Genomic DNA, 144,179 nt, shown 5'->3' on the forward strand with positions numbered 1-144,179 from the left:
AACTCGAATATTGAGCCGTAGCACTGTAGTCCTCTATGCAACCTATATCACCTTAGCCTTACCCTTGAATCATTTATCAATTTACTAAAAAAAAAAAAAAAATCATTTATCAATATAATAACCTTCCGAATATTTTATTAATAAAATTGTATATTGCACTAATCTTGACGTGAATCGGACAGATATGACTGACCATCGGACAGATTTTGATTCAATGCCCATCGGAGGCCCCGTCTCCCTTCTGATCTTACGAAAAAGATGAGAAAGCGTTATAAAAGAAACAAAAAACCGAACGCCGTAATTTAGGACGTCCGGATGGATATAGACCTGATCACCTGACATGTCAATATATTTTTTTTTTATTGAAAGTCTTTAGGCATGCATCGATTATAGTAGGAAAAAAAAAATCTTAAATTACATGCTACCCAACAAATGAATTATTCAGATTTGGTTCGACGAGATCAAAAATTCGTGATTCGAGAATAATTTAGATATAATTCGGAAATAATTCGGAATTATCCAGATCAGAGATCTCAATCCTGCAAGAGAGAAGAAAAAAAAAAAACCAAAAAAATATATATTATAGGAAAAATTCGTGAATAATTCGGAAAATTCGGAAAAAATTCATAAAATTAGTGTATTATTCGGGTTTAATTCGATCAAAGTTTAGTCAACCAGATAATTTGGTATTCGGTTCGGCATCACCAAAAATATAAATTATTCGGATATAATACGCGAATCTTGTCACTGCGATGATACCAGCTGCCAACAATAGGCTAAAAGATGAGAACAATAATTAGAAAAACTAAAACAGCAAATAAAATAAAATAAAAAACTAGAGTGCCCGGTACGGTACCAGTATCAGTCCTTAATTCCTCAGAGATAAAATAGCAGTGCCTAAGGTTGTGCTCAACAAAGAGGGGTGAAATGTCATTAATGAAAGGGGAAGTGAGGAAGACGAGGGTTTGGTTCACCTCTACACAGTAATCTTACACTCTGATTTGGAGGTGAATGCTTTCGTCAAAAATCAACACAGCGATAACCTTGACCCTCCTCCATACAGTGGTCGTTCACCTTTGTTCCCTCTCCGTTTTTTCTCTTCTGGACCAGATGAAATCGTCAATCAGATCCGATCTGAGGTGAGGCTCCCCTCCGCGTACCTCCAACTAAAGCAGAGCCTAAGGGCTTCCACTAAAATAAAAACAGAGATAAAACAGCAGCTACAATTAACTTTGTTTTTATTTTTATGCGTAGCTAAACTATACAGATTAATACTTTAAACTGAGTTAAACTGAGTAGAACTAAGGTATTCCTACATTTATCAAGTATATTTGTGAACTCAACTCTAAAATCTATTGAATTGATTTCAAATAATGAATATGAACCGTTAAAACTTGTTTATTTTACAAGTAATGTGTCTACATATAAAAATTTATATTTTCAAATTAATTTTATATAAAGTCAAGTGGTAAAAAAAACATTCATTAAAGTATTTATAAATCTTCTAATTTTGACCGCTTAACTTTAATTGGAAATTTAAAATTTTTACTTGTAGACGCATTACTTGTAAGGTAGATGAATTTTAACGATTTGAATTCATCATTTAAAATCAGTCCGATAGATTTTATAATTGAATTCACAAATTTCAATATTGTTGTTCCCCGACTTTATTCAGAAAAAAAAAAAAAAAAAAAAAAAACCATTGAGGATTGGTACATGGCACAGCTTGCGTTTACGGTTTACCTGCATGTACAGTGTAAAATAATAGAGTAATATCGTTCAGCTTACAATAATTGTGGTTTAATCTGTTTCGATAATTGTATTACTAATATCAACGATATTTTACAATATGTAGCTACATGTAGGATACTGGTCATAAATTCGATATTATTAGGTGTGAGATTTTTATTTTTATTTTTCAATAATGATACTTCTATGTATCGTAAAATTTTGTGTATTTAATTTTCACATCGTCGATGTGACTTCATTAGCCATTAGCCATAGGCATAGCGATATTTAAATGATGTGTGTTTTTGAATTGAACGGGTTATGTTGTAGGGGTGAAAACGGAGCGGTTCGTAGTAAAATTATATTTACATTTAAAAAAAAAAATTCAGATATAGATCGGATATCAGATGGTTATAGATACGGATCAAATTAAATATTTATTCAAATAATATAAAAATATTATTAAAAATACTAAAATTTATAATATTTATCTAATAATAATGGTGAATACCATAATTTTTTATAATATATATTAAAATATATGATATATATCTAATATTTGAATACGGATAATTGAAATGTAAAATCATATCATTATCCGTATTCACACGGATATTCAGACATCCACATCTAGTTTTTCAAATACGAATCAGATATTATATGTGCTATTTTCACCTCTATTTATGTGCGAAATAAATATAATTAAAAATACTATTATTAATAAATAGATACCTAAAAACTAATTGTAAGTGCAATTGTTGATTTAGTATTAAACTATTAATGGATGTTAGAAAGCTGACACTATATAAGCATTAAACGTGTATTTTTGTACGATGACTGAATGAAAAAGTATTATACAAGACGTACTGTATAATTTGATGGCTTAACATGTCTTCGTGTTCTTGAAGCTCAAATCGCTTTTATAGTTTTATATATGTGACGAGAACAAATCAAACTCATCTAAAAATGCATGCGTGTGGATTAAATATGTTCACTTACGCTTGCGTGTGATTAAAAAATTAATTGAATGTAAATGAATATGATATTAGAGTTGCACATTCGTAAAATAAATATTATCTTCTTCGTTATTTTGCACACAGTGTCATCATTCAAGATGCATGTTTTTATCACATTTTTGTCATTTTATAGATAGAAATAGTGTGAGAAAAATTAAAAACATGAGTATAATATATGATCAAACTTGATTGAAAAATTTATATAATAACAATTTTGGATCCATATTTTAAACCAAGTAAACAAAAATTTCCCTCAATAAAGATATTTATGTCTGTCTTATCAAACATAAAAAAAAGACAAAATTAAGACTAGATAAAAGTCTTTAAATATAGTTAAAATACTATTTAATAGCAAATAAAATTTTCTTTTATTTTCTTTTTGAGGTATTGGAGAAAACTAACATAGTGAAAAAAACTAAAACAAAGAATATTGTAGTGGGATCACCGATTGAAGAAAGACGTTTGATCTGTTTTATGCCGAGGGCTGGTTAGAAGTTCACGGCAAATGAAATAATAGAGTTGTTGTTCTTGAGACTTCAGTCAAAATCAATACTTAGACTTCTGTCTTGATTGCTAATGATGTGCGACTAGATATATCAAATCAAAATTCAATTTTAATTTTTCATTAGCTAACTTATTTATTCAATATTAAATATGATTTTTGAGATACTTGCAATTAGTTCATCATATCATATCTCGCAAGATATAATATTTTTCTCCAACTTTTTTGTAGAATTTGCTGAAATTTGTTTATAATCGGAGATCACTTACAATTCACAAAAGAGATCACTTAAAAACTATTATTTTGAAAATTATCAAAATATAATTTAATTTAAAATTAACATTATATACATGATCTATACAATATATATTATCCAACATGATTTGGTACATATTTTTTTTATCAATAATCAAGTGGTTAAAATAATTCAAACAATTTGAAAGTAACAGCTCTTAATGCATCACCAAACAATAATTAAATTGATACTCTTATCTATGTATCTAATAACACGAATATAAATTAACTTCCTTTTTTAGCCTCATATTAATTAATTTGAAAATATTATCAAAATTATTTAAGTATGCTAACTAATTCCTTCTCAGATATAAATTTATATCTTTAATACTCTCTAGCACATAACCCTATTAGATAAAATAAATAAATAGAAAGATAAATAGTAATAGCTGGCCCACTGTATATTCTAAAATGAGCATGGCTCAAGTAAATCTTTATCTTTATTTTCAAAGATGAAACAGTTAGAGATGTAAATGGAATGAATTCGGAGCGGATAATACCAATATCAAATGCATATTCACTTTTTAGTGAGCAGATACATATAATAAACAGATGTTAAAATGTAAAATCAAATTCATCTTAAACAGATATGGATACATAGTGGATAATCTACGAATACGAATTCGAAACAAATAATTATTGGATAATTGAGTTATATGAACTTTAAGATCCAAATATTAATCAACAAAATTCAAATTGAATATGGAATCTTAATGTAAGAGTTTTGTTTCACTTCACGTTTATATTTTCTACTTTTGAAAGTTCAAAAAATCGATCCAAGCCGCTCAACATGATCTATATATTTAAATATGCTAGGAGATCAAATTTTACACTTTTTTTTGAAAATTTATTACTATTCATTTTAGAATTTTTTTTTTAAATATTTTTTTTTGATGGTTCATAAATATAATCCATCCAATAACATCGATTTTCTACCCATCTAAAAAAAAGTAAAAAAGTTCAAAAAATATAAAATTTGATCTTGAAGCACCTTTAAATATGGAGAACATGTTGAGTGATTCAAATCGACTGTTTAGACTTTGAAATTGCAAAAACTAACTCGTTATGACTTAGACTAAAGTTATAATGCTATGACATTAGCTAGACTCTCTCGCTCTCTCTCTACACACACACACACACGTAGAGAGAGGGAGTATTGGAGTACACTAACGCGTAGCATATTAGCATTTTTCTATATATATAGAGAGAGAGAGAGAGCAAGGTTACCATACATTATAATGCATAGATATTTTTGTACATTAGACTATAAATCACCGGATTTAAGATCCAAACCATTCATCTTGCTCTCTATGTTAATATCTGTTTGAAGACCAAATTTTTATATTTTTTTTTTGAAATTTTTTACTATTATTTTAAATTTATTGAAAATCGTTATTTTTTATGATCCAGATCCATGTATGTTAATACAAGTTTTTATTTTATATACAAACTCTTCCTCTAGACAACCCAATTTAGTTGACCGACTAAAAGAAAAGAAAGAAAATGTTTAGTTGTAGCCTAGTGGTTAAAACCCTAGTTTTGAGAAAGGGGAGGTAGCACAATTGGCTAGGAAAATGTCATAGAGTTGTTACACCCAAAGGTCGAGAGTTCGATTCCCCCTCACGAACCTTGGTAGCTACTACCAAGTTTTCAAAAAAAAAAGACTAAAAGAAAAGAAAGATGAAGACTGTAAGTAGAGAGCTGCGGTTCTCTAGATATTTTACACTTGATTTTTTGAAAATTTTCAAGATTTAAATGGTTTTTTTTTTCTTCTACTGCCTTATTTCGGTTCAACCGAATAAACCAAAATTTAGTTCAGTTTGATCGGTTCGGTTTGATTCTATTTTTTAAAAACCAAAAATTTATTTAATTTAGTTATTTTACTTCGGTTTCAATCGAACCGACCGATTGAACACTGATGTGAAACATCTAACCTACTTATTCTATGTATCAGTGTTGTAAATGCGGCCGCATGACCCGTATATGCTTATGCAGTGATCTTCTGCATATAAAATCTCATACAATCAAGTTCGTGCAGTTTTGAATATACATGCACATATACAGTTCATGTGGACTTAAAAAAAGTCTAAAAAATATTTTGCGTTGGAGGAGACTAAAATCTATAACCTTTATAATATAATAAAGAGCACAAACTACTAGACTAAATAAGTCTTTAAATATAAATTAGTTTATTTTATCTATATTTCTTTAACAAAGCAGAGTAAAACTGCATATGTACTTCCATATAGTGTATTGAAAAAATCCTCACGGGCCAGACTCGATCCGGTCAAATCGGGGACCGGACCCAACCCGGATCGACCCTTGCTAGACCCCCGGACAGGACCGAACTAACCCTATGGTCGGGTCTAGCAAGGGTTCGGTCTGGTTTTTTCCACTGGACCCTCCAAATGCGACCCACCTAAACCCGAGACTCGCCTAGCCCCGACCCGAACCTAACTCGGACCCGGACCGAATCAAACCCGGACCTAACCAAAACAGCCTAAAATGTGTAGTTTCGGCCTATGTTCCTGAACAAAACAGGCTGTTTATGGCCGAAACAGTTGTTTCAGCCAGGAACAAAGGCCGAAACTGCACATTTTACTGCTATCTTTAAAAAAAAAAAACAGACCCAGACCCAACCCGCATCCGGCCTGTATCGACCTATGTCAATTTTGGACCAAGGGTCTAGCACGAATTTGGTCCAACTACCCCAAATAGGACCCGCCAGACTCGACTCGGACTAACCCGTAGACCCATCGGACTTGAGAACCGTGGGAACTGTGACTCGACCGGATCCGAACCAACCCTACCTAACCAAACCCGTTTTCAAATGACTTTTTCCACATACAATTTCATATATGCAGCCACATACCACATATGCAGTATGCAGTGGCCTTCCGCATACACGCATGAACAATACCGCATTTTATGTAAAGGAGGGATCCAGTTACACCCTTTTTTTGTGACACCGAATTACACTCTCCATTTTCAAAGTTTTCAAAGTCTAAACAGTCGATCCAAACCGTTCAACTTGTTGGATATGTTAAAATATGTTTGCATATCAAATTTTACATTTTTTGAAATTTTTTTACTATTTATTAAGTATTTAACAAAATCGCTATATTCAGACTGTTGAATTTTTGTACCCATCTTAATAAATAGTAAAAAAATTCAGAAAAATATAAAATTTGATCTGCAATCACATTTTAACATATTCAGTAAGTTGAACGGTTTGAATCGACTATTTGAACTTTATAAACACAGGTTATAATTCGCTTTCACCAAAAAAAATTGTAATCGGATCCAAATAATATTTCTTTCCGTCAAGAGCTTGCTTATAAACGATCGGGCCCCACTGACAGAACTTCTCCTCGTTTTAATTAACGAAACATACTTAGCGCTACTCCAAATCTCTCTTCCGATTATCAAGCAATCACATTCACCATCGCAGCTTTGCCTTCAAAGAAAGAATCGGTAAAAGAATTAAAATCTGAAGAATCAGCGTCAGTCGGGAGGTGAGTCTCTTTCGATTCAAGCGTTTTTTCGCCCAAAACGCGGCTAGTCGTTTTGGAAGATAGCGCAATAGATAGGTTTTTCAAACCATGATAGTAACAATGGATTATATCTTGCTTGCTTTTGTAGTAATTGTAATTTTTAAGATAGGTACATCTAAAACAAACAATAGGGGTGGCCTAGGGCATTGCCGGCCATCCCCTCGCTCCATCTCTGATCTCTGGTAGTAGCTCTTAACAGTCTAGTTTGTTCTCGTGGCAGTATCAAACTGGTATGGTAGATTAAATCAACACCATTAACCCTACAAAACCACAAATTAATGTTTAACATAGTCACATGAACATTCATTTCTCCTAATTTTGTTAAAAGACCCAAACCCATTTTATTCCATGATATGCATAGCTATAAACCATGAGGTGAGGATGTACTGATATCGGGAATAGTTATTTTTCTTGTGTTTTGTAGGGATATAGTCACATTATACTTGTCTTTTTTTGTAAGGAAATAAGCTCTATTTTGAGAATATTGAGGGGTATAAATGAATCCTCCCCTTGTAATTATGAGAAAGCTTTGCTCACCTGATTGTTTTATCCTCAGGAGCCGTTTAAAGCAGGGTATAAGCACTATTTTGAGAATTTTGAGGGGTATAAATGAATTAGCCCCTTATAAGTATGAGAAAGCTTAGCTCACCTGATTGTTTTCTCCTCAGGAGTCCTTTAAAACAGGTAGAAATGGAAGAAGCACAAGTTTCACAAATTGATGAATTACACACCCAACTGTCGACTAACAACAGCTCGCCACTCGTCAGCAAGCTGAAGAAGCTCCTCTATAGGCGTATGCTGATTGGCGTGAATGATGGCCGGTACTTCCTCGGGTTGTTTCATTGTATAGACAAGCAGGGTAATATAATACTGCAAGAGGCAGTGGAGTATAGAATCACATCAAAATCTGCTCCGGGCCCGGCAGATCAAAGATGCCTCGGACTTATTCTCATACCGTCTGCATGCCGGTCTTCATGCCATGTTGACTGCTCGATTGAAGAGAAGATGTCTCTCATGTCTCTTAGCTAGTTAGCTTGAAGGTAACACATAAGTTGTTTCAAATGCTCCGTTTTTTGGAGTTGTGTATTTTCCTTCTTTCCTCCCAATTATTTCTTATTGAGGCTAGATAATAGAGGTTGGACTCTTTGAAATAAGGTGTTGTATTTTCAATTTTCCTTTTTTTTCCTAAATGCAAACTACTAGAAAACCTAGCATGTTCTCTGTATGATTCTAGGTACAAGGCAGATAGTTTTTCATTTCATTTAATATTCCCAAACTTAGTAATCATCCATGTGTTAAATTGGCAGTTCAAATCAGGGTCAGTTCAGATCCATTGATTTCAGGACATTGGATCAAACTTTGATCTTAGGATATTCAGCTCGTTTCAGGTCGTGTTGTATGTGGCCAATTTATTGTTTTAGTGCAGGTCAAATTAAGGTTTCTGTCCCAGTTTAGGTCATTTTGGGTAACTGTATCAGTGAAATTAAGTAGGAGTTGTGATTGAGTGTCATCCTTTTTTCAAGGTCAGATGAGGCTATTTTGTTGGCCAGGCAATTCCGGTTTCAGGTCAGATCAGGTGCAGTCTTCCAGTCATGGATTGGTTAGTTTTGTGTTGCTCAGAGTTTGTGTGAGCTCAGCTTGTCATTTGATGCTTGCTTAATTCAACCCCATCCATTAGTTGTAAGTTCAAAAATCAAAATATAATGCTAGTACAGCAATGAGCAATAACCAGTTCAGAAGTACCAAGTCATCGACTGATTTGTATTTGGTTTTGTTAAGTTTGCGCAAAATACTTCAGACTGCTCCATCAAAGTAAATATTATCTTATTGTTAATTAGTATTCACAGGAACAGTTCATTTTTGATCTGACAGACCAGATATTGGAAGCACAGAGTTTCTGTTTCCTTTTCTTCTTTTATTTGTTAGTCTAAAGATTGGCAAGTTGACATGTACTCTTTCTTTTCCCCATCCATTAGTTTAATTTTTAAAAAAGAAGCGAAATATACTGCCAGTACAGCAATGAACAACAATCAGTTCAGAAGTTCAAGTCACTGACTGATTTGTAATGTTTTTGTTAAGTTTGCTCAAATTCACCAAACTGCTCCTATCAAAGTAAATATTGTCTGATTGTTAATTAGTATTCACAGAAGCAGTTCTTTGCTGATCTGACAGACCAGATATTCAAAGCACTGAGTTTCTGTTTCTTTTTCATATATGTTTTTAGGTTAGATGGTTAAGTGCCAACTAACATATTGCATGAAAGAGAAAATAAAGGTTTCAAATGCCAATGTAAGAGAATTATATTACATGGGTGGCAATAACATCCCAAAAGCACAATTTCTGTACCCTCCTAGATACTGGTATATATCCTGTTAGCAATCCTGTCGCCACTCAGTAACCTCCACGGCAGTTTCATCTACCAGCACACACCTTCCTTTTGTTAGTTGTGAGAAGATGCGACTATTCCTCTCTCGCCATATTGCTGAACATCCTGACATGATGGAGAATGTTTTTTACATTGGGAATTGGAGCTTTACTGTAGGCTAAAGATTGGCAATTTGGCATGTACTCTTTCTTTTCCCCGTCTTGATTGAGTGGCTGTTGTAAAATTTGAACTGAGATCTCAGCTGTTGAGTTTATTTTCATTACTTGACATCCTTCACATCAAGATGGGTCAGAATTCTGTGCAAGGAAAACTTATTCCAATGTTTTATGCGTGGTTCTCGTAAGATACAATGCCTAAAATTGTGCAACCGAAGCTCCTCTTTTAAGCATGCTATCAAGGAACTTTTTCTTGTAAAAGATGGAGATCACCTTTTAACTTTAATATCCATAAGAAATATTTTAACCGAATTTCGAACCAGCAATTTTCAACACAGGCCATTATCTTAATCTTAGCCAATAGACCAAGGTGGTTTCTCATCGTATCAAAGAACTTATTAGCGAATTCAAGCATGACTTTTTTTTATGATAAGATCAAAAGATGTTCTGACTTGAACCATGTAATTTTGCCTTTTCTATTAGTCTATTAGTAAACTAGCATAATGGGAATCACGATCCACTAAAGTTTGAAGTTCGTTCAAGTCTTTTTCATCTCCTTGCATATTCATTTTTCCTAATATTCAGAGAAGTAGAACCAAATCCGAGCTATTGAAAGTTTGAAACGATACAAGGTTTTGAATAATTAGATGTACTATCTAGATACATGTGTTTGCTCGCATATGTTTAGTAAGATATTAAAGAAAACCTAAACGAAATCGTCTCAGGATCCGTATCCTCCCAGGTACCTGACTCAACACAATTGAAACGGATGGCCCAGATTTACTCTCAGCTGGTACTTTCTCGGAATGACACTGGGGGCAGGGGCAGTATTATTTGTGCTTTGAGAGTCGTGCCATGTTAAAAAGAACAATTTTAGGCCGTCCAATTCAATTGTACTAGGTCCGGTAACCTGAGGGGATGTGAATCCAACGCACCCCTCGTGGAATCTTGAATACTTTTTAACCATGCCTTTGAACTCAACCATTTTAAACAATAACACTTCCAAATGAAATCAAACATTTAGAAAATTAAGCTTTACACGTCAAAGCAAAATCATTTCTACAGAAAAATAACTAACATTCCCGACAACTATTTTGCTATTTTGAACCGAGGAATGCTGTTTGTGCTTCACTAGATATGTATCGTAGCAATTAATTCTAACAATGATTTTGTTTTCAATTGAACTTATTGTAGTCTATTGTTTCTCGTAGCATTAATCCGGTTAAATTGACTTTATTTGCGATAAAAACATATACTGCAAACCACAAAATCTAGTATGAATTTTTTTCTGACGATATTTATCAGGTGTAAACTAAAATGAACCCTTAGTACATTATTGCATCATATGCCAGATGAACTTACAAAATTAAATTTCAAAACCGTCATGGAAAAAGCACCAGCTAGTACATCTCTACCATGTTCCATACTAGACAACAAAATTACAATACCAACAAACATAATCAACAAAAAATTCCAAGAACTAATACAGTTCTGTAAAAAGGATTCAAATATCAAAGTCCTGAGAACTTAAATGATAGAGGCCCTAAATTTATGTTCCATCCACAGTTATTATCCAATGCATCAGCTGTTTTCACAAGACGAACACTACAATAGACTGTCCCACTAGTAAGACTGGCACCAATTAATTTCAAATAAAAAAAAAAAAAAAAGACGAATCCAAAAGAACAAATATCAAAAATTAAAAATTGGTCAAGAAAGTTACCGACGAAAATGAAAAAGAAAAAAAGAAAACTACATAAAGACGCCGTGATGACAAGGTTAGGAGAGAGGCTTTTGTACAAGTTCTAATCCAAAAGACAGCCAAAATTACTAAATTTCGCCTTTTTCCTTCCGAAGGCACAAAATGGATTACCACAACTTGAGTTGGGGACCCAAAACCTAAAAGGTTCAAGCTGAAACTTCATTCCCCACCTGCGGCTCCATCTTTGGAGATGCTTCCTTTTCTATATCAGCTACTTCATTTTTCTTGTTAGATCCAGGATCAGGTGAGGCTTCCGCCACATCCTCTTTCATGGTTTCATTTTCAAGAACTCCGTTCGGGACAATCAATTTGTCTTCCGGTTCGACGGAAGACGATTCAGGCATCACAGAGTCATCTTCATTGGTTTCTTTGGTGGGGCCATTACCCAAAACAATGGTCTCCATGTCATCATCTAAGAGGGGAGTAACTTTGTCATTATGGTCAAGAACGACCTCATCAGAAGTATCTTCTTCCTCTTCGTCGTCTTCTTCTTTATCTTGTTCTTCCTTTTCAATCTGTGTGGGGGCATCATCAGCTGTGTTGTCAGAAGGGGAAGTGAGGGAGCTTGCCCCCCGGTCATCCTCAAATGCAAACCAGTTTGAGTTTGTGAATAAAGAACCACTGTTGCCATTCAAAATGAAAAGAAGAAAACCATCAACATTGAGAAATATATAATATTTTATAGTTAAAGAAAGAACCAAACGGGAATGTCAAGCAACAATTTTTCCATTTTTATTTCACTTTCATGATCTCTTTTTCTTAAGCTCATTTTGCAGCAGAGTTAATATGGTTATTTCGCAGTACAAAATAATTTCTATTTGAAAAAATTTCACACGCAACCCTGCAAAAACTATTGAGATATCTACATTACATAAAATTGTCTAATTGCCCCTCAATTCTGGCTCACTTAATGCAAAGAAATATTAAAATGAGTTGGACAACAATGGGGCCATCAGGCATCTTTTGCAGGGATGTACCATTTGTGTTTTGCTGTGGTATGCATGATACTAATGAACTTGCAGGGGCATAAATGAAAAACTGAAAGCAGGAACAAAAAAAGAGCCCCGATTAATTTTGTTTATCATTATTTTTCTTCACAATTGACAGGGTTAATTTAAGAAAGGATAATAGACCTGTCATTATCATCACTCAGACGGAGTGAGGATATCACCACCTCTGCTGATTCATCATCAAAATATACATCCTGATAAAAATTAAAAAAATAAAATTGATAATAAGATGCGAAATTTTATACTGCCTACAAAGCCCAAGCCAAAATTGATACTAAACCAGTACCATCCTTCCCACAACAGTAATGAGTACTTCAATAAATGCCAGATATAAGTTATGTGTTGCGGGAATGGCTTATACTGGTACTTCTATTGGCATCGGATTATGTACAAGTTCCAATTGTAACCTTGATACTAGTCAACCAAACATGGTTAATACTCACACATTGGAATTGGTCAGGGCATCTTCAACTGTAACATTCATGTTAGAACCAACCTACTTGAGCCAATATTATTTTGATCGATTTTAGTTTGCATTGAGAAACATGCCAAAGAGAACAAAAACTAATATCTTATCCCAAAAACAAAACAAATTTGATACACTTGCAATCTTGTGTCATTCGGTCAAATGTCAGAAACTTCCTCAAGAGAACACAACTCAACCTATTGCCACCTCCACAATTCGCCATTTTAAAAAAAAAAAGTAGAAGAAAGTGAAGGAGAATTAATAGAAAAGAAGAACAAAGAAACAAACCTCGTCATCTCTATCAAGTGACCCCTGTCCCTGGAAGAATCAACCAAACCACATGTTACACAGGCATAAACTTAACCCGATGACACTAAAAACAAATGATAATTCTAAACAAAAAATGCAGATATTGGTTCCGACAAAAGCCTTGATTAAAAGCAAGTTCAACGCTCCTTTGGGTACAAATGGCTTCATGCTTGGGTTCCATTAGTAGAGAAGTTAAAGCAAAATAAGGTAACACAAGAAAGTAAAATAGGATGAAAAGAAGAGACCTCTTCAATGTCATCATTGGAATAGATGCCATAGCGGAAGGCCTGGCTGAGGTTGTTAGCAAGAGCCGCTACATCATAGTCACGATCCCGCATGTCCTCCTCATCGCTATCTCTCCCAGCATTATGCAATGATGTTGGTCGTCTGACAAAAGGAATATTAAAAACTAAGAAAGGTACTAGGTTGAACTTGAATCGTCACATGACAAGATATTGCATGTATCTTAATAGCGTGTAAACTTTACTTCCCCAATTTCTTAAGAAAGTAAAGGGCAAAAACCACTTCAAAGAATCTGTGCATGATACGGAGAAATTCTATCAATAGGATAGCTCTTGCTTTGCCAACACATACCACACATTGAGTTCCCATGTCAGTATTTTGGGAAAAGGTCAAGGGTCTTTTGTTGGGAATATAACAGTCATTTGACAAATCAAGTACATAAAGATAAATAACTCTTCATGTTTTTTAAAACTAAATGCATAAAATAAGCTTCATGCCTCGTCAATGTTTAAAGAGTCTTTTGAGGTTTCTAGGATTCAGTTGCTAACTTCAAATACAAACAATTATAAGGTGCAATAAGATTTCAGGGAAGACTATATTGTAAGTGTCCTCAAGTTATACAAAACAAAACCATAATATATTGGAAAAGAAGAAACTCACCCACAAGCCCACTGATAAACATTTTCTAGTTCATTCTTCTTTAACAAAACATTAGTCAGCCATTCTGACCACTCACTGTTCTCCTGTTCAGCCAAAATCAGAACAAATAAGCACTCTAAATAGTCTCACTTGAGCTCTTTTAAATAAAAAGGGAAAAGAGAAGGCAAACCTGTAAATGGTTCTGAATAGTACTGTTGCTATTGAATAACTGGACAAGCTTGTTTGCAATTCTTGTCATGTGACCAGTATTACCTATCTTTGGAAGTACTTTTCCCTCCGTCGGTATTGTAGGCTACACAAATAATCATTTTAAATTTTAAAAAAGAAAAATATATTTAATTGTAATATGATATTTAGAAATTTAGGAGAAAGATCAGACGTGGTTTCCTATAAAATGTTAACAGCAAAAATTTTATGAACCTATTGAACTGCAGGCACAAAGCTTTCAATTATTTTTTCTTTTCAAATATGAGAAAAATCACCCATAAACTCAGTTCTCCTGTAGTTGTGCAGCAAATAGAAAATGAGGATAGTTCAGGTATCAAAGTAGGAATAATTGCACATGGCATACAAATTTTGCATGCTTCATTGTTAAGTTCCGTAAAGACAATATGGTGTGCACCTTTTGGGCAACTGCTTTTTACAGAAAAATACATCAAACCAGTCCTGTATATAAACGTTTGCATTTAAGAGCCAGAAAAAAATCTATAACCTTTGAAGGGTCAGTTGAGAGAGTAGGATTCTTCTCTGAATTAAGAATTTTGTCAACAAGTTTACAGTCAACTAAGACATGGTCAATGAGTAGGCTCTTGTTGCTCTCTAAGCATGACACCAGGATGTTCTCTACATGGTGGTGTAGGAAATTGTTGAACGGGTACCTGCATTTTTAACAGCTAATCAGTAAATGAACAAATTAATGATAAACAAACAAGTAAACTAGTGTTTGACTTATTTAATGAAAAGGATTCATAAAGTGGAGAGAGGTGGTGGTGGTAGAAGTAGATGGAACAAAACCAATCAATATTTCTTACTCAAAAAATAAATCGATGACCCGTTTAATTGCTCCCTGATGAACAAGTTCCTTTTCAGCTGATTCACTACCGATTGTCAACAAAACCGATATGAACTCAACAACCTGATAAAGAAACATTTCATTTAAACCAAATAGGAAGCAAACATTGAAAACAACAAAAGAACATTTCATATGGTCCTGAAAAGACATCAATAGCATCTCATACATAATCCCCTGCCATACCCAGTATTATCATGAATATACACTAGTGCACATTAAGATTTTTTTCTCATTAGGGAAGATACAAAATTTTTGAGGTTTGTGAAGGAACATAAAATTTCTTCAGAAACAACTAGTTCAAAACTTGTATGCTTACTTTCAAACGGTGTTTTCCGAAGGGTGGTTGGAGGTGGCCATATGTTGTAGGCAAGGTGCTTTCATTCGAAGAGATCTCCAGTAACTTCAACAAGTCTCCTGAAAATCCAGAAAGCATTTAAAAGTATCAAGTAGCAGCAGAGCCAACTGGTAATTTTCTAGCCATTTCAGTTGAATGCAAAAAAAAAATTGTTGCACTCATCTTTTTCTGTTTTCATATTAAAAAAATATTGATATCTTTTATTTTATGATAACCTTCAAGTACACGGTTGACTTTGTCAGTTCAGTGCCACTCTGCTGGCTCTTTACCCGAAAATATTTAATGTTCAGATACTAATTGCAAACAAAATAGAAGCTCGAGTTAATTTGCAAATTAAGAGGCCAATTACAAAATAAAATATACCTAGACTACTGAGCATCCCATCAACAGTCTCAGGGCTTGCAGTAACAACTGTACCATGAGAAAGGTTGCTTCTATATGCCTGGTAAGAGGCCGAGGCGAGCCTCTTAGGATCTAGCAATGATATGCAAACCGACAGTGAGTGTACCAGAACCGATTTAGGTCTGGACTCTTCAAGAGCGTGGTGAAACAATCTCCCCACAAAACTGAAAAAAAGTTAGCATATGAAAAATCAGACACAGAACTCAAAAAAGTACAAACAGGAAGATATTATCATCGAAAACAATAGATTTGATCTGAAAAATCTTTTAAGATTAAAAAAATCTCAATCAAGCATCCTCCCTAGAAATATACCTTGGACTGGAAATACCGACATTAGAGTAGCTGCTAAAATTTGGTTTATCTTTTGGTTGCAAATAAAATTCTTGCACATATCAAAAGTAAAAGAAATATACCTTGGACTGGAAATCTTGGATGCAAGAGCTGGAGGCGCATAGCGGGTTATTGCACAGAGTATCTCTGCTGCATTAGCATGCACTTCAGGAGATTCCTATTTATTAGATGCATTTAAAAAAAATAAGAATTGATTGGAGAACAGCAGAAGCATTCATCTCTGTACAGGTACCGGGCAACAAAGTCCTTGGGAAAGAATCAGGTAAAAAATATGTATACTGACCAGCATCAAATAGGCATTCCTGGGCCTTACAGTCCAGTACAAGGCAATTACAATGGATGCTGTACCCTTACCTGATCCATGACGGAATTGAGATACCAACATACAAGTAGGCATCGGGACCTATATAATAGCAACCTAAGAGGGAATCCATACATATGAAATGGATTTGTGGGCTTTTTAAGGAGCAAATATCAAGTACTCGACGTTTTAATAAGGATCTACTTGCCCAAAAGAACTCACAACCATGAGCACTTGGTGTTAGAAAAACATGACGATCTTTACCTTAATTCAGTCACCCGAACATACTAAATCACCTTCAATATTGGGTCCAGGAACATAGTTCTCTCTTAAACGAGATGAAGCCGAGACAATCAATTTTACAATCAAATTTATACAATATTGAGAGACTAAAACAATGTTCCCTTCAGTCAGATATTAAAAAAAACAACCCCTCTTAAGCAGATAACACAAAAATTAGACAAAATTGAATAATATGTAAACGGAGCATTATGTTTTTAATAAAGAGATAGAGAGAGAGATAAGACCATACCGAAGAGCTGAACTTTTCAACAATCAAGTCAAGCACGTTGGTATCTTCTAACCATATCATTGTTTCAGAAGAGCCAGTGTACATAGTCTCATCAGCACCAATTAATCTAAGCAATACCTGTTTCCAAAAAATGTCAGAAATCACATGAAATATAAGAAAAAAGTATAAAAACCTATACATTGTCCATAAATTGGAGAAAAGGCTTTATATTGTTAACATTTGCAAAAGGCCCCACACTTGGAGAAAACAACGAGGCAAGGACAATGCAAGTAGAAGGATACATGTCCCTACAATGTTGCCATCAGAACCAAAAAATTCCTAAAAGACAAACCTAAATTTATTTATAATGCTTTTAGATAAGAAAAAAAAAGATTCAGATTCATTTTACAAAAATCTATGTCATTAATCCTATATCATTGTGATACTAAAGCAAAAAGCCTTGCTTCGGCATACAGGAAAGGACTATTTTAAATTTGTTCAAACTATATTGGAATTTCAAGACAACACAAAATTCTTTAATAATTCCTTAATGAGGTCTCTGATGCAAACTTGCAATACCTTTGCTTGCCTTGAAATTACACCCTCCAACATATTTTACAACTACCACTAAAATTCATGTGTCATCTGCAAATCACACTCAACAATAGAACCTAAGTCACTGGTCAAGTCAAATCTGCTATGTCTGTAGACATTTTATGATCCTTAGCAGCTAAACTAAATTACTTTGAATAGGATCGATTATATTTGAATATGCACTTAGATATAATTTTTCCATTACAACGAGTCTAAAAGCTGAGTTTAGTTTGCAGTTTGAAAATTTGATGGAAATTTAGCTGCAAGCATTACAGGTGATGGGTGTTATTTTGCATAGCACAGTACAATATTAACTAAAAGATTCTAAAAAGCTTACCTCCATCATGGATGTAATACCAATGAGGTCAACAAGCTGTGTTATTATCTCTTGATGTCCCTAAACAAAGGAAGAATGTAATTAGCTTCACATCAAGATTGTGTGTTCAAGTACAAACTAATATTAATTCACATATTCACTTCAGAAAATGCTTTCACTGTGAGTGATATATTTTGGTTAAATGTGTTATTATTTCAGATGAATACCTGAACATAGTTCATAAGAGGGGTTGCCTTGCGGATCATCAAGCATATGACCACCTGGCACCAGAAGAAAGGAAGACTGAAGTAAAAACTATGACCTAAACATCACGAGGCCAATCAAATAAGAATCACGAGGCCAATCAAATAAGATATGTATTACCTTACTGAAATAACCAGACAATAGAGCGCTGTGTGTATGGTCAGGCTTCAAAAAGGAGAATAACAAATCCATCAGCTGCAAACAGATCCACGAAAGGAGGGTTAGCCAGAATTATTTCAATCCCGTGAATGAAGAGTTAGAATTTAATGAAATAAAAGTAACAATTTCATGATGAACCTGCAAACAATCCATTACAGAAAGAGATATACTTCATTTGCCCTCTTAAAACATAAAACATGCCCCACCCCTCACCTGTCTTTCTAATAATATGAAAATCATTCTGTAAGGGATTGTTTTGAGAGGTATGAAGCATTTTTCTTTACTTGTGTAAATATTTATGCAAACTCCGTGTTTTGCATAGTTGTATCTCATATTTTGACATTTGCGTTGGCATACAGGAAGTCAGCCCTAAAGACAATGATGATCAATACAAAAAATTTAACCTCTTCATCCTCTACTAAGGTTCTCAGAATGATATCAATCTCGCAGGTGAATATCTCACAAGCTATGAAAGGGAACCTGCATGACAGAGGAAAAAATTATGCATATTATACCTCAACGGGAACTGTAAAATCTAATTAAATCAAATTAAATGGCCAGCTGGCGGAGAGTACTTGAAAGATTGCTTCTTCTCAGCATCTTCAGGTGATTCTTCTACAATGTATCTAAGTAGCTTCTCTACTTGTGCTCTATCTCTCAAACTGCATGATAAAAAAATATAACATGACAAAAAAGATCAACCAGCATGATTTGCATAATGCCTGTTAATGTAGCTATTTTCGATAGAGTTATACAGTGTTGTGTCTTAACAAGCTTCTTTTTGTATTCCCTAAAGATATGTCAATAGTTAGCACGAAGGAAGCCATGCTGTATAAATTGTACATGATCCAATCAGATAGCCTGGGTAAAGAATATTCAAATGCTGACAATTTATCAATAATGATAATTAAACTTTTTTTTAAGTAAAAAACTACCATAAGCTAAATGGAACATAAGGATTAAGCGCAAACTTTCAAACTAGCAGTTACAAAAGGATCATATACACAAAAACATAAAGTTAAGGGTACAAAGGTCACAGGCAGTTTATCATTTTTGTACAGTAACTCGTACAGTACTCGTTACTCACGACCTAAGAAAATGTGCTGTGCTCTTTTTCAAATGAAGCAAATAAAACCACGTGAATTTGGCTAATTAAGTTTTGTATTGTACACAAACACAGACACAACCACAGGGGTGGGGATGAGAGAGACGGAGAGAGAGGCAGTACAAGTTGATAAGACGGGTGTTCAGAGCTTTGCATTCTTGAATAACGTCATCTTCATCAAGAAGTTCTTCGAGTGTAAAGCTTTCCTTGTCTAATATACTATCCACCTGTAACACATGACAATAAACCCACTGTTTCAATGTGCAAAAAGCAAAGAGTAGGTTTTATGATCAAATCTCCTTTGACTATGATAACCAACTGCCAGCCCCCTTGGAAGAAACTCTGTTATGGATTATGGAGAGGACATTTAAGCCATCATTTTTCATTATGGGGATAAAATCTTGCAATTCATCTGAAGTAGCAAGCAAAAGCAATGGTAATAATCAGATTTCTCTTGTCAGTGAGCTCGCATGCTACCATGCTTATATATGAAGGAAAACAATTCTTCTCTAGTGGTCAAATGAGTAAGAGATTTCTCATATTGACCCTTTCTCAACATAAAACATCTAGCTTTTAGCCCCGGGCCAAAGTTTATGGCTGTAAAATAGGTTCCATATGTTTGATCAAAACAAGTTAAAGATCACATATAAGGCTTTCTGATTTTATTTACATGGGAACAGATACACCAAGCCAGATAGAAAAAATAACTCGAATGGAAGCACAGTAGCCTGGTGTCTCTCTCAATTCACTTTCAACCCACAAACAGGTAACTATTCAATATGTTGTAATAGGGCGGTGCTATAAGTTTTAACACCGATGACATCAACTAAAGATGAAACCCCCCCCAAAAAAAACAACTAGTTACTTCAGAAAAAAATTAAGATTACTAATATTCACAGCGAAGTACATGCTTATGCTAGTCAAGCGTATCAAAAAAAATTAAACATCTAGCCTGACAGAGAAAAAAAAATCAAAAGTTGCTAGAGTGTAATAGCTCGAGAACTTACTGGCGAGGCCGTCGATAACCCAGTCATACGCCAGAACATCTTGCCAGAAATCGCAAATCAAGCGAGCAAAATCCCCAAATTTTAGAACTTCAACCTAAAATCCGCTCCTACACGGATCTAGGGTTCGACTGTTGCACGACTGTGACAAGGCACCAGCTCTAAGCAAAACCCTAGAACGAGCTTTCTCTTCAGAGATCCAACGCGGCCTCGAATGGATCAGAGAGAGGGTGGAGGCGGGGTTGGGTTGGAGTACACGAGTCGAGAAAAAGGAGGTTTTTTCCCTTTTATTTTATTTTCTTTTTTTGGTTTTGGTGGTCGGGGCAATTTAATAGAGCTAAAGATTACTATAGGGCTATGAATTAATCACCTCCGTTTGTTATTTTTACAGGAGAGGATTATTATCGTCTCCAGTGGTGGACCTCTTCCATCGCACCAAATCGAACCGTTCGTTTGATTTGACGGTCCACGATGAAATTTCATGAAAATCGACTCTTCTACCAATTTCATGCCTGGCCGACATCCCCTCTTTTGTCTTTTTCTTTCATACGAAATTCTTCCAATTTTATTAATTAAAACAAAATTCGTTCAAAATTTATTTTCTTTTTAGCTCACTCTACAGTATAAATTTCAAACTCTTTTCTCTTCCAACTTCATCGAATACACCATCATAAAAGTTTAGACTTTAAAATTGAATTCAGTAAAATAAGGAGATAGTCACAATAAAAGTTTTTAAGAATTAAAGAAAAAATTTATTTAAAAAAAAAATAAAAATAAGAGGAAAGAGAACTCGGACTCTTTGAACCGGGTGTCACGTGTGAGGTCCAGCACTCGAAACGATAATTGTACGGCCGAGGAATTTGAATAGAGTTAATCCTAGCCTTTCAATTAAATGAACGGACCGATTTGGTTGGCTGGGATCCAGTGCCGTAAAGGATAATTATCTTACTGGAGATTTTCTCGGGAGAAACCTTTTTATAAACAACTGGCCACCAAATTATCTACAATTCAACACTAATAAAATATGGTTTAACTAATTTTTATTTTATATTTATAGATATATTGCGTAGGCATAACTAGAGATTTATATATTGTCTACGGGCCTAAATGCAAAAGGGCCCGACAAAGACAAAAAATAGTATTTTCGTAAGGTCTAATGATGAACTCAATTCTAATTAGTTTTAAATGAGAAATTCAAATAATTAAATGTTTCTGTACATAAATTTTTGAAAATTTTAAAATAATTTAGTATAAAGTCAAGCGGTCAAAATTAAAAACTTTATAAATTAATTTTAATACATTTATTTTTCAACGTTTTTTACCACTTGACTCCATACAAAATTAGTTCAAAAAATTTAAATTTGTATATATATGCATCGCTCATAAGGTAGAGTTTTAACAGTTTGAATTCGTTGTTTAAAACCAATCCGATAGCTTTTAGAGTTAAAATCACAGAGAAAATTAGTGAATTCAAGAACACCCTAGTTTTACTTGTTCTCGTATCTACTTCATCTTTTTTGTGCAAAGTCCTATACAGTTGACTGACATCATATGTTACAAGGCTATTTAAAAGGATATGATTATTATCACATGTGTATATATATATAGAGTGCGGCTAAATTGTTGCCGGTAACATTTCAGTCAAGTGCTGCCGGGGTTATATTTAATTATGTGATATTCAAACAACAAATTCAAACCGTTAGATGTTTAATCTATATTAAAATCTACTTGGAGACCAAATTTTACATTTTTTGAAATTTTTTTTACAATTTATTAAGCTGGTTTGAAAACCGCTATTTTCAGTAAATTTCTGCAGCATTGAAAACAGCGGTTTTCAAACCAACTCAATAAATAGTAAAAAAATTCCAAAAAATGTAAAACTCGGTCTCCAAGTAGATTTTAATATAGATTGAACATCTAACTGTTTGAATTTGTTATTTGAACATTACATAATAAAATATAGCTCCGGTAGCACTTGACTGAAATGCTGCCAGTAGCAATTTAGCTACAGTCTAAAAAAAAAACTGAGCTTCAGCCTCGCAGTCTAGGAAGAAAGAAGCTACCTACCAATCCGTCAAACGAGAACCTCACAACCATGCTTTACCGGTTAAGTAGACTACATATATATTACCTTTGAAATTAAGACTGGTAATAAAAGGTACAATCAACCAACGGCCACTTAGTTAAGTAGATTATGTTTTCTTCTCCAATTTTTACAATTTGTAGTAACACTTGAGCTTGCCAAATCTGATGATATGAAAAGAAACCATGCTAAACAGTAGGAATCTGAGGTCGGTTTATTTGTGGTGCTTTCAATGTGGTCATGCTTGTATAAATTAATTTTTTTTTTATGTGGTGCTTGCAATGTGATTGTGCTTGCATGAATCATGTTCTCTTACGTTGGGGATTAAGATCTGCTTTGTCTATTCATACAGGGGCGGACCCACTGTAGCACAGGGGGGTTAGCTGCCTCCCGCTGGATTTTCAAAAATAGTGCTAAAAATCTGTTTTTCGGACCTCTGCCTCTCTCTGGAATTCAAATTGCCCCCTATAGTCCATTCTGGAATTCTAATAGACGGAACGGAGCCAAAATAAACTATGAGCGAAACAAATTAGCGGAGCCCAAATAGCGAAAATCAGTTGAACCAAAATTCCCTATAAATGTTGAATTGTTGATTTTTTTCAATTAATTTAGGATTTTTATTATATTAATTGGTATTTTTTTTTGTTATGTTGAATTGTACCTGATAAGCTATTTGCATCCGATTATTGCCCCGCCTTGACAAAAATCCTACGTCCGCCCCTGTATTCATATCAATGCTTTATTTGAAATTTCTGAAATCATGTTGAGCGGTAGTTGAAACGAAATTTTTACATCTATAACCGATAAATTATTATAGACACCGCTGGTATAAAAGACTGGATTCGGCATTCATAATTAACCCATCATAATAATCCATAGTATGAATTCCATAGCATACCTTCCTTCAAACCCCCACTCCCCTCCAACAACATCTCCTTCATCCCTCGTAACAATTTTTTCCCTTTTTTTATATTATATATATACGAGGAGGGTTCAAATGCACCATCATTTTGGTGCTCCAATATCCTCCGCATGGACTACATCATTTATCTCTATTTTCAAAGTCCGAACCGTTCAACACGGTCTTCATAATAAAATATGCTTGGAAACCAAATTTTATATTTTTTAAAATTTTTTTACTATTTTTTAAGATAGACACAAATCATTTTTTTAAGGAGATTCTAGACTATCTGATAAAGTCATATTGTACCTATCTAAAAAAACAGTAAAAAAATTCTAAAAAATATAAAATTTGGTCTCCAAGCATATTTTATTATGAAGATCATGTTGAACGGTTCGGATCGACTGTTTGGACTTTGAAAATAAAGATAAAATACATGAAGTATATTGAAGCACCAAAATAATGATGCATTTGAACCCTCCACTCTCTCTCTATATATATAGATATATATACATATATATTATTTTTTTGTGAAGAATTATTTGTCCCCTATGTTCAGGTCAGCAAAGGTTTGATCCGAGCGAAAGCTTTTGTGCCAGACTTCCTACGATGACCAAAAGAAGGTGATTTTCTTCCGTAATTTACCGTCACTAATTGATGCATGTAAATTCTCACTTAGAATATTATCCATGTTACTTGCCCTACATTTCTGTTACTGATGATGAAAATAAATAAATCCTCCCAAAGTGAAAGATTTACTACCAGTTTTACACCAACCATGCATCTTTATCTTCCCCCTTCTACCTTTGACATACCACCGTCTGATATTTATATATAGATATTATTCCACAGTTGCCTATATACCACTTGCACAATGTTCTTATCCACAGCTGTCATGATGTTCAAAATAATTATTTACCTTGCTACTTGCTAAAATTATATTTCCCAAACTACAACACTGTCTACTTCCAACTTATTTGTGTTTTCCATAAAAAAGAAGATGGTGCCCAGTATTCACATATTCATAATATACTTACCAGTTACCATCTCAATCCCCGGGCATGAATTTACAGAAACGAAGAGATACATAGGGAACATACTTGTTGAAATCCTCTGTTTTTCTTCAGTCTAATGTATCAAATTTACACAGAGAAAAAATATTGAAGGATACATAGCAAACATACTTATTGAAATCTCTACTACTGACATGGCCTCCTGTAATTTGTATCACCGATTAATAGCCTCCTAATACAACTACCTGAATTGAAAATTACATGATTTGTCAATCGCACTCCAAAACCTAAGAAGGCTCCGGCAAACTTAAAACTCCCCTACTTCCTTTGTATCTTACACTGCATAGCATTTAGATGTTACTGAACCACATCCAAACATACTTGTAAGAGTCAGGACTTACATGGTTGATTGATATCAGTATTGAAATTCTAACCTCTACACGGTTCATTCGCCTTGGTTGGGTGCACAGACCTGAACTTCTTAAAAGCAGCTGGAGAAGATAGTTTAGAAGGATTGTAGAATGCTTGTGTAGAACTATTATCTGATACATACAACACAAGAGAGATCAAGCAGGCAATGTACTATCAACTATTGAAAAACTGAACAGAGGCTTCAGTTGGCTGGAATTGTACAGAGCCTATCCCAAATAGTCAGGCACTAGTAGTAAGAATCAGCAAGCATTTCACAGTCAAGTAAAAAAGGATTGATGCCCTCATGCCATCACAAGGCAACACAGAAATTACTCAAAGAAAAATAGAGATTCGCCAATTTACCGAAAATTTGTTTCCAATCACAACTAGGGTGAGTGTTGGTCGATACCCGAGTCCTCCCACCTCGCTTTCAGCCAGTCCCCCTGTCCTAAAGCACAAACACCTAGAGAGAGAGCGTTGAGCAGTGCTCGATAGAGAGAGAATGGGAGTGCGGGCGGCGGTAGAGAGAGAGGGAGCGAGGGTTTGGATTTGGGCAGTGATCAGCGAGTGAAAGAGCGGGAGAGAGAATCGTCGGGTTTGGATTTTGGCGAGTGAGAGAGAGGGAGATGAGTAGGGTTACGATTTTGGCGAGTGAGAGGGAAATGAAAATTTAGGGGTTCGTAGCTTAGAGATAAGATTTTCGATTAGGAGCAAAAATTGAAATAATTTGGAGGGAAATGAAAATTGCTCAGGTCTGATAACCGCCGAATTTGGCGAAGATCAAAATTACGAAGAGGGATCTGAAGTTCGAGACCCACCGTTAGTGTCGGGATTTTCGTCCAAATGAAAATGATGGTGGTTTATGATCAAAGAGATCTGATGTGGCATGAAATTGTACAACATCAAAGGGTAATTTTCTTCACGATTTATCTTTGACTTCTTATTTTTTATATTTTTTATACAAAAAACTTACTATCAAATTACGAGTGAAATTAGGGTGTTCTTAAATCTTAAGTTGACTAAGTTTTTTTTGTGTAAACTCAATTCTAAAATCCATCATATTGATTTTAAATAACAAATCCGAAATATCGAGACTCATTTCCTTTCCGAGTGATGTGTCTACATACAAAAAATTTAAACTTTCAAATTAATTAAGTATAAAATCAAGTGGTCAAAATTAAAAAATTTATAAAAAAAATTAATGCATTTATTTTTTTAACGTTTTTTTTTACCACTTGACTCTATTCAAAATCAATTCAAAAGTTTAAAAGTTTTGTATGTAGGTGCATCATTCGTAAGACAAATGGGTTTCAACGTTCAGATTTGTCATTTGAAGTCAAACTAATAAATTTAGAGTTGAGTTCGCAAAGAGATTTGATGAACTTAAAAATCTAGACCGTGCAAATTAAAACTCATATCAAGATGGAATATCCAAACGTTGTAACTAGAATCAAAATTATAAAACTACTTTATGACAATAAAAATTATTCAAAATAAAATTCACATCCATAATTTAAGCGCATAAGTTTTTCTTTTATCTTGAGATGTGACAATAATGAAATTTATTGTGTATTTCATATTTAAATTCTTTGGAAGCACCAATTTTTTTAAAAAAATTATTAGACTAAACTTATCGTATATCAAATTTGAAGACCAATCAACCATTCCCCCGTAAGATATGCAGTGCATTGTTGTCCATCTTAGTTTGACATTTGATATCTTGTATAAAAAACGTGCTGCCGTATAAAAAATAAAATTGATTAATCAAATAAGCATTTTATCAAATCTAATTTGATTTCAAGATTGGTCACTGTGATCAGTCGAGCGATATGAAAAAAAATTACGGTTCAGCTCTATCGATCTTCAAATTGAGAACAAAATGAATTATACTGTGATTTTACTTAGTTACTGTTAAATGGAAAAGTTTGTGACTTTAAACTGTGATTTTACTTAGTTATTTTTAATTTGGCAAAGTAGAGAAAAGGGAAAGGAAAATAGTAAAGTAATTATAATAAAAAGGAATAACTCATAATTAAAGTGAAAAAAAACTATACCTTTTTTATCTTGAAATAAAATTACGGTTCAAGTTTATCGATTTTCAAATAAAAGACAAAATTAATTATAATTTTTACTATAAATTTGTCATACAAACGATCCAAGTGATATATAATATTTTGTGCATTATTTATTTTTTGTTTATTGATATTAAATATACTTCTTCTTTTTAAACTCTCTAATTATTTCAAAAAATATATAACTACGAAATAATTAAATGAATGTATCAAATTCAACGAATCGACCACCCATCACCAACGCTACGATCCAACGTGGAGTGTCAATATTTCATCAACTTAATGGATAGTTATATGAACATAAAATTTGATTAAACTCTGTTACAATAAAATGAATGCAATACTCTTTAATTTGAACGTTTCAGATTGACAAGCACACGACATATTTATGTGCGCCTTCGTGACCTCACAAAACTATAGTTTATGACTCTTTATCATGTATGCATGAACTCTAGTTTTGTGAGTCAGTGAAGACACACGTAAATAAATCATCCGTTGGTCGATCCGAACCGCTGAAATCAAAGAGCATTCCATGTATTGACTCGTAGCAAAGTTTGATCAAAATTTATTTTCATTTATCTATCCATCCACTTAATGGAATATTTAAACATCGAAGGGCTACAAAAACTTCTTGTTGGATCGAAACTTAGTCGTAATCAGACTTTATATTTTTTTTCGGTTTTGGTTGTCTTTAATTTTTCCCTTGATCATTTCAAAATAAATTTTGAATTGTTTCATTACAGTTCGACCGTCGATTACTCTGTGAAAATGAACGGTCCACAAATATTAGCACATGTTGAAGGAACAAATAATTATGAATTTCTACAAAATGACAATTATAAGTATGATCGGCCATAAAAGCTATAAAAAAATTCGAAAATATATTTTTATATATTTTTCATATCGTCCATTTTCAATTTCCTATTCTAGATGCGGGCGATTTATGTCCAAACTGCATGAAAAACGTTGTTTGATCGTAATACTTTTTTTTTTTGCTCGTTTTTGTCCTGAAATCTCTCAAATTCTCTGAAGCCGCAAAATCACTAAAATCCTCCTAAATGAATGTGAAACATACATAAAAAAACTAAAATATTTTTGTTTTTGTTTCTTTTTTTGATTTCTCATTAAATAATGAGTATCATTCTATTACTGTTTATTAAAAACAAGATATGTATTGTACATTTTGAATAATTTATAGAAAACTCTCTAAACATTTCTCTTAAAAAGGGTAAATTCTTGAAATAATGATGCAATTATGTGAGTAAATTCTTCCGACAACGAAGATGTGTTACTATTGCAGATTAGTCCTCAAAGATGTTCAATATACATATAAAGCAATATGCAAGTTTAATATTACTAATCAAGTTCAAAGATGTTCATTACAGACCGACTATTCCTTATAACCACTTGTCGGTGTAGGTCTTACAAATATTTCGTCAACTTGATGAATAGGTAAATAAAAAAAAAAAATTCATCAACTATGATTTATTAATCTTTAGAAAAGAAAACATAGACCTAAATAAACACAAAATATAAAACAATTAACTAGGATTTATTAATCTTTAAAAAAATAATTTCCGCAAAAGATATATTAGAAAGCTTTTAACTAGGTAGATGGTCCTTTCATCTTAATCTCTGTAATCATATCCTTTCGTTATTTACCACGGTAGGTTTTTAGGGGAATTTCATGTATACCCCTCCAAAACCTCAAAATTATGTATTTGCCCCTCTAGAGTTCATAACATCGAAATTATCTTTTTAAATTAAAAAAACTCACAAATTTATCTAATTTATTGACTTTTCTATTAATACGTATTTTAAATTTATAAATTACCCATTTTATTCTTTATTATAAAAATAAAAATAAAACTTCCCTCCTTTCTCTCTCTTTTAAAAGCGCCAGACTGACAAAAATTAATTTTCTCAATACGAAAAATTGACTAGCTTTTATGCAATTTGGTAATCTATTTCATTCATTATTTCTTTTTTTTCTAAATTCAAGAATTCTACTTATAGGTGGTTCTCTTCTATTCTTAGTTTTGGCAGCCCCAATGGTCTTGGTAGAGTAAAAATTTTCTATTGTATTTTGCATTGTGAAATTGAGCAATTTACATGAGACTAATCGGTACATTTTACTGTTTGACCAAATGCACAGTTGATTACTCTTCTAATTCGTCCTTTTGATTTTTTCAAATTAGAAAAGTTTGTGTCATATATATACTATCTGGTTTTCATTGAAGGAAGTGATAATAGCAAGAAAAATACTAGAAAAAAATTAAAATTCTATGCTATCTGTTGTTTCAACATAAAATAAGAATAGCTAGCAAGAGAGAGATTTGAATGATCTTGTATTTTCGTATTGCATTTACAATCTCTGTACATGGATTAATATAGCAATCAATTACATAGTCAAACAATGGCCAACCTAAAACTAATTTATGTTCCAATTCCATTTTTTTTTTTTTTTTGCGGAGAAAAGCCCTTAGGCACTATTACATTCAATAGCATTATTAGCATACTGGTATTAAGAAATACAAACATACAGCCACAGAAATCCCTCGTACCAGTATTCAAACACACAGCTATGTAAATCCCTAATAACTGAGTTATGCTTTTCATTTAAAAATTGGGTATGAGAACCCTTTGAAGATCCATTCTCTCGTGACGATATATTAACATGTATTTGTCACTATCATCATGATTTAGGTTGTTAACATATCTCTTCGCAATAATTGACGATTCGTTATTTAGTTGTAAGATATCTAAAATGACAATGATTATATTTCATATTTTGTTTACAATGTGATCTGGAGGATATATTGCCTAGCTCTCTTTTTCTTGTTCAACAGGCCTATAGCTTTTAGGGTATGTTTAGTTGCAATTTTAAAATAGCAAGAATAGTGAAATTGATATTTGTTCCAACATTTTGTGATAATAGCTTGTTTTGATAAGACAAATAAATTTAATTCTCTATTCTTGCTATTTTTGCTATTCTAACACGATCAAACACCAAATAGTTTGTTCTTAAAAATAGCTTATTCTCAATCCAACCAGACATACCCTTAGATCAGAACCGTTCAATATGAGTTTGCACGAAATTTAAAATGAACTTGCTCTTTATATTAAGTAGGTTCGAATTATCTTTTTACTCAGTTGGAACTCATTATATCCCAACCATCATGGACAGATTTAAGTTCAACAAATAAAAATCAATTGACTCTTATTTTTTATTTTTTTTATTTATGTAAAATATTATTGATATTGTAAATTGACTTTTAATATGTATTTGACTCTAATAGTTTGAAAATTTGACTCCGCTTCTAAATGTAATATCGAAATATTCACTCCACGATTTAGAGGAGTTGTACTGAGAATATGTCTATAATACGGTGAAACTATTTCTACCTTTTGAGGCTGATAAGCATCCAAACACAGTGCAAGGCATAGGTGGATGTAGTAACAGTATATGGGGTCAATTGATCCCTATTTTTTTTTTTTCTATTTTTTGTGTTTATATTTAATTTTCTATATAGTTTAGAAGAAAATGATATGAATACTGTAAATTGATTCTCATTCGCAATATTTTTTTTTATATAATTGATCTCATTCATGTTTAACCTTCATAGTTCGAAAGTCTGATTCTGCCCCTAATGCAAGGTGTATATAGATGATAGAGATTCAGAAAGAATTGTTTGTTAAACGTTTATACCGGTAAGAAAAATAAAAAGAGGTGGGTGAAGGAGGATTGGAATATAGTCCTTATAAAATACTCAATGGTAGTCTTGAAATTATGCAAGTTAAAATTTCTCCTGTATGTTCAAGGACAATTTATAAAGTGTCAATTTTTCTGAAATTTATCAATCAAAATATCTCTCTTCTAAAATTATTAACAAAATATTATTGTGATATTTAAAAATTCTCATGTCTGTTCAGAAAAAATTTATAAAGTGTCAATTTTTCTGAAATCTATCAATCAAAATATCTCCCTTCTAAAACTATTAACAAAATATTATTGTGAGCCCTAATTTTCCCCTACTTTCCTTTCCCTCTCACTTTCTTCCAATCCCTTATTTCTCCTTACCTCTCTCCTTCCTCAACAACATATACAATAGAAAATTAATAAATAAATGATAAAAAATCGTGATACAATTGCACAATCAAAGAAAAAAATATGCATGCATCAAAATAGACATGGATGCAATATGTGTCTCACAATAAAAAAAATACGAATCTAGTTAATTGCACAATCAAACTAATTATAAGATCAACACAGAATAAAGTTATTATTTTTTTTTTACTTTATGATACAATTTATAGAATCCAATATGACCAAATAAACATCGTTTGAGTTCCATATAATGAACCAATTCATGCACTGACATATCGCTAAACAAGAACAAATACTTCGAATGGTAATTTGAACTGAAGTGTAATTGATTCTTTTTGAGCCGAATGCATTGGAACTTGGAAGAAATGCTCAGCCACGTACCAGACAAATTGATGAATTACTTTCGTAATCAGTCAAGAATTAATTTTGTAACGGATAATTAATACTTCTTGAGGAAATTTCAACCTATTATTTTATTATTTTGATTGTCTTGTACAAAATAGATTCAAATCTGCTCCTATTCTTGAGAATAAGATCCTTCTCTCTCTCTTCAAAAGGATCCGCTATGCTAAAAAAAATGAAGTCTACTAAGGTCATTGAAAAATCCATAATTTAATATCTTACATACTAATGAATAAAATTATTTTAATATAAATGTAAAAATTAAGAAGTAACTTTAATTAAATTAAATTATACGATTGATTATAATTTAATATCTTAAATATATGTGATATATATAATTTTAAAAACTCAAATTATATTTTATATAATATAACAGTATTAATTACCGAACGAATCTAATAATAAACAAATTATTTTTCAAAATTTAGAGATTTCAAATGCCTCATATCTTTAGTGCATTATCATACTTCACATTTAATATTTTTGTTTTCAAATACAGATTCATATTCTTAGCGAGTTTCAAATCAAATCTGGATCACATTAAATGTATAAATTAAAAAAAATCCATAATTTAATATCTTACATAACACGAATAAATAAAATTATTTTAATATAAATGTAAAAATTAAGAAGTAACTTTAATTAAACTAAATTATACGATTTATTATAATTTAATATCTTAAATACTGTGATATATATAATTTTAAAAACTCAAATTATATTGTATATAATATAATAGTATTAATTACCGAACAAATCTAATAATAAACAAATCATTTTTTAAAATTTAGAGAGTTCAAATGCCTCATATCTTTAGTGCATTATCATGCCTCACATTTAATATTTTTGTTTTCAAAGTCCAAAGAGCCGATCCGAAAAGCTCAAAATGATATCCATATTAAAATATGTTTGGAGACTAAATTTTATATTTTTTTTATGAACTTTTTACTATATTTTTTTGATATGTGCAAAATCACTGCTTATGGATGGTCAAAAAACAATAATTTTGTATCTATCTAAAAATTTAATAAAATATATATAATTTGGTCTTCAAGTACATTGAAATACTGAGATTATGTTGAACGATTCAAATCGGCTCTTTAAAATATGAAAACAAAGATATCTCCATTCTTACATTAAGCACGTAGATGTCATGATCCGCCAACAACTTTGATTGAAAGACGAAATTTCGGATTGAATTATCCACCATCAGATCAAATATTATGATTTTATGCATTTTTTATGTAATTTTATATGTTGTAGTCTAAATTTTTAAACACGTACTCGCCACATGTAAATTGTAGTATCTTTCTGATTAGTCCTGATTTCTTTCTATTTATTATTTGTCATTTAATATGTCATTCTTTATAAGAACTTTTATGAAAGTATGTCAACACATACTTTCATTAAAAAAAAATCATTTAATAGGTTATTTAATATGTAATTTAAGAAATATTATTTATGTGTAAATGTTATTTAAGGAATATTATTTGTTATTCAGTCTAATATTTTTTTATGAAAATATGTTATTTTGCATAAGATATTTTTTGTTCTCTTATAATATGTTCCGTTGCAATGTACATACATGATATTAAGTAAGATGTAAAATATGATGAAACATAAAAGATATAAAAATATAAAAATCCCATGTATAAATCCAGTAAACTATTGAATGTGAATTTAATAAACTACGTAGATTCACACCGAAATCTATTTGTACAGTATCGGATTGAGTTATGGATTCGGTGTTGGCATCTACAGAATTACAGCCCGCCAGCCCGGCATCGAACAAACCAGAAAACTTGTCTAGATTTTGTTGAATAAGCCCAATACCCCGACAATACCAGTCGAATCCCTAGCAGCTCAAAGTTTGAGAAATTGGCCCGGCTTTGAATCCCTAGCAGCTGCGACCGCACTCGAAGAAGAAGCTACCTTCAACAAACAAACAAAGACGAGAGAGAAGAGAGCGAGTGATAAAGATGCCGCCCAAGAAGAACTTCCGGAAGAGAACCCACGACGACGACCTGAACAAACCTGGCGACGATTCCGACGATGAACTGCAGCGAAGGTATTTTTTCTTTTAATCATTTTTGGAATTTTGGTTTAATTGCACAGTACAATTGCATCTGATCCATTGGTGGCTGAATCGAACTAATCTAATGTCTCTGCTGGTGGAGGTGAGATTCCTCCAGAAGCAGTGGGCGAGGAAGACCAGAATTCCGGCGCTCCCCACTGTCAGCACTGGTCCTGGGGCCCTCCATGCCGGAATGTCCGGTGGGAGAGGAGGGGAAGGTGGAGGGGAGGATAAAGAGGAGCAGGTCTTACAGGATACCTTTGCTCAGGAGACAGCCGTCACAATTGAAGACCCCAATATGTATGCATCAATTTGGATTTGTATAGATGGAGTTTCTCCTTTTTCAATTAAAATTCAACGGCATTAATTAAGAAATTAGAGGGAATTTTCCAAATTCTGAGATTTTAACTCCTTTCTAAAGGATGAGGTATGTGGAGCAAGAATTGGCAAAGAGGAGGGGAAAAGAGGTAGATGCAAGTAAAGAGGAGGGGAAAGATCAGGTTGATGAACTTTATGTGGTGCCAGATCATCTCAAGGTCTATATAAATCCTTGTCCTGACTTGTTTATTTTTCCCGTTGTCATTGTTATTAGCCTTTGTTTCTGATGTGATGGGTTTGGTATTTGTGCTGAACCCGACAAACATTCAACTCATTGTAACTCCTAGTCTCCTATTTGACTCTTTGATTTTCCGTGAAGCAAGAATTAGAAATGTTGCTTCCTTTCTGATCATATTTCCAACAGGTTGGAGATGATGTTTATGTCAAGAAGTGGGAAAGTATGGAATCAGACTCCGAGGATCAAGATGTGGAGGAGTGCCGGGTCTGCTTCAGACCTGCATCTGAATCAAAAGTCATGATTGAGTGTGATGATTGCCTTGGTGGGTTCCACCTACGGTGCCTTAAGCCACCACTGAGGAAAGTTCCAGAAGGTGATTGGATTTGCAGTTTCTGTGCCGTCAAAAAAAGTGGAAAAGAGGTGGTATGGCCAAAACCTCCGGAGGGAAAGAAAATAAAAAGAACAGCAAAGGAGAAGTTGCTTTTGGGTGATTTGCGTGCAGCACACATCAAGAGTATATGGAGGGAGGCAGATGGGACCCACTGGCTGAGGTGTATTTGGTACCGAACACCAGAGGAGACAGCGTCTGGGTGGCAGCTGCATAATCTGAGAAGGGAGCTTTACCGTATCAATGATTTTGGAGATGTAGAGATGAAGTCCGTGCTCAGGCATTGTTATGTCATGAATCCTGAGGAATATCGACAAGCCAGTGATGCTGGAGATGATGTTTTCTACTGTGAATATGAATATGATGTAAATTATCATAATTTCAAACGTCTGTCAGACATTGACGGTGATACATGTGATGGTTATCGTGCTGAAATTAACGAGTCAAGTGACTATGAAATGGATTCTGACCAAGAGTCGGACAATAATGACACATCAATTAAGAGATCTTCTTCATCCAGGAGCAGATCTAAAGTGTTTGCTGCTGTATGATTTTATTTTTCTCTGTAGTGTTTTTCTTTTCTTGGTTACATGGGTTGTTAACTGATCTGTGGTCTTTTGGTTCTCTAGAATTCCCGTAAAGGAAGGGCATTCTGGCTTCCTAAAATTGCAGAAACAAAAACACAAGGGCATGGCAAGCGCCATAAGCAGACCAAGTTGGAGAAGGCTTCAGCTGCACTTTCACTTGCTTCTTGTCCCATGTCACATCCTTGCAGGAACAAGTGTGCATCTTCCTTTTATTTGTTAATTATTATTACTGTTTGGTACTGTTACATTCTAGTTCTTAATGCATGCCATTATTGGGTTGTATTGGAAATTTAGCATACATGAGTGTGGGACACTTAACGGGCAACCCAGCATGCTGACATATTTCTTTGGTTGTATGTTTTCTTTGAGCAAAGCTCGGGTGTGATGCTCTCACTAAGAGGGTTTGGTGATCACAACTCCAAAAGTCTATCGGATTGGCTTTTAATGATGAATCCAAACCGTTGAAATCTATCTACTTCATGAGTGATGCTCGTACATGCAAAATTTTGAAAGTTTTGAATTCATTTAGTACAAGGTTAAGCGGTAAAAAAAATGATGAAAAATAAATCCATAAAACAATTTATAAAATAACTTATAAAAGGTTCATTTTTTTTTGCTGCTTGACTTTGTACTAAATGAATCCGAAACTTCCAAATTTTCATGTACATGCATCACTCATGAAGTAGATGGATTTCAATGGTTTGGATTCGTCCTTTGAAGACAATCCGACAGACTTTTGGAGTTGTGCTCACTAACCCTTCCTGGTGAGCACATCACACCCTAGCTTTGCTTTTTTTTTTCTTCTGGCATTAGTTCAATAACTTATAAAATTGTTTGACAGAGAAATGGAGGAGATCAAGACATTTGTAAAGGGTGCTATTGGAGACGACCAATGCTTGGGGCGATGTTTGTATATTCATGGTGTACCTGGAACTGGCAAGGTGATAATTCTATATTGGCTTTTTTTATTTTGAATTACTTGTTTTATAATCATGGTCCTAAACACCAATTATTTTCTGTTAATTAATCATTATGTGCTTGGTCACTTGACAAATATTCCCTTTAGATATATAATTTCTTGGATCTACCTACTAACTTACAATGGTACCTGTCTTTATTCAAATTTGAGTTTAAGCCTTTGAATTAGCGAGGGTCATCTGGTCACGTTGATGGTTTCTCTGAAGGTTCTGTAAGACACCTTTTTTTTGAAGACCTGTAAGGATGCATATACAGTATCAACATTTCAAACTTCTATTCATATATCTACATTTTGAACTTTGATTTTGGTACTGACACTGCTTTGAAATTCAGACAATGAGTGTACGAGCAGTGATGAGAAATCTGAAATCAGAGGTCGACTTGGGAGTTCTGCTGCCCTTTTGCTTCATTGAGACTAATGGCATGAAGTTATCTTCACCCAACAACATTTACAAAGTAAAATATTTTTGTATTTTCTTTTGATTGGTGAAGTGACTTACTATTTCAGCAATACACCTCAGTTTGAAAATATTGAACTTACCTAATTCAATGGTTGGTTCAATTTGCTACATAAATGTGCTGATATAATGCTACATTTAATTATTTCAGGTTATTTACGAACAACTAAGTGGATATGCGGTTGGATGGAAAAAGGCTCTACGTTGTTTAGGTGAATATTTTTCAAATGGGAAAAAGGTGGGGAAGAAAGACCAGAAGCCAATTGTTCTCCTCATAGACGAGCTTGACATGCTTTTAACTCGCAACCAATCGGTAACATATTTGTTACAATATTAATCTCTTTATATTAGAGCAATTTACAGTTTTTCTGCCAAAATATATTAACTTATTTTGTTGTTTTATTATGTTACAGGTGCTGTACAACATCCTTGATTGGCCTACTAGACCTAACTCGAAGCTCATTGTGATAGGCAAGTGCTCTTTGTTTACTAACTTTATCTTATCAGAGTTACCCAAATAATTGAGAAATCTTATCTTATTTTATCTTTTTTAATTAATAGGTATAGCAAACACCATGGACTTACCAGAACATCTCTCGCCTCGAATCTCGAGTCGAATGGGGATCCAAAGGCTATGCTTCCTCCCATACAACCATGAACAGTTAGCACAGATTATATTCAGCCATCTCAAGGGCATAGATGCTTTTGAAGACAATCTCATTGAACTGGCTTGTAGAAAGGTCTCCTCTTCAACCGTTAATTTGTCTGTGCAATTTAATTTGAACAGAATGAAAGATTGGTTTTCTCTATTATAGATCAGGCCTACCCCAACTTTTTTGGGACTAAAGGCTTTGTTGTTGTTGTATAGATCAGGCCCATAATACCAAAACTTGGACCTTTCAAAGCAATTAATAAAGTTAGGATATGAATCACACTATTACAGGTCGCAGCATCATCAGGTGATGCCAGGTGTTCTCTACAAATTTGTCAACGTGCCACTGTGCTGGCAGAATATCGGGTGAAGCAAACTGCTGATGCCAAATCCAAAGGTACTTCTTTTTCTATGACTAAAATACCTTGCCTCCGCCTGTAATTATTCTTCAGAACAGAGATAATATGGGTGTAGCTTAATAAATCTTTCCATGTGTATTTATTAGAATTATATTCTATATTTTCTTGTTTCTTATTTGGACCTTGTATCTACATTATCTAGGAAAGTCACGTGTCTGCTTGACTGACATAGAAGGTGCACTAGATGAAGTATTCAAGTCGCCTCATTTTCAGGTCTGACACCTACCTTGTTCCTTTAAGACATGAATTTCAATGCATTATATCTAGATAGGTTACTAGCAATTGATTGCCTTATATCACCAGTTCTGGTTCAGTAAAAGCTCCCTGAGGAAATTTAGTTCAATAAAAAAAGGAAACACTCAAGAAACAAACCATGAAAATGCAGGGAGTTCCTATTGTGATTTTTTTTTTAAACAAAAACTTTCAACTTGGTACAGAGGATGAAGATGTGTTCAAAGTTTGGCAAGATAGTCTTGGTTGCCATGGTGAATGAGCTGCACAGAACTGGAGGGGAAGAGCTCACATTTGAAAAGGTTAGTTGTCTGTCATCATTTCAGCACTGATATACTTGGCAGTAAACCACTCGTGAAGAAGATGGTTGGCTGTCCATAATGTTGGGGTGTCTTTCCTCATTTGGGGATTGGTGATGATTTTGACTGGGCTAAGGATAATGCATGGACTTTAAGACAACCTATTGTAGAATCCCAGCCTGGCTTTCCCAGTATGATATCAGTCAGAAAGAATTAACTGGGGGGGGGGGGGTCTATGAAAGAATTGGGGCTTTCCCAGTATGATATGCTTTAAGCATTTTTTGATCTTTTTTTCATTGTGTTACTATTTTTTCTTAAAATCTTGGTTTTATCCTTATAGTTTATGGACATCGTTTATTGCTTTAATTTATATATTTTTACAAGGCACAATCATTTAACAGCGTACACGGCTCCCTTCAAAAAGAATAAACGACAAATAATAAAATGTCTCAGTGTTATTGTTTCTTGTGTAGCTGTCAGAAAGAGTGATATCTTTTTGTTCAATGTATCATGTGGCTTTTCCGGGATATGATACACTAATGCGAGTTTGGTAAGTTGATTGTGTTTCACTTCCTTTCGGATACATATTGATTTCACGTACTTTTTTAAAATTTGATTCATAGTTGGCTCGAGTAATACTATATATCTATTTCTGCGAGCCTTGCTGATTTTTATTACCATGGCAATGTGTTTTTAATTTTTTCGTGGTGTAAAAGGTTTCTACTTTTGACTTTGAACTTGAATCCTTCTAATTTGTAATTATTCCATTTATTCTAGTTGCATGCTTGGAGATAGCGGAATAGTTCTTTGTGAGGAGCCCAAAAGGCATATGTCACAAAAGTTACAACTGAATTGTTCCAGGTTCTCTTTTCTCTTTTGATTTCTGTCCCCTCTTTCAACCTTGTTTGTTTGACCAATACTTATTAAAAATGGCTTATTTTTTTTTTCAGTGGCAGTGATGACATTGCTTTGGCATTAAAGAACTGTCCTGAGATCCCGTGGTTATCACTATATCTTTAATTTCCTTTATACATTTCTCCATTGAATTGCTTCTGTTCCGGGCTCTTATCACGAACAGCAGCTGTACTCTCAGACTCTCAGTATGTACGTTTCCCGTTGATTTCTTGCACAATCTTTGTAGGCATGTATTGAATTATTTTACTTCTTTGTTATTTATTCCCGCGATAGGTACTCTATATAATTTATATAATTTTTTATTTGCTGCGCTGTATCACTTATTCTCTAGTAGGCCAATTTCTAGGACTTCTTATCTTTTTATTACTTCTACTTGATAGCTACTTAATAGTAAATATTGATCGCTGCTCCGTATCATTTTGGTTCTCAATTTGACCACTAATTTGAGGTTCGTGCTTCATGCCAAGTATGTTACTATGTAACAGTTGATACCCTGTAGCGAGGGCTTTCAATATACCATATCTTCGTTACTACCACCATTGCTTCCATTATTATAATTTAAATCAAGATATTATCATTTAGTTTAATAATTTTAAAATTCAGTTTATTTGAATAATCTTCATTAAACACGAATCAGCAAATGTAAGGATATCTTGTGGTGGCAAATTCCAGTGCCCGACAAAAGTCAGATCTTTATGTGGCTTGTATCTAAAAATAGAATTCTCACCAAGGTTAGCCTTAGGAAAAAAGGATGGCAGGGTAGTGTGAAATGTCAATTTTGCCATGATGAGGAAACTACTAATCACCTATTCTTATTATGCCCTTTTACTCAACAATTGTGGTTTTGGATGGGGTTAAGCTAGAATCATTATAAACATTGGTCTTGTATACAAGATATCCTTACATTTGCTGGTACATTAGACAAAAATTGCCGAACTGCTTTTCTGATCATGTTTAGTGCCTTTAGTTGGACCATATGGAAAGTAAGAAATGATATTTGCTTTCAACATGTGTCTGCTAAAAACTTTAGAACTATTGTGCTAATGATTGTTGCGTTGGTACATTATTGGACAGCTATAGTCAAGAGGCAAGCTAGAGACATCATTCCAACTTGGCTGCCGGAAATAATAGAGGAGATTCCCCCGAGAGTTTGGAAACCGGAGGATACTCGGTGGTATATCAACCCCCTGAAGAAGAAGATCACAGTTCCAGTGGCACGACTTGGACATTATGGCACTTTATCTAAATAGTTTAGTTAGTTAGCTGCTCTGTATTCAATATTCTCTATATGTTTTTTGGAACTGCAATATGGATGCTTGTTTTGGTATTTTGTTTGGTACTGGACCTTTACAGTTTTATGTAGGGATGTATGTAATGAACTTGGTTTCTTGAATGAAACGGGCAATAGCCTTTTATCAAAAAAAAAAAAAAAAAAAAACACATTAATGATGAGAGGTTCAAAAACCGAAAAGTTTTATAGAGAAAGGGCCTTCAATCGTTTTGATTCAGCGCCGTAATCCTGTAGTTATGCAGGTATTGTGGCAATAGCAACAGAACCACCGTTCAATACCATGGAACTATCTTAATCATCTTCTTGGTAATTAAATGGGATAAGAAATGATGGATGTTTTGGTTAAGTCCAAATTCTAAACGAAACAAGGTAATATTCATCATTTGAAGAGAATAGGAGCAATTTTCCAAGGACTAAAAAATGAAAGGAAAGAACGCTCCTTTCATTAAGCATAACAAAAGCAACAATTTTATTCTTTTGAAGTTCAATCAGCAAAGCTGCTAGGCAAACACAGAGCATATATACACAGCAAACAGAGACTAACAACAAGCAACATGCAATTCAAGAGCAAACATATTTTTCGGCATCATCAGAATCAAAGAGGGATTCATTTTATCAGTAACTGCCTTGGATGAAAGCACTGAGGCGGTTAAGCTCCTGCTGGTGCTCAGTCACAACGGCACGCACCACATCACCAATTGACACCATCCCAACCATTCCTGTGTCATCTATAACTGGAATGTGCCTGATACGCTTTATCTGCCAAAACCAATAGAGAACCAGCTTGTTAGTGAAACGTTCTTCTGCAATAGACAACACGGCAGACGTGGAAAACATTGGTCCCACTAGACTGGTTCCAGCAAATAATTATATTTGAGAAGACAATATAGACGTGTAAAACATTCATTCTACCTCTATATATATTAAATATTTTTCCATATATTTGATCGGTGTTTATAGAAATCATTTGTAAAATTATAATTGTTGTCACATATAAGGTATGGGATTTATATTATAATATCGCCAATTAACGATGTAAATTAAGTACTTAAAAAATAGGCCAAATATTTTGATTTCGATTGTATATTCATTTGTGAGTTTTTCAGTAAATTTCATTTCACTTCAATTCGATATGACATGACAAAGTTACGATCAAAACACGAACACTTGTTACTCAGATTGAGGATAGAATCCTGATGCCAAGACTATAGCGTCCATAATTTTTTTTTCTTAAGGATTCCATAAATAGGGTGGCTTGTTCGAGTGTGTTTCCTTTGAGAGATGAGAGATCTCGTATTTTTGCGGGACCGATGTGTCTAGTGTCTATTCGGGAATATCGCAGGGGCAGTATTATTTGAGTTTTCGTGCATAACGTATTTAAACGGTTGAGATTTTTCAAAAAATCAAGCAAAATATGAGATATCTCACAGGATGCGAATTCGCTTGTTCTTGGCCTTCAGTTTTGTTTCTGTTTATTTATTTCTTCCTATTAATTAAAAAGTAGGACCATTCGGTGACAAGTGACAAACCATTTGGAAAAAAAATATATATCTCAAACTTTTCACGGGTTCTGCAGTGTTTTCTTCTTGGCCTTCAGTTTTGTTTCTGTTTATTTATTTCTTCCTACTGATTAAAAAGTAGGACCATTCGGTGACAAGTGACAAACCATTTGAAAAAAATATATATATCTCAAACTTTTCACGGGTTCTGCAGTGTTTTCTTCTTGGCCTTCAATTTTGTTTCTGTTTATTTATTTCTTCCTACTGATTAAAAAGTAGGACCATTCGGTGACAAGTGACAAACCATTTGAAAAAAATATATATATCTCAAACTTTTCACGGGTTCTGCAGTGTTTTCTTCTTGGCCTTCAATTTTGTTTCTGTTTATTTATTTCTTCCTACTGATTAAAAAGTAGGACCATTGGGTGACAAGTGATAAACCATTTGGAAAAAATATATATATCTCAAACTTTTTTTAACTTCCGCATTAAACGTTCTAACTCTCTCTAAAATTCACAAGTTACCATATATAGGGGTGTTCACCGGTTCAGTTCAGTTAAAACTGAACAAAAATAGCTAAATTAAAGTTTTATTTAATTTTCAAAGATAAAACCGAACCAACCAAATTAAATCATTGAACCAAAAAACCGAACCAAAATTAATTATGGTTTATTCGGTTAATTAAACCGACACAACCAATTAAAATAAAATAAAAAACATATTAGGTTACCAAGAAAACAGATCGAGAGAGAGAGAGGAAGAGAGAAATAGAAAGAGAAAGAGGAAAAGAGAGAGCAAAGAGAAAAATAGAAACAACAAAGAGAGAAAAATAGTAGTGAAGAGAGAGGATTCTGCTAATATTTAAAAAAAAAAGAGAATAGAGAGAGACTATTAAAAAAAATGACGGAGACAATACGGGTTGGGGAAGAGAGAAAGAGAGAGAGACAGTGAACCTCTTTTGAGTTTTATCTGACTGATTTGACATTACTCACTGTTTGAATTGACTGCCTTGGACATTCAGGTTAGATTTTTTGTGACCATTTCCGTGACTCCAAATACCAAATTATAAAAAAGTAAGAAAATTTAAAATCATATCCGTCTATATCCGCGTGGATATTCGGATATCGGATATACGTATCAAATTTTCAGATACGGATTCAGATACGATCGGATAATATATGATCCGTTTGCACCCCTAACATGCTAGGTCTGCTTTGGAGATGTAGAGATGTGGCACAAGCAGATTATAAATACGTTCTTTTATCAAATGAACTGTTAGTAGACATTAAAGTCGCTAATTTAAAAAAAAAAGTTCAGTTTTGTTGAACAAAAATATTATATTAAAAAATTTAATTTTCTAAAAGCAGAAAAAAAGAAATATAAAATTTGTTATTAGTATAAAATATGTTATTGTCTTTGATAATAAATGGAACATAACCTAATTAATTTATTTTGATAATTATCTTATCTCCTGGACCCAGCGAAGGAATGATCAAGTGACTACTGAGTAGTGACCGACTCATGGGTTCCTCTGTCTGGGGCTCTTTTTGCATATCCAATAATGCATCCAGAGGCGATTTTAGCCTATTTTTGCTAAGTAGCCTGATAATTTGCACTCGAAGTTGTAACTAACAATTAAACTAATTATTGGAAATTATTTTATTTAGATATTCTGATTGTTCTTTATCCCAAATTTCATAATTTTTGGTCTATAATTTAATCATAAAGGTTATTTCATAAAAATCAATTTTGCTCTATATGCTCATGTGCAAAATTAGGGTTTAGCAATGCTTGATTGTCCAATTTCTTGATTAATTGCCATCCTCCCGAAACTTTTATTTATACCCATTCAAAAAAAAAAAAAAAAACCACAACCCCCCAAAATTAGGGAATTTCACATTTACCTGTGCCCCAAAGCCAATCTGCGGCTCATTTATGGAGAGCCACACACATTGACTTAAAGGTTCCTCAAAACATAAATATATTCAATATTACAGTGCATTTTTTGGACTTTTATGGGGCCACTAAGCCAATCTACACCTCCCAAAAAAATGGACCGCAGATTGACTTAGTGGCCCGGGTAAACATGGAATTCACCCATTTTGAAAGTGTTTTTGTTTATTTTTCTTTATGTCGATAAAAATTTCGGGCTATACTCATCCTTCAAATAAATTTTCCAATAATGTAGGGTACAACAGAAATGTAAAATCAATTATGTCACATTTTTTTTTTGGACACATTGTACAATTCATAGTCAACATTTAGTTAGCACATGAGTGAAAATCTAATTTGCATGAAATAAATAAAATATAATTATGTTGTCTTCAGATTGATTGATTACATTAAATTTCATGAATAATTTTTTATAATAAGTTCGTAAGCATATATTTTTGTGAAGACTCGGACATAAATATTTTTGTGGGGTTAATGCTCTCGATTTCAAAGGAAATGGAGGCTGCAATTTCGCGAGAAATCAAGGAGAAATTTAATAAAATGTTATATTTCTTCAAAATCACCAAACAAAATATTTTTATTTTCACCAAACCAAAGAATTCAAGAGATATTAGAATTTCAATTTTTAGAAATAAATTAGTAAAAGACAAAGTCATTAACACATTTTCAAATAACTGAACCATTAATCTGATCCCTCATTTAATAATGATATTTTACACAACATTGAAAATAAATTTACTATTTTATACTAAAAATAATTTATGATGCCGAATTGTCCAACAACATTTAGTTATTTGTTATATGAAGAGGGCTCGAATGTGTACTATGACGGTTAAATTACATTATTGTTGTTTGAATTTATTTTATTTATACATCTATTACTCATAATTTTACATAATTCTAGTCATCATATCAAGTAACATCTTGTCATAATTTTCCTTCACTGTGACTCTGTTTCACACACTTGTGAATATTTCCTGTGCGAGAAGTGGATCTAAAAACCAAGTACGTGCTAATAGTTTATTTAATTTGGATTTCACAGATAATAATACAGAAACCATATGTGTTTTGATCCATTATAATTTATTGAACCAAATATCTAAAACGACCTATATATGTTAAATTGTATAAATTTGTTATTTCGCCCAAAAAAAATGTTAAGAAAAATCATTTTCCCATATTGGAAATAGGATACAATACAAACTTTATAATTCGTTATGTTGTTAGCATGAAAAATACTAATTTGATATCTTGTATTTTGTGTTAGTATTTTGTACCGTGATTATTCGCGTGTTGTAATTATTTCGATACGATATTTCACGAGAAAACTTAATTTAATGATAACACGGCACCTAACAACAAGTCATATAATTAACCTATGCTCCCAAATTCGTATAGCAAACTAAATTAAACTATATAGTATATATCTACTATTCGGATACGGATAATTGTACACGGTCAGATACATTAAAATTTAAAAGTATATGTACTGAAAATTATGACTGTGGTTAAATTAACGGGGCTCACGGGCTTCTCAAAAGAAATAAAGTATTATTCGTATGTACAGAATTTTATTCGCATTGATTCTTGGGTTCAGAGAAGCATCAGTATTTACAGAATTACAGTGAACTTCTTTTGAGTTTTGTCTGACTGATTTGACATTACTTCCTGTTTGAATTGACTGTCTTGGACATCCAGGTCAGATTTTTTTGAAATTTCTAAAAACAGCTCGGACCAAAATGCCAATTTGGTCGGGAAAAAAAAATTCGGACCGAAACAGCATCTCAGTTCTTATGGTTTTTGTAAAAACTAAAACAATCTAGTTGATTTGGAAAAATCTATTTTTTATTTATTTATGGTTTCTAAAAAAAAAGAGCCTGATAATTGTACCCCAAAACAAAATCCCCAAGCGTGTCCGCCAAGTAGTTTAATAGAAAAAAAAACTTCCAATGTCATCTAATTTCTATTTCCAGCGCTAATATTCAAACATTTAAAGCTCTATTTATAACATTTTACAATGCTACTCGCAAACATTTAAACCACTGTTTGCAAGCATTAAAATTCTAAATCTGTATAGTTTTAACTCCTAACTACTTTTGTTTTCAAGCCAAAAACGAAAAAATTCCTTTCACCCACTTTTTTTTAATTTTTTCTCTGATCATTCTCATCTATTTTCTCAACGATTCGTGATGAATTTTGCGAATCTAAAAATATAAACGTTTTTTATCCGATTATCTCTTTCAAATGAGATCCATAAAGAATAACTTTCAAGTTATATTTGTGTCGTAATTTTTTTTACCACTTTAAATCTTTGTGACTTTCAGTTTTTTTTTTAATTTTGCTTCAAAATAATTTAAACATCTCTTTACAAGCATATAAACCTCATTAATAACACTTTAAATCTCTAGAATAAAACATATAAACCTCATGTACAAAGAATTAAAACTTCAACAATAACATTTCAAAGCATATAAACCTCAACAATAACATTGCATTTACAAATATATACAAAGAATTAAAACCTTAACAATAACATTTCAAATCATATAAACCTCATGTACAAAGAATTAAAACTTCAACAATAACATTTCAAAGTATATAAACCTCAACAATAACATTGCATTTACAAAGCTCATTTACAAAACATATAAACCTCATGTACAAAGAATTAAAAACCTTAAGAATAACATTTCAAAGCATATAAACCTCATGTACAAAGAATTAAAACTTCAACAATAACATTTCAAAGCATATAAACCTGAACAATAACACTGCATTTACAAAGCATATAAACCTCGTGTACAAAGCCTTGAAAATTTTAATGGTTGTAGACTGAGATTTAAAAACTTGAAAATTTAAAGTGCTCATGAGTTTTACTTTAAAAAAAAATGACTTTAAAATTACTCAAAATGATTTCTTCATGGATCTTATTTGAAAGATAAAATTGAATAAAAAACGTTCATATTTTTAGATTTGTAAAATTCATCATGGATCGTCGGAAAAATAAATTATAATGATCAGAGAAAAAAATAAAAAAGAGTGGGTGAAAGAAATCTTTCTGTTTTTGGCTTGAAGACAAAAGTAGTTAGGAGTTAAAACTATAGTAGACAATATCGGCCGATACCGATCTGGATCGGCCTATATGTATTGGTATCGGCTGAGTCCGATCCAATACTGAGCCGATATTGATGGATTTTCTGTTTTTGGTCTGATTTATGCCATTTTGGTCCGATACCCAACTATTGCGTAGCAGTAAAAGGTTTATATATGCTGCCAAGTACCCGTGATTAAATAGAACTCCATATAAAAAAGGTTCAAAAATGGAGAAGGGACGTGAAATTGAGTAATATGCCTCTACCACGTGCATGCTGCCAACTAAATAGTAAATAGAAGTATAGAACACTGCCAACTATGCTGCCCATGATTAAATAGAACTATATATGAACATGATGTCAGTGCCAATTCAATAATTCAACCAGTGCCACCCATGATTAAATATAACTAGGCGGAATATAGTAGACTAGGCGGAATATTTTAAGCCTTGATAACCGTATGAGACAGGTAGAATAGTCCGGTGAGATAGAATCCAATGACGGACTTATATTCACGATTGTTCAATTGGTTGTTTTATGAATGAGTTAGGCTGGGGTGCTATGGATAGCATAGTGGCCTCTATGCTACGGCTCAATATTCGAGTTTTCAAAATCCAAACGGTCGATCCGAACCGTTCATCTTATTCTCCATATTAATATCTGCTTGGAGACCAAATTTTACAATTTTCTGAATTGTTTTACTATTTATTAAGTATTTTACAAAATTGTTGATCCAACGGTGGCTGCACAAAACAGTAAAACCGTTGGATTAGCGATTTTCAAAGTGGCTTAATAAATAGTAAAAAAATTCAGAAAATTATAAAATTTGGTCTCCAAGTAGATATTAATATGGAGAATAAGATGAACGGTTCGGATCGACCGTTTGGATTTTGAAAACTCGAATATTGAGCCGTAGCATAGAGGCCACTATGCTATCCATAGCACCCAGACTAACTCTTTCTGAATATAGTAGACTAGGCGGAATCCGCTATCTTACACAGTTGGATGTGAAATTGAGTAATACTAGGATACAAAATTTAACCATCTCCCAATTAATTTGAAGGTTCGTCCAATTAAATATAATATTCAAAAAACTCATTTTCAATTCATTTCAAATTCAACCCTTCATATCAAATCTAACCGACTACCTGTTCAGATTTTGACAGTTAGAACTAAATTTCGTTCGATAAGTTAATTATGATAAACAGTTAGATTAGACAAAATCATCTATAAATTAACTTCTTGCATGGAAGTGTTATTGAGAGATTCTTTTTTTTCTTAATGAATGAGTCTAACTCTTTAACTTCTTTCGGATACTTTTACACTATCAAAATTTTGAAAAATTAAAATAACTAGAATTAGATATATCTTTTGAAGAAAAAATTAACATTAACTTTATTTGGCTGACGTGTCAGGGATCATAAACTAATGAATGCAGCTTGTCAAATATAATGCCACCAATTAATGTATATATATGTGTCAATGTTATGACAAGTCATATCACATGAAAATTTTAAATGCAAGTCAATATGAAATGTTATATCAACGTAAACATATCACATATAATTTGTTATGAAATTCCGAACTGATATTTATTTGCTATTTTATTGGTACCCATATATGTATGACTATAAACATGATATTGACAGCAGAAGCCGAGTCAACTATGGTAAAAAGATAATCTTGCCGTGGGCATATATTATAAACATAAAAAGTTTACAAGGCATACATATGCAACTTAGTACAAGAAAACCAATTATCACGCACCTCTATCAAAAAGGATCCCTGATACAACGGAACATCTCAGTACCTTACCGGTATACATACATCATTAAAAATTAAAAAACAAAAAAAACCTAGCAACAAACAAGGAAGCTGGGGATAGAAATACAGAGCTGCAGAATTTGTATCGCATACATATCTATAAGAGACAATTGGTAAAAAAAAGGACTGAATTCATTGTTGGTTAATAGATAGAAATATGGTAAAATGCTTTCATGGAAAAAAAAATCCCTACTTTTATCTATCAATATTTTTTTACACCAAATTGTACGTGGTACATTTATTAATCACATCCTTCCCGGTACCCCAATAGGAAGATTTTAATTTGGCACGCATCAAACCGTCAAGTGAAAGGAATCTTTTACAGGAGGATACTGTAGCTATTTGTCATCATGGTGTCCCCTTAATTTCAAAGCCATCATAAAACAAGTTTAATGGAGCCAACTATAGCTATTTGTCTCATCACGTACAAATATGGATACTCACAATCTTTTAAGATTTCGCTGCGACAGAATTATTGCTATTTATATGTATGGTAATGGTTAACACAAGCTCAAAGTACAAGTTATTTCTATATGATCTCTCTCTCGTTCTCTCTATTCTCACTCATCATTGATAACCATATGTGGATGTGGTTGATATAATAGATCCGTGATGATGTACCTTCTGCTCGGGCTTGTATGAGGGGATGGGAGTTAAGCAGAAAGCAAATTATCATGGACTATTATAGCCACCAAGTCAAGGCATAACAAGTCTATGTTGTTAGGAACATGCTTAGGAGCACCGGTTCCTGCCAACCCTGTTTGTCTTTTTTAAGGGGTAATAGAATAATGGTACAGTGACGATACTCACTGACTAGATTGATCTGAACTTGAACAGGTATTATGTATTGATATTGGCATTTCCAATACATAAAACTATAATGTAATGGAATTCCAAAAGATTGATCCTAGCTTTCATGAACTTTTTTTATTTTAATAAGTTCAATTATATGTCTTTTAGTTTGTCAACTATCAAATTAATATTTTTTTTTTTAGTGTATGAGTTTGGGTATGTCTCTAAAAACACTTCTTATTCCAAATAGGGTAGGCGAATTTGTGAAGGATGCTCAAATGTATTGAGTATTATTTTAACTTTTGTAATCCTGTCACAAAGCTTTTATAACTATCATAATGAAATTAAATGTGGACTTAATTGATCCACATTTTTTTCTCTCAAAAAAATAAAATAAAAATAATAACAGTAACAAAAATACAATTTTAAAGATCATTTATCCATCCTTCAAATTTTATTATGTAATAAGACATCGATCATGAGCAGCAAGAACTCATTCATAAGACATTGAATATATTTATGTTTTGAGGGACCTTTAAGTCAATGTGTGGCTCTCCATAAATGAGCCGCAGATTGGCTTTGGGGCACAGGTAAATGTGAAATTCCCTAATTTTGGGGGATTGTGGTTTTTTTTTTTTTTTTTTTTGAATGGGTATAAATAAAAGTTTCGGGAGGATGGCAATTAATCAAGAAATTGGACAATCAAGCATTGCTAAACCCTAATTTTGCACATGAGCATATAGAGCAAAATTGATTTTTATGAAATAACCTTTATGATTAAATTATAGACCAAAAATTATGAAATTTGGGATAAAGAACAATCAGAATATCTAAATAAAATAATTTCCAATAATTAGTTCAATTGTTAGTTACAACTTCGAGTGCAAAATATCAGGCTACTTAGCAAAAATAGGCAAAAATCGCCTCTGGATGGATTATTGGGTATGCAAAAAGAGCCCCAGACAGAGGAACCCATGAGTCGGTCACTACTCAGTAGTCACTTGATCATTCCTTCGCAGGGTCCAGGAGATAAGATAATTATCAAAATAAATTAATTAGGTTATGTTCCATTTATTATCAAGGACAATAACATATTTTATACTAATAACAAATTTTATATTTCTTTTTTTTTGCTTTTAGAAAATTAAATTTTTTAATATAATATTTTTGTTCAACAAAACTGAACTTTTTTAAAAAAAAATTAGCGACTTTAATGTCTACTAACAGTTCATTTGATAAAAGAACGTATTTATAATCTGCTTGTGCCACATCTCTACATCTCCAAAGCAGACCTAGCATGTTAGAGGTGCAAACGGATCATATATTATCTGATCGTATCTGAATCCGTATCTGAAAATTTGATACGTATATCCGATATCCGAATATCCGCGCGGATACAGACGGATATGATTTTAAATTTTCTTATTTTTTATAATTTGGTATTGGACTCACGGAAATGGTCACAAAAAATTTAACATGAATGTCCAAGGCAGTCAATTCAAATAGTGAGTAATGTCAAATCAGTCAGACAAAACTACAAAAGAGGTTCACTGTCTCTCTCTCTTTTTCTCTTCCCTAACCCGTATTGTCTCCGTCATTTTTTTTAATAGTCTCTCTCTATCTTTTTTTTTTTTAAATATTAGCAGGATCCTCTCTCTTCCCTACTTTTTTTCTCTCTTTGGTTGTTTCTATTTTCTCTTTGCTCTCTCTCTCTTTCCTCTTTCTCTTTCTATTTCTCTCTTCCTCTCTCTCTCAATCTGTTTTGCTTGTAACCTAATATGTTTTTTATTTTATTTTAATTGGTTGTGTCGGTTTAATAAATCGAATAAACCGGAATTAATTTTGGGGCGGTTTTTTGGTTCAATGATTTAATTTGGTTGGTTCGGTTTTATCTTTGAAAATTAAATAAAACTTTAATTTAGCTATTTTTGTTCAATTTTAACTGAACTGAACCGGTGAACACCCCTATATATGGTAACTTGTGAATTTTAGAGAGAGTTAGAACGTTTAATGCGGAAGTTAAAAAAAGAAAGAAAAAAGTCAGACTTGTGAATTTTGCTTGTGTTATGGATAACAAAGGCCTTCCGTGCTACAACCTTAAAAGTCTATCGTATGAACTTTAAACTTTGATCTAAGTAGCTAAGTAAATTGTTTATATAATAAATTTGTAGAATACTAATTTTTACTTTTTTTTTGGAACTTTTTTTACTATTTTTTATGATTTATAAAAGATGACAAAAATGACTTTAAAAAAATGTCAATATTTTAGGTTTTTTTGCCACCTTTCATAAATAATAAAAAATAATATAAAAAATTGAAAAATAGTAAAAATTGGTATTCTACAAATTCATTATATAACCAATTTACCGAGCTACTTAGATCAAAATTTGAAATTTATACGATAATTTTTGAAACCGTAATATGAAAGATCTTATGTTATCCATAATATCTAAGCATTACTCAAAAAGTAAGATATGATTATCCTTCCTTTCTAATCAACGAAACGGTCAAACTTATACGTACATTTTAACATTTGGATTATGCTTCCTTACTCCTTTTTTGTAAATACGGAACTTTTTAAGGTCCCGTATGCAAAGAGCACAGAATAATTAATTCCACTTGGATCTTATCTATCTTGGTTAGCATGTTATACAAACTCTGAACCAATTGATGAAAATTCAACGAGAGAGAGAGATCATTCGAGAACAAAGAATACGGGTCTGAAATTGGAGATAATCCACAACACATATTAGAATTTCTCTGGGGTTTCTATCGTTTTGCCATTCGTGTTGCGAGCCAAAAGACTAACTATATCCCTGCTTCAATACGAAAATTCTCATTATAGTTGCCCCAACCTTTTTCTTGTCACCGAGGTCCGCGAAAGTGGAGTGCGTATCCTCTGAGATATCTCACATTTTGCGTGACCGACGTGTCCGGTGTCTATTCGGGGGTGACGTAGGGGCCAATATTATTTGAGCTTTGAGATTCGCGTAGAATATATTTCAACGGTTGAGATTTTCCAAAAAGTCACGCAAAATATGAGATATCTCAGAGGAAGCGAATTCGCGAAAGTGTCCCCACTACCCACGAATTCGTATCCTCTGAGATATCTCAAACTTTGCGTGACTTTATGGAAAATCCCACCTGTTTAAATACGTTCTTCACGAATCTGAAAGCACACATAATACCGATCCCTGCATCACCCCCGAATAGGCACCGGACACGTCGGTCACGCAAAAGTTGAGATATCTCAGAGGATACGCACTCCACTGCCCACTTGTCTGGAGTCACGCAACTTGTACTGCGTGGGATCAATGGCAGCGGTGCTTTTGCACTAGAGAAAAACCCATAGTATCTCTCTCTCTCTCTCTCTTTTTTGCATTAAGCCATTTACGCACGAGGGGTTCTAAAGGGCTGCAAACCAATTTTCTTCCAGGTTGAATTTAAATTTGAATAAGATTAGAACCGGATTAATTTTATTTATTTTAGAATGAATTAATTTCGAATCAAATTAACTATGAATTACAAATTTTTTGAATCGAAGTCAATTGAGTCAATCGAATGGATTATGGGCAAAATCAAGATTCCCTAACTTTTCACGCCACTGGATTGATTAAAATCACATGGATCTAGTCAAATGAAACTTGTTTCATTATTAATTTGTTACGCTGCTGAAATATTTTCCTATATAAGTTACTATTATATTAACAATTTTGAGCTCTGATGTAAGTTTAGTTCCTGCATTATTAAAGATTGATTGTTGAATCTATTAGTTGTATTATTTGAGATTTGAACCTAAATAGTTCGCAAATCAATTTCGAACAAATTATACCTAGTTTGAGTTTGATTTGAATAAGATTCGAACCAAACTGGTTTGATTTGTTTCAGAACAAACTAACTTCGAATCAAATTAATTGCGAACTTTTTTCGAATCAAACTCAAATTGGATCACAATCTACGGACTTTTTGTGCAACCCTAGTTCTAATACCTCATATCTTTCATACTTTTATTATATCTCATATTTTATATTTATATTTATATTTTTAAAGTTTAATGTGTCGATCTGAACCGCTCAAAATGATATTCATACTAAAATATGTTTGGGATGAAATTTTATAATTTTAGAAAAAATTACTATTTTTTTAGATAGGTAGAAAATCACTATTTTTGGACGTTCCAGAAACACTAATTTAGTAAAAAAAATTGCAAAAATTATAAAATTTCTATTTTAATATGAATATCATGTTGAGTGGTGTCGATTCACAGTTTGAACTTTGAAAATGAAGATATAGAAAATTTTAGAAATTAAATAAATAAATTATTGATAACAAAATTGACCGTTTTCTTTAATATATGGAACCAAACTATTGGTCTGATCCGCAGACTAATAGAACTGACTAATTTTCACAATGAGGGTTCAAATGCCTTTATTTTTAAAAACTTTAATAACTCAAAATTTAAAGAGGGAGTCTATGATACTATGCATATTACGATTTGGCACCGTGCTACGGCTCTATATTTGAGTTTTCAAAACCTAACTGTCGATCCGAACTGTTCATCTTGTTCTCCATATTAATATGTGTTTGGAGACCAAATTTTACATTTTTTGAAATTTTTTTACTATTTTTTTAGATTTATTGAAAATCACTGTTTTTGGATGGTGTAGAATTTTCAGATCAAGTGATTTTCTAAATATCTAAAAAAATAGTAAAAAAATTTCAAAAAATGTAAAATTTGGTCTCCAAACACATATTAATATGGAGAACAAGATGAACAGTTCGGATCAACCGTTAAGATTTGAAAACTCGAATATTGAGCCGTATCACGGTAACAACCTGTGATATGCATAGTACCATAGACTCACTCAAATTTAAATCTTAAAATTCAAAATAAAATAATTGGATATGAACTACATCATTTTATTTATGCACGTGTAAAAAGTTATGGCATTTCAATTTTGTTTTGGTTGTCATCTTGAGCTTGTAAAAATGTATACTAATGTGAATAATATTTAGATATTGATTTTTCAACTTATTGATTCATACCAATGGTTTAAATAGCGTTTATCGCGAAATAGCGTACGGGTTAAAAAAATCGCGCTATGCTCAAATAGCGGCGCTATAGCGCGGAATAGCGCGCTATAGCGGCGCTATTTGGGTATAGCGCCATAGCTTTTTTGGTCGGAAAACGCTATAGCGCGCTATTTAAAACACTGATTCATACAAAAGCAAAATCAAAATGTGATAATTTTTTATGAGCACATAGAGAAAATAATATATATCACATCTAACTGTTTTATTTTGATATTTAAGTTTTAAATTTAAATTATTTAAATTTTTAAAAATAAAAAAATAATAGAAATACAAAGAATAGACATTTGAACTCTCCTCTTTCACAATTTGCCTCACCCCAATAGCTATATGGCCCGGAGCCCCGGAGTGCTAAATGAACATGACGACCCGTGTCCGTTTGTCCACAAACGGACCGAACAGTTAATAAATTAGTGTTAGACAAATTGTGATACGAACAGAGCCCACATTTTTGGTTCATGTTCAAATTAATCTTTTCGTCTGAACCAGAACCAAGTCTGAGCAATTTATTGAACGAGCCATTTAGCAGCTCTTTCCTGTCCATTAAACAGCCCGTTTGAGCAGCTCTGGTTCAATCTCACCCCGCCTGGCCGCCTCTCTCACAGTCCGATCGATCTTTTCCCCACTATTCGCCGCCTCTCTCAGTCTGCTTCTCTCACGCGCCGGCCCCGCCTCTCCTCCGTCGCGCCGCCTCTTCACCTCTGCGTCTCGTGGCCTCTGTCACGCCGCCTCCTCGCCTCAAGGTACTATAGCAAACTAATTTTCCTGCCTGAGTTGAATCTCCGCGCTTTGGCCCTATAGTTTTGTGTTTTAAGTGATTGGGTCTCGATTGTATAAGACTGAACTAGATTCGACTTGAATAAGATATGAGTTCTATAATGTTTGCTCCAACACAGTTGAATAATTCTATTGGTGGCAGTTGATGCCATTCAACCTTAAATTACTCTCAAATTGTGCAATCAAGCACTTACTTTAAAAGCTAATTAAAAAATGGTTAAAAGCTGGGAGAGCTAGTAAATTACTAGCAGTGTTAGCTACAGATCAATCCAGCCTGGTTAGCATCTAAGTACACATTTAAAATTTCAAGCAGACCTTATAAAGTTTTTATTTATTTTTGATTTGCCAATTTGCTTTCTAGTTTAATGGCACTCCTACACAATCCAAGTTTAATATAAGACATTTAAGTGCCTGTGGTGTTGCACATTTTAGTGATCTTAGATGAGTATCTTGAACGATACTTATTACTTAATTTCCAGTGAACAAAAAAGTTTCTGCCGAGATGCGTAGAGTACCAATGATTAGTATCTGAACATATCAGTATCTAGTTACTTGTATGACATCATCTCCGCCGAGATGCATAGAGTTTCATTGGAGAACATGCCATCTATCATTAGTGCAGAAATTACATTTTATATCCTCAGATTAGAGGCCTAGATCTCACAATATATCATCCTTAGATTATGGTATAATTGTCTTCTGATTTAGCTATATATATAGAGTATAGTTTGCAAGGTTTTACATTCTATACAGTTGGAACTTTTTGAGACCATGAAATATTATTTTTCACATGAAGAAAAAAGGGAATAGTGTCTAAGCTTCTAAGCTTCTAAATTCGACCGATCAAGTAGACGGGTTATCCTCACTTAAAACGGTCGTAGGGAAAAAATGATCTTGACCCGATTTGCCTTGGACTGGGACCATCTCTGTTGCACTCGAATCCGACTTTGGGTGCGGTTTCCACGTAAGCAGGCAACTGTTTGCGACTTGTTAGTAGATTTGGTAGTGAGTTTGATATGAAATTTGGTTTGATTTAGCGGAGGTATGGTTTTGATTGCGAGAGCTCGATTGGAATTTGATTTGAACCTGAGCAAGAATCCTTGTTTATTTTGCATGGACAAGGGACAATTGGCTGGAAGATTAATCGATCACTGAATGTTAGAGCTGTTGAAATTAGTAGTCAACTTGCTCAATTGACATGAGATTGTTGAGTGGGTGTTGGTTGGTGTTTCCACTGGCCAATTATCATGTGCTTGATCTCAGTATATAATTTTCTTCTTCCTAATTTTGTATTCTTTCTCTCTACCTATGTTGATTGAGATCTGATTATGCGTGTTGATCTCCTTGCTCAGCTTTATTGAGCAGGGAAGAAGAATTTGATTTGGGAAAAAAAATATTTGTAGCTGTTATGACAAGTACATTAAATATTATTTCTGGGGACGAAAAACTTCAAAAAATGAGTTTTGATTTGTAAAATGAGTCTTTTTGTTTACGTAGCAAAAGTTGATGGATTTTTGGATTTGGATTTTGTGTAGTATTATAGTTTTAGTGGAGATTGGAGTCGTTTGATGACCTTGCATTTTTAAAAGTAAACTGAAATGAGATATGGACTGAGGACCCGAGATGGTTATTGTCTATGGTATCTACTGGTGTGCAGTATGGTAAGTGGTAACAGTTCTTAGCTGTTGGGGTCTGAAACTTATTTGCTTTGGTTTCTTTCCCATTTTGTATGGTTATATGTTTAGATAAGTTCATGAATGGATTATGGTTAAACTGATATCTAATTGCCTGGTTCCTGCTTAAGGAATAGTTGATTAACCTAAGATATTCTTAATTGCTTTTACTTTCTTGTTCTTGCAGTTTAGCGAATAGAAATACAATCTTCAAAACCTATTCCAGCTTCATTTTTCAAAATTTAAAAAACCTATAAAAAATGTTAGGCGGCCTCTATGGAGACCTCCCTCCCCCTTCCTCCTCAGCTGACGAGGAAAAAACTACCACCTCGTCTGTCTGGTCAAGCAGTACAAAAATGGCGCCACCGACCTTACGCAAACCTTCTACCATTCTTGCGCCACCCCATTCCCTCAGACCCAAACCCCTAGTTCAATCCCAACCCAAGACCACCATTGTGCAACCAGTACTCCTGGAAACTACCCCTCACCCCACTTCATACCAGCCGGCTCTTGTAGGCGTCACCTCTTCAGTCATTGATGAGTATGATCCAGCGAGACCGAATGATTATGAAGACTACAGGAGGGAGAAGAAGAGGCTTGCAGCTGAGGCAGAGAGGAAGAGGGAGGTTGAGAGACGGCGGCGTGAAGAGGAGGAGAGAGAAAGAGATAGGGAAAGGGAAAGGGAAAGGGAAAAGGAAAGGGAGAGAGAAAGCCAAAATATATCCGGGGAGGAGGCATGGAGGAGGAGAGCAGCGATGGGAGGGAGGAAAGAGAGGGAGAAATCACCAGAGAGGGAGAGAGAGAGAGAAAAAAAGGGGGCCCAGATGACAGCAGCTCAGAGGATGATGGCAAAGATGGGGTGGAAGGAGGGGCAGGGCCTGGGAAAGCAAGAGCAGGGGATCACTACCCCGCTCATGGCCAAGAAGACTGACAGGCGGGCCGGTGTTATTGTCAATGCCAGTGAATCGAAGAAGCCCAAGAGTGCTAGTTTTGAGGGTGTGCCAACCCGGGTCATCATGCTTCGGAATATGGTAATCTTTATTTATTGCTACTTTCAGTTTTATATTTATATCTGTATTTATTTATAAGTTTATTTTTGGTGAACTCTTTTATGAATGCAAAATAATTGCTGAAGGAGACTAATAGACTGAACTTTTGCAATCAGACCCTTAAATCTTGTATTTAGGCCCCTCTTTTTTCCACCTGGATGGAGTAAGATATTCCATTTGAGTAGGGGGGATATCTTATTCTATAGAAATCATGTGTTGGAGTTACAGATATTCACCGGGTTGGAATAGGGGGCCTACCGAAAGGATTTGGAATAAAATGAAAAGCATTATATTCTCTATTCCTTATTCAATCCTCGCTGAACACCTATTCAAGGTTTAAATTTGAATTAGGCCTCTGCCAAGCACCAGCCAAATATAAGAATTGGAAATTTATTTATACCTGGACCTGATTAGAGTTACCTCAGGTGACTAGTATAAAGCTAAGGCATTTTAGTTTTATTATTATAGTTGTGTTTTTTGTTATTTTCTGTTATTATTATAGTTTTTATTGTCATTATGAGTATTATTGTTATTATTATTAGTTTATTATCACCATAATTATATGCATTACTGCCATTATTACTGTTGTTGTTGTTGTTGGTTGCTTGTTGGCCTTGGTGTATGCTCATCAGTAGGTGTTTGTTGAGGGCCGATCAAATACCAAAAGGAATAGGAGAAACACAGGAACTATTAGAGTACCTCCAAGAAAATTTGAAAAATATGTGTTTAAACCTGGGAATCATGGTATTGATTTGGACCAAATTATAACTGGCAATACACAAAGTTTATAAGAGGCCTTTCTGTAACTTGTTGCAATTGGTACTCTTATAAAGGGATTGTATAAATTATATGTAACAAACCAATGTTAGGGGTTTCATTGGGCCTTTGTCTGGTATGTTTTGCCATGCTTGTTAGGAGAAATAGACTGAAATCCTTGCTTTGCTTCTGCCAGGTGGGGCCAGGAGAGGTTGATGATGAGCTGGAGGATGAGGTGGCTTCAGAGTGTGCAAAATATGGCACGGTGACTCGTGTGCTCATTTTCGAAATAACTGAAACCAATTTCCCCTCTGAAGAGGCCGTCAGAATTTTTATTCAGTTTGAGAGATCTGAGGAGGCCACAAAAGCCCTGGTTGATTTAGAGGGCCGGTTCTTCGGTGGCAGAATTGTGCGTGCCACTTTCTTTGACGAAGAGAGATTTGGGAGGAATGATTTGGCTCCAGCGGCTGGGGAAGTGCCTGGGTTTTTCTAACTGTATGTTCTTGGTGCCACTGGCAGTTTCTTTTTGTTCTATTTTCTCGTTATTCTGAGAGTTCTATTGGATTGGTCTATCTGCTGCCATACTATGGCTAAATCACAGCACACGATCTGAGCCGTTTAGTCCAATTCAAATGTTGCTTTTTAGGGGAGATTTTCTTAAATCTCGGCAATTCAAATCAAACAGCTCAGATTGTGTGCCATAGTGGATCGTGTACTTGTTGAAAATAGCTTTGCTGCAGGCCTTTTCTTTTAGACTGCAATTATGGATCTTCATATAATTACTTTTCCTGGGATGCATCTTGTATAAACTTAGTCTTTGATGCACTCAATATATGTTTACAGCAGTGTATTCGTAAGGCTGTTGGTGCAGCCATCAAAGAAATGTGCGCAGCTTGTGAGTTTGCACTGATCATTGTGGGACCGTACAAGGCGCTACAAGCGGTCTCTTGGGTAGTCTGTACCTATCAAATTTGAAGCATGAAAAAGAAGTTTCAAAATGAAAATGAAAATGAAAATGAAAAAAAAAAAAACTAGAATTCAATGCCAGATCTAGTAGGGATAATTGAGGAATTAGTTCTGAAACTTCCTCAAAAGTTGAGTCTTTGAATCTTTACTTGCATCAATTTGGATTTTCTTTTTTGAAAAATAAAAGTACTAAATCAATCTTTTGTTGTTTGGTTGACAAACACGATTAGTGTTGTTGATGTGGATTCATATCAGCGGTGTAGGTAGGGTTGCATGTTTACTTCTTTAGAAATTGAGAAAACAATGGTAATGGAATGATATAGATTTTTAAACTTTCTAGTAGCAAAAAATAATAGTAAAAGAAAATATAGAAAGGAAAAGGAAAAGAAATATGTAGGAATACACTGGTAAACAACAAATCTCTCGTGCTTTGGATATGTATATAGGATTGTTTTTCCTTTACTTTGTTCATGAAAAAAAAAAATGAACAAATATTTAAGAAAACTCGGTTTGCAAGTCTACCCATTAAGTTGTTTCCTTTTACCTCCAATTTCCTAGCTAGTCTTTAATTATAGCTAATTAATGTATTAGCTAAATTAAAAGAAGAGAAAACAAAGTTCATAAACATATGTACCACTACAAACCAAAGGATCGGTAATCAACTGAATTTAACTACTCTATATCTGAAGCCAAATTGGAGATATGTGAAAGAAAAACCAAGCCAGGAAGAGAGAGATGCTCTTCCCCTGTGTGAGCACCTTGAGATGGTTGAGACTGTAAATCTTTATAAGGTGAGTGAAGAAATAGTTGACCAGCTAGTCAACAAGTTGTCCGCACTAGTCGACACTATTGGAAAAATCCTTGTTACTAAAGATGCCGGGTGTATCAGGACCCTTTAAACAAAAAAGAAAAGAAAAAGAAAAGGATAAATAAGAATAATTGTTATCGTTCTTAACTGGTTTAGAGAGAGCATTTTTTTCTTCTTCTTCATTTCTTATCTATTAGTTCAAATTGTTGAATGTTGATGAAAGAGGTGAGATATCAGAGATGCAGATGTCATCTGTTTGAGACGATATATGCGTGTTAATTTGAATTTGTTTTGTTTGCGGTTTGATTGACTAGTGTACCATATGGTGAAATTCTTGCTATTTCAAAAACTTGTGGCCGTGAGCACTTCTGTTCATTTGTATGCATTGCTAAATAAGAAAGTGTAGGTTATTTTTAACTAATCACTATGGATTTTTCCAAAATGGGGTGCTATAAATTAACAACGTTGGTATTTTGCTTGATTTATTATAATTTATTTAGGAAGAGACATACCTTGAATTTGGGTAAGGATATTAACTGTGTTGATTTCTTGACGCAGTGCACATGTCAAATGCCGTTTCATTTTAACTCTATTGTATGTGCATTGCATCAAGCTAAATCAGCATTGTTAATATCCTTACGACTTGAATTCATTTTCCAAAGTTGAAAGACTTTTATTTCATAATGAATGCATGCGTCTACATCATACAAAGTTATCTTGTCGTCAATTTGAGTTACTAAACCAACTCAAATCAAAATATTGCCTAATACATTGCCATTAGCATCTTCAACTCAACTCATCTCATCTTTTCCATCATAGCAATATCGAAACACACAGGAGAAGTCTTTCAATTGGTGTCCATCCTCACATAACTTCTGGTATCTATAGGAAAGATTCATTCATTTTTTTTTTCATGAATAAAGGAATAACAATCCTATATACAGATCCAAAGCATGAGAAATTTGGTGTTTACCAGTTTATTCCTACATATTTCTTTTCCTTTTTTTTGGGCACTAAAAGGTTTAAAATTCTATACCATTCCATTACCATTGTTTTTCTTTTTCTCAATTTCTCATCGAGTAGTGGTTAGTTCAGGAATTTTAGAAGAAGGATAAAGTGGGAAACTGAGGCAGTACAGGGGAATTTCTTGTTTGTAACTGGCATCTGAAATCTTTATCCTTTTACTATTTTTTACTTGCATAAATGTGGTGTTTTGAAGTTTTAAATGATACAGATGAAAGTATTTTTAAAAAAAGGGATCTGTCTTACATGTTATAAGCATCAGCAGTTAGAGGGAAATTTCGACCAACCTCGGCCACTGAAGCTGTGGCCAATCCCAAGTCTTTTGCCTGAATTAAATCCAATATTAAAATGTCAAAAAAGTAAAGCACTCGGTTGCATAAATACTTCTTTAAAGAAAGCTTTTTTGCATCGCTACCATGAGTTTAGATGTAAAGCCACCCTCATAATTCCTTGATGAAGGCACTCCTTGCATTACTCCTGGTACTGGGTTGTAAGAGTCGCTACCAAAAGAGGAAAAAGTACATAGTAAATAAACAATCTAAAAACAATTAAAACCAACTGATTTAAAACCTGGATGTGGTAATTTCGTGGTCGATTAATGAAATAGCTAAAAGTTTCCATTACGATTGACTGAAGATAATATATTTACTTCTGTTATTATCTGCCCTGTTGTTGTTTAATTGCTACATTCAAGGTTATTGCCCTATACCGGCTATTTATAATACCTAAAAGGTTAGTGCCAGTATGTCCTGGCCTAATGTTACTAGCACTAAACAAACATTTACTGTATTTACAGAAGGCGAAATAAAGGTGCAAATCGTCATTTTTTTATTCCACTTTTGGGTCAATCGACTAGTTTGCAATAACAAAACATTAAACTAAATTGCCCTTGAAATGAGAAAAGTTGCATCTTAACTTTGATCAACTGATCATTAGTTCAATTTGGGATCCCTCCGACAGATGATAAAGAGAGTTTATTATTATTTCTATGAAAAAATGTAGCTCGTCTTTTATCACACTATTGGTTGTAATGATATGGCATTATACATAAATGCGAGTAAATACTATTTGTTTAAAACTTAAAATGTTAAAGACATGGTGTTCTTAGCACCAAAATAAAAGATAAGGAATAATAGAATGGTCATACCTACTCCAGCAACGGGCGCTTGAAGAATTGAACACATTTGTCAAAACACTTGCTTCGACTCCTAGGCTTTGACCAAGAGAAAGAGCTTCTGACACACCAATCATACTAATAGCCATTGCCAGATTGTTACATATCTTAGCTACCTGGAAAAGGAAGAAAACTAAGATTTGCTTTTTAAGTTTTATTTATTTGCAGAGCTATACGTTGATGTTGTTAACTATTATTGTTATTCTTGAACATACTGATCCATTGCCGGGACCACCACAGTATATCGTCCTTTTTCCCATTGCAAGAAACAATGGCTTTGCAGCTATGTATGCCTCTTCTAAACCACCAACCTACTGATTCATGTACAGTATAAATACAAATTTCAAAAATCAGATAGAAGATAAAAATAACATAAGAGATGAATGAAAAGAGCACCATGAAGGTAAGAGTTCCAGCTTGAGCGGCTGGCACCCCTCCTGAAACAGGTGCATCCAACACCAGAGGTTTCTCTGTAAAACCTACATTCATTAAAAAATAAATTATGTTAAAATCATATAAAATGCAAATAAATATTATAAGTTAATGTTCACTATGCTCCTCTGTTCATGTAAACAGCTTATTGTACCAGTACTGATATAATGGCACAGAAAATTAAGGCTTTGAACTTTATTAGATTTTTCCAATTATAGTTCTAACAAAAGGCTTTATACCAGACTCTTTCTTAAGACTGGATTGGAAAATCCAAACTAAAAGAAATTTAAGACGAAGCAAAAGTGACAGGTTTACTTTAAGAAACTGCATTCAACAACAACAACAACAACAACCAAGCCTTTAGTCCCAAACAAGTTGGGGTAGGCTAGAAATGAAACCCAATCACAATGGCAACAAGAAACTGCATTCAAGATTAAGAAAAATGCCTTTATTTTCTTTCAAATGGCAATTTGAAACATCTCGAGAGATCCTTCTAGAAGTTTGTGGATCAATAGTGGATGAATCAATAAATAGCCATGGTCTTACTTCACTTCGATGTAGTAAGCCATTCCTACCAGTGAAGACCTCCATAACCTACAAAAAAACAAGACATTCAAAAGGAAAAAATAGAAAAAGATTATCATTATAGTATAATGAAAAATAAAAATCGAAAAAGGTAAGAATACTAAGTATAAGATTTGGGCTTTATAGCAGCTGGACCGGTACCGGCATGGTATGAACCCTCTATCTCATCTCTAGTTTTCTTCCTTCTAAGGTCCTTTTGTAGTAGACAGAAAGGCTAATTAAAACCAGTACGGCACCTTAACATTTGTGGTAAAAGAACTGTAATTTCTAGTTTCATTAGGGTCTATTTGAAAAAAACTGGCAGTTTGTACCAGCTGTTTGGTACATAATTTGCTTTTGACTTTTGATTTCAGTAGATATCGGTGGGTCTCCTCACTTTTACCAATAAAAAAAGAAAAGAAACCTACATCCAAGCATGCTGGTCAGGTCCATTGTACCAGTATGATCAGATATGTTACTGCTTTAAATTGGCAGGTTAAAAAATGATTATGAGGTAATATAAAAATATTCAGGAAGCATCTTACATGGGAGGAAGAAGGAAGCATGGTAATTATAACATCGCTCAACTCGGACAGCTGGTACGGAGTTTCCGCTACCGGTATCCCCTTTTCTGAGAATTTCTTCAATGCATTCTCATTTCTGTAAAAGATATTCTTTTCAATGCTTTCATTTTCCTTTTTTTATCATAATGGTAAGAAACTATTAGTTGAAATCAAATGAATAAGCCAAAATTAACACAAGTACAGAATATCAGAATTATAAAATTGGAAAGCAACAATGAGTATACTTACATATCATGAACTGCAACCTTATATCCAGCTGTTATTAGATTAGTTGCCATCTGAAATCCCATGTTTCCAAGCCCTATGAACCCAACCCTCTACACTTTATATATATCCATGACAAGATTACCAATTAGATAAAAGAGATGTATAAAATATTATAAAATAGGAAGCAGAAGAGCTGGATGACCTCTAATTGTGGTGGAATTGTACTCGAGCTGAACTCGCGGTTGCAATTCCAGTTCATGTAACTCCAGTTACTGCAGGTCCAGTACCGGTAACTCGAGATTCCTTTCCCGATTCGTAATCCTCTCATGGCCATCCTCGTCTTTCTCACTCTTCTCTCTTTTCTGTAACTCCGAGTGTGTTTGAGTCATCGAATGATGTAATGTCGATCTTCATATCTTTCCAAAATTTCTGTGACTTGTATGGTTCATCCAACAGTGTGCCGGATCATTTACTGGTCTTTGACCCGCTACATGAAGTCGATAGATGAAAAGCGGAAATCACACGACGAGTTTGATTAATAAAATTATATGGAATCTAGCTGGAATTCAGATCAAGCCGTAGTTTCGAACTTAAAAACTAATTTGATTTTGATGATAGCTTGAATTTAAATAAAGAATGAATATTCAACACTTAAATCTAATTCGAATTGATTCGAGTAGTTGAGTTTATCTGTTTCTTTATCTAACTTTTCAAGTAGGGATGCGGGTATCCGAGTGGGATAATGATAAGGATAACCGCTGTAAGAGCAAAACTAGGGTGAGTTTGTTCAGAAAGAGATATTAGTGAGCATACATTTAAAAGACTATTGGATTAACTTCAAAATGTGAATTCAAACCGTGAAAATTCCTAGAGTTGTTATACCCAAAGGTCGAGAGTTCGATTCCCCCTCACGAACCTTGGTAGCTATTATCAAGTTTTCAAAAAAGAAAATTCAATTACTTCGTGAGTGATGTATCTACGTGTAAATTTTTTTTAAGTTTCTATTTTTTTTAAAACATGGTAAGCGATCAAAACAATCAACATTTTAAAAGTTAATTTTTTAATTGTTTCATGTATTAATTTTTCATCATTTTTTTGACCACTTGCTAAATGAATTCGAAATTTTAAAAAATTTACATGCATATATATCACTCACGAAGTACTTGAATTTCAATTGTTTGGATTCGTAGTTTGAAATCAATCTGATAGTTTTTTGGAGGTGTGCTCACCAATTCCTCTTAGCAAGCACATCACATTCTAGTTTAGCTCCCAATGGAAATACGTAAAGGGTTACTTGTTAGTCTTTACCCTTTGTAAATAAACTTTTCTTAACAAATATATTTGTCGTCATCAAATAAAAAAATAAAAAATAAAAGATAAAATTAAAGTTATACTTTTGTTTTAGATATAAAATATTTAGATTGTCCAGATCAAGTGTATATATTGGAGTTATAAATTTACAAAATAAATATAACATGAGTAGGGTTAAAATGTATTATTGGTTTTGCGTCACAATCATATTCTGCATCTTTATCTCTATTCTTAAAGTTCAAAAAGTTGATCCGAACCACTCAACATGATCTCCATATTAAAATGTGTTTAGTGACCAAATTTTATACTTACTGAAAATCTTTTATTATTTTTTTAGATAGATACAAAATTACTACTTTTGGACCATAAAAAAAAAAGTAATTTTGTATCTATTTAAAAAAGTTTCAAAAAAAAAAATGTAAAATTCAATCTCTAATTCTATTTTAATATGAATATCATATTGAGCGGTTGAGATCAACATTTTGAGCTTTGAAAATGAAATAGAAATATAATGTATAATTAGAGCACAAAATCAATGATGCATTTTAACCTACTCATGTATAACATAGGTATATATCAAGGGTGGTCCAATTACTTAATCCAACGAGCTGGGTCTAAGTTGAACTTAATTCATCAATAATTCGAGCTTGATAGCATAATTTGTTAACAAATTTGAAATTATTCGAAATAAATATATTACAAATTAATTATTGAAATCGACATGCACGATTCACGAGCTGTTACTTCCTCCTAGCTACACTGGTCCAAATAGACAAAATACAAGTCGCAAAGTTTGCAGCTGAAAAATGGATAAAGATATTAACAATGCTGTTTTGATTTCATACAGCGAGTCATGTACTTACGGGTTTCTCTCAAAAAAGAAAGAAAAGAACGAGTCATGTGCTTTTTTCGTTTGACTCTACTTTTCGTATGCCGCATGAAATCAAAACTACTTCTAACTCTCAAGGATGAGACGAGATATGTCCGTATTTTCTTTGGTTCGCCTAATGTCTACAGTGATTTTCGAAACTGAAGTATTATACTGATATTGTTATTATTATTAGATAGTTCCATAATTACTGCACAAAACTAGCATTTTCTTATGAACTATTTTTAACTATTTGTGACACCTATCGCCTATCAATACAAAAGGCATTTAATTCCTTTTTACAGTATTTTCTTATACATTAACCTCACAGATAATAAATTAATAATACAACGCACATGCTACAACTTTGACATACACTATTTTTCAGTTACATATTTTACAACTTGAAGCAAAAGAGCTTGGGTCAAAATTAATTCTAAAGCCGATGATGCACACTATAATATTGATTTATTCGTGGGCTAAAAATGAAACTATCTTCTCAAATCAATTCACAGACTTGGCGGATCTTTTTCGATCTCCCATGCCATATGGTACGGTATCATACCGTATCATCTGCATTTACCTTGGTTGTGTCATGAGCTAAACTCAAACAGGTGGGGCTGGGGCCTCTTCAGTCCCCACCATGTCTCCATCCCGGCTTCTATTATCAGATTCTTGTTGCTGGTGCTGCTGTTGTTGAGCGAGCATCTGATTTCGCCTCGATCTCCACCTCATGCACTCCACCAACAAGGAGTTGGTACTGATTGCAATTCCAAAACCGGTAAATGATGAAAGAAGTACAGCCAGGACTGGTGTTACCCCAAGCTAAAATTTTAATGAAAAATAAGCAATTGCAAATGAAATGAGTAGTGTGTTAAGCAATAATATATCATGGACGGGGGCATAGATGCCGGTACTGGATTTACCAATATAGTGATGTAGTAACAGTAACCAACACAACCATGCAAGGTCAGAAATTTATATACAAGTATAAATGGAAGAACATGGTAACAAATACAAGAACAACAACAACAACAAAACTTTTAGTCCCAAACAAGTTGGGGTAGGCTAGAAATGAAACCCAACATGAAAACAAATATATTAGAAAAGGGCTAACACTTCCCCAAGCTCTACTGGTATAGAGGCTAAATAAGCTTGTTATATGCTATAATGTGGTGGTATGTTATCCAGACCAAAAACTGAAAGGTTTTACATATAAAATTCCTTTAATGAGCATACCACATGGTAGAAGATATGAGCAAAGATGATAACAATGGCAAATTGAAATGATGCAAACGCCCAGATATAATTCTTCTTCACTGAAAATTAAAAACAGGCTGTCAACAAAGCAAATTCAAAAATATCTTCTAGACAGGAAGTAACATCAAATATTTCACCAGCTTTCAATTTCACTGATTTTTCTCCTATTTGCGGCAACTACGTCTCATTTATTGATATTTTGTACATAGCACTTGATCTCTTAGAAACAAGGTTAAGTCGAGCAACAATTGCTAAGTATACCAACCTTTTCATATTGACTCAAAATTTACTCGTTGTAAATTCTGGTAGATTCCAGAGGCAAAATTAACAGCATTAAACCTATGTACTGTCAGGCTAATCTAACAATTTGTGTGTGTGTGAGAGAGAGAGAGATGGTAATGTGTTACCCATGGTGGAGGCAATCATAGAAGAGAGAAGCCCCAAAACACACGAGAAAGGCAAAGACACTGCTAGAGCACTTGTATCCATAGCACTAACCTATTTCATTTAAAATGTCAAAAAAATCAATATATAATTACTCCGAAATATTTACTTGGTTAGTGTGGTCCATAGCATCAAATAAAGCACAGGCGGTTCTTGTATAATACCATTGATTTGAACAATTTAGCATCTCACGGTACTAATCTAAAGTGCAATTGGCTTTTGTCAAAATTTGGAACCAGCCAAAGTGAACAGTAATGGTTAAAATGAGAAATTAACAAATTAACATTAGTACACATGAAAGAATTAACAAATACATTATTTCTTAAACCGCCACACCAATAATGCACATATGTTTATTAAGAAAAACGACCATATGACTATATTGCTTTCCATCCTTAGTTCAGGGACCACATTCCAAATTTACTACAGCAGCAGTTTAGATACCTGTATAACACAAAAAATGGATTGCATACCAGAAGTTGCTCCAAGAAGCAAAAATAAGCGAGCATGCTAACCATGATCAATATCGGCACATCCTGCCATACCCTGCTGTTTCATATTTCAAAAATGTAATTTAGTAAAGAATAAAAAAAAAAGAGGAAAGCTAGAATATAGAAGCAAGATAAACATTCTGTAAGGTAACTGCTAAAAGCACATATTGTTTTAGATATAAAATCGGCGATTAGTGTTTAAGTTTATGTGAATGAAACTTGTATGTCTGCTCACCTTGACCTAGATGGGACCAACCATGAAGTAAGGAATCCAGAATGTTATTGTCTACAAAAAATCGAGAGCAAGAGCCTTGAAACAAATAGAAAACATATTACGAATAAAAATTACCTGTATCCACTGTCTTCACTTTGTTGGATAACACCATGCCTTGCCTGTCTGGTACCATTTGGCGGATTTGGTATACGAAGCAAAGTCACTGGCAGGTTGCGTACATCTTGCCTGCATATATCACAAGTCTTGTTCCCTTTTATGCTAAACCACTTTATTGCGCACTCCTGGTGTGCTAGTGCCAGCTCACCCTTGCAACTACATTCCATTTTTAGGGTTTCTCCTCCTTCAGTGAGTTCTACCATACAGATTCGGCATACTGCCTCCTCTTCTGGTATATCTTCTCCTCCATCATTGACTTCTGTACCTGACAACAAAATTTCTATACTATCAGCTTGATGACCAATATATAGCAAATTGTAAGAAACTATGTGTTGGACAATTTGGTCCCTGTATTTTCTTGCTTCAATTAATACCGTAAGCTTTAATATTATCTTTTCTATTGGCTTGTGTTGGTGAAAGCCTTTTGTAGTTACTGACCATAACTTGTTAAATATATTTAAACATCAATTGAATCAAGGTAGTCTTACTAAAGGAATTAAATAAAAATATGACAAACTGGTCTGGACCAAAATTTTGACAGTACAAGTTGGCGGTGGAAGATATCAACCATTATAACTTTGGTAATAGGTGACACATAAAAGCACTACAGAGAAAATTATGAGATAAAGAAACAAAATAGTACTCGATGGTGTTTCTTCTATAGCATCAGATTGCGAGGAATTGGCATCCTCTACAGGTATGGGTCGAGGAGTAACTGGTATAACACGAATTAACCCTGAATTCACCCTTCTGATACCAGGATTTTTCACATTTCCCGGAACAGAAAATGAGCGCCTCATCTTCTTTTTCACTTCAGCCTTCCATTATAGTTAAAAAATAATTTAATAATAGATAAAGTTACATTTATAACCTAAAATGGTGGGTGTTGAAAAACAAAGGATAACTTGGCCATCCCTCAAAATCTCCAATAATACAAAAATCCCCTTTTCTTTCTCACAAATATGCCGAGGAGGGAAATTTGTGTATTTAAAGGAAACTATTAAGCACAAATGCTATCTCTCATATTTTCATAAGTGCATGTGGGATATTTCCACCTTTACAAAGATATCTGTTATATTTCTTATTTCCAGGTGTACAAGTATAGTAAGGTTTGATGTTTAGTATAAGAACACAGCCATTAAACAAATAATAGAAAGAATCTTACATCAGCAACAGGAAGGTCAACAGCGTGACTGTTCTTCAAAGTGGGCGCCAAATTCCCAATAGGAGTCACAGGCATAGAGTGTGTTCTTTTAGTAGAGAAAACCCTAGTAAAAGAAAGAATCCCAGAACCTGAGGGTTTTTCTGATTTTGTCCCTTCTGACGAGGGTTCTCCCGGCATGATAAGTATAGTTCTTTCTCCATCCTGACCCTCCTGAACCTCCTTACTGGACCTGCTTCTTCCTATAAAGCTCTTTGAAGAAAGGATACTTCGCAGAGACGGTTTTGCCCTTGTGGAGGATGGACGCGGGGGCAGGCCGTGCCTTGAGGAACTAGGGCTTGGTGAAATGGTGATTCTTGCAGAGGAGGGCAAATTGGCAATCTGGTTTTCTACAGTTCGATTTGGTATTTGTAAAGAGGAGAGGTTTAGTGGCTTCCGCGGGTTAAGTGCAGTAGGTGCAGTAGGTGCAGTAGCTTCTGTAGTTATAGTTCTTTCCTCTGGGTCAAGTGCCTTTGGCTTTAACAAATAAATTAACATGTAATGGATCAAATATTGTGAGAACTCAAAAAGTTATGACTAGATGGAACAAGAAAAGGTTCAAATTTGAAGACTGATTCCACAAACATATTGAAATAAGAAGTTTGAGCCTTGTTGATGTAATTCTGTATCACTGTACTCTGACAATTTGCAATGTTTCAAATATCTTAGAATGGAATTAGTATACAACAAAAGCTTTCAAATCTTATTTGCAAAGCATCTGTTATAAAAAAGGATGGGTTCCCTAGACATAGAGTTATATGACAAATTAACAACATTTCTCAAATTGAAACAAAAAGAGTCTTTGAACAACAAAAAAAGGAAAGAAGCTTATGAGCATGTCACTGGACATGTAAATTATGGCCAATACCAGTATATAAGCAATAATTTCAAATCCATAAGTAATCTCTCTTCATTTTTGTAATTTTTATATCTCTAATAATTTATCAAGTGACATCAAATCCAATCTGTTGAAACAAGATTTGCCGTCTGATGAACACTGAAACATGCACAAATATCATCAATTCTGTTGCATGATTTATATAGGATAAAGGTCCCATTGAATTTTGAATTGAAATATATATAATGATTGCCAAGTAAGTAATTATCAACAAAACTAGTTGCTTAAGCAAGCCTATTTGTCTATTTCTAGTCAAATAAATAATTGACAAGTGGACAGTGACTAGAGAATAAAGTAAAAGAAGTGCTACTGTTAATTACGTATAGGTAAAGAATAAAAAAAGGAATTAAACTGAGGAATTCCTACTCATTTAGTGATTTCCTACTAACGCAAATCAGATCCAAACCCCTCTGATAAAAATTCACATAAGAATTGACAATTAACGAATAAAATTTCAGAAGAAAAAAAAGAGCACGACAGATAACTTTTCCCCGTTGTATTTAAAAAAAACTAGGGTGAGATTTCTCGAGGAACAGTTCAAAAGGTTTTACCAGTAAAATAAAACGCGGTAATCCCCTATCCATTAAACAAAAACTCCAACCAGCCTAATAGAATTGAAATTTTAGCAGCTCAGAATTTAAGTAATTACAAAAGGTCCCATGAATTATGGGAAAAAAAAAATTACCTGCTGATCACTAGAGGCTGAAGAACCCCCTTTCTCCATCAGCACAGTAGAACTTCGACCTGAGATTTCGAATTTGATCACGAGCAGAATGAGAGCGCGAGAGAGAGATGCCGCTGATCTCCGTGTCAGTGCTTTTAGTTGAGCTTGAGAAAGACGGGGCACAGTCAGTAAAGAATACAAGCGAAAAAATGGTGATGCTAATTATTATTAATAAAATAATAAAGGAATGGAATAATAGAGGAAAGTACCTACCTAGACCTGGAACATAACACCGAGTTCAGATTCCCAGTGGTAACTCAAATTTTGAGTTTAGATCCGGACCAACGCGATCTGAGATGGAAGGTAGGGATACCTTTAATAATCGTGCTAAAGCGAATCGGACGGTCTGAATCTGAAATTTGAGTTCGCTGTGTTTAGAAAGAAAAATCTTACGAACTGAGGATTCGTTTGGCCGCTATTCATTTAAAAAAAAAACTTGATCATGTTTTTTTCTTTTTTTTTGAAGAAGAAGTGGGAAATCCACCGATTTTCCATTATAGAAAATCATACAAAAGCGATAGTACCAAAAAAAAAAAAAACAGAAATTACACTCTTACATAGAATAAGCTATACCCTCCAACGTTAATAACTAAAAACAAAAACATATAAAGATAACCAAATTACACTCCAACGTATAAAACTACCAACTGACAAGTAAAATTAGGAGATAATCTCAAAACGACCCCTACAAAACTTGATCATGTTTTTTAATGTCTGAACCGTCTGATCTATAATGAATGGACCAGATTACATAAGATGAGCTTTTTGAAAAGCATCGCTTTATCTGAAATGACTGGTTTATTTAGATCCATCAGTCAGAATTAAAAAAATATATATATGATCATGTTTTTCATATGATGAATAACAGCAAATACAGACCGGTGAGCTTGGGAAGCGTATCTTCTGTGGATTGTTTCCGTGTGGAGCTGTGCGGAGCTTTTAAGCTGGTCCGTTTGTTTCGAATCGGACGGATCCGATTAAAAGTTCCGCAAATTTTGAGAATTTTTTTTTTTCAATTTAGACAAGATCTGATCTGGTCCGTCCGATTCGAAACGAACATTCGTTCTTAAAAGCTCCGCACGAAAAAGTTAAGTCTAAGTCTTAGTGTCATCCTAACAATATTGATAATTATCTTACTTTGTAAACGTACTTCACTATTTTAAGTCAAGTCTTAGGTCATCTGTTACAAATTTAGTTGAATGTTCACCTAAAAAGTTAAGTCTAAGTTCATGTTTGATTGCTCCTTAAATTTAATATAAATTAAATTATATACTTCTTATTTTTTTATATTTTATATCTCATTTAATAGTTTAAATCATGATTTAAATTAATTCATTTGCAGGAGAAAAAAAGTGAGAAATAGATATTTATTTATAACCATGGACTCTACAGATGGAGTAAATGTGAGCTAACTTAATTTATCTTATTTCTCTTATTTTACATCTCGTAACTCTCGTTGACATCTTAATGCGGAACAAAGAGTTGATTAAGCCTCTTATTCCCCAGTCAAATAAATCAAGAGAAATCAGTGTTGCGGTAGTTGTATGGTATTCAATTTTACATCTCGTTGACATCATATTTATGATTATATTAATTTATTATTACACTGTTGCGGTAGTTGTATGGTATTTTGTGTTTTTTTAAGTTAGTAAAATCAGTGTGTAAAAAAAATTAGTAAAATTGAATACACATCCATCAAAAACCTTTCTACTATTTTTTTTTCCATGGAGACATTAAAATTGAATATATCTCATGAAAGTTTCATCTTTTTTTATATATACAATTAACTTATGAGTTGATTAACTAAGACGATGAGAAAGTCACCACTTTACAAGCAGAAAGCGCTTGTTTGGTTTAAATCCATCAAGTGTGGTAAAAGAAATATGTGCATGTATGGTTTAAATCCATTTTCTTTTCATTTTTCCCAAAGAACAAATATTGTTCATGTCATTAACTCAAAATGAAATCTTTTGAGTTAATGAATCTCAACTATCTAATTTTAAACGGAACCAATCTGGCCCTACTTATGATATAGGAGGTCTTTTATATTAGTGCGGACTTAGTTTACACGACTTTTAAAGCAGATCGAATGATCAATTTTCATTAACTCAAAAGATTCTCTCTCATATTTTGCGTGACCTTTTGGAAAACCTCAAGTGTTCAAATACGTTCGGCACGAATCTAAAATCTCAAATAATGCTTGCCCCGTTAGCCATCCCGAATAGTCAACAGACACGTCGGTCACGCAAACTACGAGGTATCTCAGAGGATCTGCACTCTATTTTATATAGCACGCTGACACGTTGTATCATTTTTTTTTTATTATTATTGTCATCAGACAGCGAGGACAGCTTAATTACAAAGGAATGATACAATTATTTATTCATTGACTATTTGACTCAGATAAACAAGTTCAAGGTTTTAACAATTAATTATTTATGAACTTCAATCTTGACTTTTACATAGTCTTTCGACCGAAATTTTTAAATATACCATAACCCAAAAAAGATAAACCAAACCACTACATTTCTTGAAAATTTTGAATTTTGACACGGTCGTATTCTCTAGATGTGGCCACCTTTTTTTTTTTCTTCTTGTTCTTGTTATTCTTCTCGTGCGGCAGTTCAATCTGAACGAAAAAAAAAGGTGACCGCACCTAGGGGATGTGGCCGTGTCAAAATTCGAATTTTTCAAAAATTGTGGTTATTTGGTTTATCTTTTTTGAGAGTATGATATATTTAAAAATTTCGAGTCTTTCCATCTTTGTCCGAGGGAATATTTAGGAGTGATTTAATGGGCATCGGATCAAATTGCTTTGATCTAATCGGAGCTGGCTCAGCATCAAGATATGCAGAGACATCTTTAAAATTCATGTTGATTGAGTGTGCACGAATTTTGATGCAGATTGAACGGTTCTGATCATAAAGTTGTGAATGCCACGTCAAATTTGAGCATCCGAATAATTTTGTTAATTATCTTGGGTAAAATATGAATCATAAAGTTTTGAATAACGAAAGCCTGCTATTTCGTCCAATCTAATATGATTTAAAATTTAAATAAGCAATCATATTTAAAGTATCGGTAAAAGATTGAACACAACCATATTTATCTGCTATTCAAAGAACTAAAAAGAGATGAAGAACATAGTTTCACATATTACCATGTCATAAATAAATAAATAAAAGATTATTGACAATCACGTTTATTAAAGGCGAAATTTGATAAATATTCATCTAATTTTCTCAATTAGATATTTTTCTTTCTGATAATAGTAAAATGGAATATTTAATGAAGCATAATTTTATGCCTTTGATTTTGATATTTTTCTCTTGGATTAACATTTTCCAAATTGAAATTATGAGTTTGGCTAAATAAACAATTGACAAAGTTATCCATTTTAAACTCATAATATATGAATAAAGATAAATGTTATGTTTAATTATAGAGTAAGAGGTGGGATAAGGAAGCTTATTCTTTATTTAAATTATTAAATAAGATGTAAAATATAAATAATAAGAGAAATTACGACAAAGCAAATTAAATCATCTCTATTTGGATTAACTTATTTATTTTTATTTTGACTATAAGACTCGCTGTAAAAAAATATTCATTTATTATTTTATTTTCCTCGTTAATCACAACTTAAGCCATCAAACAAAAACAACTTAAAACATCTTGAAATAATATATTGATATGTGTTTGGAGACCAAATTTTATATTTTTTGGAATTTTTTTACTATTTATTAAGCCAATTTGAAAATCGCTGATCTAACGGCAATAATAAAACCAAAAGAAACCGTTGGATCAGCGATTATCAAAGTGGCTTAATAAATAGTAAAAAAATCTCAAAAAATGTAAAATTTGGTCTCCAAGCACATATTAATATGGAGAACAAGATGAATGGTTCGGATCGGCTATTTGGACTTTGAAATCTCAAAAAATGACTCGTTATAACTTAGATTGAAATTATAATGTTATGATGTTAGTCATATATATATATATATATATATAGGGTTTGTCTAAATTGCTGCTGGCAGCATTTCAGCAGAGGTGCTGCCGGGGTTATATTTAGCCGTGTGATGTCCAAACAACAAATCCAAATCGTTAGATGTTTAATCTATATTATAATCTACTTGGAGGCCAAATTTTACATTTTTTGGAATTTTTTTACTATATATTAAGCTGGTTTGAAAACCGCTGATTTCAAAGCTGCAGAAATTTACTGAAATCAGCGGTTTTCAAACCAGCTTAATATATAGTAAAAAAATTCCAAAAAATGTAAAATTTGGTCTCCAAGTAGATTATAATATAGATTAAACATCTAACGGTTTGGATTTATTATTTGAATATCACAAAATAAAAAAACAGGGGCAGCACTGCCGGCAGAAATGCTGGCGGCAGCAAATTAGCCACAGCCTATATATATATATATATTAATTTAAGCACCAATCATTCACGATAAAATAACATCAATGTTAGAATTTTCTTTTGGGTCAAAGTATACTCTTTTAAGAAAGAAAAATAGGAAAATAATTTGGCGAGATACAGTCGCAGATTTGCAAAAAAATTCTTGGCATTCAGACCGCAAATGATAAAGCGATCATGTTTAGTCAACACTCCCGGCATTTTCCAAAGAAAAAAAAAAAAGGAATGAAGGCTACTCGGCTACTCCCGGTGCATATTTCAATTTATACCGCATACAACTACAAGGCCAGATTATATGGTAATGCTTTATCAGGTGATAAAAACACTAAGTTCATATCCCGGAAAATGTATTGAAATAAAATAAAATAAAAAGTAAATTTAGAGTGAGTCTATATTACTATGCATAGTCCGTGTTGATCCGTAATTTGGATCAATATATATATTTACAATGTTTAAATAGTTGAAAATTGTATTTATAAATCAAATTTTATATTATTTTAGTTTTTTTACTAAAAAAATAAAAAAAATTAGTAACAATAAATAAATAATGTAAATTTTAGTCCACGTGTATCTTTTTATATGTGGAGATCATATTGAACGGTTTGGATCGATTTTTTGAATTTTATAAATAAAGATATTGATTCAAAGTACGAACTAATGTATATTATTCATAATACCATAGGATAGCCTCACTCAATTTGTTATATAATTATTGAAAAATATTTATATTTTGTTCTACTAGTATCGAAGAACCGAGATACTTGCAAGTTTCCTCGTAAAATCGATCCGAGTTTGCATCCTCTTGCATTGATACATTGTTTGAGTTTATTTTCGCAACCACCCGATCAGAATTATTCGACCTACGCCTGCAATCCACGTGGCATTTTAAGATTCGTGCGTGCGAATATGTAACCAACCTATCGGATTTAAACAATCTGCATTAACGTAGAATTGTAGATGATATGAATTCATAGAATTCACCCGTGCATGACTTTCACTGCTCGTAAAGACGTAAAGTTGAAAGAACAAAGAAAATTGTCGGAAACTGTTTCTGTTTGTCGGTAATTTATGACGCAAACTTTATACTCGCTACATTGCGATTCAAACTGTTCCTGTTTGTCGGTAATTTATGACGCAAACTTTATACTCGCTACAATGCGATTCTATTTTTATTTTTTTCCTTGTTTAAATAAGTCAGTGACCGGTGTTAGCTTACGCAGCTTGCATATTTTATACGGATGGAATTTCATGCATATTCTTCGACACCATGTTTCGTTGATGAGTAAAAGATGCAGTACTAGCTAACCTAATTTAACATCTAACTTCAATGTTTTAATGACCCGCCACACTACGGAGTCCTTGTCCCCACAGGTACATGAGGTGCAGTTAATAAAAATATTAATTTCATGAAGACCAAACTCAATACGGTAGCTGATGAGGTTGTAGGGAGCCTGCTTTGAGATTCGTGCCAAGTAAAATGAATGGTTCAGATTGACTGCTTGCATCTCAGGTACCTGGGTTGATACGGATTCCACACTACGGGTCTGGTCAATATAAACACATCCTTATGGGGTTTTCATTCAGGGCGTTTTCGGCGGACACATGGAATTGGGAACAGGTTTGGGATATGGATTAAAATGAACTATCGGTTACTGTACGTGCGAGGAAAATTTTTTTTTAGTTGAATAGTAACTCACGCAAACACGTCCTCAATACGAAACTGAATTTTTTTCTTCCCACACAAATAGTAACTCACGCGAACACGTCCTTAATGCAAAACTTTACCGTGTAAAATTAGATTTGCATAGTCTGCTTTATTCAGACACAAATCTCAAAAGAAATACCTTATAATCTAAAGAGACATCAAAATAATTTTGACTCACACGAGTACTCTTTCAGTAGCATTGACGCATATGTTTCCTGAACACTAGACTAGTAGACAGAAGTGGATTTAGAATTTTGATCAGGTGTAGGCACAAAATATTAACAAAAGTACAATTTTTTTCTCTTGATTAATTAGAGCAAGGTAGTATATAGGGATCTAAAAAAGTCACGGCACGATATGGTTCCGTCAAGGTACATGTGCCTGTTACGTGCTATGACTCGCGTGTCTTGTACCATGACCAGCTTTCAAAAATTTGACACGACAAGAAATATCACACAAAAGATTTAGTCACAACACAACATGTGTGGTCACGTATAATTAGGATCGTTAGATCTTAATCGAATTATGAATCATGAATAAACTAACTTAAATTATGAAAAAAAGTTAAACATGACCAAACCTGACAGATCACGTTTGAACACGTTATGTCATGGTGTGATTAATGTGCTCTGACCATTCACGTGCCATGACCATTATTTCAAATTTAGTTACAGTACGACACGACACGTGATCCAATTCACGGTACATATTCATATACTTAGTAGTTGATATCTTTTTTCTCCTAACAATTCAATGAATCTTCTAAGTGGAGTAGCGAATTAAACTGTCTTTTTTTTTTTTCATTTTTTATGTGAATTAGTCTAAACTGACTTTCTTTTCCGTACAATTTTATTTTACTGGACCGTGAATTAAATTCATAGATAGACACTATATCTATTCAAGAGTAGACACAAGTATAAAATATCACCGGATCTAAAAAAATTAGAATTACAAGTGCCTATCCCTGAATTCATTTGATCCGCCACTACTGCTAGTAGTCATCTATCTAAATTCTAAAAGTTCCATCAGAGAGTTCAGACAGAATTTTCAATGCACATGAAAAGAACATGCAACAATATACCTTTTTGTTTATTTACTTATTAAATTTATTTTTTCATAGGGCTGTTTTTGAGTCATCTTACTTCTGAAGCAAGAGAGGAGGGTCCGTTGAAAGGTCGAAAAGGCATGTGATGGGCCTACTGGAGCCCACTTGATCGAATGGAAATATTATCCTATTTTTAAGCTTTATTTTTTCTTTCTGTTACGATAGACTGCCCGAATTATTATCCACATTTTGACCGCAAGGATTAAACCCGGAACTAGAATAATTGGTTAATTTAAAGACTGAGAGGCTGATAAATCAAACTTTAGATATGATAGATATTAATAGGGCTGTAAATAAGCCAATTTTGAGCGAGTTATTTTCAACTCGTACTCAACTCATTTAATAAATAAGCAAGTCAACTCGAGTAGGGATGTCAATAACGAGCTGTAAAGCTAATTCGAGTTCAGCTCATTACCAACTCGAATTAGCTCACAACTTGTTTATAACTCGCTTGACATGTCAATTTTCTTAGTTATAGTTGCATACTAGTAAAAATTTATCTAAACAAAAACAATTCAAATAATTTAGTAAGAGTTTATCTAAACACAAACAATTCAAACATAATTAACAAGACAATTAATAAAATAAAAAATCCAAACATCTTAGGAGTTATTTAGAAGGGCATGTAATTTATTGTCACAAATTTTGTATAACTCGAATTGTTAATGAGCGAGTTGGGGTATATTCAAATTCAGCTCATTTATTAAACGAGTTAGTCAACTCGAGTTGGAACTGACTCGAGTTGTAAATAAGCGAGTAGTTAGTGAGCAAATTATGAGCGACTTACGAATTTTAGTGGATTTATACAGCCCTAGATATTAATTAATGCCCCTTTGACACAGAGATACCATTTCCCAATTTTGCTTGTGGATTCTTAGTAAGGATATTTTTTTGCTTGTGAAGTTTATACTAAAATTATTAAGTATCAATATGACGATCATTCCAACCCAAGTATGCAAATGTAATGTATTCCTTATTTCGTCACTAAGTATCAATACGACGACCATTTCAACCCACGTATGCAAATGTAATGTATTCCTGATTTCGTCGCTGATTCGTGCACCAATATGACGATGCACATGCATGAATCATGTATAATATATATTGGAACTTTGGAAGTTATAATAGATATGGCAGTGATATATTGGTGGATAAATTACGAACTAAAAACTGTGTGATAAGGCCATGTATAAAAGTCTTATAAAAGCTTTTCTGCAGTACCACTTAGTAAAGCCCGGAAACAACAAATTTGATCTCAGTCAGACTTGAAACCCAGCTTGCCTATCAAACTTGTAAAGGGCCTCAACCAGGGAACCGACTCAAAACCCAAATCGACATAATACCTTATAAATACCCCCCGAGGTCCTCTGAGGACCGGGACCGCGAAACAGATAAAATACGTATGAAAATGATAGAGTAATCGTACCCACAGAATCCAAATTCGTTCTAAGTCAGACACACAATGACTACTCACCTAACAAGCGAAGACAAAGCATCCCGCTCAGGACTCGTTAGCCTTAATTACACTCTAACCTCGGAAAGAAAAGGACGTATCACTGTGGATGAAAAAAAAAAAAACAAGTTTCTCTGCTTTTTGTGTTTTGAGGGGATAAGTTTGGAAGTTAGCGATCTTTCAAAGAGTAGACAATAAATTTTGCCTTCATTGTGCAAATTGCAAAATCCAGACAATTTTGGTGGGTTCTATATATGCAAGATACGCAATCAATTAGGCATTTAGGCCGGTGACCTTTTTGTCCTCCAATATATAAACTAATGAAAAGTGTGGAATTATAAAAACATGCATAATTCAAGAGTGAGGCTATGTAATTAGATGGGAAATATGACTTGAGCTGGTTCTGTTGCAGAATGGTACAATTATAGTATGGAACAATATAGTACGTGTGTTACTTACGTGTCGTGATTTGTATGTTTTGGATTACTTACATACTATGATTATTTGCGTACTGTGATTAACTATTTAAATCTGATTTGTTATTTTTTGAATGTGATGTTGTGACCAATTAGAAATTAAAGTATTGTTTTAGTATTCGATTAGCTAATGAGTTTGAATATGATTAACTAGTTAAAAAAAAAAAATTTCTCCGATGAAAATTCTAAATATGTCTCTGATTATTTTAACGTTTCTTATCCTATAAAGCCCCCTCCCCCCAAAAATAAAATAAAATAAAAATAAATAAATAATTGAGACAGTAACTTGAAGAACCTGGCGTGGAAGTTCCATTAATGGTTTCGTCAGAAAAATAAAATATTTTTCTAATAGAACGAAAATATCTCATTACTCTAATTGCGGATAATTTTTTGACATGCAGATTTAAAGAACTAATTTTGGTCACTGTTGTAAATAATGGTATGCGGTCGTCGGACGGATAGGGTACCGCCGAGTGATTAATCGGGAATAATCGGGAATAGTCAGTCATAATAAAAAATAATCGGCCGATTAGTCAGAAAAATTCATGACGGTTTGATCACCGCCAATGACTAATCGGCCGATTAATCAGCCTAAACTGACATTTTTTACAACACTTATATTGGTACAATGCGTCTTGGTACCGCCTCATGTCGACGAGTGGCGGAGTTCAGGGAGCACAGGCACTTGCCATCTTTCAGCAATGAAACTTGTACAAAACCATGCTTATTTTTAGTTTGCTTTATGTAAAATAATTGGCAAAACTATATATCTATTCAAAATAATTATAAGTTCCTATTGTACTTTAAAATTTTGTCTCGCTTTATGACGCTTGTTAGCTCCGTCTCTGATCCGACGCTTCTAAAATAAGCTAAGAACTTATGTTATACAAATATACAATGGGTCGAGACTTGAGAATTAAATTTGCATTTTTTTGGTAGAGAGAGTTCATGCCACCCTCCTAAATCCACAGTTTAAATAAAAATAAACTTCAATAAATATGTGTTCAGAGCCCATCCTTTTTATCATCGCCAGCCATAAGACTGATCCCAATCACTGATTCGTTTAAATTTTGCAAGTATCCTAATAACATGCTATTCCACAGCGCCATCTCTCTTTCAAACATAGCCAATATAGGTACTAGAATCGAATACTTGTACACTGTATAGTTTTCTTAAAATACACTAACAATGAAACCCATATCTAGACTTCATATTACAAGCCACATTATTTACTCTTTAAAGCTTCAGCAATCAGCATTTTGCAGTAGTAGTGCAGAGGCAGACTTCCTTTGGCAATTTTGATTCCATTACCTGCAAGGCAGTAGATAATGTGGTTTACTTCATTTGCAATTTTGACATTAGGAGTTTGTTGTGACTCATTTCACTTTGAAAGGAATTGAACGTAAAATTCGCATAGTAAACCTAAACGCGAATTGGTATTTGTCTATTTGATAATATTTGAGCTTCTAATTCATTTAGTTTGAGATATGTGCAATGTAGAGTTTCACTCTGGTACTAAAAGTTCATCCTGTTCAAACTCGAGGGATGTATAGTAAGTGCTTGTATGAACATTATAAATCACAATTTGAAACTAGATCAAGGAATTGTGTGAAACTTTTGCCTCCAAATAGTATGCAGAAAATGTTACAACTTACCCATAGGATATACAGGACTGGTACATGCCAGACTCATACAAGTCCTCTAGGGGACTCATTTAATATTCAGTTGAGCTCTGGTATTGTTTTACACTTTTACTTCATCTAGTACAGTAGTACTGTACATTACTCATACTAAACCAGTTTGACCAGGTACGCTTATGTACCAACATAATCAACTACCAATAGGGAACATTATATAGAACCTCCGAGATAATTTCCAATAATTGATCATCACAATTTCAATGGCTTGATTAACAAAAGTATGGTAACAATCGCAAGCTAAACATTAAAAATTAAGATATCAAGAAAACCTCTGAACTTTGCATTGTCAAATACCTTTACCAGAAAAAAAACTAAATCAATAGAAGAGGCTCGGGTGGATCCAGATAGGCGACGGCCATCGGGCAGGTTTGTCGGAGAAGGGAAAAAGCATGGGCACATCAGCCTTTTCATCCAATGAAAACCTTTTCCATCTACCATACCCAGGACCAGCCACGTACACGCTATTGCTCTCTCCACCCCATCTCTCCGGTTTCTCACACAAGACAGGCACCTTCCCAGCACAATCTATAAAAATTGCAGAGTCCTGCAATCTCTTCACATTCACCCATTCCATTCTTCTCCAATCCAGACTATATACCTCAATTTTTTCGACACGTGACCCCAAAGGCACCTGGAATGAGGCATTTATCCCCTTGCTGAAAAGGAAGAGCACAAGCAATAGCTGGTCAGAGGTGCACACTAGCTGCGGCCCGAAATGCCACCTGTCGATATCATGAGGGGCATGAGGGAGCCTGAGCACATTGGCGAAGCGCACAGCATGTGTTTGATCAGAGAGATGGAGTTCCAAGAGCCTGGCTTGGTCGTTGAGGCCAAAGAGGCGGTTTCTGAAAGGAACAACATGGGTGATGAACGAGATGTCAGGGGAGAAGCGGTGGCGAGTCCAGGTGGCGCCGGGAGATGACACGTGGCAGGAGAGGAATGCAAATTTGGAGAAGAAGAGTAAAAAGAGGGAAGAAGGGGAGGAGGGAGGGGCAGTGAGGGTTGCGTAATTGTAAGATATGCTGTGGTAGTCAGAGGGGAGAGGGGGGAGGATGATGCGGGAGCCAGTGATAACGTTATCAAGTAATGGGTGTAGAGGAGGGGAGGAAGGGAGGAGGAGGAGGTGGCCATGGGAGAAGGAGAGATAGCGGTAGCGGTAGGAGTTGGAGGAGGGGAGAGTGAGGGGGGAAGAGGAGAAGGGGAGAGAAGGGTTGAGGAGGCGAAAAGAGGCGGTGAGAAGGAGAGGAGGGAGGGAAGGGAGAAGTGAGGGGGAGAGAGATAGGAGGAGAGAGCGCCAGGAGCGGCAGACGGAGGCGAAGGAGAAGAGGTCTCGAAGTGTCGGGAGGAGGAGCCGTGCGATCGTAGCCAGAGGGAGATCTGGCAACTCCGACCACTCTCTCGTCGGCGCCTGCTGCACCGCCTCCTCTGACATTATGTGTGACTGGGTGACTCGAGGAAGGATTGAGTTGTTAAATAAAGGGGGAATTTCACGTATACCCCTCAAAAACTTCAAAATTACGTATTCCCCCCTCTAAATTTGGAAATTACGTATTCCCCCCTCTAAAATTCGAAAACTCTCATATTTACCTATTTCATTGTCTTTTATATTAAAACTCATTCTAAATATATAAAATACCTATTTTAGCCTTCATTAAAAGTATAAAATGCCCCATCGAACTCAAATTTGAATATGAAGGGTTCCTCTACCGTCCGATCAGCACGCATCGCAATAAGATTATTGCATGTTCGCTTCAATATTTGTGCTAATCTAGCCCGCATGAATCTCAAAGCATTTTTGATCCGCATGCATCACATTAAGATATGTGTATATTGCTTCAATTTACGTGTTTATTCACTTCAAGATTCGTGCTAATCTAGTGCGCACGGATCTCAAAGCAATTCGAACGGTAGATGAACCTTTAGATTCAAATTGGAGTCAAATGAGTGTTCTATGCTTTTTAATAAAAGGGTAACATGGGTATTTTATAAATTTAGAACGTGTTTTAATAGAAAAGATAATAAAATGGGTAAATATGTGAGTTTTTGAAGTTTAGAGGTGGAAATATGTAATTTTAAATTTTAGAGGGGGAAATACGTAATTTTGAAGTTTTTGAGGGGTATACGTGAAATTCCCCCTTAAATAAAAGGCCCCCGTAGGCTTTTTATTTTATGATCTGTGATTAAATGGAAGGAGGGAGGTAATTTCCAAAAGGAACAGTCGTTGAACATGACTAGGCTGATTGTCGCTGTTATTGTGGATGCATCGAGTCTTTGCTCAAAGTCAATGGGCCTGTTTATTATCTTCCGTTGATATGTAAATGTAGCAGTAGAGCGAGTGTGACTACACCGTGTTAACACTGTTTAGAAGAGTACGCATCCGAGAGGCACTAAATCATACCAAATCATGAACTAAATCAATCGGACCAGGACAATCACCACTTCAGCCGAGGAGGTACTGAATCAAATCGGTCAAGGAACTGAATCAACCGAACGACGAGGCACTGAATCAAATCAGACCGGGAGCTGAGTTGACCAGACCATAATAGTCACCTCACAGGAGACCACAACAGTGGAAAGAGACATAAAGACAGGAGGAGGGGAGGAAGGAGGAAGAAGAAAACACATCATCATTATCATCATCACCAGCCACAACCACAACAACACTTACCTTATTCATATATAGTTACATTATATGCTACGACGGATGGAGCGAATTTACAGCACTTTCAGTCGAACCCAGAAAGTTGAAGTGGATCGATAAGCGATGACCAAATTCGTTAAACGGAAGCGCCTGCTCGATTGGAGTAAGTCGAGATGGACCGACGAGAGGTGGCTAGATCCGTTGAACGGAAGCACCTGCTTAAACGTGAGACGGAGCATTGAGTAGTGATAGAATCTCCGCTCGAATAAAACAAGTCAAAATGAACCGGAAGGACGAGGAGAGGGATAGAGGTGGCATGGCAGAACGGAGAAAAGATGCAGATGAACGACTCTCAAAACTGCTTTTTCAAATTCTCTCAAAACTTCTAAAGCGGAGTTTACAAGGAAAGAAGCGGAGCTTACTTCATTGAATCTATCTGTAGATATGATCCTTTTGTAGTTTACTTTTGCAACTTAGATTTATGTTTTTGTAACTACTGGGCCGTCTTTGCAAAAAACTTTTTGAAGGCAGAATTTTCACTTATGTCCTTCTAAAACTTCGAAATTATGTATTTCCCCTTCAATAATTTATAATATCATATTTATCCTTCTAAATTTCTAAACTCTGATATTTACCCAATTTATTATCTTTTGTAAAATACATGTATATGAAATTTTAAATCTTAGCAATTTGTATTCCTTCTACTGTGATATATGAAATAGTTAGAAATAACAGGAACAGGCAAAATAAAATTTGAAAATTTTTGCATGCTTATTCTTTTCTCTGACACCTTGTTTGGATGAAGAGTAGAGGAAGGGAGGGAATGGAAAGAAAATAAAACCTTTTATCGAATCGTATTTGATTGATAAAATTATGTTGGAAATGAAGGATATATGAGGTAAAAAGTTTAACTTATATCGTTATAATCAATAGGAATTTGAGATGTAACGGATGAAAAAAAAATTACACTAATATTATGCCACATACTGCATATCTGAATTATTTTATTAATAAAAAGCGGATCGGATATCCAGTTTAATGAAAATCCAATACCAAATCCTCATCCGGACCCCGAGGTCCAGTTAAGTTAATTTTCAGGGTATTCTCCGACTGATTTTATAGATCCGCTAAGCTGCTTGGTAATATTAATTTGATGATGTGGAACTAATAACCATACCGGAGAAGCGCTGGAACTCACAGACGAATCAGGCTTTGAATTCATTTACTCTCTTGTGACCTGCTAAGATTAGATGGGCTTCGAGCCTTTGACAGAGGATATTTATTTTCTTTTTTTAAGTATATGACAACTACTGAACTACTCAACTACATATAGACTTTTATTTATTTTTTATTTAAGAGTTATGCTCCAAGTCTCTTTGTTAGACTCTAAAATGTCTCTAAAATTAATGGATATCACATATCAACGAAACGAAAGAATCTAAACACAATTGGTATGATTTATATGTTATTTGACAAGTGTCATAATTAATATTTGATCAAATTAAAGTATATTAAATATTAAATATTTAATTAAGGGTGTCATATTTAATATTTAATGAAAGAATCCACATATATCAGTCCGCATAAAAATTCGTATATACCGTATATGCGATATGCGGTGGTCTTCCGCATACCGTATAGAAATCGCATTTAATAACACTGGTTAATATACATGGGTGTGATTGTGTGAAGGCTTCCACATTTTTCTTTTTAGTATATTCCAGTTAATTTTGCACTCTCCTGATAGTGTCAATAGTTTATAGACACTTTTTTTCATTGATGAAAGCTTTTGTTTGTTCGAGAAAAATTATTCCGATTTTGTTAGTACAACATCCATAATTTTTTTGCTTGAGAAATAACAAATTGTAACATTTGAAAAGTGAACTGATTTTAAAGAAAAAAAAAAGAGTCATATACGGGATAAGATGCACGAAGTTCACGCTGGACAAGATGGACTAAATTTCATAAAATTCAAAAGAGAAAAAATAAAAATATATTTTCTAAAAACCCACAATTGAAACTGGAAAATGGTTTTACTTGTACTACATTAGATGAGTTGTGGAATATAGGTGCATATATACCTATGAAAGATGCCAATGTAATTATGATTATTATAGATGCAGTTTTATGGACTTTATGATTGGAGCGAAATAGGGTTATTTTTAAGGGGGGCAGTGTCAAACAAGCTAGTAGCCTAGGGCACATATTCTAATTATTTATAAATTTTGGTATTCCAATCAAAAGTATAGGGTACGTCTGGATGAGAGTTAAAATAGTTAGAATAGCAAAATTTGATAATAGTAAATAAAAATATAGAAAAATAGTGATTTTTAGATTAGTGTGAAAAAAGTGTTATTCGAATTAGTAAAAATGTTGTTTGGATTGTACATTTGGAATAGTGAAATAGTTGTAACCGATAAATAATAGTGTTAACAAGGTGCTAATTAAGAGAAAATATAGACAAGTGGAGTCTTCAATGAATTGTCACAACGTGAATATAACATAAAGTAGTGTCAATTTTGTTATTTTATGACTTTGTTGACGAAAATTTGAGAAATAATCAGTTTTCCCTCTCTTTTCACATTTTCAAATAGTAGCTATTCCAACATTTACAAGGAATAGAGAATAGCAGCTATTCTAACTATTCCGATTAACAAAAATATTGTTTGAATGCACATTGCTATTCCGAATAGCCGCTATTCTAAAATAGCATCTATTCTTGACACATCCAAACATACCCTGCGTTTGAGAAAATAACATATATATTACCTCTTGATGTTAATAGCCTATTATGAGGTTTGCTTACTATCCCTATGGAGGATGGGCATGATATAATCTCTATGCTTGGGATAGGTCATTTGATGGAGGACAGGTTTGAAGATGAAGGACTATGAAGATGATTTCAGGGAGGTTTTGTGTTTTTCACTAGTGGAAGGGCCTTTTGCATAACCGTGTAATATGTGGTAGTGTTAGTAGGTGCTCATGCTAGGTTATCTGTTTATTTTGTGCAGATTGATTCTGTTGGTATTGTCTCAATGCCATTTTGTCTATCTCTATTTTTTTTTTTTTGAGAAATATCTCTATTTTATTTGTAGATGTTTGTGGTATCAGTGTTGGTACTGGTTTCACAAAATACAATGTAATGGTTTTTGTTTTATTAATAAAAATCGGTGGATTTATACGCACTTCTTTTAAAAAAAAAAAAACTGGAAAATGGTTTGTATATGTGAGTGGGGGTTATAATATCTATCAGTCAGATCTGAATTTTGATATATCAGCTTCTCAGTCGTTCAATTAATAAATTATCAGACTCACTTTAGACCAACAACTTCGATCGAAGTAAATTTATTACTTGAGCATTTTTATTTATTTATTATTATTTATTTTTTTGATGAAAAGATCCGTAGACTAGCATTAAAATTTAAAAGTACAGTACAAGCATGTACAGTTGTACACACAACATAAAATATAGTACGTGACTGAATCACATACCAGGCCTGTCTAGTCTGGTAAACTTTTCTATGGGCATTGAATATGAAAATCGAATGGTAAACTTTTCAACGGGCATCATAGGCCCTATGATCCAACTCTCTGGCCCGTATCTAGTCTGGCCCAAAATGCAGGAGGTGTACTGATGTCAGATGTGGTTCGGATGGCACGCATCAATGCAATTAGCCCTTGATCTTAATTTTTTTTAATATTTTTTAGCGTTTCTTCAAAATCCATTATACCATTCATTGAACGGTTGACATTTTTTTTTTTTTTTTTGTACCAATCTCAACGCTGATGTAAACATCAGACTGAATTTGATAAATTTTTATGGCGTTATCAATCTATCAAACAGAGTCCTAATTTTTTTTTTTTTTTAGAATGGCAGTGGCGCTTGAATGCCGATGTTTTTTTTTATACAGATGTGCTAGAGTGTACACGGTTATCCACAATGAAACCTATGAAAGTGTATCGTATCATTCTTTTTGCAAATATTATGAGAGTAAATAACATTTGTTATTTTGCCAATTTCTTGATCGCCATAACTGGAGGACATGAAATATAACAAATCTATATTCATTTGCTTTCAATAAAACCGGCAGCTTGGTTCTTTAAAAACTAAATCCTCATTTTTCATCCATGGCGGTTTCAAAGGAACTTAACATAATATCTAACTAATTCTCTACTTGCTACTGCTCTTCTCTCCCTCCGCCTCTCCACGGGACGGCCTTTCTCGATAAGAAGGGCTAAGAAAATTCCCAAAAAAAATGAAAACAAAGAATCAAATTAAAGATGTACACGGCACTTTTACATTAAAATCTAGGGGATTCGGAAGATCCCGTTAGCGTGGTCAATGTCATTGCTGAAGATGATGACGTCCGGGGAGGCGTTACTGCTGGTTTAATGAAAACAGTGGGTATCTTGCTCTGCTGTCTTCTTTGTTGCTCTTTGAGCAGCTGCTCGGCAGCCCATTCGAGCCGCCCTGCGTACGTTTCTTTCATCATCTTCTTTCCTTGGAACAACACGGACTCCACACTTGCTTCAGATAATATGTCCTCTGCTGGTGATCCAACATTAATTCCATTTCCCTGTTAAATTTTTTGTCAGAAATATTAATTAATGTTTGAAAGAATACAATAATGTTTGCACTTTGTTTCTTTGAATTGCTAGTACAAAGCTTTAACATTATACCAGCTTATTTACAAGGTTTAGAAAACCAGAATGTTCAGTTCTTTTGTGAAAAATCAGCATATTTTCAATTGAATTACAAGAAAGTACCTGTATTCTGATGTAATCGGTATCCCTCCTATCTCCAAATGCCATTGCGACTGCCTGATCCACCTACATTGTCAATCAAAATAAGTCAGAACTTCACAAGTCAAAATTCCACAAATACCCTCAAAACCATAATAATGAGTAACTTATTTTTCTCTTATTTTATGATGCACCCAATTGAGGTCAGATAGTAAAATTCATCAGCAATTAGATATTTTCACTTACCATATCTGCCTGACAAGCTCTGGCAACACTGACAGCATCACTAACACAGGCTCCATTGCCACCAATTGACAAAACAAATACATCCTCCAACCCGTTAACAAAGGGGAACTCCTGCTTGTTGTGCATCACATGAGTGATCCCCACTGCAGTTGGATTTGAGCTTGCGCCCGCATCCAGAACCCGTACTCTCGTCTCCCCATCCACAGACCTCACCTCTTTTTTCACCTTCCTTTTACATGTGGCAGCCTCACACACATCTCGGATCTTAAAATCAAACCCGTCTGCCTCAACAGCATCCGCCCGGGAGAAAACAAACGGAGCACCGGTATTCAAATCATAACATGTTATAAGCAGAGGCTTAGATGCATCCTTAAGAGTTGCCTCTCCAAATACTTTGTTGAATACTTTGCTCTCCTTTTTAAATAACCTCCCAAAACGGGTTCGGGTTTTGGATTTCTCTAATTGGATTTCAGACAGAAGCAGAGAAGCCTTTTCAGCAGAGAGATTGTTAGCGAATAGAAGCGAGGCAAGGAGAGCACCGGACCCGGATCCAACAGCAAGGTCGAAGAAATGGGAGAGGGGGGCGGAGGGGTCGCCGGAAAGGCGGCGGAGGGAAGATTCGAGGTGGATGAGGGAGGCCGCGGCGAGGTCCCCGGCACCGTCATCAATGGAGAGGATCCGCACCTTCCCGGCTGTGTAGACTGCCGGAAATGAAGGTTTTAAGGCACCGGAGAGGAATTGCGACTCTAAAATGGAGAAGATATCTTGACAAAGCTTAGGAGAGTCCATGGCTGTGTCGTAGTATGCTGCATTTGATGCCATTTTTGTACAGGATTTGATACTATATCTGTGTGGATTTAAGGATTTTGGTTTCTCGTTTCGTTTCTTTTTCTTTGGAGGTTGTGAAGTAATGAACTTGCAGTTTGTGGTGAAGAACAGGAGGAAAGGTTTCGTTTTTATAGCGGGACACTGAAGGCACGATATGGCGAACACTCGTCACTCGTGCGGGATGAACTGTTTGTTGGTGGTTTGCCACGTGGAAGACCGAATTACCTTTCGTCGAGATAATTTTTTCAATGATTTCTCGTCGGAGTCTGAGAACAATCTAATTGGCGGAGAGAATAATAAAAAAATAAAATATAAAATATAGGGCTTGAATCTAAAATTCATTAAATAAGTTTCAAACAACAAATTCAATCTGTTCAAATCGATCTACCTTATGTTATCTTATTTATAATATATTTACATACAAAATTTATAAATTTATAAATTTATTTTGTATGAATTCAAGCAGTTAAAAAATAAGACTCTGCTCAGCTGCGTTACTGAACTGAATTGAATTTTTTTTTTCCACAGGAACAGTACTTTTCAGTTCAATTCCTGTGGTCATGCCCATTCCCAATTGGAGGCCGAACAAGACCTAAGATTTTTAAATTAATTTTAATGCATTCATTTTTTGATCACTTGACTTCATACAAAATGAATTATAAAAATTATAAATTGTGCACGTAAATACATCACTCGTAATGTAGATCGGTTTGAACGGTATATATTCGTTGTTTGAAGTCTATTTAATAGATTTTGGAGTCATTGTCGTTACGACCGAATCGATACCATAGTAATTTAATTAGACTCGTCATTAATATAAAGTAGTTTAATTAAAGTCATTATCATTTCATGTACATTAATAGTATAAAATAATTACTTCTACTAGTGTCATACGTTACATGTTACTAAATTAAACCTTTTAACTAAAACATGATCTAATGTAGTCCGAATTTGATCCAATGTAATTCACTAAAATAATAAATATAGATTTGTATTTAAATCCTTCATTTCTTATTGGATATGAAATTGGATGTGAATTTTGTAAAATTTTAATGAATTGTATTTAGATTATATTGGAATTGAATTCAGACGCTAGAGTTTAGACTTCTAGTTGAATAATAGTGGAGTAATTTTACAGTTCTTATACTAGTTTTTTTAATTATTATTTTGGTTAATTAAATTTCTATCTTATTTTTGTTTAAACTGTTTTTTTTTTGTAATTTTTCAAAAGCTAATCTAGTTATCAGAAGGATATATATTTTAACTATTACAATTCAGAATAGTTTCTTTTACCCTTTTTTTATTATCAGATCTATTACAGTATTTGATCCTTGTTCATTAAACTTGACTGTGACTTCTATAATAATAATAAAAAATACTTTTAAGTGAGGTGACACTTCATACTTGAGTTATAAATAATTTTTGACCAAAAATCAATAAAAATAAAAAATATTCAACCTAACCTCGTAACCATCTTTTTTTGCTAATTAATTTATTCTTTACACGGTTTGCTCCTATGATTAAGGTTTGGAATCTATATCATTTGGTAACAACAGAACTCTAAACACAAATTATGCATGTGATATTGTTAGGAAACAGCTAGTAAATTAATTAACATATTTTGATTTAGCAAAGCTAATCACCTAAATCAAGCATATATATGATCAGCATTTTATTCTTGTTGTTAGTATTCCAATCATTTGTACCATATAATAATTTGCTTCATATGATTTAAACTAACAAACTATGCTTTTGGAAGCCTCAAAGAAAGGGCTTCCTCCTAACATGTCTCTTGGAGGAAGAAATGCATCTATAGATAAAATCGTTTTCAAAACTAAATTATGTTCTTCTGTGGCAGTCCTCTTGTAGCTGATCCTGTTTGTTTCTACTGTTTTTAAAACTAAATCATCGCCAACAGCTAAGCACAATTATGATTTTAGTTAGTATTTCTGTCTTTCAGGTATTAAAGATAAATACATTATTAAAATAAAAAAATATGATGATAATAATAACAATCAAAATAATTGCATAGTCACACACATGGATTGTGTCACAGAAGAAAATTATCCAATTAAGCTTAATCAGTAACCCACCAGCTTTCAATCGGAGCATCATGAGCGGCTTAAAAACATGTTTTTTTCCCATAAATTAAGCACCTCTTTTGGGACGCGTGGCACCTAGAGATAAAGCCTTTTGCTTTATTACTTTTTTATTATTTTTGTGCTTTTGAATTTTTAAAACCATTGTAGGTAGTGTTGTTTCCTTACCTAACTAATTGAATTGATGATTTTATCTTGATGCATGTTTCAATTGAGCCCATATTTTTTGCTTCTCCGACAAAAGATTGAGAGACACCTTCCTCGAAACTACAGTCTAATTTTTTATTCTGACATCTCTATCCGATTATTCCGGTTAATTAAAAATTTAACACAATTATAGTTGACCCCAAATATTTTTCATTAATTTACATGTAAATATGTAATACATTTACTAGGCACTACAAATTAAGGGTGATGTCATGATGACATAATACAATTGTAAGTTGTAACCCCATTTCACTGAAATTTAAGCATAGTTTTATAAAATCATTTGTTCTCCTTGCCATCTTTTCTCTCTTCTTCTGTATCATCTTCTCTGCTTCTTTGCCTTTTATCTGTCAAAATATTACCTTTTTTTCTTCTTCTGAAGATCACAATATTTTACGCTAGCTGTACAAGAACAACAAAGAAAATTTCTCGATTAGTGTACATATGTAAAAAGAAAGTATTTAAATGCCTAAAATTTTTTATGCTTCTATTTTACTATCCTTAAATACAATAAAAACAGAACATAAATAAAAATACGAATGATAATACTGAAATAACTTATATTAAAAGAAAATTTCCGATTTAATATCTAAAAAAATAACAGCTGAATTTCAAAATATAGGAAGGACTAGAAAAATAATTCCGTCTCATGCCCATTTTCAGACTTCAATTGAAGGATAAATTTAAAAGGGAAAATTGGTTATTTGCCACTCCAAAACTTTTAAATTTGAAAAATATCATCCCGAAATTTGAAGTTGTAATAATGCCACTCTAAACTTCATTAATTTCTAATTTTGCCACTCCAAATAATTAATGACTAAAATACCCTCCCTTCCTCTCCTCTTCTTCTTCTCTTGCCTCTTCTTCTCTTGTCATGGCTGATTTTTTTTTTGTTCTTTTGTTTAAAGCCTGTAGGCACTATCATTGAATCAAATCCTTTAATACAGCATTGTTAGTAGGGTATCAAAAGCAGAAAGGAAAAAAAGACAAGAAAAAAGGAAAAATAGCCACAGGTGCCAAAACAGAAAAAAAAAAAAAAAAAAAAAAAAAAAGCCGAGGGGGATTGCTTGTTGTAAAGGTAAATTTGCTAATTATAAGTTTTGGAGGGTTAACTTAGAAATCTAAACTGAAATCAATCAAACTAGCGGATGTTAAATTTAAAACTTACAAAATGGATAATTCCTGCCTTTCGCCATGGCAGAAGAAGAAGAGGAGAAAAATGGAAGGTATTTTAGTAATTAATTATTTAGAGTGACAAAATTAGAAATTAATGAAGTTTAGAGTGACATTATTACAATTTCAAATTTCGGGATGACATTTTTCAAATTTGAAGGTTTTGGAGTGACAAATAACCAATTTTCTCAATTTAAAAAATAAAATAATAGATATTTAAAATTACTGTCTTTCAAATATTGATTATTAAAATATGTTCCTTCGAGAGTAGGGAATAAAAATCATGTCACCTTTTTTATAAATAAAATTATAAAACAAAAACTAAGCCTATGACGCACAAATAAATTCAGTCCTTAGCTAAGTTGGCATTTAAAAATATGTCTTGAATCAACCTATTTTTTTTTTCAGGGAATTAAATTTGGATTTATTGTTATCATTTTTTAGTCTAACTATGATGTATAATGCTTCAACTAATGTGAATAATTTCGAGTATTAATTTTTCAAAATTATAATGCCCATAAAAATGAAAGTAAAAATAAAAATACCACAACAATTTCATTCATGTAGAAAAAAAATATATAACAATTTTATTTGTTATACGAGACTTAATTTTTTTCATTTTTGCTATTTAAGTCTCAAAGATAAGATTTCTACGAAAAATGTTATTATATTAGTGGCTAGTACCATCCTCGGATAAAACTTTATTTTGACCTGTTGGTTCATTTTAAACTGTATATATGGTTGCGATGTGCGACAGCACACGGAACGAAATTGATGCTAACTTTATTGTTATTTTATTTTATTTTCTAGAAGGAGTTCATACGTCTCCTTTTCTTCCTTGCTAAAAGTCGCACTCACCAGATTAAGATAACAACTTGCATGAGTGCGTTATCCTTAATAAAATGAAAAATAGATAAGTAAACTAACTAAGCATGAAAGAGATGTATTGTTTTACTTATATGATTGAGGTTCTCTGCATTCGTTTTATTTTATTTTATTTCCTTCTTCTTAATTAATAATCTAGTGATTAAAACAAATTATGTTTTTCTCGTGGAATATTGTAGGTTCGAAATCTAAATATGAATTTTATCATTAAAGAAAAATAAATGTGTTTAACAACAACAAAGTATGCACTTTTTGCGAGAGAAAAAGTGCATTTATGACGGAACTCTGTTGCAAAAAGTACCGTCGCGAATAGAAAAAGTACGTTTATGACGGTACTCCGTCATAAAAAGTCACTTTTTACCCTCGCGAAAAGTGCATGTCTTTTGTAATTGCATCTGATGAAAGTAGTATAGTGGTTTTCTCATGTATCTAAAGATATTCTTACGGCACTAGCATTAAGACAATTTAATTTTACAACTTTTATGGAGATGCAAACAAAAATATACCCAATTGGTCTAAACATCAATGCAAACCGTTTCAATATGCAGTCACACATCATTCCAGGCTTCTAGCTATGCACGATGCATAAGTTTGACAAATAAGTTAATTAAATAGATAGTGTAAGTAGTTTGAGACACTTTAATGCATTAATGGAAGTGTTTTTATTGAGAAATAAAATGGAATAAAATTAAAACACTTTTATTAACATTGAAGCATCAAAGTTCTTAATTGGCTTTTATTGTTTTAACCTAATTATTTTAGTCAGGGGCGTAGTAAAAAAAAATTAGCAGGAGTAAAAAGATTTTACCAGTACGACTAGCAGGTTGCGATCTGTTATGAATTAGCTAATTAATTAAGACTTTGGATTGTCTAGAGGTAGATTAAAAAAATTATCAAAGATAGGCAATAATCCATATATATAGACCTATATTCGGTTTTTTTTCTCCTGGTTCAATGTGGCTCCGCCGCTAATTTTACTGTATTAAGATATTTTGATCTTTTTATTAAATATTAATCCATTAACTTACTTTAATACTAAAAAAAAATACCAATATATATCTTTAGAGTAATTTGGTATCTACTTCATTTTAAATTTTTTCATTGAGGTAATCATTTTATTTTTACTTCCCCTGCATCCAGATATAGTATCGCAAATTCTCTTCTATAGTAGGTATATATTTGCATTTATTTTTCTAACCTAATTTTTTTTTTAAATTAGTCGGTAAAATGCCGCTAACAATATATTGATAAAAAAAAAATTATTTACAAAAAAATTTAAAACGCCCCTAGGTTCCACGAATTCACATCCTCTGAGATATCTCATATTTTGCCTAACTTCTTGAAAAATCTCAACCGTTCAAAGACGTTCTGCACGAATCTCAAAGCTCAAATACTACTGGCCCTTGCGGTTTCCCGAATAGGAACCGGACACGTCGGTCACGCAAAATATGAGATACTTCAGAGGATACGCACTCAGGTTCCACATGTCCTATGTGCATTATTTCCCAAAGCTAGTTATCAAAATTAATTGCAGGAAGGAGATACAAATCACACAATGAGTTAGGAAATAAATTTGCTGTAATTTCAAAGAATCACAGGGACTGCAATTCTACATCCATCCCTTCATTTGCTTTGCAGAAAAAATAACTGCTCTTAAGATTCGTACATTTAAAAAAATAAATGATTGGATGTGGAATTGCAGGGATCCTGTGATTCTTTGGAATGGCAGCAGATTTATTTCCAATGAGGTACGGGCGTACGTCGGCACGGCAGTACGGAGAAAGGATCCAGCACATACAGTGAAATCAGAGAACACAGATCTATTATCTTGTCAGTTCCAGCTAGACCAAGCTGGCGTAATTAAGCTACTGCTATCAGTATCCGCATAGTTCTCTTGTGAGTTGTGAGTACGTTGTGAGCACTGAGTGAGCAATATACATATATCATATCATGATTCATTTAATCTCACAGTCGCTCGCTGATCCATCTCGTGTGCTAATTTAAAGCTCTGAATCTGTCTCCTCAGCGTCGGATCCTCTGTCGCTGCCGCGCTTTTAATTATTGGGACATCTTTCATCCGCACCCATATAAATTACTAATTATAATGATATAAAGAAATAAGAAAATTCTAAACGAGCGGGGCTACGGTACTACAGAGTGAGAAAAATAGTACGGCGCAGCTGGCTCCGTTACAGAATGGCATGATTACAGCACGGAACGGTATGATTACGGTACAGAACAACACGACACACATGTCCGTTACACGCCGTGACTCGCGTACCTCGTGTTGTGACTATTCGCGTGCTGTGATCATCTTTTGAAAACTTGGCACGGCACGTCACGACATGTGGTCACGCTAGTCACGTGTCATTATGACCGTTAGATCTTGGCTAAATGGTGAATCTTAAATAAACTAATATAAATTATGATAAAATGGTCACGCGAGTCACGCAAGTCGCGCGGGTCATGTTTGGTCACGGTACGTTTAAACATGGCATGATTCATGTGGCGTGGGATGACATTTTGGTCACGACAAGTGAAAAATTAACTTGGTCACGGCACAGCATGAGACCAAAGTCATGACGTGTTAATCACGGTGCAGCACGGCGTACGTTTTTTCCACTCTATAGTACTATGCATAGTTCATATTGGTTCGTACTATGGATTAATATCTCTATTTTCAAAGTTCAAATAATCAATTCGAACCGTTCAACGTGATCTCTGTATGAAATGTACTCATAAGTTAAATTTTATATTTTTTAGAATCCTTAGACCATTCAAATATAATGATATTTATCTATTTAAAAAAAGAGAGAAAAAGATCTAAAAATATAAAAATTTAATTTGCAAGTACATTTTCATATAAAAATTATATTCAACAGATTGACTATTTAAATTTTAAAACCGAAAATATTAATCAGTAGTATATATCAATTTGCACTGTACATAATTCAATAGCTTCAATCATTCTAAACAATTAGGTAAACTATATTATACAGAATAAAGTAATACTGGAAAATATCTAGCACTAGCATGAAAACAATTCGGACCGACAGATTTCTCTATACAATAGTGTGTACTGTGCATATCAGTCTACTGACTAGTGACTACTGATATGGTAATAAAGGTTTGTGACAATTTATCAGAACCTTTTTGGTTTGTGACAATTTATCAGAACCTTTTTGTGCATGTCATTTTCCTCCTACCCATTGATTCGGGGAATAGTACAAATCAGACTTTATTATGTCCAACTATTTTATGGTTACATCACCAAATGTGAAATTAATAATTTGCGGTTGATTTGTACGTTTTAGGAAGCATTCGCGGATTCAAAAATTAAGGCATACTTTTCAAATTAATAAATTTCTAAGCATTATGTATTAACTCAACTTTTGGCACTACTTTGTTCATACTGATACAGTATTTATTATTCTGTAAACAGCATTATAATTCCAGTAAAATTCAATTACTAATTAGGATCAACAAAAAAACTCGTAGGTTATGGCTCGCTCGAGATTAGCTTAAAAAAATTGTAATTAGTTCGCTTGATTTGAGTTCAACTCGACAACTCGTAATTAGAGAGTTCACTTACTTCATTTTTTAGCTCATTGTAAGGAGAAGATTAAGTTATTTTCTGATGCTATTAATTTTTGTGTTAATCATGAGATGGTACAACAGTACAACTCGTTCTAAGAAGAAAATATTTTTTAACTTATAATTTATATGCGACTCACGCATCAAATCAATAAAAAAAAAGTAGTTATTCATGACTCACAACATGAATGAGCTGTTAATGAACTAGCTCAACTCGATCGGTTTGACTTATTCTCACACCAGACGAGCTCAACTTTACCTAGATTGGTTCAACTCAGCTCCAACTTATTTATAATTAACCTACTTACTATCGTACAATCTCGTGACTATGTTTTAATCAAGGTTCTAAATAGCGCGCTATAGCGTCACTATAGCGTTTTTAAACCATAAAATCTATGACGCTATCAATGTTATAGCGGCGCTATATGAACATAGCGTTTTTTTTAGCCATTCCGCTATATTGCGATAAACGCTATTTAAGCATTTGGTTTTAATCCTCAGTTTAGCTGATAATTGAATGTATGAATTATTGAAAAGATTTAGATGAGATCACGCCGACAAAGGTACTTGTAGGTACGACAAAATGGTGGGGGCACAATGCGCACGGTGCTTCCGTGCATATAAAATTCTAATTTCCAGCGGTATGGTTAGTTAGTGCCTCCTACTCAGTACCCTCTATTCAATTAATCATCTCTGCAGCGGTCAAAGATGTATTGACCGTTCCTTAAGTATATATATATATATATTTATATAGAGGAGGGTTAAAATGCATCCTTTTTTTGTGCTTCTAACGTGCACCCTCTCTTCATATTTTTATTTTCAAAGTTCAAATAGTTGATTCGAACTTTCCAACGTGTTTTTCATATTAAAATGTGCTTGGAGACCAAATTTTACATTTTTTTGAAAATTTTTTACTATTTTTTCAGAATTTTTTTATTAAACTATACAATAATAAAAAATTCAGCAAAGTGATGATTTTAAAAAATAGTAAAAAATTTCCAAAAAATGTAAAATTTGGTCTCCTAGCACATTTTAATATGAAGAACACGTTGGAAGGTTCGAATCGACTATTTGAACTTTGAAAATAAAAATATGAGGAGAGGGTGCACGTTAGGAGCACAAAAGAGAGGGTGCATTTTAACCCTCCTCATTTATATATATATACTCCTTTAACATTGCATAAAATTTTGACCCTGCTTGCACAGTTGCACTATATTAACTTATTTCAAGCATTAACAATATACGTTGGACACATGTTTTAATTTGCTCGCAATAGTTCGATTTAAGATTAAAAAAAAAAAAAAACCAAGCGTGTGTTATCCATCTTATTTTATTTTATTTTTCAGCTTCTAATCTGACATGTTAAATGTTAACTTCTAATTTAATTGGTTGGATGTACAACAATTTCTAAGTTAGAAAGTTTAAAACATATATATTTTCTAATTGACCGTTGGTTAAATTATTTCTTCCTGTGTGCATAAAATAAAATTAACCTAATTTCTAAATATCATTTTACATTTGTTTTTAATTTCTTTCTAACTACTTGCTAGAATGTAGATGCTCTTATACAATACAAAACTTGTGACACAAATTGCAACACCTCAAAATCACTAGAGATTCCCAACTGCACATCACCGGCGTAGAGGTGATGCATGGTAGAGACATGCCTTATTTTGCACGTGGTCCATTCTAAGAAAATTTGGTGACTCATATAGTCATATTACAGAAAAAGAAAATAAAAACTCTCCTAACAAAATCAAAACATATAGATTTCAACTATTTAATTTTTGATGAGACGGTCCACATAATTAATTACTCTATCAGTGGAGGTGGTGTCGTTTTTGATGGCAGTAGATGCAGACTTGAGATTCTCCATATTACAAATTTGGGGTAAAGATTTAACAGAGTAGTTTTAGCTTCATGCAGCGCACGAATATCAGGCACTTTGTTTTTTATTCTATAGGCTATGCGCTGCATGAAACTAAAACTGCTCTGTTAAAATATTTACCCAAATTTTGTGCAACTCATTTTCGTGCAGATTAAAGATGGGGACATGCACTCTATCGTCTCATTATCTCTTCTTCAAATTAATGCAAGACAATTAATTTGGTAGGTGCACGGATTTTGCGCTTCAAATTAAAGCATTTTTCATCTTAAAAGTGTGGGGAACATCTTAATATATGCTACTGTTTTTGTAGAAAATTCCCAATTCTACAAATAGCCAACTAGATATTTTTATTAAATTCATAACGCTACATGCAGGAGCTAAGATTTGGTGGACTGCTGGTTTAGTCATTTTCCATGAAATAGGATATAACTGTTTAAAAATAGTAATCATGAACCAATTGTTGATTGTGATAGCCTGAAATTCTATATAGATATGGGCTAAATTATTTTTTTAATTAAGTACGAAAAATTAATTAGGGATAGTTATATAACAGAGTATGATTTGGTCCACATATCATTAGATTATAATTTCTTATAGGGGCGTAGATAAAAAATAATTTATTTTTCTTACATTTTCTCAAAGAATGTAGTAGACAATCTATCTTAAGGTTTATTGAATAAAAATTATATTTACAAAATAAGGTAGCATTTATTGCTTCTTTTTATTAGTCCATTATTTTTGTGCTTATTAATTAATTTTGTTTGACATCTTACTTGTTTTTACATTTTGTTAATTACATTAATTGGTTCCTTTTTATTACTTGTATAATATAATCTTCATTTCTTAGATTGTTCATAATCAGGCTTATACTTTATTCATTATTGTTCCCAAACTGATTGTAGTGTTGTTTACTGTATTGCTAATTGAATTAGAAGTTTGAACCGAAATTTAATTTTTATTAATACCATTTAAAAAAAATGGGGAATTCCAAAAATATTAGGGTCGCGGATTAAATTGGGGGCCCCCAAAAATCTAAATACATTTTACACACTACAACAATGTAGATACTTTTTGCGAGAGAAAAAACAAATTTATGACGGTACTCCCTCGCGAAAAGTACCGTCGCAAAAAGAAAAAGCTGAAGAATGAGAGTAGTCCGTCGCAAAAAGTCACTTTTTTATCCTCGCGAAAGGTGTCTCATTCTTGTTGTGACAGTGTATTTTTTAGTTTTTTTTTTTTTTTTTTTTGGGGGGGGGGGGGGGGGGGGGGGGGCGTCAATTCAATCTGCGGCCTCCAAAAATTGAGGTTATAGATTGAATTGACGGTTCTGATATTTTTTGAATTCTCTAGAAAACGTGGCTATTGTTTTTTTGAAATATAGTATAAATAAAATTTTCGGAAGTTTAAATCCTAAGGAGATGAAAAGAAATAGGAGAGCATCTAGAAACAATAATTAACGGGCAAATGTCAAAGCATGCATGATCGATTGATCCTGCCACTAGTGACAATGAAAGTTGATCCACCACTAAAGCGCTTTGATTTAGTCATAGGACAGAAATGATCTAGTGAAAACTCACTGAAATTTTATTCAAAAAAAAAAAAAAAAATTTGGGTAAGGGTAACATTCTCAAATGTCAATTATAGTACTTGTGTCAAGTGTTGATTTTGTCTATAATACGCACTTAATTGTACAAACAAATTAAGCTGACATTTATCTATAGACGATCTTTTAACAAAATTATTCCGAAAATAATTAGCATATAGGATCTCTCTATTTTTTTTTTTAATTAAAGTAGACAACAGCTTACCTTACATATAATTATTAAATTACTATATGAAATTTTCAAAAGATGTCTAAAAATAAAATTAAGCCAGGTAGCATCTTAGCTAGCCAGAGACTGGGATGTCCATCAATCCAGTAGGTAGCTAGAAAGAGTGAGGCTATATATGGTAATATGCATAGTCCAGAGTGGAAAAAACGTGCCGTGACTAATACACCGTGACTTTGGTCTCATGATGTGCCGTGATCAAGTAAACAGTGACACATACCGTGACCAAAATGTTGAGGGGTGGTCACGGTATGCGAGTCATGCTGTGACTCGCGTGTCGTGTCCAAACGTAACTGGTTACGTTTATCACGTTTAACTATTTTTTTTTTCATAATTTAAGTTAGTTTATTCAAGATTCATCATTTGATTAAGACCTAATGGTCCTAATTACACGTGACTCACGTGATTACGTACCGTGCTGTGTCGTGACCAGATCTTTCACGTGATGTGGCGTGCCAAATTTTCAAAAGCTGGTCATAGCACGGGACATGCGAGTCATGGCACAGAACAGTCACACGTGCCGTTCTGTGACAGAGCCGACTCCGTCATGCCATTTTTCCCACTCTATGCACAGTATACCAACTGGCCTATGCTATGGATTCATTTTTCTATTTTTAAATTTCAAATATTCGATCTGAACTGTTACTATCATATTTGTATGAAAATATACTTAAACATCAAAACTTACTCTCTTTTTTTCTATAATCTTTTTACTATTATTTTTTAGATAGGTAGAAATTAAACTGCACTCAATCTAAAAATTCAAGATTATTCAAAAGTAGTGATTTTTTACCTATCTAGCTAAAAAAAGTCAAAATTTTTAAGAAATAGTAAATTTGATCTCTAAATATATTTTCATAGAGAAATCATGTTTAATAGTTCGGATCAACTTTAAAAATATAAATACATTAATCATCGCATGATGATGAGGTGATTTTTAAATAATGCATATTAGCACCGGGTGCGTAATTAACTACGTTGTGGGAAAATTAAAGGAGGTTAAGTCTTCCTATTAAGAGAAAATTTTGTACTTTTGACCTTTAAAAGATATTAAATAAAATTATATGATGCTTATTTATTCAACTTCTCTATCTTAAATTTCTGATTTAGTCCTTCATTTAGTACCACCGACTCACACCAGGTGGGAATACAAATTGTGTCTAAGATCAGCCTATCCGTGCGTGGCGACACTAAAATCTCCAATCAAACAAAAAAGATCAACCTGTACAGCAGTACAGGCTAGCTAGCTATAGAAATATGTCAAAAGCATGGTGCATATATGGTCCTGCATGCAAGGCTGCAACTGATAGACAGTGAAGGTTAACCCACCACTGGCACTGGGTACCCCAGAACAGCACTTTTCAGTTATAGGCCAGAAATGATCTTGAAAAAACATCGTGCAAATTTACTCAGAAAATTAAGGGAAAAAAAAAAACAAAAAAAACTAATTCTAGTTTTTGGTTGGCTAACTTAATTTCCAGGAAGGTATTGCACGTGTCAGCATATGTGAAAACACCTGCAGCATAGAAACATATCACATAGTGCTATGTCGGAAATCGGAATCATACGTGTGATTAGATCTAAAACACAGCGATTTGAGACAATGTATCAGGACAATATCATGGTTAGGTCATGGGAAAATGAGTACTGTGTAGTACAGCTTTTGGCACCAAAGCTCTTCACATTTTAATTTATAGAAAATGCTGTGTGATGCCAAGTGTCCATAGTCCATGCATGTAATGGCGAGGAGGAATTTGGTCTTCTCTGTTAGTAGTTGGCTACAGAATTTTTGCTATAGTTTAATTAGGTGTATACGGCTCAAGTCCCGGAGGACGAGACTGTAAGGTTTGGTTGTTTCGGGAGCTCGACTCGTTCCGATTTGGGAGAACCAGGTCAAGTCTCAGTAGAATGACTTAGGGTAATTGTCAAGGTACTCGTACTCTAACCTCTTGGTACCTTCTATTGCCTCCAGATCCAACCCCGAATGCCTCGGGATTTGAGACTTATATAGGTGATTCTCCGACAACCATTCCGTGTTGTCAGGGACCGTACGGGGACGGTTTAGGGTCGCGTAACTGCCCTGCATGGCGCTCCCGCAGACGTCATGGGCTGGCCATACCGAGATAGGCCTTTTTGTCGGGCTTGGGCTTGGGCCTTTTCGCATTGGGCCATGTTGATTCTGTGGGGATAGGGGTCTTATTCTTGGTTCCGACCTGGCCTCCTAAGGGAGTCTTAGGCCGGGTTATTCATGACCCAAATCCGTTTTCCTTAGGTCCTTGTTTACATGGGCCTATCATGCACCATGCTAATCGGTTTTGACTGTTAGATTGTCTGATTCAAGCAGTGTTTTTAACCGTTTGATGTGTCTAAATCGTAATGGAAGTTTTGAATGATGGAACTGTTTTGTGATATCTAGCTATGTATTATAAATATTCTTTTATGCATCTAATTGTATTGTTTTTTTTATTATTATTATACAGAGTTCATAGTGTAGAGACACACTTATTTAATGAATACCTCTTGTTCCTTTTTTTCTATGATTCCTTGTAAAATGAAGTTAATTTAATCATTAATTATTTTCAAATAGATGCGGTGAAATGGTAATTGCCAAACTATTGAGTGCAATTTTTCAAAATAAATATCCTACGCAGTTGTGAAAAACCTTTATAATTTCCATTTTCATATTATAGAGAGATGCAATCGAATCTTTAGATAATTTTTTTATTGAGGAGGGTTCAAATGCCTCCATTTTTTGTGCCTCCATATGCCTCTATTTTTAAGAACTTTAATAACTCAAAATTTAAAACTTAAAAGTCAAAATAAAATTATTGGATATGATCTACATCATTTAATCTATACGCGTGTAAAAAATTATGACATTTTAACTTTGTTTTGGTTGTCATCAAGAGCTTGTAAAAACATACTAATGTGGATAATTTTTAGACGTTGATTTTTCAAATGATTGATTCACATGAAAACAAAATCAAATGTAATTTTTTTTTATGAACACAGAGATAAAATAACATAGATCACATCTAACGGTTTTATTTTGACGTTTATGATTTAAATTTTGATTTATTAACACTTTTAAAAATAGAGGCATGGTGGAGACACAAAAAATGAGAGATCAATCCTGTTGATCACACAATTCATTAATTACCAGAAGAGAAAGTTTCTCTAGAATTTTACAACCTATGCAAATCAGGAACATAGTTTAGGAAATACTGGTAAAGCACAGATGCACCTTAGTGGCATAACGATTGCTGAATCTTACTGGCATAGCACTGGTCAGCAAGCTTCTCACGGCTCATAACATTGTTTTTTTTTAATCATATTTCAACTTTACAGTTTCACACTACGTTTTATTTCTCTTCTTCTGACGACGCATACGCTGTTATATTTAGTTATATACTTGTGTATGCGTCCCAACTTATAATTAGAGAAATGAATTAGTCCTTACAAACATATTAACCAGGAAATTAACTGAATATTTCTTACAAATGCTATATATATTTTTTATTTTTTTTAAAAAGGGTAAAAATAAAAACTTCATAATTTTAAAATGAGTTTTAATATAAAAGACACTAAATTGAATAAATTTATGAGCACTGAAAATTAAAAGGATAATTCAATATTATAAATTTTAGACGGAGAAATACGTAATTTCTGATAAATATGCATGAAACCCCCCATATTAAGTGATTTCGCAACGAGTTGCTTGTTTAAAGTTTTGCATGCGGTCCAAAAGTTTTTCACCAGACTTTTCTTCTTTTATTCATGACATTAGCTAAAAGAATATAATGTTGGACAAAGCACACGTCAACAAAATGTTAAGAAACTTTTTCTTAAAACACACCAAATTTAAAAAGGTGTAACACGTACGGTTCTGTTTCACATCATCACGAAAAAATCTTCAAGGTTTATTATCAATCATCTAGTGCTATTTTATTTTCCAATTAATATCTATGATAATGCCAAAATAATTGAAGTGAGTGTACTAGAATTTTCAATTAGAAACGTAACTATATAATTTTTTTTAGAGAAACAAATGTAACTATAGTTAATTATCTACTTGTATGTGTACAACTTGTCTTCAGAAAAAGATTCATTCTTTTTCTTTGACTAAGATAATTCTTCATCAGATAATTTTATTTGTGAGAACTATATATATGTACTGTTTCATTTTTTTTATATCGAATTGTATTGCTCAAGGTTTTAAATTACAGACCGACATATAGGAACAAGTTAATGATTATTTTCTGTATAATGTTTAGATTCTAGCAAAACATAAGTAAATTTGATAATTTAAAAAATTATATACTTATACATAACGGTTTCATTTCAATATGGATAATAATTTTTGAATCATCAAATTTGCTTATGTTTTGCTAGAATCTAATTATTAACTTGTATGATATGTCAGTCTGTAATTATAATGGTAAATGTTCACTACCACAAATGAATTGAAAAATAATTATTGATATGTGAATTCAAATTACAATTCATACTAGTTCGTATATTCAAGATGATTGATAAATTCTGATCAATTAATATATTTGTTCATTATTTTGAAAAATGAAAATGATCCTACTAGCTAGACACGTAATTATATTAAATGCGACCATCAACGTTGATCATATGAAATATTCAACATAACACTTGACTTTTTACATGATAACAATAGGCTACTTTGCTTCTAAGTTCCGAAGCTTGCTACAAGGAATCAATCAACACTTTAAAAAAATTATGTCATGATTAAAGTTGTAAGGTAGGCAATTGCATGAAAAATGGTTCCCTAACTGAATCACACGCAATACATGAGGTCATTGACCAATCAGCCACGTAATCTTTTCATTTTTATATTTATATTCTTTTTGAACCGTATAAGCATCCCCTCGTGTGAAGTATGTATAAACTATAAAGCAATTAGATAATAATTGATGGGCTGAGCGTGAATCGAACCCCCGCCGATAAGACCTAAGTCGTCACAGTCACATCTGAGCTGTTCATGGATTCTTTGAATTATTTTAGTAATATTTATTGGTTAATTTTATTATCAGTGTCATTGTTGTCGTTTACCAAGATTTGTATGATTACGACGACAAAGACGCACGAAGCATCTTTATCTTCCGACCCATGAAAATAATTTAATCAACTTGTTGTTACTGTTTATTTTCTTTCTTTTTTTCTCAGAACTAATTTGTTCTATATGTTGTCCGGTAACTTGTCACGGAATAGCATGATATATTAAAAAAATCACATGTCGCTATTTTGCCTGTCGATTCTCCCACCGGTCAAACCTCTCCAGAAAAATTAAAAGTCTCTTCGACTTCTCCTTTCGCCACGTGTCCCGTTAAACCCCTTGTTTCAGACTTTGTTCATCCTAACCTTTTGACAGCGTTTATAAACATCAATTGTCGAAAATATGAGTGAAAAGTAAGGGTATTCTGGGTATAATCAATTTTAATAGGGCACATGAAGGACAAGATCTACGGGGGACCTTTAAAGTAATAGACGCGGTGTAATAAAAAACGCGGGAACTCATATGTGAGCCCACAAAAAGTGAGACGGTGTATATTCTACGCTTTCCTCCGGGTTCTAATACCAGTTTGACATTTAATGACCCGCGCGAGCTGTTCCTGACATGCACATTTAATCTCCTCTCCCTCCTCCTATAAAAGATGCCTCCCGCCTTCTCCTATCCATCTCAGTCAAACATTTTAAACGAATCGCAGCCATCAAAGTCTTAAACAGATAATCCATCGGTCCAAATTTAACAATACCTCTTCCAATGGCCGCCTCCCCCTCACTCGACTCACCCAAGCTGTGTCAAGACATCTTCTCCATTTTAGAGTCGCAGTTCCTTTTCGGCGTCTCTCCAGTGAGAAATTCCTCTCCTTCGGCAATCTCACCCGCCGGAAAGGTGCGCATCCTCTCCATCGACGGCGGCGCTGGTGATCTCGCGGCCGCCTCTCTTATCCGTCTCGAGTCATCCCTCCGGCGCCTCTCCGGCGATCCTTCCGCTTCCATCTCCCACTTCTTCGACCTTGCTGTTGGATCAGGATCCGGCGCGCTCCTTGCCTCCCTTCTGTTCGCCAACAACCTCTCTGCCTCAGATGCCTCTCTTATACTTAGAAAAATCAGATTAGAAAAACCCAAAACCCGAACACTTTTTGGGGGTTTATTCAAAAAGGAGAGTAAAGTACTTGAAAAAGTATGCGGAGAGGCGACTCTTAAGGATGCGTCTAAGCCTTTGCTCATAACCTGTTACGATTTGAATACCGGTGCTCCGTTTGTTTTCTCCCGGGCGGATGCTGTTGAGGCCGACGGGTTTGATTTTAAGATCCGGGATGTGTGTGAGGCTGCCGCGTGCCAAGGGAGAGGGAATAAAGAGGTGAGATCGGTGGATGGGGAGACCAGAATACGGGTTGTGGATGCGGGTTTGGTTGTGAACCCAACGACTGTGGGAATCACTCATGTGATTCATAACAAGCAGGAATTCCCCTTCGTTAACGGGTTAGAGGATGTATTTGTTTTGTCAATTGGCGGTAATGGGGCCCTTGTGAGAGATGCGGCTAGTATTGCTGGAACCTGTCAGGCGGATGTGGTAAGTGCAAATCTGTCATTAAATGAATTCACTAGGTCAACCTTTAATTAGGTTTGGTTCCACTGGTAGTTTTCGAATTTTGTGGATTTAATGTGGTTTTTTATTTGTAATGCAGGTGGATCAAGCAGTGGCAATGGCCTTCGGTGAGAGCAGAAAAAACAATTACGTCAGAATACAGGTACCAATTCAAATATTTCATATTTTTCAAATTAGTCCGGAAACACTACTTATTTCTGTTTCCTTGCAATTGGTCCATGCTCAATCTTAATTGGTCCCAGCAGTTTCTGGTATTTGCATTTTACTAGGCTGATTTCTCTAACACCATTTATTTTCACCACAGGGAAATGGGATCAATGCTGGATCAACAGCAGAGGATGTATTAACCGAAACATGTGTCGAATCAGTTATGTTTCAAGGAAAGAAGCTGATGAAAGAGACGAACGCTGAGCGACTCGAGTGGACTGCCGAGGAGCTGCTCAAAGAACAGAATAGAAGGATGCAGAGCAAGATACCTACCGTTTTTATTAAACCTGTGGCGACACCTCGGACTTCATCATCGTCGGCAATGACATTGACGACAGTGCTGACCGGATCATCCGAATCTCCGAGATATTGAATAATTTGAAGAATTTTAGTACTAAATTCTTTTAATATATATCTGGAGAAATATATTGGCAGCGCAGGGGTATAGAGGTGTAGATAGTAGTCTAATGTGTAATCTATTGACGGCCAATTTTTGGTGCTATGTTGTTGAATGATGCATGTTATTTTTTATTTTTACAGTAGGATTATTAATTGAAATCTTAGGAGCAACTAACTTGTGTGATTAAGCATGCATAATAATACTTAAATTCACATTTTTGTGGATTGTTGTACGATCACCATAACTGTGTTTCTCAATTCTTAAGTTAATTTTCATGAACTTAAGATGGGTAATTCTGTTCTCTTTTTTTGTGGGATGGGGAGGGGGATTAATATTGTGCTTTATAATATAATATTGATACAAATCTAACACCTGTTGTATTAAAGCTCACTGAGTAGAAGTACATTGTAAAGCATCATATATAATCTCCCTCGAAATTTATATTAGACAAGATCTGAACAATTTATTTTCAGACAAATGATATAATCATTAAAGAAAGAAAAAAGAAAAAAGAAAAATAGTATGCACATCATCTCTTCTGTTTCTTTTTCTCTTTCTTTCTCGTGCATGTAATGATAAACACGAGGAAGGAGTTTCTTTGGATTACCTTGAAGGCTTGAAAGCATACTGAGAAAAAAATTTCATTAAAAAAACAAATAAAAAAATAATTCACGAGACATTAATTTTTGACGAATATTAGTCTCGTTATGTACTTTTTCGGGTCCGTTGACTTATGACAATACACTTGGAGTCATTATTCTAAATTAAGATCAATAATTAATTTTGTGAAGTGCAGTGCTTATGGTACCATTAAATTTTTAGATAAATAGTTATTTCTTATGCATTGCTTTCTATCCTCATGCATGAAATAAGATCAGTTATACTGCTAGTAATTTTAATCATCTTTGCTGGATAAGCATTTGAATAGAATATATTTATAAATAGGCTCATAAAAGCTGATTTGTGAGGAAAAGGATTATGGAAATATAAAATATTAGATTGAAAATTTATTTGCAATTTGTCCTTCACAGGAATCTACTTAGAACAAAATTAAAGATTTGAACACTTTTAATTATCATTAATTAATTTTTTTTGATAAAAGGCTTTTTGGGCCCGTTTCATTAAAGAAACTGGAAAGGTATCATTAATTAATTTGGTTTGTGCAAATAAATTACTTCTAAAAAAAGCGTAAATAAATTGATTTTCTCCTCATAATATATGGGCTTTGGGCCAGGGATATTATTATCTGTCATCTTTCAAACTCTTCAGCGGGACATGTAATGGGCCCAATTGCAAATTGGTAGTAGCTGCTATTCTGCCTTTTTATTGGATGGAAACGCAAATAACGCAAACAACTGTGTTATCTTTGTATAACTGTACCTTTTGTGGTTCACTTAGATTCAATTTGAGTATAAATATTGACAGATATATTTTGATTTTACACAGCATGTTAGTCATATACATTTTCAATTTATATTAGAAGAATGAAATAGATTTGATGGATATATTTTTTAATATGATGACTTCAAAACTGTGCGATCTGTTTTATGATCCCTTGGCACGCAAATTAATACAAACACATCGAATATTAGATGGATCGCACGGTCTTAAAATAAATCCGAAGATTCTGAAGCTCATCGAATCTAATGTATATCTGATATTCATTGAATCTAAAATATATCTGATATCCATCAAACCTATTTCGTAGTCTTCTATTAATTGTCTACTTGAAGTCGATATACATTTTTGTGGATTCAAATCTGCTCATTTTCTAAGAAAAGGAAACCCTCGTATTCTTTCATTCGGACCGTTTAAAATCGACAGCAGAGCTTTAATTACTTTTTTTTACATCAATATAATATATTAAAACGAATAAGATGTAATTGAAGCCGTGTGTTCGATTTTAAATGATCTGAATGAAAGAATAAGAGGGTGAGAAAAGGAGCAGATTTGAATACCATTTCTGTCAATATCTTTATCTCTGAATTTGGGAATCAAATCTGCTGAAATCTCAAAAGAATTTCAGGACTTTGAAATACTAAATTCAGTCGTCTAAATTTTGTATATACGAATCTCAAAGCAGAAAGTTTTTATGTACAAATCTCAAAATATATATTGAAACATGAGGAGGGTTCAAATGCCTCCATGTTTTTGTGCCTCCATCTTGCCTCCATCTCTCTCCATCATTTTCAAAGTTCAAACAGTCGATCCGAACTGCTCAACCTCCATACTAAAATATGTTTGGAGACCAAATTTTATATTTTTAGGAATTTTTTTAGATAGGTACAAAATCAGTAAATCTGAACCATCTAAAAACAGTATTTTGTACCTATCTAAAAAAATAGTAAAAAAAATTCCTAAAAATATAAAATTTGGTCTCCAAGCATATTTTAGTATGGAGGTTAGATTGAGCGGTTCGGATCGACTATTTGAACTTTGAAAATGATGAAGAGAGATGGAGGCACAAAAATATGGAGGTATTTGAACCCTCCTCTTGAAACATATAGAGTATAGACCGTTGAAATGCGAAATTCAGGCTCCTGAAATCCTAGGGGATTTCAGCAGATTTGTTTCCCTGAATTTGGGGTTAGGCCTGGACTTAGCTTAGGGGCTATTTGGAAACGATATAGTAGTTGTTGACTTATTTTTTTTTTTTTGATTGAAACCCCGTAGGTGGTTGTTGACTTATTGGATTGCTGTGTTGACTGGAAAGCATGTGTGCTCCTATCATTGGTCACTAGAAACAATGCTTTAATTGTTTCGAAAAACGAAAATCTGATTGAAAGAAAAACTCACACGGTTAGAACGAATTGCTTTCAAGATATATAAACCACAGAAAAAAATATTTGGTTCAAGTATCTTTATGAATAGAAGTATTCAAATTTGACACTCAGAGTATAGAATTTCTACAATAATTTATAAGATACTACAATTAGGACTAGGACTAGAACTAGCTAGTTACTAGTAATATATTATTGTTCTATTAATACCGGTACAGATAAAATAATGTAAAATTTTGTAACAACTTTTTATTAGAATTAGGGGAATTTTTTTTTTCTTGGACACATAAAAAATTGATGATGTATAACACATTATTAAGAGAAGTTATCTTTTGTTCAGAAAATGCAGAGTTCATTTTTTTACATAGTTTGTTCTTCGAATGAAAATACTAGGAACTCTGCATTTTATCACTCAACTATAAATTTGAACAAATTAAATAATTAATAATTAAATAGACAAAAATAAATAAATCAGTCAACTATGAATTTGAACTTTTTAATCTACGGTAACAAAATATGTATAAAACAACTTGGATGCACACTATAAATATCATAAGAATAATATCTATCTATACTAGATATCATCAAATTTAGTGGAAGTTTCTCAAAGGAATTCAAACCAGATAAATTAAATGAATTGAGACAACTAAGAATCATAGCCGTCCGATTGAGCCGCGATTGCTGTAAAGACATTATGAGTTATGACACCTCTTATACAGAATTTTTGTTTGTTCTCTCCAAATTTTTTTACCCTAAATTTGTTTCATTTCCACACTGGTTGCACAAAATCATAGAATAAAAACATCTTTGAACAAAAAAAATGTGTCATATATGAAATTTTCTGACCAAGTACAATTAATAGAACACTGATATTGCTGAAAAGAGGTTTTCTGTTTTATTTTCAATTTTTAATTAAAGGAAATGGAAAAGGGGACTTGAGAGTTTATAAGGATATATGAATTGATCTATATATCCCATAAGTCTATAATTTTATTATTAGCGTCATTAGACCATTTGTACCTTTGCATCCCATTTGATCATAACATTAATGGTACTTTTATCATTAATTAGATCATAACACTCAAAGATCGGAGAATTATTTTAGAAGGAAACACTTGAAACAACGCAACGATCAAATATGAATTCGAACCAATAATAAAGAACACGTGTGTTGACTTAAACAAATTTTCCCTATTTCGAGGTCTCTAACATATAATTATATAAAGGGAGGTGCTATATTAAGATCAATAATTTCAATAATGAGAGCTGAGAGAAACTTTTTTATACTAATACCTAACTTGCCTTTCTCTCTTAATACCATATAAGTACGTAATTAATTAATGGCTAATAAGGAAATGATTCAAATATCAAACTGAGCAGTGAGCATTACGTTTAAAATAAAATAAATCAACCAAACCAACCAATCAAACACAATAAACCAAACAATACCCAAACCTGCCAAATAAATCAAAACAAACCAAGTTAACCAAACAACACTCAGAGATAAACCAAAATAAACCAAATAAACCAAACAATACCCAAACATATCAAATAAACCAAAATAAACCAAGTAACCTAAACAACACTCAAACATACCAAATAAACCAAACGAACAAAGCAAACCCAATAAACCAAACATCTTGTTTAATGGTATGAAAACTAGTTATAAACTTTATAATACATTATTAAGAATATTTCATCGTAAGTCTCAAAGTATAAACCAAATATGCATATATAACACTCACGACAAAGTTCATCGTAAGTCTCAAAGTTTAAGCCAATCAATTAGAACATTTTCATGCTCTATATCATTAGTGAATATTGACTGACTCATTAAAAAATTTCAGTAAATAAAATACAAAATATGTTCAGATTATACAGTACAATATACATTAAGTTTAGATAAGTTGTTATTTACAACATATGGATATCATTGATTTTGTTTGGATATATGCACTCTAAAGTGAAGTTATATTTTAATTTATTTAACATGAAGTATAGGAGTTAGATTTCAAACATTAAAAAAAATAGATAAACTTCTATGCAATGCAACATTTTATGGGCACAAGATTGCATCGCCACCTTATGACCAAAAAAAAAGTATATTTATAATGAAGTGGTTATAAAATAAAATTTTCATTTAATTGGTTTCCATTCGTACAAGACAGATGAAAGATTTTTGAGATTTGAATAATTTCTATATTAGCTATCCATTGATTACGTATTCAGATATAGTATTAAAAGAGAAGGACAAATTGGGTATTAGTATAAAAAAATTTCTCTCAGCTCTCATTATTGAAATTATTGCCCTTAGAATAGCACCTCCCTTATATAAATAGCCTCCTTCCTATTCCAATTGCAAATCTTTCCAACTAAACGCATTATTTTCAATGCCATAATGTCACAATGTACTTTGTGCAACTTGCATCTTGAAAATGTCCACTGTTTTATTTTGAATTGACTTTCTGCAAAAATATTTTCAAACAATCCTCACACTGATGGGAGCTGTCTGATGTGTGCATCGGGCCATGTCCGGTTAGAGTTATTTGGTATGCTTTGAGATTCACGTGTACTTAATTGGTACAAATTTTATAGATATTCACAGAATTTTTATGCCAATCAAATGACTTTGACTAGATATTATATGAAATTTAATTTGATATCTATCGAACCGTCTCTCGTTTCATCCGTCTTCTTTTTAGTCAGTGACTGAATCATATTGAATCACGAGTAGATAACTGTTTATCTCTAAATTTAAAAAACCGGATATAAATCTATGTATAATTGAGTTATTATCTATTTCTGAACAACCTATGATTTGAATTAATTAGTTTACAACAGCATGTAACCCGCTTATATCAGTAAAATGACTTGACTAGATATCATATCGAATTTAATTTGATATTTATCATAGTGTCTCTCATTCCATCTGACTTCTTTCTAGCAAGTGGCTGATATATTAAATCACGAGTAAATAACTGTTTATCTTTGAATTTTGATAATCAGATATAAATCTATGTATAATTGATTTCTTGTTTATTTTTGAACAACTTACAGTCTCAATTAATTAGCACACTACAGTAATAGTAATACTGTAATTCGCTCGTACCAGTAAAAACTTTTTATTTCTGACGTCTCTCTGTAGAGGATGCTTGACTTAAAAAAGTTGCGCTTCATTGTGTATCTAGCGGACACACCAACGGAGCTCCAATTGACCGCTGAATGTTGAACCAACCGTGTAATGGAAGAAAATATAACGCAAGCGGACGAAGAATGTTGAGAGAGCCGTAAAGGAATAAATCGGTAATAAATTATCTATTGGAAAAACAACCGTAAAGAAGGATAATTAATTAATTAATTAACACACACGTATGGTCCGATTAAAGAAAGAAAAAGTTTGTTTATGGACGCTAGGTAAGGCCTAGTCAAAGTCAAACGGGCTTAGATGAATTTCTTAGCTCTCATTAAAGAAGTGTGGATAATGAAGCGACAACGCGCCTTTCACACCGGTCCGTATTATTGTGCTGTTGGTTTATCTTTCCTTTTTAAAAAAACCGGACCCCTCCAGTCATTCAATGGTCTTATAAATAGACAATTGATAGGAAAAACAAGGGTAAATTTCCTTGCAGTGCACTAAATTTTATTTTTTGTCACGAATTAATTTTTCAAGTTTAATTTGTTTCAATTAAGTTATTAAATTTTTTATTTATCTCAATCAAGTTACTTTATAATTTTTTCATCCAAAATACTAATGAAATATGCTTATTATGTTCAAAATACTAACGAAATATGCTCATTCCGTCCAAAATACAAATGGAATGAGCATAAACCGTTAACATTTTGAATGAAAATTTATAGATTGACTTAATTAGAACAAATCAAATCTGAGTCGATGTTAAATGATTAGAAAATACATATCTTTCTATAGAAATTTCAAATTAGTAACAAAAAGATAAACAATAACTTATTTCTTTTATATTGTGTGTGTAACACTATGAAAAATATGAAAATGAAATTAATAACTAAAAATATTATACGAAATGCATGAATATATTTTTCACCAAAATAAGTAACAGTTAAGGAACAAATATTAAATTGTTTGAATAGATTAACAAGTTAATCAAGTTATCTCAAAGTTAGTTACAAATTGTTTGAATTGAAAATTTATATATACTACAGGGATGAGAATGAGTAATTTAGAATGGTTAGGCAAACTAGATATTTCAATTAAATATATTTGATTTGACACGTGGGGTACATGTATAGTTCCTTATTTCTAATATGTAAATTAAATTTTTGTTGCTTCTCTCATAATCCTCAACGTTCCCATGTCTTTCTTTTTACGTGGCAATCTCTCAATGCCCAACACTTCTAAGCAACTAGGTTACTATGCTGCTTATTACCTGTCTACCGTACTATCTCTATTCTCTTTTCCTCATGCTATTGTTCCTCTTAAATCGATTTTGGATTTAGAAAATTTGAGAGTAAATCTTGGATTTTTTTCATAAATCATAATTAATAAAATGTTTTTTACGGAACTAATATGATTGATTTTATTTTTTCAAAAACCATAAAGATCGTGGGGTTCCCACGGTCTCAACTTTTTTTTTTTTTAAATATATTTTTTTTCCAGACCGTGGGGTTACCACGGTCTCATTTTTTTTTTTTTTTTATAAAACAGAATTTTTTTAAATTTTTTGTATTAAAATATTAGAAATGTTGAATATATTTCTTTGAAAATAGATGAAATATCATATAATTTGATTTATTAGAAAGACTGCAATAAATAACCCGGATCAATATTTTTCAGGTCGGATTTTTCGCGGCTGTAAGAAAAATTAATATATTTCTTTATGTGTTATTAGAAAAAAAATAAAAATGCTTAGATTCTGAGTTATTGATCCCTGTTCAAAAGTCACTTCTAGGTAATCCAAAAAATATTGTGATCCTTCTAGGACATTTAATTTATAAAAAGTTATATCTATTTTGATAATTCTTTTTGAATAACAACCATTAAATAACTTAAAAGTTTTTGTTTTTTTCAAAAATAGATACAACTTTTTATAAATTAAATGTACTAGAAGGATCACAATATTTTCTGGATTACCTAGAAGTGACTTTTGAACCGGGATCAATAACTCAGAATCTAAGCATTTTTATTTTTTTTCTAATAACACATAAAAAAATATATTAATTTTTCTTACAGCCGCGAAAAATCCGACCTGAAAAATATTGATCCGGGTTATTTATTGCAGTATTTTTAATAAATCAAATTATATTATATTTCATCTATTTTCAAAGAAATATATTCAACATTTCTAATATTTTAATACAAAAAATTAAAAAAAATTCTGTTTTATAAAAAAAAAAAAATGAGACCGTGGAAACCCCACGGTCTGGAAAAAAAATCTATTTTTTAAAAAAAAAAAAAAAAAAGTTGAGACCGTGGAAACCCCACGGTCCTTATGGTTTTTGAAAAAAAAAATCAATCATATTGGTTCCGTAAAAAATGTTTTATTAATTATGGTTTATGAAAAAAACCCGTAAATCTTGGTTCATGAGCACATGTTGTTGGTGATGACGGGTGGCAGATAGACATATTGACCCTTCTCTAAATCTCTTGATTACAATCATGGTATGGTTCTATTCTCCTGTTTCGCATCAGTAATGGTTTAAAAAAAAAAGAAAAAAAGAAAAATGAATACTTTAATGAGCTAGGATTTCGAACTTGGTTCGGAAAAATGAATATTTGTAGAAAGGTAAAGTGGATTTGATCTAAACTGATCTATGCTCGAAAATGAATGAAAATAAATTGGATTGAAATGGAAATGAAATAAAAAGAATTAATCAATAGATACTATCTATTAATACAAATGCTTCTATTAATTAAGGTATAAATACGGGAGGAGACTGACAAGATGATATGTTCAAGAAAATTTAACTATTGGTGACCACGCTTTATTGCCCTATGATATCAGGTGCGAGGTTATTGGATTAGTCTGAGATTCATAACTAGGAATTAAATCGTAACTCGCTGTGCATTTTGAATATTTGATTGACTGCATTGATTGAACTGTTGCATCATATGCATAGCCCAATACAACTGAAACCGAATTACATGTAAGTCTGTTGACTGTCATGTTGATATTGTTTATCGATTGGTTTATTCTTATTGCAAATGATTGATTAAGACCACAGTGATTGAATTGAATGAATATTGAATACTGAAATCCTTGAACCTCCATATAGTGGAGAAAAAATATTATTATACGTAAAGTCTAGCTAGCTACTAGACTTTACTCCAGGACCCTTATGCGCATATGGTGAATGGCCCCAACTGAATCCAGTACCGGTTGGATAGGGGATATTGAATACATTGTGAATTGTGATTGTGAGACTAATGAACTGTGGTTACTATCTTATCATTGATTTTCTTTAATTACAGTATTGTTATATTGATTTCGTATTGTTTCTGTTAACAAATAGTTAGAATGGTATAAGCCCTGACACGACAGATACATGTTATTGTATCTATGAGTGTTACCAGATTTGAAATTGTAAAGTTAAGAAACCAAACGTTACCAGACTCAGTGGTTGTAAAGATTAGGTTCCAAATATTATCTAACTTTATGGTTTAAAATATTTTGACCCAAACCATTTATTCTGATAAGATTCTTAGAAATCTGATTTATTTCTGTAATTTTTGTTATTCAATTGGATTCTATTATTGAGCATTTGCATTCATCATTATGAAATGATCTATTTATTTCTCGTGCGGTGATTTCATTCTGAATATGGATTTCCTTCAAATCCAATAATCTGAGTGGCAATCAGCACTGAGAAATAATTTATTATTTCTCACTCGTTTTCCCTTGTGGGTTACAGGTTCATTATGCGAAGTCAGAGAAACATTTCCGGGTTATTATTGACAGCAGGGCCACCTAAAGATTGGGATTTGGGATTATTTTATCTGACAGGATGCAGAGAATATTTCTCTAGCATTATCCACTATAAATGTCAGATAATTATTGTAAATAAATTGAGATGTGGTAAAAATAATGGATGCTATTGGCAATGCATAAAAAGATCTGTGCCTTGTGTTACATATATTGAATGGTAAATAGACGCAGTAGGAACTGTCGCACCTCCGGATCGGGGGTGTGACAGTGTGATGTCATGCATTCGGCAAAATAATTTATTTTAAAGCAAAATCTGAAAACATAACAAATGAAAAATCTCTATAATCATCTTTTTAGATTGTTAAATTAATATCATAATTTATAGATAGATTTTGCTACCATTCAATAAACATAAAGAAGCACATCACACTCAAAAGTATTATGAAGGTAAGATAAGGTGTAGAAAAAGAACATCTTCCCAACAAGTAAATAAAGATACTTTTTACTATTTATAATTATAATTTGAAAATATTTTGTATGATCAATGTCAAAGTGCGATTACCAATTACTATTAATTATATTATTTTTTTCATTTAAAAAACAACATATAACAGCACACGCATATATACATATCTCCATTTTTACATTAAGTACGAACATGTTCTCATCCACCAATGGTTTTGATTAAAAGATAAAATGTCAGATTGCATATCAGTGCTTTGATCAAATATTCTGATGCTATACATCTTTTTTTATTTTATTTTTATGCATAAAAGTCTAAATTTAGTAAAACATGTACTCACCACATGTAAATTGTATAATTTTTCTAATTGGTCCTGATTTCTATCTATTTTTTAAAATATTATTTAAGAAAATTTTCAATTGATTGATCATGGCTTCATTTATTTTTATTTTTGTATCATTTAAAGAATGTTATTTGTCATTTAATATGTTATTTGGTTTGAGATGTTTTATGAAAATATATCAAAAGATAAAGAAATATATATATCATATAAAAATATTATTTATGTGTAAATATCATATAATATGTCATTTAAGAAATGTTATTTGTCATTAGTCTGTTTTTTTATGAAAATATATCATTTTATATAATTTTTTCCACTTATAATATTTTTTATTACAACACAGGATATTAGTATACATATATAAAACGGCTGCAAAAACCAATTGAATGTTGTGATCATTTTATTTGTTTAAATGAGAACATTGAGCGCACATTTAAAATACAAAATTAGTAATTTGCTATTAATATTTGCAATCTATATTATACAAAGCGCATCAACAAAAAGATCACTAACCTTTTTCATCATTTCAGAAACTATAAAGAACATATTTGCGAGTAGAACTAGGGTATTCTTAAGTTCACCAAGTCTTACACCATGTTTGGTTGTGGCCTAAAGGGTGGAATAAGGAGTTTATGCTTCGTTATTCCATCAAATGTGCCTTAATTGAGCCGGACTAAGATGACATAAGTCAATCTTTAGACCAGCCTAAATTAAACCACCTCACATGGTGGTTTAATTTTTATTCCACCTCGTGACCTAACTTGAATGATTATAATAATATTTTATTTGTATATAATTAGTATATTATTAGTAATAATTATTATATAATTAATATCTTATATTGTTAATATATTAAATAATAATTATAATAATATTATATAATTAATATCCTTTTATTAATAATTATTATATAATATTGTAATATATTATTGTTATTATTAATATATTAATATTATATTAACGATATATAACTATTTAATTAATATGTTATATTGTTAATATATTAAATAATTAATATAATATTTTATAGTTATTATTAATATATTAATATTATATAATTAGCATCTTATTATTAATAATTATTATTAATATATAATTAATATTTTTTATTCATAATTATTATTAATGTAATTATATAATTAATATGTTATATTGTTAATATATTAAATAATTATTATAATAATATTACAATATATTTTAGTTGTTATTAATATATTAATATTATATAATTAGTATCTTATTATTAATAATTATTATTAATTTATAATTATATAATTAATAATTAATATTGTTAATATAGTAAATCATTATTATAATAATATTATAATATATTATAGTTGTTATCGATATATTAATATTATATAATTAGTATCTTATTATTAATAATTATTATTAATTTATAGTTATATAATTAATAATTAATATTGTTAATATAGTAAATCATTATTATAGTGATATCATCTTCATTCTTATATTATGCACGTAGTTGTCCTGATCCGCCAACGGCTGAGATTGAAAGATGAATTTTCAAATTGAATATCAACCATTCAATCATATAATTTGTCTTCTTTAGATTAAATACATCTATCTTATGTGTAAAAGTTTAAATTTAGTTAAAAATATATTCGCCACACAGACTGCTAAATAGTTTATCACATTAAAATTGAATAAATCTCTGGTGATCTGTTTCCTTATTTCTCCTTATAGTTATTTTCGATTCTTGCAATTAAATTATTTCCTTATTTCTTCATTTCTCTGTTTCATTTCTCCTCTTCCTCTATAGTTTCGACAATGAAAATGGAAACAAACATATCTTTTTGGATTTTATTTAGGGCAAATGTATATTTGTGAATAGATGAATAGTAGATCTTTTGCTGATGGAAATAATCATATCTTTTTTATTTGGAGAAAAAATGAAGAATATCTAGAACTTTTGTGTAGAGAAATAATATGTAGAGAAATTTTCATCAAGAATATATGTGTAGAGAAAATTCTTATTTGAATCATTTAATTATATATTTTCTAATTTTGTTTCTTTACAAATTATTTCTCCTCTAAATTGTTTAATGATCTATTTTGTTTGTAGAAAAAATTAGATATTAAATTGCAATGATACTTTAAGAATTTTTTCATATTATATTTGATTTTTTTTTTCATTTGTTGTTGTATCTTTTATTATTATTTATTATTTATATTTTCTTTTTTTTATTTGTCTTTTATTTTAATTTAAATATATATATTTTTTATTTTGTGTGAATGTCAAACCAAAAAATCTTTTCATATTCTATTCTATCTTATAACATATCTCCGTTGCAACGCACGGGCACAATACTAGTAATATATTATAGTTGTTATTGATATATTAATATTATATAATTAGTATCTTATTATTAATAATTATTATTAGTATATAATTACATAATTAATATTTTATATTGTTAATATATTAGATAATTATTTTAATAAGATTATATATTTAGTATCTTTTTATTAATAATTATATAATTAGTTTTTTTTATTAATAATTATTATTAATTTATAATTAATATTTTATATTATTAATATATTAAATAAATTTTATAATAATATATAATATATTACAGTTATTATTAATATATTAATATTATATAATTAGTATCTTATTATAAATAATTAATCAATTTAGACTTTCAAAACTTTAGTCCTCCACCAACTCTAACCAAATAAGGAATAGTTTAAGCTATGATTTAACTTTAGGCCTCAACCAAACATAAATAATTTAGACCGGCCTAAGTTAGAATAACCAATTTAGGCCTCCTTAGCTTTAGGACACAACCAAACATGAGGTTAGTGAACTCGTCTAAAATCCGTCAAATCGATTTCAAATAATAAATTTGAACTGTTGAAACCTGCCTACCTTATAAGTGATACGTCTACATGTAAAAAAAATTAATTTTGCATAGAGTCAAAAAGATTAAAAAAAAAGAAGTTAAAAAATGAATGCATTAAAATTAATTTATTAACCTTCTAATTTTGACTGTTTGACTTTATACTAAATTAATTCTAATGTTTAAAATTTTCACATATAGACGCATTACACGTAAGTTAGACGAATTTTAACATTTCGAATTCGCCATTTAGAACCGATTTGACAGGTTTTAGACTTGAGTTCACCAAGAAGCTTGGTGAACTTAAGAACACCCTAGTTCTACTCCATATTTGCAGCACAAACTATGTTACTTCCGGTATTGTGAATGAGTATATAACTAATAAACAACTTCGATACAGAAGACCAAACGGATAACACCTGAGGATTCCAGAGGAAACCAACAAGACTATTTCGAATTTTCGATCCGTCTCGTGCACTCATGACTCATTGGCTTCCTTTAAAAAGCCGTGTGGGGCCCGCCAATCTGTGTGGGTGTGTGTGGCGAACTCTTTTTGTAATTCGTGAGCTCTCTGCTTCTGACCTGTTACATGGTTTTACTCATAGTTGTCGCCATATAAATTTTTGAAGTGAAAGGTTTCGGAGAAAACTTGAAAAGAAACACGTGTCGGTTACATACCCCAGGCGGCCAGGCCGCAGGAAAATAGATAACGGATCAAGTCAAGCACCAGAGCTCTCCAGTTCTCTGGGACTGGAGAAAATAAACTTCAAATGCTGACTCACTCAACCATCCAAGGTCAATAATCAGACATATAAATTCCCTTTCCAACTCTGTTAACAATCTCCAACCAAGTAACAAGTCAAAAGGAAAATATCAGGAGAGAGAGAGAGAATAGCTTCGATCACTCTCTAACTACCCGCGTTAACATGCGCCGCCTCTGAATTTCACTTGAATCCAATTTTGTTCTGTAAGTTTCTTTCTGTCTCTCCTTTATCCAGCAGGATTGATCTTTTGGTGTTATTGAATAGTTTGGTTCTTTTTCTTTAACGTTTTCTAGGAGGATTTGAATTTGAATTGTAGAAAAAAAGGTTGTTTTAAAATACTGGGTATTTTTGCAACTAAAATGATGAGATAAAAGAATATGCAAGAAACCAGACGTCAGCTGATTAATTGTTCAATTGACACTTACTTGATGCTAATTAAGACCTTCTAAGGTTTAAATTGGTTGAATAGCTTAGAAAGGGGTAACCCAATTAGTAATTTATGTACTGGTAAGGTCAGCACCGAATTACTTACCAATTCAATTTTATTATCCTGTGGCCTGATTGGATTTTTGTTTCTCTTTTCTTTCAGGACAAGGTGATAAGTTTTGAAAACTCAAAAGATATCCAAATCTAGTTAGATTGGCGAGACAAAAGGAATATTTACCATATCCAACGAGAGAAACGCTGGTGGAGCTAATTTGTACTAATGTCTTGTTTCTGTTCTTTCATCAAGTGGAAAAGCTCTCGTGACCAGGACCTATTTGATGGCAATAGAGGTACATATCACAGTATATTTTCCAGTATGGAACCGACAATGCATGCGGAAACCAAATTGGGTTTTCCAGAAACTTTTTTTTTTTGAGTAAAGGTTGGAGGTCAAGCTATCCAACTATTAAAATATCCACAAATGATTGCCCCTTCCAGATTTTGAACCTGCAACCTCCCACACAGAGAGCATTGCCATTGCCACTAGACCAAAGGCTGGTTCTCTGTCAACAAAAATTACTTAAAACTGATCAACTCTAGTCACTGACATTCCAGACTGGCTAGTATGGTATCAAAGTTGGTATGGTAGTTCCTGGTATGTAACATTAAGGTCAAACTAAAGGGAATCAAAATCATGTGTAAGAACCTTAGCATGAGTTTGTTTGCTCTACAAATTATTATATGATAAAAAAGATTAAATTAATTTGTTTTTAGATATCGAGGGTATTGGAAATACAGCGACTTACTCTTACAAGGAACTGAGAAAAGCTACCTCTGATTTTTCTTGTAAAATTGGAGAAGGCGGTTTTGGCTCTGTCTACAAGGTAACGCTACTGATCCTTTATATATGCAATATTACATTACATATATAGACAGACCACTCTTTAGTACTGTGGATCTCATACAATATGATCACTGTTGTGACCAAATATATAGACTGAGTTCTCCTTTGTCTTTTTGTAACTTGTGTTTTCAGTTGCTAAGTGATGCTTGAATGCTTGACTTGTCTAAATCTTGGTAATTGCAAAATCAGACACCCAAACATGGATTATTTAAATCTAATTATTCCCTTTATCTGCTTTTTTATCTTGCATGATTTCTGGGTGCATTGTTTTCTTGCAACAAGCATTGCAGCTTAATTGGGTTAAAGAAAGTCCGAATTGAACAGTTACACAATTGAGGCACACTGATGGCTGTATAGGGTCTCTATGAGCATGAAATTTTGGTCTGGTTGCCCATAATATTTGAATTATTTGTTCTTCTAAAGTTAGTCTAAATGGTTTAGGGAAGGTTAAAAGATGGAAGAGATGTGGCTGTGAAGGTGCTTTCGACTGAGTCAAGACAAGGTGTTAAAGAGTTCTTTACAGAGGTGAAAGTTCTCTCGGGTATTGTGCATGAGAATCTTGTGCGGGTCTATGGATGTTGTGTGGAGGGAGACCATAGAATACTAGTCTACAATTATCTTGAAAATAATAGCCTTGCGCAAACCCTTCTTGGTAAGTAAGTTGCAATTCAAAAACTTGAGTGGAATCCAATTTGGATCCAAATTGCGATGACAGTCTGATTTCCATGATTTGACTTGTAATTAAGAAAATAAATGATGCAGAAAGTTAAATGATTGATATAAAAAAGAGAGAAGGTTCATGTGGATAGGAAATTCTGTCCCTGTTATTAGTTTGAGTAGTTATCTTATCCATTCTCAAATTATAAACTATGTTTGTTTCAGGTTATTTCATTTTTTGGTTAAAATTCAGGTTATTTCATAACTAAAAGAAGTTCAAAAATGAACAACTAACTAGCATTCCTTTTTCTTTTTCCAATTTAAGGTTCCGGGTCATCTGGCCAGAGCAACATCCATTTTAACTGGAGAACACGAGTAAAAATTTGTTTAGGCATTGCTATGGGACTGGCATACCTGCATGAAGAAGTGGATCCCCACATTGTACACCGAGATATCAAAGCAAGCAATATTCTATTAGACAAAGATCTGAACCCAAAAATATCGGATTTTGGGCTGGCGAGGCTCCTCCCACCTAACACAACCCATGTTAGCACCCGGGTTGCGGGCACATTGTGAGTATCATTTATTGATTATTTTTTATTTTTAATTGAGCATTTTTAGTTACTATAACATTTATTACCGAAATGTATAAAAGTATGCTAAAAGAAAAGGAAAAATCAATCCTGCTAAAGTAATGATAAGATAGCTTGGCAATGGTTAGTGTTAAAATATGCCTGTCTCGACTTTTTAAGTAATTCTCTAACTCACCATATCACGGTGTAAATTTATTCACAGAAGAAGAGCTAACATATTAAAAAAAATCTTTCATTTGGGCAACTTTAAGCCCCTTTAGAGAAGAGTAGGGACTAGAGGGCAAACAACTCATGAACAGAAACCTTTGACTTTCTCATGAGATAATTTAATTTATAATGATAAGAAATTTATCTGCACCATTCTTCAGCTCAGTCACTGGACTCAAATGGATCACGTTAATGTATCTAACACAAGTAATGCCAGAATCATTGAGGGTTTTGGCCGCTCAATTTCAGATGATATTTATTTAAGTTCTCAAAGAAATAGAAGACATAATTCTTTTAGTAGATCTAAAACCTATATCATTGAGAATTCTCCAAAATGAAAAATTTGAAATTCAAAAGGAACTAGTAAAATTGAATGGAAATTCATACTAAAAAGTAAAAACTAATTCAATTTTTAATACTAGTAAATAATCTTTAAGCATCTAGCTGATATAAATCAGCATGTGCTGTGACATACTCCTGTTGCTAGTGTTTCAAATTATCTAACCATCATATTATCTTAATTTGTATTAGAAATTCTGGATGATATCTCGAGGGTCACATCAAATATATCCAATCCATGTTGTTTGTTTGGAGAAAAGTGTTTGAGGTGAGATTGGTACTTGCTAAAACGGCTCTTGCATTTTCCATCTTAAATTGCATGATTTTTATTTAAGGTATCATAGGCTCAAGCACAAATTGGTTCAGAAATATTTTTATGTAGTTTTCTAAGTTTGATACCAGTTAAAATCATAACATAATCATCAAGATAAATCTTGGAAGAGATCGATAAAACAACAAGCAATTTGAAGGAGTTAATATAGGAACAAGTGCAGTTAGTATAAGACTTGGTGTAATTTCAAGTGGGTGAATACGGGTTTTGTAGAGTGTAGATTGTAGACTTTCTTTACCCTCCAATGGACAAGTATGCATTGTTCATTATGATCAAGAATTAATTGCACTGTAAAGGTTAATGCTGATTTTTAACTGAGAATTTCTTCAAACAAGAATATCAATGAAACAAATAGAAGTGCCCAAAATAAGTCAGAGTTTCATGAGTAAGTAGAAAACCCCACATAATACCATGTATTGCCACTTGAAACCTGAAATTTCATGGATACCCCTCCAAAGCTATCAGAGTATTATGTGTGTTACATGCTGGATATATGTGTGATATTCCATGTTCTGCAGGTGCAATATGAAATATATTGTCATTTTACAAGGGCTACTTGTGAAATCCTTCCTAAAATTTAAAGCGGTCTTGTATTTGTTAACCCTTAATAGATTGTGCCTCCCTGACTCACCCTTATTTGACTCTGCAATCTCTGCTTTGTACGGTCTTAATTTCAAATCCTTTGCTACTAACTTATTAATCAAACAAAAAGATTTATTAGCAACACCTTTTTGTCCATTAAAAGAAGATTTGTTTAGACAAGTGATAATTAACGAGTACTTTTAGATTGCGATGGATTTTTTTATCAGAAAAACAACAATAAACTAGTGCTTAATTGCAAAAAAGCTTTCATCATTGAATGAATAATAAAAACAATGAAAGCATAATAGGACTTAATAAAATAGGACATAATAAGATTCTGACCTACTTTAATCTGAATTGATAATTATTAAAATAGAATTCTCTGGTTTATGTAATTTTCCTTTCTGGAACTCGTTTGCCTACATGGCTCAATGAGACAATTAGCACAATTAAATCCAGTACCATTTATTTTGTATTATATGAACTATAAATAAGATTTTTCACGCATGTTCTTTTTTTTTTTTTGAGAGAGAGAGACTTCCAATTTATAGAACAACTGTAACATAGTTAAGGAGAAACAAAAGGAGAAAAATAAAATGAAAGAGCGAAAAAGTTGGTTGAATCCCTTCTGATGAATAACATATCCATAATTCAATTTTTGAATTTTGACGAATTTTGACGTTAGTTGTCATAATTGTCAAAATAAGTTGGCTGTGTTTGTATAGCTCCTTGTAAGCCCAATAATTCTTATTCTTTTGGGATGAAAAAAATATTATATGATCCTAGAGCCAAAAAAAGTGAAAAGAGGGGGAAAAAGATTACTCTTTTTGTAATAATCATTTTCTTGTTTTCCTTTTTTCCAGTGGTTATTTGGCACCTGAATATGCAATTAGAGGGCAAGTAACTAGAAAATCTGATGTCTACAGTTTTGGGGTGCTTTTGATGGAAATAGTTAGTGGGAGGTCCAACACAAACATGAAATTACCTTACGAGGAACAATTGCTTCTAGAGAAGGTATATAATAAGCCCTTGCCTTTTTTTTTTTTTTTTTATCTAACAGCTTTGGCAGGTGCTTCTGTGTAATAAGCCAAGAAATATCCTAATATCCTTGCAAAATGAAAACGGAAAAAAGAAAACCCTTTGGCTTTCTATGCGGAGGTATCCTGCATAGTCTTCATAACCCTGCAAACATTACATTATTATTCCCCCTTGTTTGCTTTAAAAAATGCCCAAAAAACCCTTCTGATTCCTACTATATTCACGGATGAGTGAGGAAGCAAGAGTAATTTGGACCGTTTTAGAAGAATGGCTAAGGCGAGTCAAATTATTATATGCCATGGGAAGGGTCAATCAATGTTTTTTGAGGGATAAAACAAGCACTTGCCATTTCTCAGATGTCTTGTTATAGAACAAACCGAATTTCAGTTCAGTTAGTTTGGCTCTGTTTTAATTCGGTTGATAAGTTTATTTCTGTTGGTTCAGTTATATTTTTGAAAACCAAATGAAATTTTGGTTTTGACCGAACTCAACGAACCGATGAACACCCCTAGTTATAGACACCATTTTGTTTTAGTAAAATGAGATGATGGTTTTACCCTCACAGTCCCAGGAAGTGATACACGGACTTCTCCTCTTGCAGACATGGTCTTTATTTCAGCGTGGTGAACTTGAGAAGATCATCGATCCATGTCTATATGAAGACCTTGACAAAGAAGAGGCATGCCGATTTCTAAAAGTTGGCTTGTTGTGTACGCAAGATATCACAAAATTACGACCCACAATGACAACGGCACTGCGCATGTTGAAGGGTGAGTTGGATATCGATTCAACACAGATTAGCAAACCGGCAATAATTCAAGACTTCATGCAAGTCAAGTTGACAGGACAGAGACCGCCAATTTCTTCACTTGGAATGGCTTCTTCATCTGATGAAAGTACACGTGTATCCTTGACTTTTACGGCGATAACTGATAGAGAATAATGAATGCTCCCATACTTTTGGATTATTTTTTTGCAGATGAAATCAAGGGAGCAGTTTGTTGGGTAATATATATATTTTTCTCCCTGCAATTTTTTATTTTTTTGTTGTATAGATTTATTGGGTTTTGGAATTCAGTGTGGAGCTGTGGAGATTTTTTAACGAGTATTTTTAGGTTTCAGTAGTTAAACAAGTAGGGTATTGAAAGTGTACAAGTTGTTTGCACACGCTATTTTCTAAAACAAATTGTATTAATCTATAGAAGAAGTGATATTGTGAGATCATTGGAAATCGATCTATACTTGAAACATTTTGTTAATTTTTCAGCATTCTAACTCGTATTGCATCTTGTTAATTTTCTCCTTTCAATTATTCATCTTGCAGCATTTTGTTTCTTGAATGTTAGAATAAGGGATGGTTGTGAACTTGTGATCGCTTAAACCTTTACAATTTACATATTATTAAATTTGTCTCTATGTAGTTAATCCTTCGATCAACTTTCATTATCACTACTAATATCATTTAAAGCGATCTTTTCATATTCGCATGCCTCTCTGATATTAGCCGTAAGTACATCCTATTTATATATCTTCTCTGTATTCTCACACCAAGGAACCTTGTAGAATATTCTTAAGTTATAATTTCAACGTTTCTAAAGTTTAGTTTTATATACGGTTTGTTTTATGAATTGATTACAATCGCATGCCCCGCTGCAAATAAATATTTGAATTGAACGGTTAATTACAAGAATATGCTACTATAAGTGAGAGTAAAAAGTGATTATTATTGAGGGTACACCGACAAAAATTGTTATTTATGAGGACATGACTATTACCGACAATATTATCCGTTACCATACATACCGACAGTAAAAAGCACTTTTATAACATATTCTTGTAGCATGTTGTATATCGTTGAATCTTGTATAAGGTCATGTCTTGTATTATTTATTCATCACTTTTACGCTTGATCTCTATAAAATTTATTAATCATAAAAAATCCCAATATGATATAATTTTATTATGTGAATGTATACATGTACTTAGTTTGAAATTTTTGATTAAATTAAATATGTATTCAAATTATTTGTCTCATCTTTACAAACGAAACAAGTACGATCTTGAATAGATTCCCGAACATACTAATAATATTTTGATGCTTTTTATTAAGCCCAATAAATATAAAATTTAAATTTGTACCAGTGAAAACTAATTCAAAAAATTTCTTGAACATGTATTTCTTTTTTCGGAGCAAAATCCGGAAAACAATATTAGTTGAAATAATTTACTTTTGTTTGAAGAAGGAACTCTTTTTTTTTAGATCAATAAAAGGTTATTTACAAGGACCAAAATGGCCGATCCAGAATAATTGAAGAAGGAACTATTATTCGTAAAATCATTCTTACTTTTGCAGTCTCTTTCATCAAATATTTCTGCGATCTCGACCTTTTGGAATTTTTGAACCCAGATTGATAATGAATTAAAGGCGTGTCGTTTTACTCGTTTTGCATGTTTTTTCTTTTCTTGGAATAGAAATCGTCTTAGATTATTTCCTGTAAAAATTTGAAGGCCACGTCTTTAGAAAATTGTCCTTTTCAAAATGGATTTAGAGATTGCAACTCGAAGCTTTATTTTCAGGCCTCATTCTATTATTTCGTTGTCATGCCGCATTCCTTTTTATTTCTTTCAGACTTTTCTAAAGCAATTTCTCTTGGGCACTTACTAGTCAAATCAAATCAATTTTTGGTGTTTGGAGCTTTCCATTATTTAAATAGAGAGAGAGAGAAAAATCAGACTATAATCTATACATGTTCAAGCCTTGCCAGCATTCCAAACAGGTCCCTGAACCAACAAAGCAACAAATTTGAGATTAAAAAAATAATCTAATAATGTTTTAAATTCATGCTAAAGATGAAATAGAAGTTTGAATTTTCAGCAAACAAACTATAATATTTACAAATCTCCTGAATAATCGAGATATATTATAGAGTAGAACTAGGGTGTTCTTAAGCTCACCAAAGTGGTTGGTGAGCTTAACTCAAAAATCAATCAAATCGGATTCAAATGATGAATCCGATCCGTTGGAACCCGCCTATCTTACGTGTGATGCGTCTACATGTGAAATTTTTAAACATTCGAATTAGTTTAGTAGAAAGTCAATCGGTCAAAATTAGAAGGTTAATAAATTAATTTTAGTACATTCATTTTTTGAACTTTTTTGATCGCTTGACTTTATACTAAATTAATTTGAATGTTTAAAATTTTCACATGTAGACTCATCACTCGTAAGGTAGGCGGGCTTCAACGGTTCGGATTCATCATTTGAATCCGATTTGATTGATTTTTGAGTTAAGCTCACCAACCACTTTGGTGAGCTTAAGAACACCCTAGTTCTACTCTATAATATAGACCACATATTACTAGCCAAATATAAAAATTGGTGAATAATATAGACAGCAGACAAAATATAATCTTTGAGATGTATTTTATTATCTAATTCATTTTATTCTCTCTAGAGATGCCTAAGAAGAAGAAGAATACAATAGTACAAGTACCATAGAAAACTTTGTTGCTATTCTGGCCAGTGTGACTTATAACAGAGAGAGAGAGAGAGAGAGACCATACTACGCAGTAGATGCAGAGCAGAGATACGGATTCGCAGTGCAAAAGATGCGTCATTTTCGCTGGACTTGAATGGTCAGTGATAAGAAATGCTTTGTTTGATTGGAGCAGAGAGAGATTTTACTGGTACTGGCTTCTCTCTCTCTCTCTCTCTATCCAGGTTTTATGAGATCCATCTAAGCATATACCAGCATTGGTTGACAGAGTTGACACAGACCCAGTACCGCTAGTGGGCTTGTCTCTGGGTCAATGGGCCATGGTGCCTCTAAAAGCAATGAAATCATGTAAGATGAAACGACATCTCTGGGAAATGTTTCATGCGTAGTTAATAGATATGATTTGCAAGGACTACGGAAATAATGGGGATTCTTAATTGGATTGTAGGATTGTTGGCAGCTACTAATTAATTCTTCAAATTAATGGCTTTGAACTACAAGAAGATGATATTTCCTTGACATCTTATTGGTGTAATGTTTTATTCTGCTTGGTAGTTGTTTTTGTATTGTTATTATGTTGGCCGTTAGATTTGGCACCAAGCATTTGACAACACCAGAATTTTAGGCACTTTTGCCTACGGGCTTTGAATCACACACACACACACACAAACACTGAATTATCTGTGCAACCAAGTGAAATCAATATCTGCGGAGACTAATTTAATTGCAACTATCTTCGGGTTGCACAGATAATGTCCTAGTAATTCTATAATTTTTTTAAAAAAAAAAGGAATTTGGTTCTTTCTTTTTTTGAGAAGATGGTAAGAAAAAAAAATCGGCTATATATACATTATCTAAATTTGATGCGTCAAATCAAAGGTTGCCGATATTAAATGAACGAACTTTTAATTAAACACCTTGCCGAATGTTAAAGGGCTCTCTCAAAGAGTTACCGTTAAGTTGTTATTGTCAAATCAATCCATAAATCGGGCTCATCATGTCTTGGTTGGATTTGAATTTTGGCTTCAAATGAGCTCAAATTACTTGGGTTTCGAATCAATTTGTGTCCCGATCAACATAGACTCGGACCGAGTCCATGATTTATCAAGTTTCAAGTTATCAATTTTTCTAAGAAAATCATATTCGGCAGGATTAAGATTCAATTCGAATTTACGAAATATTTGCCAAATAGAATTACCATTTTTCAATGACATATGATATGCAAATACTTTTCGTTTTAACAACAGAAAAAGGTTTGAACTTTGAACCAGATCCGACCGAACCAATTTATATACGTTGTTTATTTGTTCAGTTTAAGAGTGTTATTGTTGCTTTGTTAGGTTCTATTTTGTCTATAAAGTAAGATTAAAATGCTTCATTGTTTTCGTATTACAATTATACTTTAAATTATTTTTTCCGTTTTTAAAATTCAAACAATCAAAATGACCGTCATATTAAACTATGTTTGAAGACCTCTCTATCACGCCTAGGGGTGCAAACGGATCGGATACGGATCGGGTATTAGACGGATACGAATGCGGATCGGATATTAACTGGATACGGATACAGATATCTACTTTTTATAATAGTGAATGACATAATTTTTTTCAAAATACATATTAAATTATATAATATATATCTACTATTCGGATACGGATAATTAAAATTAAAAATCATATCCGTATCCGCACGGATATTCAGATATCGGATATCCGTATTAAATTTTCGAATACGGAGTCGGATACAGTCGGGTAATATCCAACCCGTTTGCACCCCTAATCACGCCACAAGTTAGCACAGTTTTGGCCTTTTCTCTGTGAGCATTAGCAATATTTAAAAGAATTAATTAATTGAAACAATTTTAAAATTTCAATCCAAATCCACTGAGGGCTGAGGCAATAAAGGTAAGACCTTGAAAACGCTCTGTCTAATATCCCAACAGCTACATGTTATATATGGTGGTTAAGGCTAAGTTGTCCACCAAAGAATAGACCATGGTTTTACAAACATCTCTACTTTAATATTAACATAAATCCATTAAAGATCTTCTTACTCTCCACTTTATACCTTTTGTCTACCTCCTTTTTATAAAAGGAACTCCTTCCTTGACCTAGAGGACTAATTACTTTTGTGTCTTTTGCATATATATCCTCCACAATATAAGATATTACGGCGTATATGATAGTGACAGGAAAAAAAAAAATCTAAATCTCTCTATAAATTAGAATTTTTAATTTTTATATGTATCAATATTTTTTTTATTTATCCCTATGTAAAATTATATTGCACTAAAATTTACAGTACTATCCCTATGTCAACTATCAATATTTTTTTAACTATCCCTATGTAACAAACAAACAATACACATTTTCGCGAAAATTAAGGGTATATATTATTCCATATTCTGCACTAATGAAAGAAAAAGTTAACATGACAAACAAATATATGCATAGGAATCAAAAGAGTACATATTTATTCCTAGGTAAGGCTAAGGTGCTATGGATTGCATAAAGGGCCACGGTGCTACGGTTCAAAATTCAAATTTTTAAAATTCAAACGGTCGATCCGAACCATTCATTTTGTTCTCCATATTAATATGTGTTTGGAAACCAAATTTTACATTTTTTGAAATTTTTTTTACTATTTTTTTAGATAAATAGAAAATCAAATATCTTAATGGTGCAGAATTTTTTAGATCAACTGATTTTCTACCTATCTAAAAAAATAGTAAAAAATTTCCAAAAAATGTAAAATTTGGTCTCCAAACACATATTAATATGAATAACAAAATGAATGATTCGGATCAACCGTTTAAATTTTAAAAACTCAAATTTTGAACCATAGCACCGTAGCTCTCTATACAACCCATAGCACCTTAGTCTTACCCAACAAATAATACACATTTTCGCGAAAACTAAGGGTATATATTATTCCATATTCTGCACTAATGAAAGAAAAAGCTAACATGACAAACAAATATATAAAATATATGCATAGGAATCAAAATGATGTAATCATTTAGGTTAAAGTAGAAAAAAATGACGAGACAATTGATGTTTAACTAGCTAGAGAGTCAAAGAGAGAAACATGTGGGTTCCACGTAGTTGAATCACTTTTGCATTTGTCATACATCATATATATATATATATATATATATATACACACACACACATAGAGAGAGATGGGCTATGGTGCATTGCAATGCATGGAGGGGTTTGTACATTGGACTATAAATCTAAAATTCAAAATCCAAATGGCCGATCCAAACCGTTCATCTTGTTCTCCATATTAATATGTGCTTGGAGATCAAATTTTACATTTTTCTGAATTTTTTTACTATTTATTAAGTATTTTACAAAATTATTGATCCAACGGTGGCTGCTGATTTTACTGTTTTGTTAAGCCACCGTTGGATCAACAATTTTGTAAAATACTTAATAAATAGTAAAAAAATTCAGAAAAATATAAAATTTGGTCTCCAAGCACATATTAATATGGAGAACAAGATGAACGGTTTGGATCGGCCATTTAGATTTTGAATTTTAGATTTATGGTCCAATGCACAAACCCCTCCATGCATCGCAATGCACCATAACTCATATATATATATATATATATATATATATATATATGCGCCATGCACAAAAAGCATCCACCATCGGTCCATTTTATTGGGCAAAGTCCATTCATCATCCCCCTCATTTATTGGATGGCCGGGGGAAAAAAAATTAAAGAAAAAAAAGGGCTTGATATGAGCATGCCTAGTACTGCTAACTTTCATCACTGGAGTTAATTATCTCAGTTTTATATTAAAACGAAATACCAAAAAAATTGAATTTGTTTTCGCTGAAAATTAATATGTGACTAGATAAGTAATATTAATTATGACATTAATATTAACTTCTGTATGAAAAAGGTTGTAGTGTTGAAATTGAGTGTTCGAGGAGACTGTTACAGGCACAATACATATACCATCTAATATAATTAATAAAAATATTATTTGCCGCGTAAAAATCACACCTAATACATATAATTTTTTACAAGTACAATATGCATATCATATAAGATAGTGTCTATAAAAAATTTAAATTTTATTCATTATGCTTATCAATATTAATTGTTAAGATTTTTTTGAGATAATTTAATTGTTAAGATAAATAGTGATCAAGTAATTAAATTCCAATAAATATTTAAGAGTGCACAGAGAAAATTCTTTTGTTTTGGCTTTGGTAGAATATAACTTACTGATTTTTTTTAACATGCACCTTGAAATAAATTAAACACATATATATATATTTATCAGTGAGGCTACGATAATAATATGCATAACGTATATTGGTGTGTACGTACTATATATGAGTTAATATCTTCATATTCAAAGTTCAAACAATTAATCTGAACCATTCAACATAATCTCTATGTAAAAATATACTTGTAGACAGGGATGTTCAAACGGTTCGGTTTAATCGGTTTTGGACCGAACCGAATTAGTTCGGTTTAAACGGTTCGGTTATTTCGGTTTATTGGATCGGTTCGGTTGGCTTTTCAAAACCGAATTATAACTTCGGTTTGGTTCGGTTTGAAAAATTTCAAAACCGAAATAATCGAACCGACCGAACTTTCATATAATATGAATTTGATCGGAACCATCCCGGTTTATTTTTTAATACTCCGGTTTATTTCTTGATCAATTGCTTTAAATACTTGGTTTATTTCTACATATCTTAGCTTATTTCTTAATACTCCGGTTTATTTCTTAATATACTTCGGTTTATTATAAATCAATTGTTTTAAATAAAAAAAATTAATATATTTCGGTTTGAACCGAACAAACCGAAATAAAACTTCGGTTCGGTTCGGTTGCAGTGCTAATTCGGTTCAGTTCGGTTCTATTTTTAAAACCGAATTATAACTTTGGTTTGCCAAGTTCAATTCGGTTTTAACCGAACCGAACCGATGAACACCCCTACTTGTAGATCAAATTTCATAATTTTTTAAATTTTATTACTATTAATTTTTTTTTTTGAAAAAGTGGAATTCCAGCTGTTTTATTACGAAACAAAATAGTTCATATAAAAATTCAATTATTCTGAACTAGTGAAACATCAACTAACTAGTATCAGCCAACCACAAAACAAACTAGCATACCATAAAATGTAATCAATGCTATTTAATTAGATAAGTAGAAAATTACTTGATCTAAAATTTGTTAAACTATTTAAAAGTACTGATTCTTTACTTATTTAATTTTTTTTTCTAAATTAAGTACAATTTTATTTTCAAATACGTTTTTACATAGAAATCAGGTTAACAATTCAAACTCACTATTTTAAATTTTGAAAACAAAAATATTAACTCAGATGAATCCAGAGAACTCTGACATGACACGTCTACGCATTTTAATTTACTGCATACAATATTACGCCGCACTACACCGTCCATGTAATTTTTCTGACCTGATTTATAACTCCACGGTGGCAATCAATTATCAAAATATTTTTTTAATATTAATATTTTCTTTTTTGCTTATCTTGTCTTTTTGTTCGAAGAACAAATGAGAGAGGGAATCTTTCAGAGCCCCAACAGAGTAAAAGCTGCTAACTCCGATTCGCAAAAATATATTATCTTATTTTCGACAAGTGGTAAAATTATTTTATCTAATTTCGACAAGTGGTTGTGTTGTACTTTACCTGTTTTCGGAAATAATATTGGAAAAAAAATTACAAAGAAAGGATGAATTATTCTCTTAGTACACAAAATTTAGAAGCGTGATTGATAATTCGTTTTATACTTTATGTTAATAATAATAAAAAATTAACACTGTATTTTTACCTATTTAACAAATATTTTAACTTAAATTTTCCTATAATCATTAAAGTGCAAATACGAGTTACATATCATATAGTGCAAGGAGTAGAATTAGGGTGTTGCTAATTAAGTTTACCAATTCTCCTTGTAAACTCAATTTTTAAAATATATCTGATTGACTTCAAATAATGAATTCGAATCATTAAAATACGTTTATCTTTTTTTTTTTTTGAAAACTTGGTAGTAGCTACCAAGGTTCGTGAGAGGGAATCGAACTCTCGACTTTTGGGTATAACAATTCTAAGACATTTTCCTAGCCAATTGTGCTACCTCCCCTTTAAAAATATGTTTATCTTACAAGTGATGCGTCTACACGCAACAAATTTACATTTTCGAATTAATTTAATATAAAGTCAAGTGGTAAAAAAAAAAGTTTGAAAAATGAATATATTAAAATTAATTTATAGGCCTTTGAATTTCCGCTTGACTTTATACTAAATTAATTCGAAAGTTCAACTTTTTTGCATGTATACATGTTACTCGTAAGGTAGACAGGTTTTAATGGTTCAAATTTGTGATTTAAAATCAATCCGATAAATTCTAAAGCTGAATTAAAAAAAAAATTAATGAAATTAGAAACACTTTAGTTCTACTCGTGCCCGGAAGTTTCTCAAGAGTGTATTACATTTTATAAATCAAATAATAATAAATTTTAAAAGAAAGGATATATTCCATATGGGCATATACTGGCTCTGAGCCTCTGACAAGCCTAATCCCTTGGTCGGGGAGAAAGAGACACTCAAGAATTGCAGCTGTATTCAGGGGCTGAGTTGCTACTGTGGCATTTGTTTTGTGGGTATTGCTTTGGGGTGGTGCAGTTTTTTATATGATTTGCTGTAATTTCTAAAGGATAAGGCTAAATTGCTATGGGTTGCATAGAGACCTACGGTGCTATGGCTTAATATTCAAGTTTTTAAAATCTAAATGGTTGATCTGAACCGTTTATCTTGTTCTCCATATTAATATGTGTTTGGAGATCAAATTTTACATTTTTTTAAAAAATTTTACTATTTTTTCAGATAGGTAGAAAATCAAATATCTGAATGATGCATAATTTTTTAGATCAAGTGATTTTCTACCTATCTAAAAAAATAGTAAGTTTTTTTCAAAAAATGTAAAATTTGGTCTTCAAACACATACTAATATGGAGAACAAGATGAACGGTTTGGATCGACCGTTTGGATTTTGAAAACTCGAATATTAAGCCATAGCACCGTAGGTCTCTATGCAACCCATAGCACCTTAGCCTTACCCATTTCTGAATATTGTATGTGGTTTGTTGAAAGGGAAATTTTTTTATTCATAGAAATTAAGAAAAAGGTAGAGAGAGAAATATAAAGAGTATAGAGTTTGTAATACTGATAGAAAGATTGGTACATATTTTATCGATTCTAACAATTAAAACAGTTATGATAGGTAGAATTTGCACCATTCCTAACCTATTTCTCTAACTGTCCGCAACTACAGGAATTCGTTACAGTTTTGTATGAAATGGAGTTAGGATAGGTATGATTTCTACCTATCTAAACATTTGTTATATTAAAATATTTTTATAGTTTGTATGGATAAACATTCTACCGATCAAAATATTTTAATTTTTTTTTTTGCGATCAAAACATATTTCTGGAATTAGGAACAGTGCAAATTCTACATATCCTAACTATTTTGATTGTTATGATCGGTAAAATCTGTACCGATCTTTTTATCAATATTACAAACTCTGAGCTTCTTTTATTTATCTCTCTACCTTTTTTTTAATTTCTATGAATAAAAATTTTGCTGTTGCAAGCACATTTTTAGAGATCACGTACTACTCGTTTGACACTGATCATCGTTTGAATGATTTCATTTCCATAAAATTGGTGAGTTGTCCCACTTTTATGGAAAAAATAATATAAAAAAATTGTTAATTATATTTAAGAAAATGGTAAAAACAAAATAAAATTTGCATATATAAACAAAAGACAAGCAATACTTGGATGTCATCGGAACAAATAAATTTGTTACTTAAATTAAAGAAGAATTAAATCGTTTATTTCATCTTACTCTTTCTGTTATATTTGGTTTAACCGCTTAAGTTATAACTTAAATTAATTTGTTTAAAGAAGTAAGATGTTATGAAATAAATTATTATCTACAACAATGAGCCATACAAATAAAATGTAAAACAAATTAATCTATCTAGAGCACCTTTTACACCACAACTAAATTAAATATAATTTTGTATTATGGATGGTGACATTTACGAAGCGGGATTCTAATATCCTAGTTTTTCAGATCCTCCTAATATTCAAATAAAGTAGAAGTTTATGCCACACAAATTGCTATTAAAATTTGAGAAATATGCAGAAACCCTTAACCTTATGAATATTATATAGAGAGGCCCTTTAATTATTATTTGCAGATTCCTCCTCCTGTTTATTGATAAATGCAAACCGGAGCCCCCAACTTAGTTTGTTGTTAACACCAGTTTAGCTTGCCAAAATGATAAACTAACTTAATTACATAATTACATTGAGCACTCTATATTCTAAATTGGTGGGTTTTTTTTAGAAATGTGTCGATTCTCTCTTTTAAATGTTCCAAAGCGAATGACAAAAAAAAAAAAAAAAAAAAATGTTCCAAAGCGTTTCTGATTTATAATAGAATTCGGTAGGTCTACCCAACTTTTTAAAAAAAAAAAAAAATGTTCCAAAGCCTCGCCAAATTCATATATTCTAGCGTGATTCATTGAAATTCACTATATTCTTCATTTGACAGCCTCTACCAAACCTTTCAAAAAGAAATTCACCAAATTTGAGTAATTATATCATTTCCAAAACAAGTTTTGCATTTCTCGTATCTCATATTTTGCACTATTATATGTGCTTATAATGTTTATATTTAACATACAACGTATAAACACTTTTTTATATCTAAACCACAAATTAATATTTATATCTACTATGAAAAGCGTTTTCATTTTTCTAAATGGTCTCACGAAAACTTAATTAAATCCGTTGTTAAGTAAAATTATAGCTTTAAACTTTATTTTTGTAGTAACATAAGCGTAAATAATTTTATCATTAAGTATAAATATTTATCAGAAATTATAAACATATCCAAAGTGTAGGTTAGTGATTTTTTTTTATTACTCTATCCGACAAGAATATCAGAGTGAATAAAATTTTACATTTCTACTTTGGATGAATTGAACGACTGATTGACAAATTGTACAAAATAAAAAGCCTATCCAAACTTCCATAATCCTAAATTTTAGACAATATTTTCTTGGAGGCTGCTTTTATTGGAAGAAAATTAATATGAAATTATTATTGGATAAAGATTTTAATATAGCAGTGTTAGAAATGCACTAACAGGTCAGAATATTTTTGGTCGTACATATATATATAATAGTTTATTATGAAATTATAAATATGGATTAAGTGTTAATGGGCTGTATCAGAGCATAGGCCCAAAATTTCTGTTTTCTCATCTGATATGATGTGATCAGATCAAGATAAGGTTTTATGAAGTGGTGCGATATAAACAGGTGTATAGTATTATAAATATACATACAGAGTTCATTTTAGGGCACGCTATTATTCTGTTCATTACACTTTAGAAAATGAAAGAGAGAAAGGAAGAGAAAAATACGGGGCTATCAGATCGATACTAGCATACCGACTGACTGTTGATTTTCGAACATGTTCTTGTGGATACTAATAGAGACGAGGCTACTGTGTTGTTGCGTGGATCCGACACGAGATCAAAAAGAAAAGAAGACTGCTGCTAGGATTTGAATTCTCCGTTGCGCGTCTAGTGTAAAATATGTTTATCTCGGAATTTAATTTACACATGAATTCTGATTTTCGGATAGTGAACAAATCATGATCTGATTCGAATTATTGCACATATAACCTATTTGAAACACTTTAAGTTGTTTTTATTTTATGCAGCTCTCTACAGTGTGCTGCATGAAGCTAAAACCTTTTTTTTTTATTCTGAAAATCTTTACAGAAACTGTGAAATCGTGAAGAAGAATTGAACTCTCAACTTTTAAATAACCAACAATTCTAATTTTTTTTTAACTAATTATGCTACTTCCCTTTCTCATGAAGCTAAAACTGTCATGTTAAAATCTTTACACAATATATTAGGAATCCAAAGTACGATGTAATTTCCTTGAACTCCTTTAGCAGTTGTATTTGAACTGAACATACAACACCTTTTAACATTTCATCTAGCATATGTTTGCATCCTTAACAATATTGTATATACAGTATTAATTATTGTACATCTTGTTGTTTATTAGAACCGACAAGCCTTTATTATATCTCCAGACCTTTGGGTGTGCACGAATACTAATTAAACACGCGCAGGCCAGATTATACTGCGATATTTTGAAAATCTCAGAAATTCTCGTATTTCGATATTTTATTTATTTATTTATTTCTATTAATAAAAAATTCGGCGCAGTATAATCTGACCATAATTGGTCCCAGTTTATCCCGAACGGGAATAATGCTACCGTCTTTTATTTATTTATTTTTTTCTTTCTCTCAGCTAAGTTTAAGTGGTACTAATATGTTATTAAGCCGGACGGGATAATTAATTAGTCCCATTCCTTGAACGGGTTAATTCATCCTGGTCTACTCATATTTCGAAATAACTTAAAATCGATCTCCTATTCCGATATTTTCTAAATTTATTTTCTATCAATAAAAAAATCGGCGACAGCGTCAATCATTGATCAAATAATTTTCGGAGTAGAAAGAAAAATAAATCTGGTTTAAGAAAATTGGCAAAATTGCGTGATGCTTCTAACTGTACAGGTATTTTATTTTTCAAATCAAATATTTGATGCGGTTTTTGAATGTGTCACGGCGGTGCACGGTTGGTCTCGTAATTTGTATATTGATCGTTAAAAAATCATATCAAATATGCATTTTTTTTTACGAATGATATTTTATGTGACCGTCAAACGGATAGCGTTGTATAGGGCTGTTCAAACGAATCAAATTGAATCAAACTTATGAGTTTGAGTTTAAATAAGATTAGCTGAACTAGTTTGATTTATTTCAGAACGAATTAATTTTGAATCGAATTAAATGCGAACTACAATTTTTTTGAATCGAAGTTAATCGGATTACGAACTACAATTTTTTTAGCAGCTCTAGTTATAC

At 32.8% G+C, this 144,179-nt stretch overlaps 10 protein-coding genes and 1 non-coding gene across 24 annotated transcripts; 6 read left to right on the top strand and 5 right to left on the bottom strand.

Annotated features, from left to right (window-relative positions):
* Window positions 1-6,911: 6,911 nt before the first annotated feature.
* LOC144562319 (Small nuclear ribonucleoprotein family protein) lies at window positions 6,912-8,301 on the top strand. The gene is made up of 2 exons (XM_078311519.1): window positions 6,912-7,055; window positions 7,763-8,301. Exon 2 carries the CDS (start codon window positions 7,785-7,787, stop codon window positions 8,121-8,123), a length of 339 nt encoding a protein of 112 aa, XP_078167645.1. The 5' UTR covers window positions 6,912-7,055; window positions 7,763-7,784; the 3' UTR covers window positions 8,124-8,301.
* Window positions 8,302-11,131: 2,830 nt separating this feature from the next.
* LOC144561490 (uncharacterized) lies at window positions 11,132-20,843 on the bottom strand. 2 transcript variants are annotated; one of them, XM_078310457.1, is made up of 20 exons: window positions 20,523-20,819; window positions 19,639-19,742; window positions 19,166-19,271; window positions 18,986-19,072; window positions 18,815-18,890; window positions 18,372-18,446; window positions 18,215-18,268; window positions 18,009-18,068; window positions 17,099-17,215; window positions 16,328-16,422; window positions 15,876-16,078; window positions 15,474-15,571; window positions 15,117-15,220; window positions 14,798-14,963; window positions 14,255-14,377; window positions 14,086-14,168; window positions 13,428-13,569; window positions 13,162-13,191; window positions 12,531-12,601; window positions 11,132-12,018 (listed from the first exon to the last, which is right to left on the bottom strand). In XM_078310457.1, exons 6-20 carry the CDS (start codon window positions 18,441-18,443, stop codon window positions 11,544-11,546), a joined length of 1,893 nt encoding a protein of 630 aa, XP_078166583.1. In that variant the 5' UTR covers window positions 18,444-18,446; window positions 18,815-18,890; window positions 18,986-19,072; window positions 19,166-19,271; window positions 19,639-19,742; window positions 20,523-20,819; the 3' UTR covers window positions 11,132-11,543. The 2 variants fall into 2 exon arrangements, with proteins under 2 accessions (XP_078166583.1, XP_078166582.1); XM_078310456.1 differs by lacking the exon at window positions 19,166-19,271 and having other exon boundaries at window positions 20,523-20,843.
* A 12,494-nt stretch (window positions 20,844-33,337) lies between these two features.
* On the top strand, window positions 33,338-40,499 carry LOC144562465 (origin of replication complex subunit 1-like). 6 transcript variants are annotated; one of them, XM_078311693.1, is made up of 17 exons: window positions 33,339-33,577; window positions 33,687-33,883; window positions 34,005-34,119; window positions 34,326-35,072; window positions 35,157-35,308; window positions 35,956-36,055; window positions 36,426-36,548; window positions 36,702-36,863; window positions 36,964-37,021; window positions 37,112-37,290; window positions 37,494-37,599; window positions 37,764-37,834; window positions 38,059-38,154; window positions 38,625-38,701; window positions 38,929-39,012; window positions 39,102-39,251; window positions 40,141-40,499. In XM_078311693.1, exons 2-16 carry the CDS (start codon window positions 33,777-33,779, stop codon window positions 39,169-39,171), a joined length of 2,247 nt encoding a protein of 748 aa, XP_078167819.1. In that variant the 5' UTR covers window positions 33,339-33,577; window positions 33,687-33,776; the 3' UTR covers window positions 39,172-39,251; window positions 40,141-40,499. The 6 variants fall into 6 exon arrangements, with proteins under 6 accessions (XP_078167821.1, XP_078167822.1, XP_078167819.1 ...); XM_078311692.1 differs by having other exon boundaries at window positions 33,340-33,577; window positions 39,102-39,255; XM_078311695.1 differs by lacking the exons at window positions 38,625-38,701; window positions 40,141-40,499 and having other exon boundaries at window positions 33,338-33,577; window positions 39,102-39,240.
* On the top strand, window positions 34,851-34,928 carry LOC144562502 (small nucleolar RNA snoR28). Its single transcript, XR_013514119.1, has one exon. It is a non-coding gene; the product is annotated as a small nucleolar RNA snoR28 (small nucleolar RNA).
* Window positions 40,500-55,124: 14,625 nt separating the features above from the next.
* On the top strand, window positions 55,125-59,657 carry DRT111 (D111/G-patch domain-containing protein). Its single transcript, XM_078310636.1, has 3 exons — window positions 55,125-55,351; window positions 57,246-58,089; window positions 59,060-59,657. The coding sequence occupies exons 2-3, from the start codon at window positions 57,319-57,321 to the stop codon at window positions 59,354-59,356; spliced, it is 1,068 nt and encodes a 355-aa protein (XP_078166762.1). The 5' UTR covers window positions 55,125-55,351; window positions 57,246-57,318; the 3' UTR covers window positions 59,357-59,657.
* A 1,632-nt stretch (window positions 59,658-61,289) lies between these two features.
* LOC144561623 (6-phosphogluconate dehydrogenase family protein) lies at window positions 61,290-65,003 on the bottom strand. 2 transcript variants are annotated; one of them, XM_078310637.1, is made up of 10 exons: window positions 64,824-65,003; window positions 64,643-64,731; window positions 64,376-64,490; window positions 63,713-63,860; window positions 63,231-63,313; window positions 63,050-63,145; window positions 62,808-62,950; window positions 62,076-62,160; window positions 61,907-61,986; window positions 61,290-61,519 (listed from the first exon to the last, which is right to left on the bottom strand). In XM_078310637.1, the coding sequence occupies exons 1-10, from the start codon at window positions 64,953-64,955 to the stop codon at window positions 61,429-61,431; spliced, it is 1,062 nt and encodes a 353-aa protein (XP_078166763.1). In that variant the 5' UTR covers window positions 64,956-65,003; the 3' UTR covers window positions 61,290-61,428. The 2 variants fall into 2 exon arrangements, with proteins under 2 accessions (XP_078166763.1, XP_078166764.1); XM_078310638.1 differs by having other exon boundaries at window positions 64,643-64,736; window positions 64,824-64,968.
* Window positions 65,004-67,027: 2,024 nt separating this feature from the next.
* On the bottom strand, window positions 67,028-72,387 carry LOC144561651 (uncharacterized). Of its 4 annotated transcripts, none has more exons than XM_078310673.1 (8): window positions 72,171-72,387; window positions 70,552-71,064; window positions 70,030-70,204; window positions 69,345-69,651; window positions 68,978-69,050; window positions 68,468-68,558; window positions 68,040-68,119; window positions 67,028-67,625 (listed from the first exon to the last, which is right to left on the bottom strand). In XM_078310673.1, exons 1-8 carry the CDS (start codon window positions 72,207-72,209, stop codon window positions 67,407-67,409), a joined length of 1,497 nt encoding a protein of 498 aa, XP_078166799.1. In that variant the 5' UTR covers window positions 72,210-72,387; the 3' UTR covers window positions 67,028-67,406. The 4 variants fall into 4 exon arrangements, with proteins under 4 accessions (XP_078166799.1, XP_078166803.1, XP_078166802.1 ...); XM_078310677.1 differs by having other exon boundaries at window positions 68,978-69,053; window positions 72,171-72,358; XM_078310676.1 differs by having other exon boundaries at window positions 70,552-71,058; window positions 72,171-72,341.
* Window positions 72,388-82,263: 9,876 nt separating this feature from the next.
* LOC144562405 (uncharacterized) lies at window positions 82,264-84,516 on the bottom strand. 2 transcript variants are annotated; one of them, XM_078311621.1, is made up of 2 exons: window positions 83,374-84,516; window positions 82,264-82,684 (listed from the first exon to the last, which is right to left on the bottom strand). In XM_078311621.1, the coding sequence occupies exon 1, from the start codon at window positions 84,503-84,505 to the stop codon at window positions 83,390-83,392; it is 1,116 nt and encodes a 371-aa protein (XP_078167747.1). In that variant the 5' UTR covers window positions 84,506-84,516; the 3' UTR covers window positions 82,264-82,684; window positions 83,374-83,389. The 2 variants fall into 2 exon arrangements, with proteins under 2 accessions (XP_078167747.1, XP_078167746.1); XM_078311620.1 differs by having other exon boundaries at window positions 83,368-84,516.
* Window positions 84,517-89,766: 5,250 nt separating this feature from the next.
* Window positions 89,767-91,681, bottom strand: LOC144562370 (patatin-like protein 7). Its single transcript, XM_078311590.1, has 3 exons — window positions 90,704-91,681; window positions 90,482-90,544; window positions 89,767-90,291 (listed from the first exon to the last, which is right to left on the bottom strand). Exons 1-3 carry the CDS (start codon window positions 91,523-91,525, stop codon window positions 90,016-90,018), a joined length of 1,161 nt encoding a protein of 386 aa, XP_078167716.1. The 5' UTR covers window positions 91,526-91,681; the 3' UTR covers window positions 89,767-90,015.
* Window positions 91,682-108,866: 17,185 nt separating this feature from the next.
* On the top strand, window positions 108,867-110,584 carry LOC144561776 (patatin-like protein 3). The gene is made up of 3 exons (XM_078310870.1): window positions 108,867-109,813; window positions 109,929-109,991; window positions 110,154-110,584. Exons 1-3 carry the CDS (start codon window positions 108,998-109,000, stop codon window positions 110,427-110,429), a joined length of 1,155 nt encoding a protein of 384 aa, XP_078166996.1. The 5' UTR covers window positions 108,867-108,997; the 3' UTR covers window positions 110,430-110,584.
* A 14,046-nt stretch (window positions 110,585-124,630) lies between these two features.
* On the top strand, window positions 124,631-130,873 carry LOC144561693 (cold-responsive protein kinase 1-like). Of its 3 annotated transcripts, none has more exons than XM_078310746.1 (7): window positions 124,631-124,775; window positions 125,162-125,348; window positions 125,773-125,882; window positions 126,344-126,554; window positions 126,885-127,131; window positions 129,475-129,625; window positions 130,221-130,873. In XM_078310746.1, exons 2-7 carry the CDS (start codon window positions 125,279-125,281, stop codon window positions 130,590-130,592), a joined length of 1,161 nt encoding a protein of 386 aa, XP_078166872.1. In that variant the 5' UTR covers window positions 124,631-124,775; window positions 125,162-125,278; the 3' UTR covers window positions 130,593-130,873. The 3 variants fall into 3 exon arrangements, with proteins under 3 accessions (XP_078166872.1, XP_078166871.1, XP_078166873.1); XM_078310745.1 differs by having other exon boundaries at window positions 124,632-124,775; window positions 130,215-130,873; XM_078310747.1 differs by having other exon boundaries at window positions 124,632-124,775; window positions 130,251-130,873.
* The last annotated feature ends 13,306 nt before the right edge of the window (window positions 130,874-144,179 follow it).

This window comes from Carex rostrata, chromosome 11, assembly GCF_964058835.1.
Source record: "Carex rostrata chromosome 11, lpCarRost1.2, whole genome shotgun sequence".
NCBI lineage: Eukaryota > Viridiplantae > Streptophyta > Magnoliopsida > Poales > Cyperaceae > Carex > Carex rostrata.

What these genes read in the sequence shown, in the direction of transcription:
- LOC144562319 (XM_078311519.1), top strand. Translation starts at nt 7,785, where the DNA reads ATGGAAGAAGCACAAGTTTCACAAATTGATGAATTACACACCCAACTG.
- LOC144561490 (XM_078310456.1), bottom strand. Translation starts at nt 20,561, where the DNA reads ATGTTCTGGCGTATGACTGGGTTATCGACGGCCTCGCCA. An exon ending in CTCTTATGAACTATGTTCAG is followed by an intron (nt 18,069 to 18,214) that starts GTATTCATCTGA and finishes TCCTTTGTTTAG; the next exon opens with GGACATCAAGAGATAATAAC. An exon ending in TTGAAAAGTTCAGCTCTTCG is followed by an intron (nt 16,423 to 17,098) that starts GTATGGTCTTAT and finishes TCTAATAAATAG; the next exon opens with GAATCTCCTGAAGTGCATGC.
- LOC144562465 (XM_078311693.1), top strand. Translation starts at nt 33,777, where the DNA reads ATGTCCGGTGGGAGAGGAGGGGAAGGTGGAGGGGAGGATAAAGAGGAG. An exon ending in TTTTAACTCGCAACCAATCG is followed by an intron (nt 36,864 to 36,963) that starts GTAACATATTTG and finishes ATTATGTTACAG; the next exon opens with GTGCTGTACAACATCCTTGA. An exon ending in TCAAGTCGCCTCATTTTCAG is followed by an intron (nt 37,835 to 38,058) that starts GTCTGACACCTA and finishes AACTTGGTACAG; the next exon opens with AGGATGAAGATGTGTTCAAA.
- DRT111 (XM_078310636.1), top strand. Translation starts at nt 57,319, where the DNA reads ATGTTAGGCGGCCTCTATGGAGACCTCCCTCCCCCTTCCTCCTCAGCT. An exon ending in TCATCATGCTTCGGAATATG is followed by an intron (nt 58,090 to 59,059) that starts GTAATCTTTATT and finishes TGCTTCTGCCAG; the next exon opens with GTGGGGCCAGGAGAGGTTGA.
- LOC144561623 (XM_078310637.1), bottom strand. Translation starts at nt 64,955, where the DNA reads ATGGCCATGAGAGGATTACGAATCGGGAAAGGAATCTCGAGTTACCGG. An exon ending in GTGGTCCCGGCAATGGATCA is followed by an intron (nt 62,951 to 63,049) that starts GTATGTTCAAGA and finishes TTCCTTTTCCAG; the next exon opens with GTAGCTAAGATATGTAACAA. An exon ending in ACTGCTGATGCTTATAACAT is followed by an intron (nt 61,520 to 61,906) that starts GTAAGACAGATC and finishes TCTTTCCTATAG; the next exon opens with ATACCAGAAGTTATGTGAGG.
- LOC144561651 (XM_078310677.1), bottom strand. Translation starts at nt 72,209, where the DNA reads ATGGAGAAAGGGGGTTCTTCAGCCTCTAGTGATCAGCAG. An exon ending in AGTGAAGACAGTGGATACAG is followed by an intron (nt 69,054 to 69,344) that starts GTAATTTTTATT and finishes AATATGAAACAG; the next exon opens with CAGGGTATGGCAGGATGTGC. An exon ending in CTCATATCTTCTACCATGTG is followed by an intron (nt 67,626 to 68,039) that starts GTATGCTCATTA and finishes TTAAAATTTTAG; the next exon opens with CTTGGGGTAACACCAGTCCT.
- LOC144562405 (XM_078311621.1), bottom strand. Translation starts at nt 84,505, where the DNA reads ATGTCAGAGGAGGCGGTGCAGCAGGCGCCGACGAGAGAGTGGTCGGAG.
- LOC144562370 (XM_078311590.1), bottom strand. Translation starts at nt 91,525, where the DNA reads ATGGCATCAAATGCAGCATACTACGACACAGCCATGGACTCTCCTAAG. An exon ending in GAGCTTGTCAGGCAGATATG is followed by an intron (nt 90,545 to 90,703) that starts GTAAGTGAAAAT and finishes TTGACAATGTAG; the next exon opens with GTGGATCAGGCAGTCGCAAT. An exon ending in CCGATTACATCAGAATACAG is followed by an intron (nt 90,292 to 90,481) that starts GTACTTTCTTGT and finishes AAAATTTAACAG; the next exon opens with GGAAATGGAATTAATGTTGG.
- LOC144561776 (XM_078310870.1), top strand. Translation starts at nt 108,998, where the DNA reads ATGGCCGCCTCCCCCTCACTCGACTCACCCAAGCTGTGTCAAGACATC. An exon ending in GAACCTGTCAGGCGGATGTG is followed by an intron (nt 109,814 to 109,928) that starts GTAAGTGCAAAT and finishes TTTGTAATGCAG; the next exon opens with GTGGATCAAGCAGTGGCAAT. An exon ending in ACAATTACGTCAGAATACAG is followed by an intron (nt 109,992 to 110,153) that starts GTACCAATTCAA and finishes TTTTCACCACAG; the next exon opens with GGAAATGGGATCAATGCTGG.
- LOC144561693 (XM_078310745.1), top strand. Translation starts at nt 125,279, where the DNA reads ATGTCTTGTTTCTGTTCTTTCATCAAGTGGAAAAGCTCTCGTGACCAG. An exon ending in ACCCGGGTTGCGGGCACATT is followed by an intron (nt 127,132 to 129,474) that starts GTGAGTATCATT and finishes CCTTTTTTCCAG; the next exon opens with TGGTTATTTGGCACCTGAAT. An exon ending in AACAATTGCTTCTAGAGAAG is followed by an intron (nt 129,626 to 130,214) that starts GTATATAATAAG and finishes TTACCCTCACAG; the next exon opens with TCCCAGGAAGTGATACACGG.